The sequence below is a fragment of the Pteronotus mesoamericanus genome, unplaced genomic scaffold (genome assembly GCF_021234165.1).
Source record: "Pteronotus mesoamericanus isolate MK-2021 breed Mesoamerican mustached bat unplaced genomic scaffold, CSHL_Meso_final scaffold_85, whole genome shotgun sequence".
NCBI lineage: Eukaryota > Metazoa > Chordata > Mammalia > Chiroptera > Mormoopidae > Pteronotus > Pteronotus mesoamericanus.
Window position 1 is genome coordinate 32,001,749 of NW_026555329.1, and position 144,179 is coordinate 32,145,927.

The 144,179-nt window shown below is 36.1% G+C and overlaps 1 protein-coding gene across 1 annotated transcript; it reads right to left on the bottom strand.

Annotated features, from left to right (window-relative positions):
• Positions 1-10,348: 10,348 nt before the first annotated feature.
• GNAI1 (G protein subunit alpha i1) lies at positions 10,349-87,048 on the bottom strand. Its single transcript, XM_054564278.1, has 8 exons — positions 86,627-87,048; positions 39,484-39,526; positions 39,249-39,390; positions 30,148-30,305; positions 26,363-26,491; positions 19,918-20,047; positions 18,673-18,826; positions 10,349-11,136 (listed from the first exon to the last, which is right to left on the bottom strand). The coding sequence occupies exons 1-8, from the start codon at positions 86,742-86,744 to the stop codon at positions 10,946-10,948; spliced, it is 1,065 nt and encodes a 354-aa protein (XP_054420253.1). The 5' UTR covers positions 86,745-87,048; the 3' UTR covers positions 10,349-10,945.
• Between the last annotated feature and the right edge of the window lie 57,131 nt (positions 87,049-144,179).

Sequence of the window (144,179 nt, forward strand, 5' to 3'; positions counted from 1 at the left end):
AACCACAGCTTAGCTATGTGGCCTGACCAGGATTGGACCTTCACCCTTTTGGTGTATGGGACAATGCTCCAACCAACGGAGTGGCCTGGCCAGGGCATGGATATTTTAACAATATTAATTTTTCCAATACATGAGCATATAATAGCTTTCCATTTATTTGTGTATTCTTCAATTTCTTTCATCAATGTCTTAGATTTTTCATTGCACAGGCCTTTCACCTCCTTGATTAAATTTATTCCTCAGTATTTTATTGTTTTTGATGCCATTGTATATAGGATTCTTTTCTTAGTTTCTCTTTCTGATAGTTTGTGATTAGTGTATAGAAATGCACCAGATTTTTTAATGTTGATTTTTTTTATCCTGCAAATTTACTGAATTTGTTTATTAGTTCTAACAGGCAGTAGTATTTAAAATATAAAAATATATACTGTTCTGTGGGACCACATGCTTAAGTTCCACTGGCTACCAGAGCCAGGTGATCTAAAGGTCTTTCGTAGGGTTCGTAAGCCCTAGTTGGAACAGGTTTCTGGGAGACAGATGGAACTTGGGAGTGGGAGGGTGAGTACAAATATAGCATCCACAAGTCTCCCTTCCTAGAGAATACCTGAATAGCCCCTAGATGTGTATCCAATAAGGAACATGTCCCTTACATTGAAGTTCCAGGACAGGCAAATATGCCTCTTTTACAGAAAGAGTGGAGTGTGTTTCATTTGCTTTCTCTTTGTAACCTGGAGGTGGTGTTAATAGAAGAAACCTGGTTCTTCTTGCCAATGCAGAAAAAATTACAGATCAGCAATTCTTTTAGCATGTAAGCAGGTTTTATTAATGTTCTATTCTCATGGAAGAGAACGGGCGTTGCTGAGGCGGGAAAGGCATAGGTCAGGGCATGGGAAGGGCAGCAAGAGCATCAGGCGCCTTGTGCTGAGGACTTACACAGTCGGCAGTGTGGGGATGAAGAAGTTACACATTAAGTGACAGGTAAAGGCGGTGCCAGCTTTCCCAGAGTGGGGGAACATGACTACCCAAACATAGGTACGTGTCAGGGTCTGTTAGCCCAAATCCTTACCTCGCTCCAGACTCTGTTTGTTCATCTTTTGTAAAACAGATATGCATGACAGGAGGTAGTAAATTAAAGTTGGGGCAGCTACCCAAAGTTATTTATGGGCTCCTTCTGCAAGCATTAGGGACTCCCTCCTAAAGCAGACAGTGACCAGGGGCATGCAATTAATCAAAGTTATTTTATGGGCTTCTTCTTTGGGCTCTGTGGACCCCTTCTCTCCCCTCTTCCAGGCCTTGGGATGAATATACAGTTTCAAAGGCTTTCTTTCCCACACAGTGGAAACGATACATAGAATTCCAGCGACTTCCCTCCTCCTTGCCTTGGTTTACTATTCATCCTTCCTAAGTGCTAAAAGGCATTTCCTGGCAACCAGGACACTAGACGCCAGCCAGCAACAGCAGCAGAGTCGCAGGGTTCTTCCTGTGCTCTCTCCTGCCTTGGTGGTAACCAGCCAAGAACTGTCTCTCCCATATCTTATCATCCCATGCAAGCCCTGTTGGCCCCCAGACACAGGTGATCAAGTGGGAGTCTATTGGGTGGCAACCACAAAAACTGGGATAGCAGATGCCTGTACAAGCTTCCGTCCAGGAGATACTGTTACTCAAGAGTTCAGGAAAGGGAGGGTGCAAAGAGCGAGCCTGCCTTCCGAGGTCTGGAGAGGACCACAATTGCCCCTTAGATGTGTGTTTAATTAGAAACCTGCCCCTAAAGATACACCTATGACGATAAGCTAATACAACTCTTTCACAAAAAGACTGGGCACCACGCTTTGCTCCTCCTGTGCCCTGGGCACAGTAGCGGATTAAGAACTCTTTCTCTGTTTGTTACAGTTTTCTGGGAACCGTAAGTATAAGCCGCACTGCCAGGTGTTCTAAAGGTGTCCACTTGGTGGCAGCCACAAAAATCAGGGCTCCAGATACTGTAAAGTTTCCTTTCCTGGAGATACAAGCAAGCCCTAGAGAGAGGCACAGGCAGGACACAAAGAGGACGCCTGCTGGCTTCCCTCCATCCCTGGAGAGTACTTCATATGTGTGTTAAATTACATATTTGCCCCTCAGGTTGATGCTTTAAGATAAGCAAATAAGGCTCTTACACTGAAAGTCCAGGAGCTTTTCATTCATACGCTTCTGCACTGGGCCCTGGGGGGAGTGAGGCAGTGCACTTGAACCTTTTAAGAAGTTTCTCACTTCACTAGTCTTGAGGGTGTCATGGAGGCAAAGCCCACTGGCTTTCAGTGCTAAATGTTTGGGGGGCTCATCTCTCAGATGTAAGTCTTAAAAGTTGGAGTGTCCAGTACAGGGTTCAAACCCTTTGTTTCTCAGGAGAAGTTCAAGGTTTTGAGGTCTCTCAGGATTGTGGGTCACTGGGCTGGGGATGTGTTATGGTGAGATCGTGTCTCAGTTTCTCCTGCCCACCTATAGGTGGGTTTTTTTTTCTCATTCACTTAATGCGTACAAGGCACTTAGCTAGTTCCTGCCTCCCTGCCCAAAGGAAATTATTCCATATATGGGAGGAGCTGAGGTCAGGATCTTCCTACATTGCCATCTTGAACCAGAACCCAGTACTATTTAATTGAATAAGAATAAAAGCTAAGGTTGTCTGGAAGTAACTTTGACTTCACTCCTTTTTGATTTTCAAAAGTAAGAAAAGAGTCAAAGCTGAAATTACTTTTACAGAACAGAAAGAGTTCATTTTCCTGGCGCTAGCAGAGCCAAACACTAGACATGGAGCATTGCAGTGGAGAACCCATTGGCTATTTTGTTATGAATGGTACGGTCCAGGAGAACGAGTTGCTAATGCTCAAAGGCCTGAGCTCCCTGATGGCCAGTAGGTTACAGATTGTGAGGGCAAAGTCACAAGACACTGTGGGTTAGGGGTTTGGGGTTTTGCTGGGAGCTGACTGGTAGGAGGTGAGGTAAGGTAAGAAATGAATCATTTCTTCAGGTCTTGAGGACAGTTCAAAAGTCATTTCTAGTGTCCCTCTGTCTAGTTTCATGGGAGAGTAGCCAGGGAGTCATTCTTCCTTTGGGATCAGGAGCTTAAACATAACTTAGGTCAAGACGTTTTCATTAGCATGCCGGAGGTCCAGACTTGTGAGCATTAGCCAGGCCCCTGCGACTGTCTCCTGTGGCTTTGGGGGTTGCTAGTCGACTATCCAGGGGAAAGGCTAGGCCTTTCTAAGGTGTGCAGACACAGAGAGAAATGATTTCTAGAGCTAGAATTTAAAGGCAAATTTAATAAAAATCATAAGGCCCTTCATTTTCATTACTGTAAAGTTTTCACAGAAAATAATTAAAATTCAAGAGTGCATAACAGAAAATTCCAGGTCATAGTCAATCTTCACAGTAGCTTATTTTTCAAGACTAGTTTTATACTAAAATTGCACAAACATCTGTCAATTTAATAACAATTAACTATTGTAGATCTAAATTAATTTTTAAAATCCTGGTAAGACAGAGTATATATATTTAGAGTTTGTACAGAAGTAAAAATAATTTTAAGAATCCTTTCATAAATACTGCAATGGAAAAGGAATTTCTTTGGTTTTTGATTCTTAGGTTCTCAAGTGCCCCACTGCACTAATTCCTTTAGGTGAAGTGCTGTGCAATTCAGGATAAAACAGCACTTCCTTTCACAAGAAGTGGCACTCTATCACCTGCTAAAGTAGTAGCTAAAATCTGCCTTGGTTGGTCTTCTAAGCATGCTTTGCTCCTCACATTTTAAATCAATTACAATGTACTGTTTGTTTAAAGAACTACTTTGCAATGGCAGTATTCCCATTTACTTTGTTGGTATGGAGACCCAGGAAGACGCCCTGGAAATCAAAGAAGCTGGAAAGATTTGAACTTACAGATGGTGCCCGAGAAGATTTATCACATGATAAGATTGCTTCAGTCCAGGCCTCCTCAGCCCCGGTCTGCATGATTGCAGCAAATCCATACTTGTGCATATTTGGGTGTTTCTGGACTTGATGAAATGTGTTTCATAACTTTGAAAGTAACTAAAAAAGTCAAAGTAAATAGCAGTCACAACAGACACCAAAGCAAGCAGTTACTGGGTAAGAGAAAAATGCCCGGGAAATAGGCCAATGGAGTTGTGAAACATAAAACTCTTGATATAAAGGCATTTTAAATAGAAAGATATGGTTTTAGAAATAAACTGCCAAAGAAACTTTCCAAAACTAACTTTAAAATGGCATAAATTTCCCATATTTTGGGTTACATTTAAATAACCGACAAGTGTCTTGATTAAATGGTGCATTTTTTCCTCCTTCACATTTTCCTATATTAGTATCAATGTGAGACATTCAGAAGCTTTAACCACAAATTATGCCAGATATTTTGTTTTTGAGGCATTTCATCTAAAACTCGTATCAACACTTATTGTTTAAGCCTGATTATGACTTAAAGGCACCCCTAAAATTAAAGTCTTTATAATCGAATAACAGTAAAAGTTATTTTTTACCGTATGTCATGCTCACTTCTAAGTGCTTAACATGCATTGTGAACTTACTAAATACTGACAAAAGCCATTAAAGTTAATGGTCTGATTATTTCCTAGTTTTTCAGATGACAAAAAAGGAGGCAGGACAAGATTAAACAACTTGCCTGAGGTTGCTCAATTAATAAGAGACTAGAGCCAGAATATGAATCCAGGTTGGATGCCAGAGCCTAAGCCACCACCACTGGTTAATTCTTCTGTTTAAAATAACACACTAAGTAATGACAATGCAAACATCTATAATACTGATTACATTAACCATTAAATTCATTTACACAAGGCACCATCGGTGGTTCTACACACAATAGATCATGTAAAAATGTTCATGATTGTCTCTTAAGTAGCTTCGAATCTAATGGGTGTGAAAATAACATTGATAGCTTTGAAATAGGACATAATAGGGATCATATATATTTTTAAAGTTTTTGTTTTTCTTTTTCAAACTTATTTTTCTAATTGAGATATAATTGGCACATGACATTATATTAGTTTCAGGTGTACAACATAATGATTCAACATTATATATTGCAAAGTGATCACCACAGCAAGTCTAGTTATCATGTCACCATACATGGTTACGAACATTTTTTCTGGTGATGAGAACCTTTAAAATTTACTCTTCCAGAACCCTTCAAATATGCAATACAGTGTTGTTAACTGTGGTTGCCATGCTGTACATTACATCCCTATGACTTGTTTTATAATTGGATATTGTACCTTTTGACTACCTTTACCTACTTTGCCCATCCCTCAACCCCCACCCTAGCAACCACTAATTTGTTCTCGGTATCTATGAGGGTTTTTTTTTTTTTTAAGATTCCACATGTAAGTAGGATCATACTGTACTTGTACTTACTTTTCTGTCTTATTTTACTTAGAAAATGCCCTTAAGATGTCCTTCTTTTTAGGATAAATTATATATACACATGCAGAGTGTGTGTGTGTGTGTGTGTGTGTGTGTGTGTGTCTATACTTTTTCCAATGGCTGGAAAAAGTCCAGCCATTGTTAACATAGTGAGAATGATTTGTGTGACATCGATGTAACCTGGCAGCCAAGGAGAATGGACTGTAATGTGCACGCATGAACAACGATGACTTCACTGTACTAGTCAGTCGAGGGCAGTAGACACCATTGTGTGGCTGTTGCATTCAAAATGACTGAGAAGAGCAATGAATCTGCAACAAATGTTACACTAAGCTTGAACATTCCTCCACAGAAACTATTTGGATGACTCAGAAGGCCGCAGCTCTGGGCAACTGGTGATAGGCAGCTTCATCGTGACAAAGCACTTGCAGGTGCATCATGTCTTGTGCAGAGATTTTTGGCGAAAAATCAAATCACCCAGGAGACTCAGCCCTTCTATAGTCCAGATTTGGTGCCTTGTAACTTCTGGCTTTTCCCAAAACTAAATTGCCTTTGAAAAGGAAGAGATTTTAGGCCATCAATGCTATTCAGGAAAAAATGAGGGAGCAGCTGATAGTGACTGGGAGAACTGTGTGAGATCCCAAGGTGCCCTTTGAAGGGGACTAAGGGGTTGTTGTCCTATGTACAATGTTCTTGTATCTTATATCTCCAATTATGTCTCTATTTCTCATATTACATGGCTAGATACCTTATGGACAGACCTTGTATAACACGCTCTGCATCAATTTATCCATTAATAGGCACTTAGGTTGTTTACATGTCTTGGTTATAAATAATGCTGCAAGGAATGGGGATGCAGGTATTTTCTCCACATAGAGTTTTTGTCTTCTTTGGATATAATCCCAGTAAATCTTTGGAGTTCCTGGATCACATGGTAGTTCAATTTTAAATTTTTTGAGGTGTCTTCATACTGTTTTCCATAATGGGTACACCGATTTACTCTCCCACCAACAGCGCACAAATGTTCCCTTTTCACCACATTCTTGCAAACACTTATTTCTTGTCTTCTTGATGGGAGCCATTCTAACAAATAGGATGCGATAGTTCATTGTGGTTTTCACTTACATTCTCCTGATGATTAGTGATGTTGAGCATCTTCTCATGAATGCTGGACTTTTGTCTTTGAAAAAATTTTTACTCAGATCCTCTGCCCATATTTAAGTCTCATTGTTTTTTTGCTAGTTAAGTTTTATGAATTCTTTATATATTTTGCATATTAACCCCTTAGCAGACACATGGCTTGCAAATATTTTCTATTGTGTGTTGCCTTTACATTTTGTTGATTTCCTTTACTGTGCAAAAATGTTTAATGTAGTCCTACTATTTCTACTTTTGTTGCTTTTAAGTGTCATTCAAGAAAAAAAAAAATCACCCAGACTGATGTCAAGAAGGTTACCACCTGGTTTCTTCTAGGATTTTATGGTTTCAGGTCTTCTGTGTCAAGTCTTTAATCCATTTGAGTTAATTCTTAATCCTTTGAGTTAACTTTTGTGCATAATGGTCCAGTTTTTCAAACAGCATGTATTAAAGAGGCATTTTTTTTTCTCCATTTTATGTTGTTGGCTCCTTTGTCATAAACTAATTACCATATATGTGTAGACTTATTTACGGGTTCTGTATTCTGTTCTATTGATGTGTATGTCTGATTTTATGCCAGTACCATACTGTTTTATTGTATACTACAATGTAGTTTGAAATCAGAGAGCTTGATACTTCTAGCTTTGTTCTACCTTTTTATAGTTGACACTGAATAATGTAATGTGGGGTTTCGAGTTACTGACCCCCACACCCTCTGTGCAGTCGAATATCCACATATAAATTTTGACTTCTCCAAAACTTAACTTCCAAATTCCTACTGTTTCTACAGTATATGACCTATACTGGTCATATAAACAGGCAATTAACCCATACTTAGTATTTTATATATTATACTGTATTCTTACCAGAAAGCTAGAGAAAATAATAGTTATGAGAAATACAAATGTTTATTGAAAAAAATCCACGTATTAGTAAACACCTGCATTATTCAAAGGTTAACTGTGATCTAAAGAAAGTATTATGGTTCAGCCCTGGCTGGTGTGGCTCAGTGGACTGAGTGCTGGCCTGAAGAGTCACTGGTTCAATTCTGTCAGGGTATACGTCTGGGTGGTAAGCCAGGTCCCAAGGAGGGGGGTGCATGAGAGGCAACCACACATTGTTATTTCTCTCCCTTTCTCCTTCCCTTCCCCTTTAAAAAATAAATCTTCTTTAAAAAAGTATATTATGTTCAGATAAACTGAGAAGGTGGGAGTTGAGATAGTTAAATGACTACTTAGGCATTTTCTGGGACTAAGGTAGCATTCTCTGGAGTTTTCCAATAGACAGAAAGCCATTAGCCATACGTTCGAAACCTTGATCTCATCTTGCTCCAGTAAGTTATCCTCTCTTGAGCGTTTTTTGATCTATCTCACAGCTACTATTGGTTTTCAGTAAGAACATATGCATTTTAGCCAGGGCTTTTCAGTAAGAGGTTGGACCTAAACAACATCATCAAACATAAAAGGGGGTGTTTTAAAACCAGTACCGAAATTACAGCATTTTTAGAAACAAGGAACAGCTTTGTGAACAGCTTTAGAGATGGGAATGGGGACTATGGTTGCTTCTGTTTGAGACACTTGCCCAGTGTCAAAGGCAGGAATAGTCAGCCCTGAGCCTGTGGACAGGAAGGTGAGAACTGAATGGCAACCTAACCAGAGCCATGCAGTTCCCAAAAGGGCAGCCTGAAGGACAAATGCCATTTGAATCTAAAAATGGTATCACAAATAAAAGTGCTAATACAAATAATATTAATAAACAAATGAATATTCCCCCATGTTCTGGGCATTGTTCTAAGCGTATCTAATGCTTAGGGGAAAGCCCAGGCTATGCACAAAGCACTATTGGGATGTAGTACGGGAGAGGAGTTGGGAATGTAGGTCCAGATGATGAAGGACCTTGAATGGGAGACTAAGACTCGATTTTGACAAGTCAGAGCCTATGCAGGTTAACACACAGAAGATATACAGGCACAGTTCTGTATTAGAATAACTAACCTGGATTAGAGAAGGGAGAAATGGGAGGTGGGGGATTTCCTTAAGAAGCCATTAAAGTCTAAGTTATGCAAGCACCTGAACTCAGTAGGTGGTCATGGGGATAGAAAGAAAAAATAAAAAGCAACCAGTCATCCACATGTCAGGCAGTGGAAAAGAACTGTGAGAAGTGGTGGCTGATTAGAGATAGAGATGAGGGATAAGAAGAGTTCCCCATAGCTAAAAAGCTTCACAGTGAGCCATTAAATGAATGATGGATGGTAATGAACAGGTAAAATGGCAAAGTCAGGAGGTGAGGGGGAGATATCTGGCAGGCAATTCCAAATGTGATATGATGTCTCATGAGAAAACTTGGGGCAGCGAAAAATTAATTTTCTGGTATAAATGAAATTGCAAAAAGATGGCACAGATAAAAAAGAAATGAATATACTACAGGCTGATACTTAAATCCTAATGCAAAGACGTGTGTTTAGCCAACAGGTTTATAAAATTTTAAAAATTTAAATTTATTAGGATTTATTAGTAACACAATTACACAGAATAAAGTTTAGGAATTCATCAATTATGATCACCATTATGTGCTTCTTTGTGGCTTTTTAAACTGTATTCCTCATGATTCAAATTTATTCAATATAGTTGAATTTCATACATAGCTTCACAATATGGATATTACAGTTCTTCTGTTGGTAAAATTAATGAAAACATATCTTTCATGAAAGGCACAAAAGAATCTAAACTAACACACGTAAGAAATTTTGATAATTTTGAATTTCTTTACATTACAAAGAAGAGAAACAAATCTCCAAGATGAAACATACAAATGTAGTTTGTGGTTACCCACCCACCCACACGTACACATATTTCAACAAACATACTTCAAAATTCAACGAAATGACAGCACATAACTAAACTTAGAAACTACTTATCCACGGAGCTTACTCAAAAACCAGTGAAAAAAGGCAAGTAGGGTGGGGAATGATGTTCATTTTGAGAAACGGGGTCACAAGACATCATGAATAATTAACAGAAAAATGACTATTGAAGTTCAACAACTAGCTGATAAGTAACACTTATTTGAGCATACATACAATCACTGACTTTAATAATACTATTACTCATTTTCTAAGTGTAATTGCCTGTTTCATTCTCAGAAATATTAGCACAGTTTAAAAAGAAATAATATAAACCCAAGCAAGGATGAAATTTGAATAATCTAAGGGAAAAAAGTAATTTTAATATAGTGTGATGACTAAATTTGAAACTACATATATGAATTAAAAGCTTGCATTATATCAGCAGCAGAATATTTAAAGATCTTTCTTGTTATCTTCCAAACAAAGAGCTATCATATATGCTAGGTACAAGGGACTTCCCAAAGGAAATACACAAATGAATGTCTCAAAATTCATTATGCTAACATATTTTTTACCCCCAAATGCTCTCATCATCCACCCAAACTTAGTTATAAATAAAAAGGTAATTATTTAAAGTGTATAAAAATTAATCTGGCACTACCTTTAAGGCAATGCCTGAATACCATCCAAATATTAAAGTTCAAAGTGAAAACAAACCAACTGAATAAAAATTAAGTATTTATAAGTCTAAGATAGTATATCTTCAAAATATAAAATTTTAGTTTTTCAAACCAAATCTAATGTAGAATCAGATTAGCATGCAATCTTAAAAGAAAAAATAAAATGCATACAATGTTTAAATAATCCAAAGGCAGATATATTCATCCTCTTTAAGAACATTTCAATAAAGCATTAAATTTAAAGAACAAATCATGTTATTAAAATAGTCTGTGCAATGTTTGTACAAATAACATTTTTATGATTACAAGATTATCAGGATAAGGTCTTCAGTGTTCCCTAATATTAATTACTGTACTTAAAAACTTACAGGGCATGAACATAAAGCTGTTTAAAACTGGAAAACATGGTAAAATCTGTCCTTGAGTACAAAGTACTCAATATTTCTGTTATTTCCAAAGCAATCACACTAGAATTGTAAGTTGCTGCTCTTAAAACCTAAAAAAAAGCAATGTGGAAACCCATAATGGAAAACCAAAGTTATAAATACGTGTATACATACATTTGCATATTTACACTTACGCAGAAATCATCAATATACTAGAGCCCAGTTTTAACACTGCCCTTAGTTTCACACTGAAGGACCACCTTTCACATTTAAGGTCTTTTTTTTTTTTTTTTTTCCCTTTCAGTTAAAAAAAAAAAAAAAAAAAAACAGAATAAAATAACTTTGGTCAGGTCCAGGTGTGTTTTTTGTATATTAACTACATTCTGTGTTGCTGCAAGACTCTAGTCTAGAGAGATCCACATGTAAGTACTCATTTGGTTTGAAAATGCATTTAACCATTGACTGCAAAACTTAGAAGAGACCACAATCTTTTAGATTATTTTTTATGATGACATCTGTTACGGCATCAAAAACAAACTGCACATTCTTAGTATCTGTGGCACATGTGAAGTGGGTGTATATTTCCTTTGTGTCCTTTCTTTTATTGAGGTCTTCAAACTGACATTGAATATACGCAGCTGCTTCTTCGTATGTGTTTGAGCCTAATATGGGAAAAGGAAAAAAAAAAAAAAAACAAGTTAAAATGGGTATACAGCTAAGAAAAATGGACCTTAAATATTGAAATCAATTTCATACTTTTAAAATATTTGGATTCCATAATTGTATTTTTCCTTATGGAATATGAGAAGCTACCTCTAAATAAAAAATACCCAATGTGAACTACATTTTACTTACTACGTGTTACCCTTAAAAAAACCCCTAAATCTTTGTTCATGTTTCAATCTCCAAATGCCAGATCCCTGCCCCCTTTTCTTATTCCTTGTACTCTATACCCCAGCCACTCAGTTCCCTGGTGGTGGCATGCTATTTCAGGTATAGCCTAGTGGCTGGCTGATCAAAAAGTGCTGGCTGAATGCTCATCAGTACTTCTATTCCCTTTTCTATATACACATTAATGAGCAATTTTCACTCATTTTTATTAAAAAATTGTACAGAGGTCTACAATGTAGTTTATGGCTATGAGTTTACAAAAAAGTGAATGGTATGTTCTCGCTTTCAGGTAATTGACTGATGACTTCTGAGTACAAACACTGCAGAAATTCTTTGGCAGTACCTAAAGGTAATCACACGCATACTCTGTGACCCAACAATTCAGTTTCCAGATGTGCCCTTGACATAAAACATATGAAGACTTCTAATAGCAGAACTTCTAGTTTAGGAAACAACCTAGCTAATAAATACCAGTATATTTATAAAATGAGCTGCCATACAGTAATGAGAAATAAGAATGAAACTACTAATACTACACACAGTAACATGGATGAGTTTCATTAACATACTGTTAATGAAGTAACACCAGGTACAAAAACACTATACACTGTATGATTCAACTGATGTTTAGAAAACAGTCGAAAAAGTTTGATAACCATCAAAATTAACCAATGAGGACGAGTCATAATAATGGTTATTCTTTGTGTGTGTGGTGCGAAGGGCATGATGGGGCTTCTGGGAACCTCAAAATGTTCCACCTCTTGACCTGAGTGGCGAATATATCAGTATTTTCACTTTTAAAAGTTCAATGAGCTTCACATTAGTGTTGAGTGTTTGTGTATCTGTTTTTATATGTACATATATATTACTTCAATTGAAACAAAATTATGAAATGTTTCTTTTACAGTAGTAACACAACATCATTGGCCTGGCTTTCAAGCTCCTCTTATACCCAGCCTACTCAGAGGATCTTCACTCTGAGATCCTCTCTTCCTCATCTGAGGCTCACCTCATGCCATGAGTGCCCAATATTTAAATTGCCATCTCTGTTACTGCAGCCCTTTTCCTCCAATTAGTTCACAATTTTTTCCATGTCTTAGCTACAGTAAACATGCTATGATAAATACGGGCATGCAGGTAACTTTTTGAGTTGGTGTTCTGTTTTCTTCAGAAGAATACTCAAAAGGTGTACTTGGTGAATTATGTGGTACTTAATGTTTTTAATTTTTCATGAACATCTGTAATTTTTTCTATAGTGGAGGCACTAATTTACATTTCCACCAAAGTAACAGTGCACAAGGATTCCCTTTCCTTCATATCCTTGCCAACCCTTGTCATTTCTTCTCTTTTTGGTAAGTGGCATTCCAACAGGTATGAAGTGATAGCTCACTGCAGTTTTGATTTGCATTTCCCTGATGACTGATGATGTTGAGTACCTTTTCATGGACCTGTTGGTCTTCTTTGGAAAATATCTATTCAGGTTCTCTGCCCCTTTGTTTAAATTGCTTTTGATTTTATTTACTTATTTGTGCTATTTAGTTGTATGAGTTCTTTATATATTTTGGATATTAACCCAAAGCAGCTATATGTTTTGCAAATATTTTCTCATTTCATAATTTGCTTTTTCATTTTGGTGATAGTTCCCTTTGCTGTTTGAAAACTTTTCAGTTTGACATAGTACTATTTTTTGTTTTTAGTGTCATTCCAAAAAAATCATTACCAAGACTGATATCAAGATGCTTACTACCTATGTTTTCTTCTAGGAGTTTTATAATTTCAGGTTTTATGTTCAAGTCTTTTATCCACTTTGAGTTAATTTTTGTGTATAGTATAAGATAATGTTCCAGTTTTCTTTTTCATATGGCTGGCCAGTTTTTCCAACACCATTTATTGAAGAAACGGTCTTCTCCCCCATTGTCTTGGCTCCTTTGTCACCAGATATAGTTGGTTTGTTTCTGGGCTCAATATTCTGCTCCATTAATCTATATGTCTGTTTTTATGCCAACACCATACTGCTTTGACTACTACAGCTCTGTAATATGGTCTGATATCAGAGAGCATTATGGTTCCAGCTATATTCTTTTTCAAGACTGCTTTAGCTATTCAAAGACTCTTGCAGTTCCATACCAGTTTTAGGATATTTCATTCTCTGTGAAAAATTCCACTGGAATTTTGATAGTTGCATTGAATCTGTAGATTGCTTTGGGTAGGATGAACATTTTTTAACAGTATTCTCTCAACCCATGAGCATGAAATATCTTTCCATTTATCTGTCTTCAATTTCTTTCATCATCATCTTACAGTTTTCAGTGTTTAGCTCTTTGAGCAACTTCATTATATTCCTATTTTGTTCTGTTTGATGCAATTGTAAATGGGGTTGTTGATTTCTCTGATAGTTCATTACTAGTATAGAAATGCAACAGATTTTCATATATTAATTTGGTATCCTGAAACTTTACTCAATTGTTTATTAGTTCTAGTAGCTTTGTAGTGGAGTCTTTAGGGGTTTTCTGAATATAATATCATGTCATCTGCAAATGGTAACATTTCTTCTTCCTTTCCAATTTGGATGCCTATTACTTCTTTTTCTTACCTAATTCCTCTTCCTATGTCTTCCAATACAATACTGAATAAAAGTACTAAGAACTGAATTCCTTATCATGTTCCTGATCTTAGAGGAAGGAAAAGCTTGTAGCTCTTCAGCACTGAATATAGTGTTAGTTGTGGGCCTGTAACATATGGCCTATATTATATTGAAGTACATTCCCCCTATACACACTTTGTTGAAAATTTTTATTATAAATTGACAAATTTCATCGTGTTTTTCTGCATCTAATTTTTATACTTCTTTTTGTTAAGGTGATATATCACATTGATTGATTTGAAGATGCTGAACCTTCTTTGCATCCCATCCCTGCAATAAATCCTATTTGATCAAGGTCTAAGATCATTTTAATGTACTGTTGAATTTGATTTGCTAATATTTTGTTAAGAATTTCTGCATTTATATTCATCAGGGATAATGACCTGTAATTTTTTGTTTCTTGTGTTATCCTAGTCTGATTTTGGTGTCAGGGCAATGCTGGTCTTACAAAATGAGTTTGGAAATGCCCTGTCCTCTTCTACTTTGGAAAAGTTTGAGAAGAGCGAGTATCAATTCTTCTTTAAATATTTGGTAGAATTCACCACTGAAAGCCATTTGGTCAAGGACTTTTGTTTGTTGGAAGGTTTTTGATTACTGATTCAATCTTCTCACTGGTAATACGGCTGTCTAGGTTTTCTATTTCTTCATGATTCAGACCTGGGAGGCTATACATTTTTAGGAATTTACCCTTTTTTTCCTAGATTGTCAAAATACATTTTAACTCTTAAATTGCCAGCAGATGACCATATATTTTTACAAATAAAATTCTAGTTAACTTTATTAAATCATAATAAGGTTGGTATTCTGAAATTCTAAAGCACGAGTATCTTGTTCAAACAGAAGGGAATGCAACCACCATATCAAAAATACAGGGATGGGCAAAAGTAGGTTATAGTTGTTTGTATGGAACATAATATAATTAAATAATAATACAAGAATAAACTCTATGTTCTGTGTAATCACAATTGTAAACCTACTCTTGCCACACCCTGTATGTTTTTGGAAAGCAGCTTTCACTCAGTGCCTAGCTCAATTTCATGTATACATGCGAGGTCTGTCCAGAAAGTATCCAACCATGCACTATGCGAGAGACATTGAAGGAGATACAAGATACAAGAAAAACTGTACATAGGAAAATGACACCTCAGTCCCCTTCAAAGGAGACACCATAGGACCTCAGTTCTTCCCCTGTCTCTTCCATTGTTCAAAACACTGCAAAATCCTTGTTGGAATCACCATCAGCTGCTCCATCGTATTTTCCATCAAATCTCATCAGCAGTCTGAAATCTCTTCCCTTCCAAAGGTTGAGTTTAGTTTTGGGAAAAGCAAGAAGTCGCAGGGCGCCTAATCTGGGTGGCAAGGGGGCTTAGTCAGCTGGGTGAATTGACTTTTTTGCCAAAAAACTCTGCACCAGATGTGATGCATGAGTGGACACGCTGTCAGGATGAAGCTATCAACCACCAGCTGCCCACAGCTCATTTTTGTCATATTGCTTCTCTGTGGCCTGGTGGGGTGTACTCATGAGAAATAACACCTTCCCAATCAAAAAACACAGTTAACATGGTCTTGATCTTGCTGTGGCTCTGTCATGTCTTTTTCAGTTGTCAAGAAACAGGAGACTTCCATTTGGACAACGTGGCCTTCGTTTCCAGATCATAGCTATAGACCACAATTTACCTCTAGTTATAGCCTTCTTGAGGAAACCTGGTTCATTGGTAGCGGTTTGAATCAAATCATTAGCAACTGCAGCACAATGTTCCTTCTGCTCTGGTAGCAGAAGCCGTGGAATGAATTTTGCCACAACGTGTATCATGCCAAGATCCTGCGTCAAAATTTTGGACAGAGTAGTTTTTGGAATCCCCAGATCAGCTTCTGGTTCTCACACTGTCAGTCACTGACCTTTGTTGATTGCGGCTCGTACCCATTCAACATTCTCAGATGTTCTGCTTGTTGCAGGTCTTCCAGAATGTGGATCACTTTTAACAGATTCTCAACCATTCTGAAGCATTTTTGCCCCATTTTTATTTGTGCTGCACTCACTGCATAGTCCCTGAAAGCCTTCTGAATCATTCAAATAGTTTCCATGGATAAATGTCCAGCTTCATGGAAAATAGGATGCTGATTTATTGCTCTACTGTCATTCTGAATGTGATGGCCAGAGTACAGTTGCTCCCTCAAGAGCATCTGCTGCTCCACTGACTAGTACAGTGAAGTCATCATTGTTCATGCATGCGCATTCCAGTCCACTCTCCCTGGCTGCCAGGTAACATCAATGTCGCGCAAACCATTCTCCTTATATTAATAATGACTGGACTTTTTCCAGACAGACCTCCGGATTTGGTTGTATTACCTAATCCTAAGAGCAACAAGATATATGAATGAACTAATGAGAACATTAATCTGATTTTAAGTCTTAAGAATGGTAAGGATGAGGGTTGGGGGAAATATGTGATAGATATTTTCTAACATGTGATAGAACTGTCCTAAAGAAAGCTAAGTACAGATGATAACATGGTTCAAGAATGGAGAATGGAAAGTTGATGATGTAATTCAAAGGGACATAGAGAATTAAGAAAAACAAAATACACTGAGTTTAGTTTGAGTTTCAGGTGCTAAAAAAACAAGTACATGCTCAAGAAGTAGTTGGAAATGCAAGCCTGATGCTCTAAAGAAAAACTGGAGTTGATGACAGAATTCAACATGTTGAGAATAAACATGACCATGAAAGAATAGAGTGCTAAAAGATTACAGATCTGTGGCTGGAAAGTGGTGAACTGCTAACATAGAGATAAAGAGAAGAGAGAAGCAGATAGGAAATAAACTGAGTAGTTGGAGGATACGTTGGGTTCTTCCATAAACAGCAATAGTCATAGGAATTAAGAGTTGAGGCTGAAACAAGAGGCAACTGAGTCAATAATTAGGGCATACAGTGAAGGTTAAATTATTATACTGACACTAGGAATGTGAGGGAATTAAGTGGTATTTATCTTTTTGTTCAAAAATTCTGAGATTAGTGATTCCTATTAAACAACACAAGGAAAATTCTCATGTATATCTAGTAAAGAGCTAACAAGTTTATTCCTTGTTGCTCTGAAATCCCTGTAGGTATGTGATATTTATGGATTCATTTGGGTACTGTGGTAATATTAGCACAAAATGGCTACTTCGTAATAGAAAATGACAAAAATAAACTGAAAGACAGATGAAAGTAAGGGCAAAAACTAAGCCACCTTGAGTCTGGATAACTTTAATCTTGGAGTTAATACTATAAATAATTTTATTCCTAATAAGCACTAAAAATGTTTCTGAACAAGGTGACATAGAATATTGACTTTCAAAAATAAAACAAAAGTTTTAAAATAAGAAACTGTGAAAGTATTTGAAGTATACCTTTGCAATATACAAAAAAGGGCTGTAATAATTAGTGTGCTTATATTTATTGAAGAACTGCTCCTTACCCCCCAGTTCCAAGGAGAATTTAATTAGTCTGGGGGTTAATGATGAGACAGACTTAGGTCTTGGTTTGGACTCTGTTACTTCATTAAGTTCTGGTGTTCTCACCTGTATAAATGGAAAATAAGACTGCTGATATCACAGGGTAGTTTTAATGTCACCTGTGAAAAGGCAGTAAATACTTAACATACAATTCACTCAATCAAGGATAAATTTTTGTTTATAATCAAATTCTTGAGACTTATTTTAAAACAGGATGAAAGGCGTGAGAGTAACTTGTATCAATTAGCTAAATTAGCCAAACTCTTCAAAAATTTAGATTTAGAGATACTATAAACCAGAAGTGTTCAAACTATTTCTTAAGGCAGAGATCTCTTCATTAAAATCAAATCTTACTCAGATGAAAGCTACGTGACTATGTTTTAATGAGAGAGAAGTTGTGTGAGTGCGTGTGGGGGGCAGGTATGTATCGCCATCCCTTGCTCCCACTTTCAACAGCAGCAGTCTAGGAAACGTCCCAAAACTACACCGGACCGTAATAATATTCTAGTTCTCCTCTGATGTTAAAGATGGGGTGGTGAGACCCAGGTAAATTAACTGCCTTGTTCAAGATCAAAGAGCTAATTATGGAAAAGCCAGGACTGTATGTCAGGTCTCTTTTTTCACTGCACACCATTTTCCATAGTGGTATAATTGAAGTACCATTAATTAATAAAGTACCATTGATTTCCTATGAAATGTCCCCTGACTCCTGAGTTGTTAGCTAATTCTCAATTCCCTTTCCATTTTCCCCTTTATGGTTACTGGTCATGTTACTTTGTAGTAACACGCTATACTGCTATTGTTTCTTTGTTTATGAGTATATCTGTCTTTAAGATTAGACAGGGAGCAAGACACGTTTTATTTGTTGGGCATTACACAATATTTGACATGAGATCTGTTAACTAGATGAAGGAATCAATATTGTAAATTTATGAAGACATAAAACCATCACAGAAAATTACTTAACAGCTTTTCCATAAAATGAATGTTATTTTCAATAATCTAATCAACATCTCAAGTAACTACGTGTGCTTAAATGTAGTTTGATAAGTAGTTTCTCTTAAAGGTAAGAATTATTAAGCCAGGGGATTTAAATCAACAACTGAAGTCTTGCCGTAGGGGAACTTTCACTTGGCAATTATTGACTTATTTACAGAAAGTAAAATACCTGCATATTCTGGATAGCATATAGTGAGAGGGCTCTTTTTGATTTTTTCTTCGAAGAGATCCTTCTTGTTTAGAAAAAGTATAATAGATGTTTCTGTAAACCACTTGTTGTTACATATGCTGTCGAACAACTTCATGCTTTCATGCATTCGATTCTATAGTAGAAAAGATACAATCAGCTTGTCATAATGACAAGAATTTTGAGAAATGTTATTTTTAAAAAATAACAAATGTTGTAACAAAACAGAGCTTAACTGAAAAATAGATCACATACTGGAAAAATACATTTCTGGCATTAAAGAAGCAGCCCACTTTGATTTTAGGTGAGATGAGCATCTACATCATTCATTACTTTTGGCATCCAACCAGTATTTGCCAGGTACCCACTGCTACGTGTTGCTGTGCCTGGGAACGTCCGGCTGCAGGACTTTGCTATCTAGACGTGCCAAGTGTAAATATTTGAAAACATCTCACCATTACAGAGTTTATCCAAGTTTCTATTAATTGATAAGTAGAGTTTTTTAAAGGTTAATAAATTAAACTGAATAAGCTGAACACAATTAGCTCAATACCCTAAATGTAAAGGTATGCTAGGGAAGGAAACCTCCATTTCTGTTTCTTCCTCCTTGTATCTGTGGTTTCAAAAAGGGCACTGACCGACATATTTCACAGCATCAAAATGAGAGCAGTGGATGGATGATGATGCACTGCACCTACCACACTGTCACTGAATAGAAATGATTTTAAAAAATAGAAAACTGACATTTTAATCTTTTTTTCTCAGATTGAACTAAATTTAAAATAACAGAGTTTTAAATTTCTAGCTAAAAATATGCCCCCCCAGATTAATGATATACTTAAATACATCTGAAAATTACATGGTAGTACAAAGACTAACATGGATCAAAGATTACTAAGCTGGAGATGGCAGAAGTAGTAAGTTAAGGAAAAAAACTTTATTTTCATTCAGTACGTAGATAATACCAGATATAGAAAAGGCACAGTTAAGCACACAGGGTTTAGATGTGATTAACTCTTTTTCTTTTTCTCAGGATCCACTTGTGACTCTTTAGTATAATTCCCACTTAGTATGGAAACAGAAAAGTTAAGAGAAAAAAGCCCGAACTTTCAAATAATTCAGATATTTAGCAAGAATTTCTCAATAATTTTTTTCTTAGAAAAACTCCTGGCAACATCTTCAGCTTTTCATATTTCATGCTCAATCTTTAAAAGTGGTTGTACTTGCCATTTCTTCATCTTCAGCTAGAACCAGGTCATAGTCACTCAGTGCCACACAGAAAATGATGGCAGTCACTCCTTCAAAGCAATGAATCCATTTCTTCCGCTCAGATCTCTGTCCTCCCACATCAAACATTCTATAAGAGGAAGGACATCTATATGAGTTGGACATCACATTACATGTCCAAGAGCTCTAACTTCTACAATTTCAACAAAAATTGAAGAGAGAATGTGGGATGGGAGGAAAGGACAAAAGGACTTTATGGGAGGAAAACAATTTCAGAAATTGGCTTTCACAAATAGAAAGTCCACTGATTTTTTAAAATTTGGTATCAAAGAGAGGGTACCTAAAAAACAAAACCAAAATAACCTAAAATACCTTAAAAACAACATATTACCATATAAGAATACTTCAAACAGGACATTAAAACAAATACATATGAATGGACTGCACTATGTGTAAACACTAAGAATGCACACAAAGCAGCTAGAAAATGCAGAGAGAGTAATCGATTTGCCAATGTCACAAAACAATACAGGCAAAAGACATGGTCCCCTCTTTCCACTACAAAATGATCCTGTCTCCCTGAGACATAAACAGGACTTTGATGTGAAGGAGAAACCATTCCAGGTAAGAAAAAGCTAAACAAGCAAGTCATATTTAGAGGCGGGGCAAGAGGTTGCCTCAGTTAAAAAGTAAAACCAGGGTATAAAAGAAAATGAGAAGAAATATGACACAAATGGACAGTCCTAATGAATAGTCTTAAAATTTAGAGGGAAAAAAGTCAATTTTTATATAATATACAATAGCACACCATTGCTGGTTAGTGTACAGGGTAGCAACATAATTAAACAGTATAAAGACAATGACTGCTTCCTCTTTTTCTTATAAGAGTTTATTAAGTTAAGCAAAAGTTGAAATGCGCATAGGGTATGTTATGCAACCTAGCAATAACCACTTATATAATGGAGACACTATGCACACTGGTATATTTTTAAAGGATCCATTTATCTAGATGGTGCACTAATTAAAATAGTCCCTATTTAAATCTCAGGCAGCAAAAAGAATTTTCTCTGCAGAGCAGTATTGGCCTATAAACTAGTATTGTTAATTTTATCATCATTTAAGTGGCCTTCATTGTATTGGCTTAGCTACTGAATCATTCATTAGGTTTAAGAGTGCTATATAAAAAAATGATTCTACCACACGATAAATAAAATGGGTAAGATACAAAAAGGACAGCTGGTAATAAAGATCATACAAGAACAAAAAACTAATTAAAATGATTACGCATTTGTTAAATTGCCAAAGAACACAATCTGAAAGAATTTTTACTGAAAACATAATATATTTTAGATAACTGATTGAATGTCACATATTTCCTGACCACTCAATATAAAATAACAACCAAACCCATGCAATCCCAGTTTTCTTCTGTGATGGTTAGTTTTATGTGTGAATTTGGCTAGGCTATCATACTAGGTGCTGCTGCGAAGGTATTTTATAATTGTGGTTAGTAACATCTATGATCAGTTGAGTAAAGGAGACTATTCTTGATAATGTTGGCAGACCTCTTCCAATCCGTTGAAAGGCCTTAAGAGCAACAACCAAGGTTTCCCAGAAGGAAAAGAAATTCTGCCTCAAGACTACACCATCGGTTGCTGCCAGAGCCTGCTGTTTTAGCCTACAAATTTTGGACTTGTCAGCCCCCATAGTCATGTGAGCCACTATTAGTTCTGATTCTCTGAAGAATCCTGACTGATACAATTTTAGTACCCAGAGTGGGGTGTTGCTAGACAAGGTCTGTCCAGAAGAAGTCCAGCCATTCTTAAATATAATGAGAACAGTTTGCATGACATCGATGTAACCTGACAGCCAAGGAGAGTGGACAGGAATGCATATGTGTGAACAATGGCTTCACTGTACTAGTCAGTGGGGGCAGTAGACACCAGTGAGTGAACATGTGTACTGTGTGACTGCCGCATTCAAAATGACTGAGTGATTGGAGCAACGAATCTGCATCAAATGTTGCATTAAGCTTGAACATTCCCCTGTGGAAACTATTCAGATTATTCAGAAGGCCACAGCATGGGCAACTGGTGACTGGCAGCTTCATCACGACAACATACTTGCTCATGCACCACGTCTTGTGCAGAGTTTTTTGATGAAACATCAAATCACCAGGTGACTCAGCTCCCCTATAGCCCAGGTTTGGCACCCTGTGACCTCTGGCTTTTCCCAAAACTAAAATCACCTTTGAAAGGGAAGAAACTTCAGATCATTGATGAGATGCAGGAAAATATGATGGGGCAGCTGATGGTGACCAGGAGGACTGTGTGAGATCTAAAGGTGCCTACTTTGGAGAGGACTGAGGCAACAATGTTTCTTGTATCTTCTTCAAAATAAATGTCTATTTTTCATATTACATGGCTGGATACCTTCTGGGTAGACTCTAAACCACATAAAAATGTGGAAGTGACTTTTGAATTTAGTAACAGTTAGAGGTTGGAAGAATTTGAGTTACTTGACAGAAAAAGCCTGGACTGCCTTCAAAAGATGATGGTTGGAAACATGGACATTAAAGGTTTGATGAGACTTTTGATGAAAGTGAAGAGGATGGTAGAAAAACTTCTATCCTGGAAAATTTATATATCATCATGGACACAATGTTGGGAGAGATATGAATACTGGAGATACTTTTAAGGATTATCCGGAGGAAATAAGAACCGTGATTAGACACTGGAGAGAAGATAATTCTTTTCTTTTATTTAATGTGGTAAAAACCTTGCTTAACTGTTTTCTAGTTCTGGGTGTAAGGTAGAATTTGTAAGAGATGAACCTGGATATTTAACTAAGGAAATTTCCAAGGAAAGCGTTCAAGGTACAGCCTTGTTTCTTTGCTGCTACAATAAAATACAAAAGGAAAGACATAAACTGAAGAATGAACTATTAAGTAAAGAGGAACCAGACACACCTGGAAGAGAAGGCCACGTGACAAAGGGCAAAAATTGAAGTAATGTGGCTACAAGCTGAGGAATACCAAGGATTACCAACCACCAGCAAAGCGAGGAAGAGGCAAGGGCGGTTTCTTTCCTAGAGCCTCCGGAAGGAGCACAGCCCTGCTGACACTGCCTAGCCCTCCCGAACAATGAAGGAACGCACTTCTGTTGTTTTATGCCACCTCCTTTGTGGTAATTTGTTACAGAAGCCCCAGGAAACTAATGCATCCCCCCCCACCTTGCTTTATTTTTCACTAGAGCAATTATCATCTCCTGAATATTAAATATTTATTTATCTCACCTCCTTTTGACAATGTAAAGACAAAAAAGTTTATTTATTTTGGTCATTTTATATCACCTATGGACACACACAAGTACTTCATAAATATCTGGTGAGTAAGTAAATGAACTATGTCCACAGAATATCTTAAAACTTTCAAATAATAATAGACTGGCTTTACAATCTTAAAGATCCAGGTCTTCCAGTTATGCTATGGGAATATTAAATATAACTTGAAAATTAGGTCATCTAACAGAAGAAATCTCTTCAATTTATTTAAATTAGAAATAAATGAGGGTTAGTCATATACTGGTCATAAAGAAAGAACCTGTAATCTACGCCGGTGGTTGTCAAACTTCAGGGCACAGCAGAATCACCGCTGGATGATGTCAATGCTGCGGATCTGAGGACCGTACTTTGAAATCACTGGTCTAATTCTTAAGTAAGGAGCAAAAATGACTAAGAACTGATACTACAAATGATAGGATTGTGCATAGAGCATTATTCATTGTTTCACACATACATTAAAATTACCTTCAAATTCCAAACTTCTATTTTTTAAAAAAGTTAATCAAAACCAGAACAAAATTATAATATGTTCTTCATATGAAAATGAGACTTTTGACTAGCATCAACAGGGGACTGAATTTGAGTTTTCTTAGATGTCCCTTTTTGGAGGAGTGGTGGCAGGCGGAAGGAAATAATGGAGATCCTGAGATGTGCTTGTTGACTTCTCCTCAGACTGTCATCTGATACCATTATGACCGAGACTGACTGGTACAGAGCTGGCTGACCATATATGGATATCAACCCTAAGGGATGCTTTAATTCTTTATTTGGCAAAAATATAGTAAAATGAACCTGTTGATTCTTTAAAGCAAAATACTCCATGTATGCCTAGTCACAGAAGTGATACAATAAATGCTTAAAGAATAATGTCTTCTTACTTCATTTTGAATTTAATTCCAATCATGCCCCAAAGTGGAATTTAAATTTTACATGAGCAGTTAAAAATCAGACAATGAATTACAACACAAAACACACAAAATGATAACCACATTCAAGAGTTCCCAGTAGAGTTAATCCAAGTACTTTTCTGCCCTCATTCTTCTGAGGCTCACTTAACTGTCCCAAAAAGCAAATCTGGAACCATATGTGAGCAATGATAGTAATTTAAAAGAATTTTCAAATCCAAAATAAGGCCACCTTTTTCTGAAGTTCTTGACAAACCTATGTTTAAGTCAGCAAGTGAAAACAACCACAAAGTACACCCTGTGAAATTCTACCTCACCTGAAGAGATAAACAGAGGGAGACAAATGGACTTCTGGAGGGACCATGGTAAGAGACACTGAATCCCAGTACCTGCCTGACACTAAAATGACAACTGAGAAACTCAGGCTAACAGGGAAAGTATGGTCTGAAGTGAATGTTTAAAGCGAATCTAACCAGACTGAAAGTGAATTCAGTTAAGAGTTCCTCAGATACCAAATGACTGACTTAGCATGTGCCATTGCCATTTCTCACCACTGAGAATGTTTCCTTCATAGGAAACAACCTGTTTTATGTTTAAACCTCTCTGTAAAGAATCTTAACCAAGTTTTCCCACTTACCTAATGGGAGCCTAGGTCTAGAATTCTTACTTGATAACTCAAAGCCCATGCATTTTTCCTTGAGCTACATGATTAGATTAAAACCATTATCTGAATATAATTTAAGTTTGCTACAGAGTATGGTCTTTACATTGAGATAAATAAATAAAAAGCAAAAAATCAAAATCTAAAGTGCACTAGGTTTTAAAAAAACAAATCTTAAATCCTCATTCTAACAGTGAACTTCCTTATAATTAAAATCACTTCATAATTTTAAGATAAATATGGCTGTAGTTCTCAGATAAGACATTTCAAATTATTTAAAATAGTATTTTAATATTCCTGAGTTTGGCCATTTAAAGTAGTAAGCAAACCAAAAGAAGGTAAATGATTTCAATAAAAGATAATGACAGCAACAAAAAATGTCCACTGACAACTTAAAAAATAGGAAAACAGAAAAAAAATAAAAGCATATGCAAAACCATACCACGTATTATAAAGCACAAAGTTTAGAAGGTCAGATAAACAAATTACGATCTGTACCTCTGTTTATGAAGCAGGGCAATATGTGTTTTTTGAAGGGAAGCTGCTATGGAAAGTTGACATTAGATCTTAGTTTTCTGGAAAACGCAATTATATGAACCATTACATGTGGTATAAATTCATGGCAATGTATTTAAATGTATTGAAAATATATTTAAAATACTGGAGGGAATTCAAAGGAATAGTTGCATATATTTAACTATGCTTCCCATAACTTGTAATTGTCAGCTCCTTGAAGCAGTGAGCTGATAATTATTTTTTTTTTATCTTTGATTTGGAACCTTTTTATAAGATGCTTTCAGAAAATCTGCTTAATTATCATTACTGTTTTAGAGTTAAATGAAGCAAAGTCCAGCAGTTTTGGACATACTTTGAAAATTGTTATTGGAAAAAGAAAAACATAGCTCTGCAAATCTGAATATGTAATGTTTACCTAAACTTCCCTGAGCCTGGTTCATTATAAAATGAGCAAACTAAATAAAATGAACTCCAACATCCCTCCATTTCTGAAGCCCAATACAACTCAGTGCCTCCCTGCTTAGACCTCAGTAAGTTGATAATCAGTACATTCTAAGTAAATAAACATTTTTCATCACATCAGTGTGCATGAATAAAAATGTTTAAGAAAAATCTTTAAAAGGTGCTCTTGAGTTTTAGTATTTCCGTAAACAAAGATATATCCGATCAGTAAAACCCCATCTCTTTCTACCTAAAAATAGATGGTAGAGATTTCCCAAAATATACAGTATTGCAGCAGTCTTTGCTATTTAGAAATAGAAGCCAAAAAGTATTTATTTAAATCACTGTGAAAAATATAGGCAAAAGGAATCGACAAGGCTATTTGTTCTCAAATAAACATACATATTCCCAAGAATGTTTCTTGCACTCTTTCATCTCAAAATTCTTTTGTGCAATCATCTGAGAAAATATTTCTTATAATTTCCAAATCTAAATTTTTTAAACTTTTACAATTATGCCCTTTTCCTAAACAATGTGTTTTATATCTTAATTATAAATCATATGCTTCGAAGCTACTCACTTAAAGTGAAGATCTTTGAAAGTAAAATGGGTTTCAACAATTCCTGTAGTTTTCACTCGAGTTCTGAGAACATCTTGTTGAGTTGGGATGTAATTTGGCTGAGCTATTCTGTCCAAGTCGTTCAAATAGCTAAAAACACAAACAATAAAACAATATGCTAATAGTTAATATAGTCAATAAAGATCATCTAACTCAGAGTAAGGTATTTTGATGCATGCAATATTCCAAGTTACTGGAAGTTTTTATATTTCTATGTAACAATTTAGTACAACCAATTCAAGTTTGTATCTTACACAACTCCCACTGAAATGAACGTGCTTATACTTTTCTGGCCACAAAACTCTTGGAACATTTTTTTAATGTTATGTACTTTGTTCCTGGAGGACAATAATTAGTAATTTCCCCATTGGGAAAGAAAACAGACTAATAATAACTTCTTTAAAACACCTAAATTAACTGCATACCATTTATAAAAATTCTTTATTTTAATTTTTTTTTTGATGCAGTGCTATGTTTATGTTCCAGACATTCTTCTTTTGTTGAGGATTTAAAAAGTTGGTTTTTGAAAAGAGAGTGAGGAAACCTCTGGCCAAAAGGTTAAATTCGATGTTGTTCCTTTTCAACTAGCCTTCAGTTACATATAGAAAAACACTTCATGTAACCCTTTACTCGGAATTTTACTTGCTTTCTAAATAAATATTCAAATTTTCATTCTTACTGATTTTAATCACTTATTCACTATTTTCTGCCAATAATGCCAAATATGTTGATATAAAAATATGGTGGTGACATACCATGCAACTATTTTGTATAATTTGCGTCAAATTATGTAGTACAGTCTATGTTATAGGAAGTCCACATATGCAGAGATTAATGTGAACTTGAGTCGTTAAAGGAGAATTCATGGATATTAAGGGGTATAAATATAAATCTGAATGATGGGACAGAAAAAAAGGAATGTTATTCACATCTGGCCAAGCAGTAAAACAGTATGGGGGCAGGAACAGTCACATCTTCTTTCTCAGAAAATAAGGCCACTAATCGGCTATGGTACAACCTAAAATGAGAAGCCTGGAATTAATTCTAAGGTCAGCTGAATGCAGAGAATATCCCTGCAGTGCTTTGCAATGACTAGGGCAGAATGTGAAAGACAATTTAGAAAATAAGTTTAGGGGCAGAGAAGCACCAACTATTGTAACTTTAACTGATGTTACCCTCTGAAACTGTTCCTCAGCCATTTAGAATAGGGACGTTGAAGCAAAAAGAGCTCAGTAAATACTTGATTCATTGGGGATGGATTTGAAAACTATCCACACACTGAATTAGTAACCAAAAATGTTTTAGACAGTTAAGTACATGTATCTGGTGTTGACAAACAAGAATACACACAGAGATAATAACTTGAATTATCTGTATTGTACTTACTTAAAAGAATCTTATTATCTTTTATTGCATTGGTGTGAATCCCCCAGTATTTTATCTGTGTTTTCAATTCCACATATGTAATGTTATACCTTATTGTAGAAAAACCTGATTTAATACTTAAAAGTCCATCACAAGATTTTATTAACTATCCCTATTAAATACAGAGCTACTCTTATTTAAAATTTTCTGATTGTTCATAAGTACATTTCTTTGCTTAAAACTGCTATAATTGTAACAGTCTCTAAAAATAATGCACACTTGTATTTCAACAAGACAAAAATAGGTACTGTGAAAAATTCCAATTGTTTTAAATGTTCAAAAATTTAAAGTGTAAACTGGTGGTTAGTCTCAATGGGCAACTTTGCAGCACGCCCCCATCTCCAGTCAAGAACTTGGAAATAAAAAATGCCCTGTAATTACAATGAAGAAAAAGATTTCTATGATTTTCTCCTTTCTTGAAAAATGACTCCATTATCTAAGGTCAGAGCTACCAGTAATGAAATACCAGGGAGCCAAAGCAATATACAGGGTCTTTTTTTATCACAAAATCTTTTATTACAAAATCATAAGCATGTAATTTTGTAACATAACAATACCATACTCAAGCACACGTATGATATTTTAGGTGAAATGTTCAAATTAGAACTATAAATTATCATTCCCATATTATTTCCCTACCAACCACACGCATGCAAGTGTTACTTCTGCCGGGCCCTGTAGTTTTCTCCATGCATGTCTAAGCACTGTACCCACGAGAGAGGGTCTTGGTGAAGAGACTGAGGAGTCCAGGAAGACCACCCCAGATGGGGAAACATATTTCAATCTACTGTTCCCTAAACTACTGAAATAGCTCCTCTTGCTGGGCTCAGCTCAGAGCAGTCTTCTCCTCTTAACATTGATTCTCATTTTATTCTTCTGCAGGTACTCGTGGTGCCAAAGCAATATTATGGTCTAAGAGTTGTGTTCTAGCTCTAAATAATTTTCTTTAAATTTCTAGCCTCTGTAAAGTCTAGTTTATTAATTCATTCATTACTAAACAAGGGCATATCAAGTGATGACTGTGTGTCAGGCAATGGAGATAGAACGCTGTGCATAAAACAGACTTTACTGAATTTACACTTTAGTCGCAGAGACAGAAGATAATCAAATAGTCTTAATATACGTAAAAATTAGATGAATTCAAAATAAATGTAAATCTGTGAGTGCTATGAAAGAAAATATATCATATTATGAGTACATAAAACAAGGAAGCAAGCACCTACTCAGTGAGTCACGTACTATTTCTTAGTAGAAGTGACACCCGTTGGAGAGACAGGCTACCTACTCAGTAAGAAACGTTATCATTCACACTAAATCATTCTTGTAACACACACTAAGTATTCTGATGTGTAATAAATGACATGCTCTATCATTTGCATGTCATATGATCATAAAGCTAGATCATAAAGCACAGTCATGTTTTTCACTGTGGCAAAACATGTATATTTACATAGACCCTTTAATGCCTGTTATTGTCAATCTAATTCTCACTTGTGTCCCTAAGAGCCAATAGCTCTGCCAAGAAAATGGCACAAACTTGGAAAGGAAAGTGAGTGCACAGCATATTTTAAGACCAATTAATGCTACTCATATTACACCTGACATTTTTGAGTATTTGTGCCAATTATGTAAACAAATTATTTTTTTCTTCTATGTAGATCACCAAGCAGGATGCTCCCCAATTAGGTTTCATCACAACTTGTTTTACTAACTTTCTGGGCCACCATCTGGAAAATCAGGGCAGACTTTTCTTTCAAAAAAACACTTAGATATCTGTAAGCAACATCTAATACAAAAGGGCACACGCAATTCACAATTTTCAAGTGTAGAGCTATATTACTCAGTGAGAAAACATCTTGGTATCACCATGTGCCTCTTCAAAAGGGGTGCCTGTTATTCAAGGTGCCTGTCACTGGACAAGTAACTCTTCTTGGCTATCATTTGTATAACAAAAATAACCCAAATCAGTTACCCTCCCCTTTGGCTAGTCCAAGGAAAAGTAGAGATACACCCACATTCAGAATGAACTTCAGGAGGTTCCAATTACTTTCTTGGGAATATACTGGAAACAGTCCCATTTTACATGTTTCAATTAGACTTACATAAAGCATGACTCTCTTGAGACACTTTTGAACACAAAGGAAATAACAACATTGCTATCTACAAATATGCAGGAGAGAGTTTTAAAACGCTGTCATTCTGAATATCCTGAATTGTATAAGAATGTGTCAGCCAATTCCACAATAAAATTGACTTGGAGGTATATTTGACTTGAGAGTAATTATTCATGATAGTTTAGTTCTAAAGTTACAATTACTTACTATGCTGCAGAATCATTAAGCTGGTACTCTCGGGATCTGTTGAAACAGGCTTGTACACCACTATCTTTCCACAATCTCTTTATAACTCCAGCAAGTTCTGCAGTCATAAAACCTTCTTCAGCAGCTCCAGCAAGCACAAAGAGTTGACGGGCATCATCCTGAACATTCAAAGACCATTTTTAAAAAAAGAAGTAAAAAAAGGATATTTTATAGATAAAAAGTACAAAGGTGGTATTATAGATGACAAAAAGTGCAAATAAAGTGAATTTCTTTTTTTAACATTTCTATTTATCAATTTTAGAGAGAGAGAGGGGGGAGAGAGAAACATCAATTTGTTGTCCCACTTATTTATGCATTTATTGGTTGATTCTTGTATGTGCCCTGACTGGGGGTGGAACATGCAGCTTTGGCGTATCGGGATGACGTTTTAACCAACTGAGCTACCTGACCAGGGCAAGAATAACTTTTTTTTCCCTCTGTAAAGGATAATCTTAAATCATAAGAGTACATTTTGTGTTTTTTTGATAGCTATCAAGGCACTAGGGAGCTAGAAGAATGACCACCCTTACAATTATTAACCAGCCATCCACTGACGGTCTGTTGCACAGTGAAGATGATCACTTTTGAGAAAACAGAAGAATGTATGCTTTACCACCCCTCACAAAAATGTGTCTAACAAATATATTCACACTGTTAGAGGTTATTTTAAGATAGAATCTAATTAAATGTTAGCTTTCTGATATTCTTTATAGAAGCAAAAGAAGTTCAGAGAAGGGAGAAATTGGCATGGAATAAGCAAAAATAATTTCACAGAATGATCTGAGATTTTCAGAAGATACTAAAGTATGTAGACAGCAATCTCCCTTATCTGCAGTTTCATTTACCCATGGTCAACTGTGGCTTGAAAATATTAAATTTCCCCATGCACTGACATCATCATGGCTCCATGATCCAGACTCATCTGAAGTTGATGATCCTCCTGATATATCATCAGAGGCCAGTAGTAGCCTAATGTTACATACAATGCCTACATCACTCAGCTCACTTCATCTCATCGCATAGGCATTTAATCACTTCACATCATCACAAGAAGGGTGAGTACAGTACAGTAAGATTTTGAGAGGCAGAGAAAGGCCACATTCACATAACTTTTATTACAGTATATTGTTATAATCATTCTATTTTGTTAGTAATTATTGTTGTCAATCTCTTACTGTGCCTAATTTATGAGTTAAACTTTATTTCAGGTATGTATGCATTGGGAAAACAGTACAAAGTAGGGTTTGGTACTATCCATAATTTCAGGTATCCACTGGGGGTCTTGAAAATATCCCCTGCGAAAAGGGGAGACTATCACACATTAAAATCAGTGGGCCAGGAGGTGGGGGCAGGTGTTTGCTAATGCAGGTACAGGAAATAAGCACAGCTTTGGAATACAAACAATCATGATGCATACAGAAAGAGAATGCAAAATAATTTAAATAAATACTATATAGAGTTAATTAACTGTCCTTAAAATTCGCGATTATAAATATATAGTTATTCTTTATTCACAGGTAATCAACTACACTAGGACAGTGCTGTACAAAAGAAATAAATCATGAGTCTCTGATGAAGTTCTAAGTTTTCTAATAGTCACATTTTAAAATGTGAAAAAAAGTTAAATTAATTTGGTACTATATTCTGTGTAAGCTATACATATCATTTCAACATGTTATCAGTAGAAAATTGAGATATTTCCTATTTTTTATACATATCTAGTCTTCAAAATCTGGTGTTCATTTCACACATGCAGCACATCTCAACTCAGACTAGACACTTTTCAGATACTCAACAGTCAGATACATGTGAGTAGCAGATATGGTGCTGGATAACACCACTCTAGTCTTTACATAATAATACACAGTTAATCCAAAAATAGGGGAGATGTGAAGTTGCTACCCTCACAGAGATTTCCTTCAGCCTGAGACTCGCAGCTCTATGTTAACCGGGTAGATTATCCCTAATTTTCCTAAAGGATGCTTTTTCAAAGTATCATTGTAAATGTATATACAGTGAGGGCACACATTATGATAAGATGTATAGAAGAAAAGAATTTGGTGACACAGACTAGCCGAGGGTACTAGCTGACAATATAAATTCATTTTGCTGCCAGTTTGTAAAACATTTTCAGTTGGAACTATCATGAAAAATAATTAAGTCTCTCAGCACAGGAACATATTAATAGAACATGTTTCACTTTTTAGAAAATCACAAAAGAAATCAATGTAAACAACACATGTTATGCAATACACCCCAATATAACATGGTTTCAAGTCATTCTTAGCACTGTTTAGTAATTCCAGTTAACAATTACTCACTTTTCCTAATAATTACCTATATATAAGAAGTTTCTAAACTTGGTGATTTTTATTAAACATCGAACATAATTTTTCCATCTATTTTAGAAAATTACTTTTCACTTAGTCTTTAAAGAAGATCTCATTATGATATATTTTATTCAAATACAATACAATTTCTTGATAGAAAAGACTAATATCCTCTGGCATGGGTTATAAATCACATTCTCTTCACACTTTCTAGAAGAAAGCCTAAAGAAAAGACATGAGGAACTTAGTAAGCTGTATCGATGCACTAAACCCTCTGTGACATTCAAAAACATCTCTTCTTCATAAAATGTAAAACAGCCTCTTTCCCTTGAAAAACGAATTAGAACTATTCATTTTCAAGTCATTAGCAAGACATTTAGATGTTTGTGGATGAGTGCTAAGGTAATAAGTTTAAGTAGGAAAGTTTTTAGAAATATGAAGATAAACAAGGGTGTACCAGAACAGAAGAATACTGGAATTCAGTCAGAAGGGCAAACGGCTAGTAAAGTTGTTTACAGGGACTTATCTGTGATGTTAAAAAGAAAGACATGTTACTAGCCAGGCAACTGTGAGTAGCAAGAAAAATCCTTGGATGTAGCCAAGTTAGTGTTTTCAAATTACTAAGAACTAAATGAAAATAAAGTGGTTTAGAGAATATAAGTTCCAGTTTATACAATGGCACGCTTTGGTAATTCAGCAAAAGAGATGTAAAATGCAAGTGTGTCAAGAGAAATAATACAGTCTCTTCTCCCACTCATGGTCAGGGAGCACTTGGCATGCTGTATTTATTCAGGGAAAGCACATTTTATTTGAAGCTGTTACATACTTTGTAAGAATTCAGAAGAGTCTGCTCAGGACGGGGAAAAGAGACTTTGAGGAATCATGATGACTGTCTTCTGACATATTAAATAAGGATCATTTAAAGAAAGCAAAAAATATCAGATTTCAATTCCCTAAGAACCCTTAACAATGAAAGTTATCCAAAACAAAGGAGGGGGAGTGAGAGACAGTAGTTTTTAAGCACAGGCTAAATGATTCTGTAATATAGCAGACAGATTTATGAATGAGATTAGGAGTTTAAATAGAAAATACCAAAAAGTACTTCTACAATAGAAATTAGAAATATGATGATAGAGTCTTAAAAAATAGTGACACCCCTGCATTTTTGACCACAAGGATAGTATGTTGATGTCATGATTGATATATGTAAGGGAATCTTTTGTTTTAATGGCTGAACTCAATTATTTCATTAATCCTGGACAACATATATGAAAATAGCTATCTGCTTTCTCCAAAGTTAGTGAGCCCTTAAGTAAATTCTGAGAACTTTAGAGGAGTCACCGCCATAATATTCATGGTGGCAACCCCAGACATTAAAGAATGGCTTTCCCTAAGACATACATTAGTGTAAACTGTTTTTTTCTGAAGCCACAAATGCAATCAAAGTAAAATAGAAGTCGTTTTCCTTTTTTCCCATAGCACTGCTTCAAAGGGGGTGAAAAGCCTAAAACTAAAATAATCTAATTTTAACTAAATTGCTGATGGCAAAAATTCTAACTAAATTGCAGTGAGTATGAGCTTCATTATGTCAGGAAGAGAAATTACAATAAATGTGTTATTCAAATACAACTTTTATGCATGTATTTGTGAATCTTGTAAATGTGTATTTTTATTTTCGAGTTAATAAAATGAACAATGTTGAAGTGCTCTTTATAATGACAATTGAATCTGCTGTTAAAAAAGATACAGAAGTGTGATAATTAATACATGAATTGCAGGAAATAGAAAAATACTGTGCTAGAAGCACGTATTACATTTCAAATAAAAGTTAATATCACTTTGCCACATACATCAGTCAATGTTTTTCAGAATCAAAAACAATATAATCCTATGTCATCTTAGTTCTCAAACATAAGCCAGAACACAAAACCAAACACTCACCTGGAAAAATAACACATAGAAATAACTAGAAACATTTTGAAAAATTTCTGCTAGCATTTTGACTGCCAGGAAAGGAGAGCTAATATTATCAATATTAAAAGCCTACATTATGTAGAATACTGTATGTATCTGGTATTAATGCGGATCAATAGGGGAAAAAACACTAAATCTAAATTTGCTATATGATAAAGATGGCAAGGTAAATTAGTAAAAAAGAATATGATGACTCAGAAAACATTAATAAATAATTAGATAGCCATCTGAAGAAAAGAATAATGTAGACCCTTAATCCATACATACAACAAAGTAAATTTTAGTGGGTTTAAAGAACAAATGCAAGAAATGTGAAAATTCACTTCCCTAAAATACTTTTAAAACAGCATGAATATTTGGTAACTCTTTGGTTGACAGAATTCCTAAACTTAAACATAATTCTAGAAATAATATGGGAAGATTTAAAAATTAAAAATAACACAGATTAAAGGCAAGGAAAATGTAAGAGAACATATAAATTAGTGGGGAAAAGGCTAATACATATGTACATACAAAAAAGCAAGTAGATAACTGAAGCGCCAAGGCTCCAACAGGTACATGAATAAGCAATAAAATGGAACACTAACATAGAGAAACAAAATCATAATCACTAAAGATAAGAAAAACTAGACAATTTTGTACTGAAAATTGAAAATGTAAGTTAAACTGAAATAAAATTTACTAATAAATTACCCAGTATTTTTTAAAGGTAACACTTTTAAATTTTGGCTACTTTAGTGCTAAGAAAAGGCCCTGCCCTAAATTGCTACTAGGAAGGTAAATTGCTACAACCTTTCTCAAAAGCAATCTGCAAAATCTGGCAGACAGACATAAATTAACTAAAGAATTAAATTACAAAATTAGAGGAACAGAAAAGTAGCCATTATGCAGGAACATGCAGAGACACTGGGGAGGATCCCAGCTTAGATCAACTAGAGGCAAGGTTTTTATTCCAAGTACTTGTCAAACTACCTGTGATTAAGGACTGGTTTTCTGTTTGACTTATTTTCTTTTGTTTCCAAACTATTTCAGAACTAATACTATTAGAATAATAAAATTTAAATAACATAAAGTATAAATCCATTTTCTTAAACTATGAGAATTAACATATAAATTACTCTAGTGCTAGAAATCTGACTAAATGTGTACTTTTCCTTTCTGTAATCATCTTGTGCTTAAGGACAGAAACTGGTCCATGGGCCACACTCCGAGCAACACTTTTAAGCAATGCAGTGCCTTGGACAAGTTAATACACCCATACATAATTCTCCCTTATTTTCACATTATTAGAAACAGTGTAATTTATCAATACATTATCGTTCAGAGATTTAATACACTAATTCTGAGAAAGTTTTAAAAGGATATTAGGCACAAAATTTGATTGCTCTAAGCTATCCTTAAAAACAATTTTGTTTCCTCTCATTTTAAATGACGAATGTGTAATATGATTTGCAAATCTGGTAATTGCCAAATATGAAGTAAACCACAGCAAATGTCAGCATCTCTTAAAATTTTAATTCTTTTTAGTCAATCCTTACCCAATTAACCTACATATTAAGCTATAATTCCAATCAAGATACCAACTGGCTTCTTGTGTGTTTTGTCTCAACAGAGATGTGGGGAAGCTGATTCTCAAATTCAGAGATGCATATTTACCTTGATATTTTGATAAAAGAACAACAATGGAATACATGCTCTTACCCTACCAAATACAAATCAATTCCAAGAAGCAACAGAAAATAAAATAATGTGATTCTGACAAAAATAATAATAGTGGTATAGTTATTACAAATAACCACAATAGCAGCAACAAACATTTATTGAGCATCTACTATGACCAAAACATGTGGTAAAAATTGAGCTTCATTACATCATTACTGTTCACAAACTTCCAAGGTAGATGTTATTATTTCCATTCATTATGATGAAACAAACTTACAGAGGATAAATAGTGAGTGAGTGATCTAGGAAAGAAAAGAATATATCAATGGGGAAAAAAATGGAGCCCAGAAATACACCTAATTTAATGCTAATGGTCACATTTTCATGTCACTAAGGGAGTGTATAATGAATGGTTGTAAGGCAAGAGATGATCAGATGATCAAAATATACTTAGATCCCACGATCTTGCCTACCAAGAGACACAAATAACATTTCCAAGTGTGTGAAGATATACAGCTAAAGAAATAAAACTAAACATTCTAGAAATGAGTAGTTTTAAAATAATTTTAAGTTGAAGAGTATCTAAGAGACACAACATTGAAGTAAGAATCGACTGCAAAAAATATTAAGAGTTCTGTAAAAAAAAATTCTATTTCAAAAAAGTAAAAGAAATATACTGAGAAAAATATTTGCAAAATATAAGAAGGGTTAATATCTCTAATATTTAAAGAGAAATAATGTAATAGGACAAGAAATTTAACAGTTGAGTGAAGAATATTAAAAGGAGTTCATAAAACAAATACAAAAAGAAAAAGAGATTCCCTACTTCACAAAAAAATCAGGAATATAAAAACTAAAAGAGAAATATTTTTCTTTCATGAGATATTAAAAATAAAAATTTTGATAATATCTAAGTCGGTGAGACTTGGGAGACACTGACACACAACTTCCAGAAAAAGACTATTCACATTGTTTTTCTTCTGAAAGCAAATCTGTGGTAACTATCAAAATAAAATATCTGGTTATTCTTCAACTCAAAGAAAGTACTCCAGGAATTAACACTTTATAAATGGAAATATATTCCCCCTTTGAATATATCATCTCTTATTTGTAGTACGCTGTTTCCCTGTTTTTTCTAGAAAATTCTCAGATATGTTTCATTACCAAGCTCCAATGTCCTTTCTTCATGCCCAGGCCATGTTTAATTCATCTCTGTATTTCTTAGCACAATTCCAAGCGCCTCATGGTGTTTGAAAGCCATGAAGAGGCAAGTCAACAAAAGACATAGTAGGCTGTTCAAAACCAAAGTGGGAGCACAAATGCATTTGCATGAAGTAGTTAACAACAATGGCTAAAGTACCCAGAATAGACTGAAGGTAAATAGTTACTTGGATACAGATAAAGTCTAGAAAGAGTTGTATTTTTTTCCCCTAAAAAAGCAGAAAATGGCAACATTCTTTGAGAGAAAAATAAAAAACATAAGACTGCAAAAAAACAAAACAAAGCTGCTTACATTGACCTTTCATTACCTCCTGGAGGCTATAAAACCTTTCTAATCACATGTAAATTAATGAAGCAGAATACTATATATGTGAATTTGACAAAAGATTTAAATTGTCATAATTGGAATTTGTGTCAAGTACAATTTATATAAATTCTTTGACTTTTACCTAAGGGTGGTTACCTTCTATGTAAGACTATGAGCTCAAAAAGCATTTGTTGAATGAATAAATGATAAAAGTTACCGACTGACTATATAGTAGTTAAGGCAAAAAAAGTCTGGATATGATCAAATCCTGTTTCAGAAATGACAATTCAGAAGAATGTTATGAATTATTATTTAGAATAATCTTGAAATCTACTTGAAAATTTTAATTCATTACACTAAACTTCTAAATTTTTGTTTATAAGGAATCCTAACATTAGAAAATTAATATGGCCCAGTAACCTATAAAGAAATACCAGGTTAACTTATAAAAAATAAACCAGGCTTATTTTATATATTTCTCTAATGTGTATTTTCTAATGTTGCCTTCATTCATTTTTTTCCCTATTAAGTGGTAATTGAGCCTCTATATAAAAAAAATCAAGCAGACAGTACTAAGAAGACAAAAAAGGAAAAGTTATAGCCTCTGACAAAACATCTTTGCAGTATTAGTAGGGAGGTGGTGCACACACACATATTAATTATGTAACATTACAAAGGAACTATAAAAAAACTAGTAGTGGCAATAATAATAATAATACATCTACTCTGTATAAAAAAATTAAAAATTAAGCTGGAGATTCAGTTAAAGTTTTCTGGGAAGGTCAAGTTTTACACCAGTTATTAAAGAAAAATAAATCAGTGAAGAAAAAACTACACTCAAAAAAATAAAACAAAATAAACACATTAAGCAAGAAACAGGGGTGGCAAAAACAGAAAAGGAAAACATCCTATGTGTTCGGCCAGAGCTGCTTCCAGTCAAACCGAACACAAGCTGCTGGACCAAATAAGGAAGCACAAGCAAAGGCCTAGGTTGCCACTAACTTGTGGCGATCTATCATGTAATCTCCTGGGTTCCAGTTTCTTTACTGGTAAAATGAAGGAGTGGAACTAACTTGTCTCCTAAGATCCTTTGACATTCTGATATGTGTTTCCTAATAGCCAATATTTTCCTATTCTAAATACATGCAAACTTTTCTGTTTTCATTTGAGATTAGATTGCTTTCTAGTCTGGGCATGAAGACAAATAATTAGATCATTTCAGCATTCCAAATCATAAAAACAAATTTCAAAGAAGAGTGCCAGTAAAGGCAGTTTACTAAACTCAGTAATAATGACCAAAAATTGTTACGGAGATACAGAGGAACCCACTATCACAATGATATATAGAAAATACAGCAATGGTTAGAGTCTTCCAAATCTGATGGATAAGAACATTCTAGCTATAAAGGTAAGATTACACAATCTGTGTATTCTTCTTTCACTCACTATCCTGATCCTTTTATAAAATGATCCTGAGACAGCTGATAAATCTGTTTTGTGGAATGGTATTATTATTCAAGTTGTTCTTTTTACTCATCAGACCTACTCCAAAGAATTTAATAACTTACCGCACGAGCTGAGTCACCAAAGTCTATTTTCAACCTCCCCATGGCCCTAATGATAGCAATAATTGACTGAATGGTGTTACTGTAGACCACTGCTTTGTACTGTTTACATTCCTCTTCCGAATAACCAGCTTCATGGATAATTCTAATGAGAAAAAATGGAAAAGAAAACACTTAACTTCCTTTGATGGAAGGTTATATTTAAACATAAAAAATATATGTTTTAAAATGTACTTACTTCATTTGCTTCACAATTGTACTTTTCCCAGATTCACCAGCACCTATAAAAAAGTAAAATAGTATAGAATAAGGGAACTTTAACTTCATATGTATATGCAACTCCCAACAAAAGACACACACACACGCACATATACATTTTATTTCTCTTTTTCTGTCTCTTACAGTTCACTTTTGTTTTATATCGAAACTATTTTTGTTTTCCAAACACGTAGACAAGTTCTCAAAAATAGGTCCCATCTATTTAATAGTTCATAATACTTAAATTCAAGAAATAAAACTCAACTGAAAAGAATGCTCTCATTGTTGTCTGTGTATATTCTCCAAATAATTAAACATTTCAATCTTTTACAGCTTAAATTGAAGCACTATAAATTAGTTTTTCAATATTTTGAGCTCCTCATTAGAAGATATTTTTAACTGTCTGGCCAATTACCATAATTTAACCTTTGCATCTTGTGATGTAGATGGCAATGACACCAAAAAGCCACATAAAAATTTTAAAATATTATACGTTAAAATAACCACATACCATGCAATATATGTTCAACCACCATTATTAAACAACTGACACATAGCCTACATGACCTGCTGCACCAGGGGCAACAGTAAGTACATGCAGAACAGAAATGTCTCCTCCCATGTTTTTCTATCTTCTTTGTCACTCAAGTGACAAGGGATCCTTAAGCCCATTCTCAAACTTCTCCTTCACTCTCTCTATATATAGGGTCTCCACACAATTTGAGTTCATACCAGTGGCCATCATAACGTGAAAATATTACTAATGAAATGTCCTTTATAAATTAGAGCCCTCTTATCCTTCACACTTAACAGCTGCTGGTACCCTTATATGAGTTAGATTATTTTTTAGGTTCATCCTGATTAGCAGATATCGAGAATATCTGTATATAGGACATAAAACAAATAGGATATGGACAAGTCTACTGTTTAGCTCAGCGATTTTCAACTGGTGTGCCACAAGAGTTTTTAAAACATGCAATACCTGACTATTTAATCAGGGGCACTGGCCTCCTTTTCATTAGATTGTCAAATAAAAACATGACAACTCCTGACACAACAGTAGCCGTCCAATGTGAATGAGACAAAATTACATCTATTTTTTGTCAGACCCGCAAAAAATGTAATATATATTTTTGGTGTGCCCCAGCATTTTAGTAATTAGTTTATGTGTGCCATTAGATGAAGAAGATTGAAAATCGCTGGTTTAGTTTCACGTTGTCTTTGGCCAGAGCTACATACATGAACATATTTATTACCACTTGACAGACAGGCTCAGGATTTTCATTGTCTAGGCCATATTCCCATTTTCCCAGCCATTCCTACAATGTTTTACCCTCCAAGCATTACTGAATACAACTTAGAGTTCCAAGAACACCTACCACTGATCATACCACTAATCTTCACAGTTTCTCTTGTCAAAATCTAATTTGTTGTCCTTCCTCTCGCCACCTTTACGATCCTCTATCAACCATCAAACTTATTTCCATCAGCCTTTCCTAACCCACTCCCCATGTGATCCCTGCACATTATTTGTTGCCTCTCTGCACATATTTCTATTTGAATTTTCAGCAGCTAACTTGCACTAGACACACAATCAACCAAAAATGTATTTTAATTTATTAAAGCTATTTATGATTGATACAATTAGATGCCACACTTCTGGGCTTCAGTCTCGTCAACCCTTTCCCCCTCCAGCTACACACAGACAAACACACCCAAATCATCAGAGGAATTTGATAACAAGTCATAGTTAAATGTCCTATTTGAAAGTCTGGGTGAAAAACACTGCCTAAATTTTACTTTTGATATGGTACTCAAAATTTTTCCCAAGATATCAGCGCATTAAATAGAAAGGCAGGAGCTGACTAAGCAATGAGGGCATTCTTCACTTACAAACATCTCTGTGTCTCTCAGGGCATCTGCCAATGAAAATAATTCCAAGATAAACAACCCATTATTTATTAATCAACAACAGTGCACTGTCTCTGTGAAAAGCACAGTTGTAGGCAGTATGGCTCACACATTTCTCTCCTTTGAGAGGTCACCCAGGTAACACACTTAGGCAGTTTCCAGCAGGGCTATCTTCAAGAATGTCCTGTGGGTTTCTAGAGCACTGTAAATTGAGTCAGCAGCAGTCATGCTGTGAGAATGGAACATTCTAGATCCCAGTATCCATACACAAAGGTGGTGATTCTATAGGCACAGTGAACATCAATGGATATCCAGCTACCTACAGTCCATTCTGGCCAGGAAACAACCCAAAGGCCTAGTGGAAGGCTTACTACATGAGATAAGCTAGTAAGGTCTGAGAACCATACGAGGGGAAAAAAAATCAGAAAACAGTTAAGAACATGACTGTTACCAGTTAAACTATATATGAAACACAGATAAGACGTTTTAAATCTTAATGAGAAAAAAACCCAAAGTTTTCCTAGTGTTAGACATTATCTTTAAATTCAAATTCACTTTGTACCTCTTAAAATAACTGGTGGCACGAAACACTTAGCTTACTTTGCAATGAGCATCTAGTTGAAGGCTTGTGGTTCAAAAAAATCCTGAGATCTGTTTAACATTAAAGGGTACGGATACTGTATTTTGCTTTGTATAATGCATACCCATGTTTTTGTGTGCATCATACATGGGACTATTATACCCATTATTATAACCGTGGTATGTAATCATTATATCCATGTATAATGTGCATCCTTATTTTTCCCTCAAAAATTTGGGCAAAAAGTGTGCATTATACACAGGAAAATGTGGTAGCTTTCTTATTAATTGGATTTCTACCTAATTTCTTGCTAGTCACAAGGTACTCTTTGTGGAATACTTATCCTAGAGGCCGAAGTGCTGAAAAAAGAACTTTGGAAGCTTAGCAATTTATGTAATTAGTTTTCAATTCTTTCTTCTATGCAGAGTCCTGGCAGGAAAATTACAAATGCAGCAGAGTTATGGTTCCACTAATCTAAATACTGGTATTCTTTCCACATACTGTACAGGAAAGAATTAAAGGTTGTTCTTAAGCTAGCACATTGATGTTTGAGAGACTGGCAGGAAGCAATACTGTAAAACAAAACAAAGCAAAACAAAAACCCTCACAGGTAGTAGAGAAGAAGGGAAGGGAGAAAGGGCTGAATTTTCCTAACAACAATTAGCTAGGAAGCTATTGTTTTTCACCTAAATCCAGAGGTGGGTTTAAAATGGTGCGAGTACCCTTCTTTCAAGAAGAAATAAGAACTATGTAACATGTATTGGTCAGGAAGGATCAAAGTGTGCGACCACTACACACTAGGCCAGGCTGGTTAAGGTGACTACTTGGCCTGTCAAGTAACTGTCAGCAGCCAGCCACTATGAGACTTTAGAAAAGTAGGAAGGGAGAATGTAATTGCCCAAGACACCAGAAAGTGTGCAATGAGGTCATTGTAGGCCAGTAACTAAAAAGGCAAAAGTGAAATCACCAAGGGTCCCTCAGGCCTCTAAAAAAGAAGTGACTGCTGTAAAACTAAATCTCTGAGGGCAAATACTGAGCACAACAGGTGCATAAAGTGGAGCATCTGCTGATAAGGCATCACAGAAATGGTGGAAGGCCACAGTGACACAGAAGGAACTCACCTGCAATTAGGGGCCAAACAACAAAGGGAAATGTATCAAGTTTGGACAAGGAGGGGGGCTAAAAACAAATCAAGATATATGTAAAGTAACCCTTGATTCTAATTCTTTAAACAGAATTATGCAACTTACCACTATAAAAATGATAATCAGGGTGTACCAGCTCCTGATTTTGTTCAGGAACAATACAGAAAATTTAAAGTTTTAACTGTTGACCTCAGAAAACAAATCCTCCCTCCCCGCCGCAACAAGAAGATTCTTGATCCAATTCTCTACTTAGGGTTATATGTATATCATTTATTTCCTGGCTTCAGGACTGTAAGCTGCCCAATATCATAGGCTGTCCAGCAGCTATTAAAATGAAGATTCGGTCATATTATCTTATGGTGAATGCCTAACACCAGTAACCTACTTTTTAAAAAATCCTATTTTTTATGTAGAATTATAACAGATTAAAATTTTAGAATTCAATAAAATTAAATTACAACTTAATCAGAGTAAAACCAAATTACAAATGCAATTAAAGTCACTTATATTTATCATAGTGCTACTATAGGATTAACAAGGTCGAGGTCTTTATATTTAAGGTGGAAGCAAATACAGTTAAGAGTAAGGGTAAATGTAAATGAAAAATAAGAGCCTTAAGTATCTCTATTTAAAGAAAAAGATTTTCCTCCTCTCCTTTAGAGCATTTATTTTAGCAAAATTGTAAGTAGTTTCTCCTCTTTGAAATGTATTTATGTGTGTGTGAATACATACACATATATATATGCACACATATATCTACACATGTATATGTTTGGAAATAAAAAAGTCCTTTCTTTTTGTCAGATTTATGACCCAGAATGTCTTTCACTAGGACCTGGGAGCCACTTCTTTGATATGTAAGCATCAAGAGAGGAGAAGGTGCCCCCACTTCCCAGTTTCTGTAGGAGAGCTTGATCCTAACTTGGGTGGGCGCCTGCTCTAAGCTGCAAAACTACCTCCTTTCAGAAAAAGTTTATGAGAAGTTCGTGTCTCCTCTGGATCAGGCCGATTAGCTAACACAGTGGACTCCCTAATTAACAAGGGAAAGTTAGGATGAACTATAGACGTGACATAAGGGGTTGTGAAGCCTCTTACTTTAGGACTAGTTATTGTTTACCTTGAAAATATGTATGTAATAGGTCTTATCACCTTGGCTATATAAGGGAATGAGATTCCTTTCTATCTCTGAAACCTTTAGTGAACTGCATGAGATGCACATCACACTCTCGTTCAATGCTTATTCAATAATAAGTGTTTTCTTTTTCTATTACCTTTGTGAAGAGAATTTCTGGGTTGGGAGAAGATGTTTCTAATTATAATTCCCAGCATGGGTAAGAATCTAAAAATCTTTTTTATTTACTACAAGAAGCTCTAAACTTACAGTTAAATGAATATACAGGATGGGCAAAAAAGGAGGTTTACAGGTGTTAATATGGAAAAATGCAATAATTAATAAGTAATAATACAAGAATAAACTGTGTTTTGTACACTCACAACTGTAAACCTACTTTTGTCCTATCTGTATACATAATTAAAGGATATTGCTGACATTCTGGGATATAAGAATATATGATAACTACAAACACCAGAATCCAAATCATCCAAATGACCCACTTTCTCCAATATTAACTCCCCATTAAAAAACGACTGCCTGAGCCATTTATGCCTGAGAAAGGTATCACACTATTAGAGTGAGCAAAAATGGATGCACACGCAGACTCCTCTAGAAAGTCAGGACAAAACAAAAGAGAACTGTGGGCTCTTTCCTGGAAGCTCAGAAACCACATACATCAGCTAACTGAACAGAGGAATCAGGGTTTCCACAAGTCAAGTCCACAGATTCAAAAGGTGAGGGTGAGGAATGATGGAGGACTGGAAGGCCACAAGCATGTTCTTAGGGGTCTACAGGTTTTCTGCAAGAATGATTAATTCATTGCTTTCATTTGTATAATGACAAATAATTTAAGATATTCTTATTTACTTAAATGAAATCCACATGTCTAAACAGAGCCTTTCAGAGTCTATACTTGAATTTGTGTTTATAGGTGCCTAAGACACTTGAGTACTAAATACTGTACCTTGTCTGGGGACCCATCCATCCACCACTGTATCTGGTCTGGGTGTCAATCACTAGGCCCCTCACGATGAAAGAAGGGGTCCTGTGTTTCCAGCTGGCCAGAGTATATCATAGGGAGTAAAATTCTTTATGCTTATAGATCTTATATAAACTATCAAAAAAACATTTTCCATATCTACAAATAATATATATATAAAACTTACAAAATAATCACTTTGGATATAGTATTCCCTCCCCACCTCCAACAAAAGAATGAAATCTAGGCACCAATCACATATCTCCCCCAGCCTTTTGTACGGAAGAAAAATCACAGCATTAAAATGATGTGAAATCTGCCCCACAGAAGCCCTTTTCCATAATCATGTCATGAAAGACCCCATTTAAGGAAGAAGCCAGAATGGAAGGAACCAGCACTGAGAGGCTAACAGAAAGCCAGGATGAAAGGGGCCCGATGGCACTACTTGAACCTTTAGATGAAGTCATATTCAGGGAAAACACTGCAATTTACCATCCAAATTGGAACACTTTTAAGAGCTAGAGGGGGCATAAGCAAAAACCAGGACTGACCTGGGCAAAGCAGTAAATACATCACTCTTCATAGCTGAAGACAATTACACCTTGAGTTCCAAGGGATGAGAGCCAATTTTAAGTTTGCTTTCTGTGACACCGATCCAAAAAGAGTTTACACTAACCCTGTGCCAAGCAGTATTACTTTAATTATCTTGAGCTAATGAGAGAAAAACAAAGGAGGCTAATGATGCATTTGGGCCAAGTGTTGGTCAAATGATAGTAACTGTATGGTTTACAAAAGTTACAGAAGTTTAGATAGAGGAAAGAATGTAGAAAATTTAGTCACATATAGCCCAGTGTAAAAGAGGTACACTAAATCCAAAACAATCATATTGCAAGTATAATTTACTGCAGCTAATAATATACCACCATTTACATTAAATTAATATTACTTCTAAAGTTATATATTTATATGTACAAGGTGTGGCAAAAGTAGGTTTACAGGTGTTCAAATGGAAAATAATACAATAATTAACAAATAGCAATATAAACTGTTTCACATACAACTGTAAATTACTTTGTTCCACCCCATAAATTTATAAAATTGTTTAGTTTTACAGTTTACATTAACCCTATAAACATGAGGAATTTTGCTCCCAAATATAGTTACATGCATTTATGAAAATAATTTAGTCACACAGAAGGTGTTCTCCTTCATTAGAGAACCATATATTGCTTTGTCTAAAATTCAAGTCCATTTGTTCTCATGTTTTCTGCACAGCTATTTAAGATCTATCACTAGTAAATAATTAATACAAACTTTTCAACTTTCCCTGTGTTGACTTAGAATTTTCCATGGGTCTCTCTCACATTTCTGAACACATGTGAGCAGAGGCACTGACTGACAGCCTTTGTTCTCAATCATCTTTTCCAGGATGTTTCAGTAAAGAACAAACAGTCTTGGAAGACAGAAACAATGTCTCCCTCTGGAGCAGACGGCAGATCTGTTTACTGTCCAGGACAACAAAAGTAAGAAACCCCTGGGACAAAGGTCAGGTAGGCTTACTGAACACTATGAAAAAAATTGGAGATCCCTAAGTTCAGGGTTCCTCTATTATAGCATTATCCACTGCTTGCACAGACATCCCCTGGCTCTCTATCTTGCCATCAGGGAACTGGAGTTTGATAAATCACCATGATAGATGCTGATTCTCTTGAACCTGCAATTGTAATAAAGTCCTTTTTGTCTTTGAACCAGAAATCCCATGTCCTCAGACAGCAACCATGAAACTGTTGTAGGCTAACTTAACTTGGAAGTAGGGTAAAGACTCAGACACAGAATAGTTCTTAACATGCTGTTCTGCTCCATTTATAATTAACTCCCAAATTTCTGGTGACTTAACGACACTTCCAGCCATTGTCTCTATACCTGTACCCAATCTTTTTATTTCTTCCTCCAACTGGGAGTTCAAATAGATTTGTCCTATAAATCCAAAGAAACAGAACAGTGGTTCTCAAAGTATGATCTAAGGACCAGCAGTTATCAACAACACTTAAAAAATGTACATCTTCAGGCCCCATGCAGAACTTACAGAATAATAAACACTTGGGAATGGAACCTAGCAATCTGTGCTTTAGCAGTCCCTCCAAGGGATTCTGACAGAAGCCTGAGATTGGGAATCACTGAGGTAGAAGAAAAGTCAACTCTTTTTTCTTGATTAGTGATCAGAATAATTATAATCACTTAGTTCAGTTGTTGATTAGCTATAAAAAATTATTTTTATGAAAATATTATACTTCCTTTTCCAAAAATAGTGAGACAGGTAACAGTGCTTTCCATTTCTGCAAATCGCTTATTCAAAGTTAGCTGGACTCACATATCTACTCTGCATTTAATATGGTGCAACATATTATTCTGGTTAAAGTACATAAAGAAAATCCATTTTCACATAATTATGTAGTTAGGATAGGGGAGATCATTTCAATAGCATTTACAGATAATTGTGGATAGCCTTCTTTGATTCTACAACAAAATTTGAAAGGAGTACCATAAAGTTTGGTTATAATGTATTTCTATAAACTTTTCATACATTGACACTTTAAAATCCACTGCTCTATCTTGTATTTGGAATGGATCTTTGACCCATGTCTGATATGGAAATTAGTTTACTGAGCTATACAGAATTGAGTGTTGATGTAATTTCAATATATAAAACACCTGCCTTTTAATATTACCTATAATTTCATCAGAAGAGGCTTTATATCTTGAGAGGACATAAAGCTCCTAGTGGTAGAGACAAGTTCTTTAAACCTCAATTTATTTATTTTTTCATTTTTTTGGTGCAAAAGCTTGCATTTTATTATTGGTAACAAATACGGTTTGCTGTTTTTCCTTGAAGCAACAGACTAACTCTGCCAAACTCTCAAGTTCAACAAACCATAATTTATCTACCAGTCATTCTTTCAAGTAAATACGGTATTTCAGAAAAGGAGCAACTAGTTCAATTCACAACTCAATCACACAGCTTCTTTTCCTCAAGATAACCAGCATACTTTGGCATATACAGGTACTTAAGGTGTACTTCCCATTTGTTCACACAGAATGTTTAAGAGTTGTGTACCTAGTGATTTAATAAAAATGACTTTGACAACTTCAGCATTTTTTAATCACAAGTAATAGTAGCAAAGAATACAATGAAAACTAGTACAATTGGGTGCTACTAATTTGATGATTTGGTCAGTTTGATCATGTTATTCTCTCTGATGGTACCATTGGTCTATCATGATAGAAAAGGCAAACATCTTTGTATTATTATGAAAATGGTTAGGGGGGAAGAGAGGCCTTGGTTTTTATCATCATGGTATCTCCAAAGCTTACTCCTACACTTAGCAGGTAGCATAAGAGCAATAAACATTTATTTACTGCCTGGATGACAGGAAGGAAGGGAGGGAGCAAGGACCATGAAGTAAGTTTAAGAAAATGTATGTGAATATTTATCTGAACTGTGGAAGAGGCAGAATTCTGTTAGAAGACCATGAGAAACAAAAAGTGTGGTGAAAGCTTGTGATTATCCATAAAACACACTCTGTCCTTCTTCTACTCTAATAAGAGTAGTGGTTGGGAACATGGCACCTCCTAAAGACTGTATTTCTCACCCTCCCTTCTCATAGATATAAGCCACATCACCACATTTCTCATCAATGCCATGTATGTGTAAAAAGAAAATGCAGCCTTGGATTATCTCTCTCCTGATACTTTGTATGAACTGCAAAATAGGTGTGCCTATGGTTTTGTTCCAATAATGCCCAGGGGATGGTGGGACAATGAAAAGGCAAGAACTCGGGTCCCTGAATGTCCATGTGAGGCAAGGCAGCTTAGCACTGTGTAATCTTAGATTTGTTACACTGGAGAAATAAGTTGTATTATTTAGGCTATGGTCAGGTTAGGTTCCTTTGACACAGAGCTTGGCAATAATTTATGCTGACTTTTTAAAAATGTTGTAGAGATAAACAGAACTAAAAAGTTCCATACCTACAAAACCTTTTAATTTTTATTAAATCACTTTTTATTGTTATTCTATTACAGTTGTCCCAATTTTCCCCCTTTGCCCTCCTCCACCCATTCCTCCCTCCTCGCCCCCACAGTCCATCCCCACACTCTTGTCCATGTCTGTGGGTCATTCATACATGTTCTTTGTCTAGTCTCTTCCTCTTCTTCCCACCATTATCACAAATGTTTTTAAAAATAACCATATATATGAAGTGGAAAGGCATACTAAAGAAGAGGGAAAAATAGTATTAATTAATGAGTATCAAAGTGTGTATTTCTTTAATTCATAATGAATTAACATTAATTAACAATAAAAATACCAAAATTCTAAATGGCAAGAGAAACAAACACAATTTATAAAGAAAAACAAACATATATAGTATTTTAAACTACACAGACACACACACACACACACACACACACACACACACACACACACACAGAGCTGTTGCTCAGTATCTACAGAGTATTAGTTCCAGGGGCCCCCCTTGGACACTAAAATCTGAGGATGCTCAAGTTCCCTATATAAAAATGGCACAGTGTTTACACATGACCTATTTTGCATACAGGCTACAGCAAGGTATGCCTACATAGCACTTCATTCACATGAATTCAGCATAGTGCTCAGTACATGGCAAATTCAAATTCTGCTCTCTGGAACTTTCCAGATTTTTTTTTTATTTTTTCAAATATTTGATCCGCAGTGGTTGACTTCATGAATGTGAAATCTGCAGATACAAAAGACCAACTATATATATATATATATATATATATATATATATTCATGCAAAAAACTAAATATAAAATATACTGAAAATAAAGTGTTTATATCTGGGTAATATATTTTATCCCTCAAGTATTTCTGTAATTTCCAATTTTTTTTCATTCTACATACATTTTATGTAAAATTGTACAATTTATTTAGAAAACTTTGGTCATATCTCCCCCAGGTGATTTCACCTTTAACCTCATTTGCTTCAACCCATGTTCCCATCTCATTACTCATTCTAATCATATTCTAATCAGAGCAAGTTACTTTTACTCCCTCAAGTTTCAAGATCATGCCTGCCTCATTCTTCCCCCTTTACTTTCTCCCCAGTGGAGCTCCCTAGCAACATGGGCACTAAAAAGGATCATGCCATGCTTAGGCAGGAGAATTCCTGGGGTTCAACTTTTCCAACCAAGGCAATTCCAATTTTCAGGGACATTGAAAACTGATTTGACAAACGTGCCTGCTACTTGGCCCAATATAGCAGGTGGGACAACCACCTAGACCGTAACCCTACAGCGACTTAGATAGTAAGACATTCCAAGATCTGCACTTAGAGGCACAGCTCAAGCAGGCTGCCCCTAAGCAAGCCAGGAGACAAAACACCGCAGACATCAACTGTAACGCCAGAAGCACCCAGCTGAGAGCCATCCCCTCCAAGACCTGAGGAGGCAGAGCACATCACATCTAAGGGACTGGACTCTGTCACTGCTACAAGGAGTTCAAGTAAGTCATTCTCCTCACCCCTCGATGGTCCCCTGCACCAATCAGGAAGAACAGCAGTAGGGAAGCATGGCAAATGATGGGACATTTTTACCTGAACACTACATAAAATGGCTGTTTAAATGACCAGACCGGACTAAGGCTTTAACAATATTTTATCATTTAGAACATTTTGTACTTTTCCCTACTAAACAGCAGGTAGAGGCCCAGAAGGAGGTAGGTTAATTTTAGGCTAAATTAAAAGAAAAATAGTGTGAATTAACTCTTGTAACCCTCACTGTGAATACCTAAACAATGGTGTCTAACCATATTTAGAAAGAGACATGGATATTATACTTTCCCTATCAAGCATCCCCAATTTTACATACTATTTCCATTTCCTGTTTGAGGAATCATCAAACCAGACTTGGATGGCCATGTGTTGCAGAACTGATGTGAGTGGACATTATTCTCTCACTACTTTAAACATGTCCTTTCAGGAAATCTCACACATTATTGATTTATTCTACTGTACTCCATAAGGCTATTCATTTCTTTCCCTTGCTGTCTGTTCTACCATTAAGTTAAAAAGCTTAAAGAATGAAACATTATGCCAATCAACATATACAAAATTAAAGTGCTGGGTTTGTGGTTTGTTTTGTTATTTATTTTTGTCTTCCTACTAAATACAAAGTTGGATGCCTTGGAAAGACTCAAAAAACAAGCTGTTACAAAAGACTATTCAATGAGATAAGTGTGAGACATTGTTAAACAGAGGAGAAAAAGTTTTAAAATTTGTAAAAATTCTTCATATTCTTTTGCAGGTATCTTTAAATTCTCACTTGAAACAAAGAGAGAATGGAAATTAGGGATCCAAAATGAATATGCAAAAAAAGACAACTCTGAACTGATAAATCATACTAAAAAAAAAAAAAAGCCATGATCCTACATCAAAAAAATTGCTAAATAAAAGTATACTTTATATTTTCAACTAAAAGAAAATATTCAAGGTATGTTTGTAATATTTCTTTTAGGATCTCCCCATTAAAACAGGTAGTTTTTGACAGATAAATTCTGATCCCATCAGTACAGGGGAAACCTACCCTTGCATGCCAGCATATTCAAAACATATTCAACCTCTCAATTTTTACTCCTCCCAAAACTATTTTTCCAAAATGTTTAAATGAATATCAGCTCTTTATTGCAAATTTTTTAGGATGGCATTCCAAGGGTGCTAGGATGTGGACCCAAATGCCATTTATCGCACCTTTTGCATACCTACAACCATTCTCTAGCCATATAGGTCTGCAAATTATCTATCTAATCCAGCGATTTTCAACTGATCTGAGAAAAATAGGTATAATTTTGATTCATTCACAATTGCCAGCTATTGTCTTTTTTTTTAATTTGACAATCAAGGGAAAAGAGATCAGTACCCCTGAATAGTCAGGTATTGCATATTTTAAAAATTCTTGCTGCACACCAGTTGAAAACCGCTGATCTAATCCATACAGCCAGAATTGTAGCGTTTTTGTATCAACAACTATGTTAGGTAATCAAGTCAAAGTTAAGTAAGACATGGGTCCTGGTTCTACAAAGCAGTATCCAAAAATATAAGGAGAGAGTCAAGGAAATAAACAACCATAACATTTTTTCTTTCATTAAAAATGTGAATAAAGTACCCACTGTATGGAGAGCACAACAGTACACAGAGGACAGAGTAAGTGGGAGAAAGAATTACCGCCCCTGGTGCAAGGGAAGAACAGGTGGCAGGAAATACTTCAGATTGGGTGGCGAGGAAGTAAAACATGCAGACAGTTTACTTAAAAGTATCAACACCTGCTACTAATATATCTTTAAAAAGTAATGTATCTAATGAAGAGGAGAAAGTGACAGTGAACTGTTACAGAAAAGTTAATACGATTACAAAAGGTGTGCAAATATAACTCCAGTGTTCAAGAACTACAGACCTTTTATACTTTCAGTTGGTCCACTAACACCTGAAATACCCTCTTTACTCTTCTAGGAAGGACACTGATACGTGGGATTATGTCCAGAATGGTGGCATAGAGGACTATCAACTACCCTACTGCATTTGAAAAAATGGCTGAGGGAGGAATGTTAATAAAAGAAAAAGAATAGGAGAAAAAAAAAAAAAAGAATGTCTAATAAGTAGTGGGAGTGCCCTCACATGGGAAGAGAGGTTATTCTGTGTTGACACTCAAGGTTGAACTTAGATCAAGAACAAATTACACAGAAACAAATTTGGCTCACCAAAAGGAAAAATCTATTAATAATCTGATGCCAGAATCTATAAAACATCATCTGTCAATAGGATTGTTATTCCCCCAGTCCTCTACTGTAGTTGGCATATATATATGTAGATGTCATTTTACATCAAGTAGTAAGTTAAAGAGAAATGTGGCAAACTCTCCATTGCCCATAGTTCACAATAGTTCACCATACAACTAACATTTTGTTAAGAGAAGATCTCATATTAGGTGCTCTTACCACAATAGAAGCAGGGAGGGGAGAGGGAGGGGAGGGGAGAGAAGGAGCGGAAGAGGGGAGGGGGGAAGGGAGGCAGGAAACGGGGCAAATACAGAACTCTGGATTATGCTACTAAAAATCATTAAACTTCTCTCTACTACCATGATTCATGCAACTGTGTTAAAATGTAGGTTTCCTATAAACAACAATTAAAATACTATAATGAATTCATATGTTCTGGCCATAAACAGTTTCTGCATAGGACCAAAGCCCTATGAAGATCAATACAAGACATGTCTTCGCTGTTTTTATCATCAGCTCTCTTTACCAAACAAGAGTCCAAAAATAATTAATAATAGGGCAGCATCAACTTTATCTCTGCATTTCATCATGTAAAATTTACACACAGAGACCTAAAGTTTATAAACAAGAAAATAGGAAAAAATTCTTGAGTATATAGCAACTAAATAGATTTTTCACAAGGAAATAGGGAATGTTATGGGGGTTAAATAATGCATCAAATCCCACATAACTGGATAGAATATGATAAAACAGGTTGGCAAGTAATGGCACACTAATCAGAAAAAAAATGTAAGCAAAGAGTCTAAATATCATGAGTTATTTCAAAAGAACAGGAATTATTTGGTCTTAATTTAAGAAAACTTTAGTTTCTAGTAAAACCAGTTGCTCTATGACTATAGAAAAAGAAACATTAAACTTCTTAAATGTCACCTGGATTTTCTTTTTTCAAACTGTCTTTATTAAAGCTCTATTACACTTACTATAAGATGTGTTGATTTCAGTGATGTTAAATGTTAAATATATTTATTTTAGAATTTATGAAATACACATCCCCTTGATTCATCCTCACTAATGCATTTAAATGCCAGGGTACGACTTCCATTAGGGATTTAATATCAAATACTTAAGTTTTAAAAGTTAAGAAGGCTTTCAGATTTCCTCAGATATACTCCCAGAAGTAGAATCCCTGGGTCATAAGGCAGCCCAATTTTAAATTTTTTGAGGTAATTACAAGCTGCTTTCCACAGTGGCTGCACCAATTTGCATTTCCACCAACAGTGCCTGAGGGTTCCCTCTTTTCCACATCCTCACCAGCACTTGTTTTTGTTTATTTTTTTGATGACAGTCATTCTGACAGGTGTGAGGTGATATCTCATTGTGGTTTTAATTTGCATTTCTACCCAAAACACTAATCAAAGGAATATATGCTGTGTTCACTGCAGCATTATTTACAATCCCCAAGATTTGGAAGCAGCCCAAGTCCCCATCAATAGATGAGTGGATAAAAAGATGTTGTCCATTTACACAATAGAATACTACTTGGCTGTAAAAAAGATATCTTACCCTTTGAGACAGCATGGATGGTTCTGGAGAGCATTATGCCAAGTGATGTAAGCCAGTCAGAGAAAGACAAGTACCATATGATTTCACTTATATGTGGAATCTAATGAACAAAATAAACTAAGAAACAAAATAGAAACAGACTCATAGATACAGAGAACAGACTGATAGCTGTCAGAGGGACGTGGGGTTGGAGAAATGGATGAAAAAGGTGAAGGGAGTCTTTCACCTAGTTCCCCAACCATAGGGTGAAATAAAGAAGAAAAACCTCAGACACAGACAACAGTATGGTGACTGTCAGAGGGAAAGGGGGTTTGGGGAGGTAGAAAAGGATGAAGGGGGAATAAATGGTAATGGAAGAAAACCTGATTTGGGGTGATAAACACACAATACAATATGAAGATGATGCATTATAGAATTATATCCCTAAAACCTATATAATTTTATATAAAAATTTTATCCCAATTAATTCAATAAAAAAGGAAGGAAGGAAGGCGGGAAGGGAGGTAGGCAGAGGAAGGGAAAGGAAGAAGAAAGAGTTAATAAGACTTCATAAGCATGAAAGGCAACTCAACATCTATAGTCATTTGGGAAATGCAAATCAAAACAACAATAAGATACTATATACTATACTTCACACCTACTAGGATGGCTAGAATCAAAATCTAAGATATTGGGGCACACAGGATTTTGTAGGGGGAGGTAATTAAAATGTTCTAAAATTGATTATTCGTCATGGCTGCACTGCAGTGTGAATATACTAACACTGAAATGCACACTTTAAATGGAAAACTTGTATGGCTGGTGATTTATAGCTCAGTAAAAATGTCTTAAAAAGTAAATTAAAATTTGGTAATCAATAATTATAATCTTAAAAGTAATTTCACTATGAGATTTTAAAAGCCTGATCACAGGCACTGCATTTACCTCCTTCCCATGAAATCATCCTGAAACTTTGACTAACACTTGGTTTCCTGCTCAGATAAGACCAAACCTTTCTAAATGGAACTTTCGTTCTACCTCCCCCATCTATTGTGTAGAATTTCTGACTGCACAGTTTGCAGAAAACTAGTGACAGTAGTCCAAAGAATTTATACCTAGCTGACAGGTGGTGCTATGAGACAATAATATATTTCTACTACTTTAGTGGGATTTTAGATCTGCAAAATATTCCCTCAGGAGGTAATTCTAGTCTATATACGTGTTTAGACTTGCAAAAGTTAAAAGGTGAGTTCTCAGTCATTTCAGCCTTCATTAAAGAGAGCCAAGAGGGCTACTGTTTTGGTAAATGGATAGAAAAAGCCAACCAAGTGCCAGTTATAGGACATGGAATCTTTCTAACACTCTCAGCTCTCAAGTCGTGATTCTTGTACCCTACTTTAAATCCAGGAATATTTTTAAAGAGAAAAGTTATGTTTTTAATTCTGACAAATAAAATAGTGAAAACAGGATTTAAAAACTGTATGAAAAATAGTGAAAATAAGACAATGTTTTACTAAAAATAGTGAAAATGGTAAAAAAAAAAAAATTCCCTCAAGTAAACAACTATGAAAAGAGGATAATGAGAAAACTATTATTTAAAATATTTAAGATAGATAAGATGAAACCACTAAATGGATACAGAATAAGGATAGAAAAAAAATATTAAAAAGAAAGCACAAGAACTGCAACAGAGAAAATACATAAGACTGTAAACATTAAAGATAGTCAATCTCATTAATCATCCAAAAAAAGACAGTAAAATATTTTTAACCAAATTAAATATTTTTAACCAAATCAGTACGGCGACCTGTAAGAATGGTGTGGGAGTGTGAGCACGCTGACATGCTGTTACCAAGAGCAGGACTCTTACAACCTTTCAGAAGGCAACAGACATGTATTTTAAAAGCCTTAAACAACACCCTAAATCCAAAAACTATGATTTTTTAGAGGTCTGTCCTAAAACAATTATACATGTTAACAGTACACAAATTATGATATTGTTACATGAATATATTTTATATAAGGATTAGAATTGTGATGGCTCTGCATGATTCAACACAGAAAAAGGTATAGGATACATTATGTGAAAAAGGTAAGATTAAATTTGGATAGATTTATGGATAGATTAAATATATAAATATGAATTTACACATACACAATCAGTATCTGGAAGGATATATACCAAATTGTTACTAATCCTTGAGGCTAAGATTATGAGTGTTGTTTCATTTTCTAATCACATTTAACTTTTTTGGTAAGTTCTTTTTATACTAATCATATCTTTATAATAAAACTAATCTTACAAAGAAAACCAAGCGAATAATACATCAAGTCTGTAAGTGTAAAAAGAGATAAACCATTTGATTAAAAATAAGATTAAAAAAAGAAAACAAAAAATTTTAAACAATTAAAAAACAAAATGTGCACATAAGAATAAAAATGACTGCAAAGCACAAATTAGAAAATACGTAAAATACTTTAAAAAGTTAAATATCTATTATATTAGATATCCACATGCAAAAGAAATAAGATGGATGTTACCTTATACCATATACAAAAATTAACTCAAAATGCATCAAAGGCTTAAACATACGGGATGAAAATATGAAACTCTTAGAAGAAAAAATAGGAGGAAAGCTTCATGGCAATGAATTTGGCAGTGATTTCAGATATGACACCAAAAACACAAGCAGCAACAACAACAAAGAACTTAACTGGACTTCACCAAAATTTAAAACTTGTGTATCAAAAGACACAGAAAAGGAAATGAAAGGCAAACCACAGATTGAAAAACATACTTTCAAGTTATATATCTGATAAGAAGTTAACATCCAAAATGTATATGGAACATCTACACCTCAACAACAAAAGACAAATAACCCAATTAAAAATTGGACAAAGGGCTTGAATAGACATTTCTCAAAAGGAGGCATACAAATGATCAATAAACACATGAAGACATGTTCAACATCAATAATCATTAGGAAAATGCAAATAGAAACTTCCTTGAGTTACCATTTTTCACCCGTTAAGACAGCTACTATCAAAAAAAAAAGCCAACAACAACAAAACCATACCAAGAAAACCGTAAATAACAAATGGTGGAAAGGATGTGAAGAAATTGAAAAGCTTGTGCACTGTTGATGGGAATGTGAAATAGTGCAGCTACTATGGAAAACAGTGTAGGAATTTAAAATTAAAAAATAGAATTTTTTATTCTAAAAATTAAAATTAAAAATAGAATTAGCATATGATCCAGCAATTCCACTTCTGGGCATATACCCCAAAAAACTGAAAGCGAAGTCTCTAAGAGATATTTATATACCCATGTTCACAGCAGCATTCGTAACAGTAAACAAAAGATGAAAACAACTGAAAAGTGTATCCATTGGGATAAATGGGTAAACAATCTATGATATATATACATGCAATGGAATATTATTCAGAATTTAAAGGGAAGGAAATTCTGACACAAGGAACAACATGAATGAACCTTAAAGACACTATGCTTAAGTAAAATAAGTCAGACATAAAAGACAAATATTGTATGAGGTATACAGAGTAGACAAATTCAAAAAGAAGAAAGTAGAATGGTGGTTACCAGAAAATGGGGCATTATTGTTTATTGGTACAGAGTTTCAGTCTGAAAGGATGTGAAAGATCCAATGATAAATAATGATGATAGTTGAACAACAATGTGAATGTTCTTAATGCCACTGAATTACATACTTTAAATGATTAAATGGTAAATCCTATATTATGTATATTCTACCACAATAATAAAAAAAGAAATAAAAGTATATCTGGTGCCTGTATGCATGCATGCTTTTTTCTAGTGAGTATCACAGTAATCTTAAAATAAAATCTAGTCAATTAGTGGAAAGGCATTAAATACATGTATTTAATATATAATGATGCCAACAACCTCATCAGCTCTCACAGGCAACATGATGCCCAGCTCATATACCCCAATGATGACAATACATCTGTTATGACAAGCTTTACAGACCTCATTAACTTATAAATCTGAAGACTAAAAAGGAAAAAGCTCTAGGAACCTGCTTGGGAAACTACAGTAATATCACTTTTAAGAATCACAGATTTATTTTTTTATATATATATATATATATATATATATATATATATATATATATATATAAATAGAGCATTATCTGTAGAAAAAGGTCCATCTCCATCCACAACCACTGACATTAGGAATAGTGAGAGATGGGGAATGAAACTGAAAACAAGTTCATAAACTTTATATATATATATATATATACACACACACACACACACACACACACACACACACACACATATATGTATGTGTGTGGGTGTGTGTGTGTATATTTATATACATATATAACTATATATCAAAACTTCATAGTTTAAAAGGACTAAAATTAAATTATATAATATGTAGAGTTACAGAAACAAAATTAGGCCTGGCTGATGTGGCTCAGTGGACTGAATGTCAGCCTGAGAAACAAAGGATGCCCAGTTCGATTCCCAGTCAGGTCACATGCCTGGGTTGTGGGCCAGGTCCTCAGTAGGGGGCGCACAAGAGGCAACCACACATTGATGTTTCCCTCTCTCCCCCGTTTCCTTCTCTCTAAAAATAAATAAAATCTTTAGAAAAAGAAAATTAGAATGAGAACTCAATATGAGTAATCATCAAGTCAACCTAGGTCGCTAAATTAATATCAATATGCAAATATTCACAATGGGATTATCTGTGAGACACTTTACTTCCTCCAACAGTGCTCTACACATAATCATTTACAGTGAAGCAAATGCAAAATGTATTTCTACTACTAACACTATGATTCTAAGAATGTATCTATTCATTTAAGAAAAATGATCTAAATAGCATACACCTTGAAATAATTTGAAGTTCTGTTTTTCTCCAATGAGCAAGTTATTATACAACTCAATTTACTGGAAGACTTGCATTTCTATGATCACAAGTACTTGCTTCTACCTAATGTTTCCTCTCACATAAGCATAAGGGTTCCCTGCCCAGAGCAAGGGCTGAGTATTTTTATTCTTACCTGCTCAGAGCCCAGTATGACATCTAGTGAACAGCAGCAAACATCGTATCTGTTTTCACTAATGCATAAAATAATTACCTCTAACAGTTTTTACTATGCAAGAAGCACTATGCTAAGGATTTCTCATTTTTTTCATCAATCTTAATAAGCATTATGTCATTACTATGTTATATAATAAATAGTAAAACTGGGCTTACCAAAGATTAAACAAATTGCCCAAGGTCACGCCATTTGTAATCAGAGATACAGAAGTCAAAGGCTTTACATTCTGTGTCTTTAATTCTCAGTAAGTTATAAAATGATAAAGGTCAAAGGGGATGACACTGCTCAAATGGTGCGGAAACTATTATAGAGATATTTTCCATATTTACTGTAATCTTTTAATTATATCAGTGATTTATTTTATTCCAAATCAGGAAAAAATAAGGTATGAAATTCCCTAATACCATTTGTTTTTTGGGATAATATGATCTGCTTAATTGTACTCTAGTTTTTAAAAAGTACTATAGTGAAAACTACCTGCAGTTATAGAATAATTTAGCTAGAACTAGTAATGAAATACTTGAAAGAGACAGTAAAGGCATAGCATATTTAATTTCAAAACAGACAAGAAAAAAAACACTGCCAAAACTATTAAACTAAAATATGACTGGCATTAAAAATTATTGATCAAGTATCTTCTACCATTAAAATTACTGAAATACTATATGAAGAATTTGGTTTATATAAACATATAAAGTAGAGTTTTATTTTTATTCAGAAGAGCATACTAAACCGCAGAGTCGCTTTTCCATTCGCAGATTCATGATGGAATGCCAACAGCACTTTAAATGACAGAAAGAGTAAGAATAAGAGTGAATCTAACACAACAGATCTGTAGATGTGAGGTGAGATTTATGAAAAGACAGAATCACTGAGCAAGAAAGGACTTGTAAAGGTCATCTAGTATCTCTGTTAGCCTTTGGGAGCACTGTAAGACCATGTAAGCAATTGCTAAGGGATGAAAACCTGTTATTTTTAGACTGCAGGGGGGAGGAAGAAAATCCAACTTCCTCTACAAAATCATTCCAGAAATAAACAATATTTAGAATCATAATCATAGTATTCCTATTTATACTATATACAAATCCTCAAATATCCACTTTATATCCATTTCCTCTTGTTTGGTCTTTGTGGAACATGAGAAACAGTTGACCATTACAATACATCCTCATATACTTTATAAAGTCTTCAGTTTTCTCTTTTTGGGGAACAAATATGCCATCTTCAGTTTTTCTCATAGGCTTTATTTTCTACCCTGTTATAAATCCTTTACTCTGATGCTTCTCCAGTATTCTTAAAAGTCCAAGGGAAGAAGTAGGCAGTACTCTAATGCTTTGAAATGTCAACCAGCTATTATTAAGTCCTCATTTTTGCTTTTCCTGTTGCTGGTATCTTTGTAAAGTCATCCAATGAAAGCTGAGAGATCATGGAGAATGTTAGAGGAGAGATGGGCAAGGAAGCATGGAAAAATTGGGTAAGCATAAAATCAATTTATGGCAATTTTGAAGACAACTTATTAACATGAGCACTCGGAAAGGAAATCACTGGCATAAGGAAGCAGCACAGGTTCACTAAAAAAGGTCAGTCCAGTTTTGGTAAGATTATTAGAGAAAAAGGCATGACTATCCCTGAGACCTATTAATTTCAGCAAGGCCTTAACAACATATTTCATAACATTCTTGTGCTCAATATGAGAATACAATGCTAAACTCCAGTTCATTTAGGTGGATTTATATCTGGTATCTATTAATGAATTACTATCAGTGCGTGAATAATGTGCTACAAAATGCATACTTTAATCAGGAGGTGGACAAAACAACAGAAGAAAAACCACTCTCTCTCAATATCTCAAAACTCAGTAATAATGGACTAGAACAAATTATCTTCATGTACGTTAAAAAGATGTTAGATACAGAATTTAGACTTGAAATGTCCAGTTTCTCAATTATGTGTTACTGGTCTGCACTCAGTAGTTACATAATGAATTTCAGTGGAACAGAATTAAAAAAACACGAAACAGTGATGGAGTATCTACACTAACCAGCCCTAATACTGAGGACCTGTAGAGTTCAAGCCACTGGGTATTGTGCAAATATATCTGGGTTTTGCAAATAGGTATTGGCCCACCCACAAAGGGGTTACTAGCATGCTAAGGTATCTGCGGGTAATGTGATAAAGGTGATAACAGAACTTTAGCTTAAATAAAAGAGTGAAGAATTCTAGGGTAAGGACCATTCTGCACTTCAAATATCTAAAAGCTTTGCAGATGCCCTATAAAAGAGACCTGACACATATATAGCCAGAAGGAAATGAATACAAGGACCACAGAGACAAACACATCTAAGTTGTGTCAGCCTCCCTTGGGCAGTCTCAGCAAGTCAGCTGAGTCTCCCTTGAAGCTGTAGTCAGTACTTGGCCACAATCCTTAAAACCAGCTGCACAAATTATCTTTTTTCAGTTCAATAAAGATTTTGCGGGAAGACAAGGAACAAGTCTTATATCACACCATGCAGACCAGAAACCAACAATATTACCCCCACATATCCATTCTTCCTTCCCTGAAAGTCACCCCACTCTCTTCCATTCACCTCCTACATGGCATCTCAAAAACTATCAACCATGCTCAGATACTAAATCCTAGGATGTAGCTGAATAAGGATCATTTACTATTTCTATCAGGTATCTTAAACATCTCTTCCCCAAGCTCAAGGAGCTGTTCAAAGTATTTCTCCAACCCAAGAAGAATTTCTTTCTAGGTGGAGAGATTTCCCACTGCTACTAAAATGGTAGCTCCAAGAGGAACACCCCTTTGAAAACATGAAACTAAAGACAAGTGAATTCGACTGATTCTGCTTGTGCATCACCAACTCTGGACGATGTAGTTCTTTTTCTGCTGTCTACTGTACTAACCAGAGCATACAGGTATATACCCTCAGTTTGAGTCTCACAGGAAGGGTATCTGTTTCCTCATATATAAAATGAATATAATATTACAAAAACTTCCTCAGTGAGTTGCTGTAGAATTTAATAAAATATTTTAAAGAGCCAGGCAAACTACGTGGCACATTAGCAGACACTCAGCAACTATTAATAAAATACTTATAGATCCTTTAGGACAGTGCCTGGTAGGTGGTAAGCACTGAGTAAGTATCCATTAATAAATAAAACAATTAAACTCCTTTCCAGAGACTTTCAACCGTGCTACACAATTCCATGGTCCAGCTGGAATGCCGCAGAGATCCTTTCAGCTTTCCGAAAATGAGGATGGACTGAGGGACATCAAAAACCTCTTTAGACTCAACTTCCTTCCTATCAGTCTATAATTCAGAGTATTTTGGATTGTGGAGTTCACATTTTAGAAACAAACATACATGCCTTAACAAATAGTAACATTATAGATTAACTTGTATTTTTTAATTTAATTGAATAAGAACCAAAGAGTTTATACTGCACAGAGAATGCACTCCTAAAAACATACGACATTTAAAGAAATTCTTTCTTGTTGACACAAACATAATTAAGGACTGGAAAATTTCACTAGCATGCTGAGTGGTAAACAGTTGACATTCTTAAACTTTCATTCTCTAAATCAATGTCTTTTAACAGGATTTCTCTTTTATCATCAAAGCTGTACTCAATTAAGCTCTCAAATACTTCTTGAAATATACTGTTGCTGATTTAAGATCTAATTTCCTGGAGGTTAGGGAGTAGAGGGGTTGAGCAAAACGGAAAAAGGGCTCGTGAACATGGACAACAGTGTGGTCATTGCTGGGGGGGAGAGGAGTGTAAGGAGACCGAAAGGTAACATAAAAAAAAATAAGGATTAAAGTAAGAAAAAAACACCAAACATGAAATGTCCAGCTTAGGTCATAATATATCAGTAATTATACTAAATACAAATAGCCCAAGTCCATCAATTAATAGACAGAGACTGGCAGAGTGGATTATAAAGCATGAAAAAAAATCTAATTTCCTTCTATATATAAAACTAAACTCCAGCTAGGTAGATATGTGCCTTCATAATGTAGACACAGTTTCTTTCCAACACTCATGGACCTGACAAGAAAACAATGCCTAACAAGGTTGTGAGGATCAAATGAAGCACTAATGCAACAGTATTTTATAATCTGCAAAGTGCCACGTATGAATGAGGTTCTTGCAAGCTGTATCCTTGGAACATTAATATAAAGAATGCCAATAGGTGTAATTTGAATACCAGGCTACCAAGTAGAATAAGATGTGTATTATACTTTCTTTTTGAGGTTACAGAATGCACATTAGCATAGTAACGATTCAAAAGTGCCCTACATTAAAAAACCTGTTGATTTTAATTCAGTACTTCTTCACTGTAACTAGCTAGGGAAACATTTTACTTGATTTATAGAAATTCAGTATTCTGGGAAAAACTGTTCACAAGATACACTACACAATAGCAACTGTTATGTTAATTATCAAAATATTTTTGTCTGAAAAATAGTATTAATAAGTGGAAAGAATATAAAAATACATCCTTCATTCCTTAGGAAATAGTCAAATTGTTTTACCAAGATATCACCTTACCAGATTTTTCACATTGCTATCAAAAATATAATGTGCTATAACAATTCAAGATAACATTCTTCTTCTTAAACATATTAACTGGTAGAATCACTCCAGTTAATATATTGGCAAATGACCTGAAAAACCTTGATTTAAAAATGCGTATCATGCGTATTTATTTTTAAACTGTAATTAAAATCTTTGAAGCCCACAACCAAAAGGGACTAGAAGCTGTCTGATCGGTTTCTAAACTCTGTATGGAGCTGCTCCTGGACACTTAATTATTCCATGATAGAGCAAAATAAATCCTACTTATATGCAAACCACTTGTTTAAAATACAAAGTTGAGCACAGATCTTGTCTTACAGAGTAAGACTTTTTTAACCTAAAAATTCTTAAAAGATTACCTAGTTCATTCCTCTCATTTTTCTTAATAATCTAGCTGAGGTCAGGAAAACCACAGAGAGCTTGGGCTCTGTGCACTGTTGTGTTTTTAATCTATGCCCTGCTGACTGTCACATGCTCACATCATGTGCGAACAGTTCTAATGTTTCCCCCCAACACTTAAAAAAACTGTCTGCAGTAAGCTAATCTAAAAGAGGACTACCTATAATCTGTAAAAGTCACTTATGAGGTGTTGGTGGGATCCTTTAAAAGAGAAGCAATCACGTTCCAGGAAGGCTGCAGGAAAATGATCTGCAACAGAGCTGCCTCTAAGCACAGATCTGTGAAGTAAAGTAATAGAAGGGATTCATTTATTTACTTATGGTTAATGAGTGATCCAGCCAACTTAGGGGGGTCAACATTACCTATCATGTAATGAGCATCTAGTATGTGACCAGTACTTGACACCTATCTAATCCTCACAACAATCTCTATGAGGCACATGCTTCCTGCCAATTTCACAGATGAGGAGATTCAGTTCCCCATAAATTTAGAAATGTGCCACGGTCACCCCACCAGTTAAAGTGCTTAAGTGAAATTGAAATTGAATTCTGCCTGCAGGAAGACCAAAATCTTTTAGCACAAAAAAGTGAAACAGAAAATCTACCCAGAGATATCCACAACGAAAGATTCTTGGCCATCCAAATAGGAAACAAAGCATTTTCAAAATGTTAACAGCTGAAAAAGAAGACAGTAAATAGAAATGTCTCAAGTGCCTGCTATGGACCACCCACTGAGTGTTACTGCATGAACTTGAGCTGCGATCATCTAAAAGTTAAGCTTTTCTAGAAATCAGAAGACAACATTTCAAAAGAAATAGGAGGGTTGAGGAGGAGTCAATCCACATAGTTTGGCTCAAAAACAAAGGACCCGCCTCAGAGTTATGGTTCTTACTTAGCATGGTGTCAGTCAGCCAAGCCCATCTGGACTTGTGCCAAAACAGGGCACAGGGGCACTGCAATAAACAAGTAAATAAAACTTAAAAAGAACAGTTTCACAAAAGTCTCTGTGGGAATGTGAGAGCACAAGCTCAGGAGACTTGGTGAGGCCATGTCTCCTCACAGCAAACTCAAGTCTTCGCACCAGCAATCCCACCATATCTGGGGTGGGCAGTGAGTAGGGGCAGAAGTTAGGCCACTTCTGCCCTCGACAGCCACCATGGAAGACATCGCCACCATGAGCCAGAGCAAAGACAGCTGAGAGATTTTCCCTGACAAATCTCAGGATGGACTGGGAAGAATTTCAAAGAGATGGATTTACTGAGGCTGGCAAGAGTAGCTTGATGCATACTGAGAAAACAGCGTTTCGCCATTTGCACTGTGACTTCATTTAAAGGTCACATTCTTTGGTAAAGAAAAATATAATTAAAAATCTAGAAATATTTTCAAATATTAGCATACTGGTTAAGCATGCAAACACCTCAATAAAACTTTCAGAAATAGAAAAAAGAACACATGATTTCATTTTAGTACTTAAAAGCCCTCCTTTAGAATAAGTGTATTTTTATATACTTGGGTGTTTGTTTCTCTTTACAGAGGGATACCTTGTATCTGTCACTCGCCACTATCATCTGGGGTACAAGAACCTTCTCTTTCCTTGTTTTCTTTCACTTCTTCCAATAGGATTCATGGTACATGATGAGCACACAAGTAAGTGCTTATTGAATACAACATATTTACTTTTAAGACAAGGGTAAAGTGTTTCGGAGAATCATGCAAATGAACATGGCACCCTCCACAACAAAGGCCTGCTCCGACAGCTTGCTTTCTTTCTTTTTTTAAAATACCACTAGGAAGACAGGCAACCCGACTGCTCATGTGTACATTAGCTTTCTAATAGTCTGTTCGGTGACACACTGATTTTTTTTCTTAAACATCTACCTGAATGATCTGTTATCATTCTTTCTGGAATGCCACTGCTACTTAAAATTTCAAAACCTCAACTATAATCACTGATCTTTAATAATAAAGACACCGGCCTACTCACTGACTTTGACACCTTAATGACTGAGAGCGCGAAGTCTTGAAAACCAGACTACATAAAATATATTTAAAGAAGGTAAGCACATGGGAGTTTCTGTTTAAGCATTATGAAATCATTTGATTTCAGAATAAAAATAAAACCCTAAAACCAAATCTGAAATCAGTAAAAGCCTTACAGACCTGGCATATACCAAAAAATCATTTTTATGTTTTATATATGTATTGTCTGATAGAAATACAAAATTAGAAATTATCTGAAATTGATAAGACTGTCAAAGTTTGCTTCCTTTCAAAAATTCAATTATAATTAAAATATCTAAAAAACAAAAGATTTCGTATGTTTGATTAATATCAACTCTAAATGATGGCTGTCCTTATTCCTGTAAGGAGACTATTAAAAGCATTAAACTTCTCTTTTTACCAAGGAAAGCTCAGAAATTCAAAATTGCATAATCCCACTTAGAGAGTCAATAATTTTGGAAATTCTCCACACTTTAGTTAGAAATATAACATTTATAAACAATCCACTTAAAAATGAATTTAAGGCAAAAATGAAGTAAATAATAACCAACTTATTATTTTATTGTTTCTATAACATGTAAAAGAAATTTTTGCTAAAGTAATATTACCCATTAAAGATAAAATTATCTTATTAAAAAATAATCTACTTTAAAAAAAAATCTACTTTAAAATTTTTTTCTGCAACCTAGTAAATTGTTAATCCAAGTCTGCCATAATTAGACCCCCACATACAATTAGGCAGCACAGCTCGGAAAGCCATTCCTGAGGCCCAAAGCTGTGGTTACAATCATCAAAATCTAAGTCCTTGCAACTTAAAGCAGATATCATTTTCAAGAGATATTTATAATTTTGTTTTAAATGTAAAAGTAGCCATCATTTGCTTTACCTATAAATAAAAAAAAGCAAACCTAACAGTGATTTAATAATTGAGCTATGTTATTTGTCAACCATGAACCTAAATAAAGTCACTCAAGAATATAAATTTTTGCAGAAGCTTGTCTATCTAGATTTCAAAAAAAAAAAAAAAAAAAGACAAAAGACCAAAATAACTCATCTGGAATTAACATATACACAAGAGTTCACAGAACCAGGTTCTGTCACCCTATCCCCGCCACTCTTTCCAGAGCAAACTCCCAAAGGTTTGGGGATGATTAGGGCTTTATTTCAAAGTCCCTGTGCACTGATTTCAATGAGAGCTTATGGTACCAAATACAAAGTTCACCACAATTGCACAGAGGCTTAAAAATACACCATTAACAAAACATTCCCAATCCAGAACTCAAAACACAGGACATAATAACTATAAAAATAACAATTAAAATAAAGGTGTGCTCCTCTACTTCTTTTCTAAAATTATGTCTAGTGAGTATATAAACCTGATTTCCATAGAGATGTAAGTTGACTACCTGAAATATTTCTACAAATTATACTAAAGGAAACAAAATAGAAGGCACAAAAAGTTAAGGAACTAGACGACCTTCTAAATGCAAGAAAGAAATGCATTACTTTTAGCTCACTAAAATTCTTTCCTCTCCTTCTTGGCCATGGCACAAAGGATGTATCTCTTTTCGATGGTTTCTGGAGTAAAAAACATCTACATCCCTATTTCAGAATGTTAAGAACATTAACTAATATCTTCAATATAAACTGGCCAGAAACACTTCTTTGTATGTTAAATTTTAAGTGGAACAAGCATCCCATCCCAGGCACCTATGACTTGGTTTGTAATCATCTCACTGTTTTTCTCATACAATATCAAAGCAAAATAATCCCCAACATATTCTTAATTAGGCTGGAGAAATGGAAATAGTTTCAATTCTAATTCAATAATTAAGCATCAGGGTTCAATATATTTATAACGTTATTAGAAGAATACAAGCATTAACTACAACTTACCAATTTTTAAGATATGCATTTTATAACCAAACCTTAAGCCATGGCTGTAAAACCATGCATTATGCCCATATCAAAGAAAAAAATAAATTCAAAGTTAAAATGAGTACTTCTAATTCTTCTTGAAGAGTACATTAGACATGACAAGCTTGATTAATCTGCCCTCTTTATCATGCAAGGCCAGCTGGTCATCATCATGCAGGGCTAGCCATCTTGCCAATGACAAGGATATTTTTACCTTGTGGCATACTATTGAAAAGTTATTATTTTAATTACCTTTGCTAATGAGAAAGTCGCTGATGTAGAAAAAACTCTCTCCAAAATATAACAGTCCACATTTTTTTCTTTGGTAAATATAGTTTAATAAGTATAATTAACTCTTTCTTCAAAGATTCAGGGTATTTAATTACATCAGGTTTTTTTAAATAATAAATTTTTTTTTCATTTAAATACTTTGCCCTACATATGGAGGACATAAGATGAGAATGAATTTATACAACCCCAGATTATATATCCTGAAGTTGGTTTCTCTTAATCATTAAAAACAAAAAAACCAAAAAAAACCTGACACTATTTTAATGTATATGTATGGATTGTGTCTCCCCTTTAAAAAATCCAGTTAAAATACCTGATTATGTATATCATTTAACATTGATGTTTTAAGTTATAGTTATTACTATTTTCAATATAAGATATTCTTAATTAATTTACTCAACCAATATTTACTAAATGTCTACTGTTTACCAGAGGCTTTGATTTTAGAGGTGAAATGGGTGATGTGTAGGTAATTTAGAGAAAATAAAGCGTACGTGGCAAGTTAATTTGTTAAGTAACCCCAAAACATTAGGACATGGGGGAATAAACTAAGGGGATCAACACATTCTTAATGTCTATAGCTAAGGTAATTATATTTAATTTCTCTTCCTAAAACGAATTTTTCCAACTATATCTCTTAAGGAGAAATAGGGAACAACCACAGGTTCTCTCTCAGTTTTGGTTTCCTTGCAACCAGCTTAAAATCAACACGCCAAATGCAAAACTTTGGTCCTCTTCATTCCTACTTTTGACACTTTGAAGTTTTATATCCACAGACTAAATTAGTAGATTGTTCCATATTTCATTGACAGAATCACTCAGGTTTTTTTTTTTTTAAAGATTATATTTATTTTTAGAGAGAGGGGAAAGGAGGGAGAAAGAGAGAGAGAAACATCAACATGAGAAACACTGATCAGTTGCCTCTCATACGCACCCTGGTAGGGGATGGAACCTGCAACTTAGGCATGTGCCCTGACAGGGAATCAAACTGTTGACCCTTTGCTTTGCGGGAAGATACCCAACCAACTAAGCCACACAGCTCAGGGAATAATCATTCAATTCTGAGACTAAGTTAGTTTAGTTAAACTGTTAAATCTTATTTCAGGAACTGGTGACATGTACGTACTCCCAACAAGGAAAAATACCCTTTAATTTCACAAATACAAAAGCCACGTGAAATAACGTAAGGGTAGATGCTTACTTTAGATCCAAGCTAAGAAAGTACTGACAGGCAGTATACCAAGAAGATTAAGAACCTGGAATGAGATGAGGAGATACAAAAGATCCAGCCTGGCCATTTACTAGTTATATATCCTATCCTTGGGCAAATTATGTAGTATTTCTTACTCTTTAACATGAGATTAACATTGCCTACCTTAGTTCTAGAAAATGCAAGGAAATGGGACTCACAAAAAAGAAATGGGAGAGGTAATGAAAGGAGAATAAAAGAACATAAATATAAAAGTAGAGAAATCAACTCAAATTAACCAAACCAACCTAATATTCTTGCTTGTGCTCAAGAATAGCCAAAGGGCTGAATAGTTAACAGCTCTAAACTTGAAACTGCCTCCCTATGTAAGTTCAAATTCCACCCCCAGCATTCATCTTTCTCATAAATGATGTTTCCTTTTGCCTTATTTTGCCACTAAACATCTTGAGGGTAGGATCCATGTTTGATGCATGTTCGATCCACACACATGACACAGCCTGTAGAATACAGTAGTTAATTTAATAGGCACTAAATGATATCTTAGGTCCAGAGATTTCTTTCCACATATAAAATCAGGCTACTTGGTGGGAATATTATTGAGCCGTATAATTCATCATATCACAAATGATGCCTCAATGACACATTTATTCCAATGAAGGTGGGAACCACAGGAATGAGGGTTTTGCAATAATTCAATTAGAGCAAAGGGAGGAGAGACTTGAGACATCTATGGCATTTGGTAGTACAGCCATGCCAAATGCAGAAGCAGTCCATACCTGATTCGTATTACAATCACCACAGGATAACCAATGTTAGTGAGAACTGTATAGTTTGTAATTTTTTTGGCTCTGTGGTTACTTGGGAGTAAGAAACATGATGTTTATGCCTACTTATGTGTTTGCATAATTGTGTATATTTAAGTGATACTGCAATATATTTATTTAAGTCAATACTAGGAATCTATGAAAAACTGTTTTTTATTAAGAATCCATGTATTATTCAATTATGATTTTTTTAAAAAAAACTGTCCCAAACTCTGCTCATGAACTTACATGAGCAGGACTGAAAACAGGTGAGAATGGAAGGGTATTCCTGGTAAGAGGAACGACATGAGCAAGGGTATCATGGAAGCTATGCAAAGAGAGGGTAAAAGCCAAACCACACAGGCTCTTCAATATCATACTAACAAACAGGGTGATGCTCTGTAAATAATGGGAACTACTGAAGATTTCCGAGCAGTTACTGGTAAGATTAAAGCTGTCATTCAGAGGACTCCTTTAGAATGAGAGCAGAAAGTGTGCAGGTAGGAAGACCAGGTAGGAGGCCAATGCAACAGACTATGTGAAAACTAGAGAAAGGGGATGCTGGACAAGGCAAGGGAAATGGGAGTAAACAAGGCTTGGGAAATAACCGGATGTGAAGGCACAGCAAAGGATCCCAAACGGACAAGAATTAACTCACAATAACAAAACTTCTGTTTACTTATAAAATCTTTCAGTCATACAAAAATATCTAGAAATTAAGAGAATAAACATCTGTGTGTTCAGCACCCTGGTTAAGAATTAAAACATTAAGCACCCTGATAACTCTCTTCCTCATCCACTTCTGTTTTCCTTCTCAGAAATAACCAGCACTTTGAATTTGATGTTTATCCTCCCCACACATTTCTTTCTACTTTTGCTATGTATCTTTGTACCTATAAACATCTGGTATAGTTTCGAAGATTTCTGTAATTTTATATGAATGTGTCATAGAGCATATCATTCCGCCAACTGCATATTTAACTTAACACTGCCACTGAGATTTAGCATGTGTTCACCTTCTCTGTATATGTCATTTGCATAGTTATATAAAGTATTGCATTTTTAATATATACTCCCAGTTATTCACTCATTCCTGCTCATTTATTTATTAACTCCTGATGATTAATCCTGAGGTATTTCCAAATTTTGCTATTACTTGCAATATGGCAGGAAACATTTTTCTTGGTATAAATGCAACACTTTCCCTAGAGCTGGCACCTCTGAGTGGGATTACTGGGACCAAGGGATGTATATCTTTACTAGATATGAACATAACATTATTCAAAATGGTTCTGCCAACTGAGGCTTCCACCAATATTGTATTAAAATTGCCCAGGTCAAAATTCAGATTGTCTAATTCTGATAAGTGTGAAATGATATCCCATTTTAATTTGCACTTTCATGATAATAGGTAGTATATGGTATGCCTTTTGCCCTACCAATTATGGTGCATATATCATCAATGTTAACATGAATGAATTAATCAAACTTGTCTATTATAGTTTGCATTTGTATTTCTGGCTTAAGAAAGTCTTCTCTACTTGTGATGAAAAAGTTCTGAGGTGCATATCCTGAAGGCATATATAAAAATGTCACTTGTTAAAAATCACCAAAGGCACAGTTATATTTGCCAACAATTTAAACGACCGTAAATATTATTTAACTTGAAGTGAAACAAATGATATATGCCAAAAAGTAACAATACCAAGAATCACAAGAAGGCAAAGTATTACAAGACAGGTTCTGATAAATCTTAAAATGGACCACATAAACTTTTTTAGAAGAGAAGGTCTTTATATTACCCTTCAGCAAATGCAAGATTGCAGATTAGAATAACAATGTGTAGTCATTTTCACCCATAAATTCAGTACAGACTATTAAATTATAAGAACATTCAATGCTAATGAGAGGGAGGCGAAACAGCGGCCTCACATGCCACCTGTCCAGGTGGAAAATGAACATTGGGGGAAGCAATCCAGCTGTACACTACATGACCCTTAAAATATTTCAAACCTTTTAACTCAGTAATTTAAGGAAATAATGGAAGAAAGGCAGTGATATATGCATCAAATATGATCATCACAGCATTGTATCAGATTTTAACACTGGAAAATCTCAGTTTTCAACATCAGTGTGAGTAAATTATGGCACACACAAAATGGATTATGGAACCACTAAATTTGAAATTTATAGAAAATGTTTAATGACAACCAAATGTAAACATTTAAGCCAAAAAAGTGCAGTTACATACAGGGACAGTATTATGTCAACTATTCATAATGCATTGAGGAAAATAACTTACTCAAAGATATATTTTCCCAAATGTCCAGAGTGAACACATAATTTATAACTAAAGAATCAATACTTGAAAATAATTAAATACTAGAGCAAAAGAGAGCAAATTCTGTATTTTATTCCTATAATAAAATACTGCTGCATATAATTAAAGTATTCAAGTCACATTGATATATTATTAATATCTTGTATATGTCTCAAGACTGAACAACCCAAAACACGAGACAATGAACATAATATGTCATCACTGATGGAACAGTTAAATAAAAAGCTATTTCTTTGTTGTTCAAAAGACAATAAACTATTTTATGAAACCAGATATATAAAGGATATGGAAGCAGCAATATATGTATTTTGTTCTTTTTGTTTTGTTTTTTTAAGTCTCACAGTCCTTTCCTTGGCTTTCCTGAGGAGCCAGCGCAGTGACCCTGCGCTACTCTCCAATCACAGCTGCTTGAACCAGACAAGAGTTGAGTACTTAATCAAAAGGTAGTCCAGTCATCACCTGCCCAAGGCCTAGATCTCCATAGCCTGGGGCAAAAGTTGAGAAGGGCAGATAAAATTTGTCTGATTTTGGTAAATTAATTAAGCATTTGAGGCAGTGACTGGTGTGAACTGAACTTAAATCTCATGAAGTAAGAAAACCAGAAGGCTGGGTGTAATCAACTGCAGCAATACTGTGCCACTCCAACTCTTGGTTCCTACCAGCCTCAGAGTGTCTGCCTCAGGTTTCCTCTAAGCCTTCTCTGTAATAATGGCCCCTAGGCTAGAGCTAGCTTGAGAGTATCCCTTCCTAGTACGGAGAGAGCTCTCCTTGAAAGCCCAAGTGTTCTCCACACATTTGGCATTATTTACAGCATCTATCAGCACAGAGGCCAATTTATTTTTGTAAGAGAATAATATGTAAAAAATACAGAACTAGAGAAAGAGACTGCTAAATGGAAGAAAAACAGTTTGTGAATATGCTATGCCCAAGAAAGCTGCAAAATATGCCATTCATAAAGTTTCTATTCTTACATTGTAATAGTAAAGTAGATTGCATTAAATTATGAAACAATCTTGGATGTAAACTGCACGATGATTGTTGGTAGAAGAAATGTATTCAGAACATTACTATAGTAACAAATGCTCTGACTGTTTCAATTTAGGGTACAAACATATCAGGGTTTTGATAATAATAGGAAACTAAACCTTGAAAATGCAACAAATGTAAACAATATATACATTGTTAAAAACCAAACTTTCCTCAATCAAAAACTACATATATGGGAGGAAAATGACAAATAACTCATTACTGAAACTGTTCTATCAAACAAGCTGGGAACCTTGGTTGCAAACTTACCCACATATTATTTATTGATTAAAGCTATCAAAAATTTTAATACCTAATCTTAACTTCCAGAAATCCAGGCATACCATTATGACAAATAAATTCTATACTACTACATAATTCTAAAAATATTAAAGTCCAACTCTCAACTTAATCCTCCATGTATATGGCCCATTGTAAAAATTCAGGGCATTTTCTACCTTTATTCAGAAAAAAATAAGTTCCTCATCTGACAGACTCATTCTAATGCTTGAATTCTCTAATGTTTTGTTTTTGTTTAAATAGCATTTACTCACTGATGAACAAAAACATCCACATACACCTAAATATATAACCCAAAATCTACACAAGTCTATGAATTATAAAACATGTCTTACTAATTTTCCAAAGTAGCCACTATTAAGAGTCTGTTAAGACTTTCATATTTCTTAGAATCACTGTTTTGCTTCCAGCTATCTTTACATTAAAGCTTAAGTTATTTCAGATGCGACTGCTCAACCTACAATGTACAACATTTCTTGGCTGATAAGTTTTCAGGATATTAGTTCTGAAATACTAAGCATCACCATGTGCACAGTATAAATTACTGTGCAGTTCATTACCTTTTCTTTGCTCTGAAAGGTTTTAAATAGCTTTTGGCAAAAAGCAGTAAAATTCAACCTGATGTATAAAATGCAATCATTCAAAACAAAGTTAAAATGATCTACTACAAAGGCATACTAAGACAAATGGGAGACAGAAGAAACCCAGAACCCATTTTTTATACTTAGACTTATAACTAAACAAGCCAAAATAACCATATTGTTTTTATCTAATGGCTATATACTTAAAGAATTTTTTCTATTTTAATTAATATCAGCCTCCCAAAGATTGTTCCATTTCCAGATACCAAGATAATGCAGACCATAGGGCTGGCATTCTACAAATATTTGTTGAATGAATTTACACAAGTTTCATAAGAACCAGATGTCATAACTAACTTAAAGTAAGCCCAAGCAGCAAATGATTCTATGACAGAAGCAGACGTTATAGAACATTTATGCTCTATTTAATCACAAAATAAGGCACTTGTCAGTAAAAATTAATGTAAAGAACAGTTTTCTAAGATCAGAAATTGCTTTAAAGGCAATGGAAATTCTGTTGCATGTGCATATAGATTAGAACTGAGATATTATAAAAATAGCATGATCAGTTATTTCAAGTCCAATGACTATAAACTTTCTCAGAGTTTCCAATCACTTTGTATTTAATTCTGATGAAGGAATTTCACCATGAACATTACCAGATGAAAATGTTCATAAAAACATTATTATGAGGTCACATTCAACATAACCTGAATAATCATGTCATCAAAAGAAAGATACTCACTTTAAAAATTCTCACTAAATACACAGAAGATTCATGATCACTAAATATAGTTTTTGATCATTCTCCAGGAAGCACATGTTTCCATGCAAGGTAATATCAAATAGTTTTCTCAAAATGCACTATAAAACCAGGCTCCAGATTGACACAGAAGTTTAACTATTTAATAATAAGCGTGATAGGTGTTATGTTTGTGTGTACGTAAATGTGAACGTATAAAATATAATGAGTGCTTACTTGGTGCAAGACACTGTTTTAAACACTTTATTAATGAGGTTATGGGAGGCTCCATGAATGTCACAAAGATGGATAAGTCTTGAAAAATGCTCATAAAATGGGTTCATGGAAAAGATCCAGGAAGATCTCTAAGTATGGACTGGCCTGTGGGTCATTAGCAAAAGTATCCCCTGAGAGCGGTGAGGCCTGTCGCAGAACCTCAGGCCCCACCCAGACCTACTGAATGAGAATGTGCATTTCAGAAGATTCCAACTTGTTCTATGCACGCTAAAGTTTACAAAGAGCTGCTTTAGGAAAGTAAGATGGGCACACCTGGAACACCAAGAACATACACTCTGGATAACAGAGAAAAACCTAACTGCAGGGCAGGGATGTAAAGACAACAGAGACTGTAATGCAAGGAAGAGTTTGAAAATTGTGTTTTTATCTTTTGCAATAGCATGAATAACGGGAGAAGAGGCAGACACGGTGCATTAGTGCCACCCAGGTAGAAATGGATGAGTACAACAAGTGGCTTACTTTCCAGGTATCCCATGGTAGAGATTATAAACCTGGCAGCTACACAATAATCTGTTACCTACTAGAAACTGCAGAAGGTAGATGAGGACAGGGAGGCAGGGATTCACCACTCTCCTCTCCTCCTTGTGCCATTGTGTTCAAAGGTGAATGGTATATCAAAGAAAATGAAAAGACTGCTAAAGGCAGAGGGGGCAATTTGGGATCCTGGGGGAAGAAAGTTACCTCGGCAGCAACACAGCTAAGCAGCCTGGTGGAGAAGCACGGAGAAGAGGAAACACCGAGCCCACCTCTCCCCAGCACCTTGGCACCACTGCAGGATAGATGTAACATGTAATTTTCCACCTGCCTGAGGTGACCGGAAAAGGCAGAGCACTCAAGATAGCTAACAGCTTGGCTACATGTACTGGCTCTGCAGCAAAGAGCTGCCTGGGAAAAAGAGAGACTGGGAGGTGAACTGCATCCACGAGAGACAAAGGAGGATCAAGCAGTAAAAGACATGATCCTGACTGTAACCAAAATGAGACACAAAGGACCAAGAAGGATATTTACACTTATGCAGCGGATGCCAGCAGACAAGAAATAAGCTGGCCCTAGAGACAAGGGCACGATGGAAGTCAAAGAGAGGGCCCAGAACAGTGCTGAGGGGCGGTCGCCGCCGCCGCCACCCACTTCTCTCACTTACCTCTCATCCTAAGCATAGACCATACTTAAGGAGGGAACAAACAGTTTTGTTTGGATTTTATTATTTTTAATGCCAGGCATGATGTGAGAATGTTTATGAACCAAGTCACAAGAGTCTTTATAGGAAGTGTCAAGACGGCAGAGAGAATGAGGGTGGATGGGAAGGTTCTGGAAGCAAAAGAGGATGAATGAGTGGAGCAAGTGCGGAGTGTCAGGCTTGAATTAGGGGAGCAGCATCTCATCTGTTCTGACAACTTTACTGACCAGCATTAAGACTTTTTACAATCACAACACATCTCTTGCATACATTTCCTGATCTGGTTGCTGATGACATTGATGTGCTCAGTTTGTAAAAACTCAGTGGATCAATTTTAAATTGGGTATAAATAAATGTAATTCTTGAAAGTAGATCACTTTAGAACTACTGATAAGGCCATTTTCTTCTAACTCCTGTTATGTTATATTGATCTTAATTGTGGTTTACTTCCAGGTTCCAAGCTTCTTAAATACCATGAAAGACTGTCAAATAAAAGGCATGTCCCCAACCAAGTAATTTACTTAGATAAGTAAATTACTGAAAAAAACTAAACTCTGAACTGTTCCTTAAAGAAGAAGGTAAACAGAAGGAAGTCTAGACAATTCAAGCCTAAGTGTTATGGGACTCCTTAGAAAAATTATTAAAAGTCATAAATACTATCACAGAACTCAGTCCTTTGTTGTTTGTAAAGGTTATTACCACTTTTCAAGAGACGCTGCTTCTCTCTTAAAAGTAAATTCATGATAGTTTTGGAGTTTTATTAGGAGCCTCTTTGTGTCCTCAGTACACAGAATTTCAAAAAAGTTTTAAAATATGAAAAAAGTAATCATAAATTCCCCCAAGAAATGGCACATTTGAATTAATTCAAATAATGTTTCAAAATTTACACTAACAGCTTTGTTCTATTTTCAACAAAGGAAAATAGGAGTTTGCATAAAATTACTGCATATATTTCAAATGGGTAATAAAATGGAGAAAGAATCATCTGTGAAGTTCTGCAGTTACTTAAAATTCACTCTCTATAGAATTTGTAACATAGCAGATATTTACCTGATCTAATCCCAGTGAGGAGACTGCTAACAGAAATCCGAGTCCCATAAAGGGAGTTATGGTGGGATCACAAACTAGTAATTAAGACTGATTTTTATTTATTTAAGCCTTTGCTGTGTAACACACTGTTTACTAAGAAGAGCCAACAAAAGGATGTCTATGACCATAAATGGATCAAACTGCAAGGAGACAGGGAGGGAGGGCTGACCCTGAAGAGTCTCTAAAGTATTTATAATAACAGCTTTTATTTAGTTAAGAACTTACGTGCCATGTCCTGCTTCTACATATGTCAGATGGACTTCCTTATTTGTCCCCCAGCCCTATGAGGTAGGCACATTTATTATCTGACATTTATAGAAAAGAAAACTGAAGCTTAAAGAACTGGGATAACCTGCCTAAAGTCTCAAGGAAAACATTCTGCTGTCAGACTTTTGGGTCAGCTGCCTTTCCCTACCTGAAGGGTCTCCTTACAGAGCTAATTAAATCTTGGAAGAATAAAATTCCTTATACACAGAGAATGTAAGAAAGCTAAATTCATAGGTAGCATGTATAACTCCTAAACTGTAAGTTACCATGTAATGCAGAGCTTACGGCCAATCAGGATCAAAAAGTAAGCTCAGAAATATATGAAGGAAATGACAGAGTTACAACCACAGTAATGTCTGAGAGGCCTACTACTTCCACCTTCATTCCACAAGATCAACAATTAAGACCTCAATCTTAAAGCTGACCTCACTAGTATCTATTGTAATACTATTTCTTTCCTATTTGCCATTATGAGAAATTATTTTCATGTATATATTTTATTCACTATGTAGATTGTAAATTCTTTTAAGGATCTGGTAAACTAAGGCATAACCTGACACCAAGGATATCGAACACCCTTTACAAATGCCACCAATGTTAATTCTTACCACATACGGACAAGCAAGACATAAAGAACTGACTGTAGAAGCTTCAGAGCACCCTGCTGGCTCCCAAAAGCCAGTTACTCACATCATCCCATGTAACAGATATGATTGAGAATATATTTAATGCCTCATTGTGCCCATTTTAAGAAAGCAGTCAAATAACATGTGAAGTAGCAATGCAACAATCCTGTTAAAAACAAAGTGTCCAGAATATTCAAATATAAAAATCACGTTTTCACTCTATTTAATTTACCAAGAGTCACAATACTTTTCTGATCATGCAATTAGAATCTGGCCCCGCAAATTAATTTCATTTATTAAAACTGCATTAGGAATAATGTTGTAGGCTTTAGTTACTCTTACCGATGAGGTATAAAAGAGCTGAATTAGAATATATTGGGCCAAAATTCACTACAATAACCCAAGGCACAATGGTTTTCCCTTTAAAGAACTACTTGTCAAAATTAATATTCAATCATTTATAAAAAGACTACTAAGTACCATTCCATTAGGTGATAAACAAGTTGGACAGATTTATGCTCTTAAGGTGCAAACCCCACAGCCACAACAGACAATTAAAAATGTAAATGTACGAGATGATTTCAAAATGGTGTAATTATAAAGGGAGAGAAAGAAAGACAAATTTAGACTGGATGGTCAGGAAAAACTTCATTGAAGAGGAAGCAAAATCACATTCTTTCACACTGTCTCAAGCAAAACATCATACGAAGCACCAGAAACTGGTCATTTTGCATGATTATGACAGTCAGGCAAATTACAAAGGATTGAAGAATACAAAGTTACAATCATTATCTACTCTCTAAAGTTATACATGAGATATCAATAAGGATATCTGAAAGTGCAGTATTGCTGCTGCAAACATAAAAAATGTGAAAATGGCTTTGGAATTAGGCAATGGGCCGAGGCTAACAGAATGCTTAGAAGCATGACAGAAAAAGCCTAGAGTGCCCTGACATATTCTTACAGATACAGATGTTAACATCTATCCTGGTGAAGGCTCAGAAGGAAGTGAGGAACATAGTAGAGAAAACAGATCTGATCTTAGAAAATACATGAATTGTCATGAACAGGCAGATTGTGGATAGGTATATCAACTTGAAATGTGCTACTGGTGAGGATTTGCATGAAAAAGAGGAACATGTGATTAGAAATTAAAGGAAAGGTGATAATTATATACAGTGGAAGCAATCTTAAGTGAATTTTGTCCTGCAGTTATCTGGAGCAGAACTTTTTAAGCTATGAACTTGAATATTTAAACAAGGAGATTCCCAGGCAAACTGTAGAGGGTGCAAACCTGTTTTTTTCTTGCTGGTGATAGTAAAATGGGAGAGAAAGAAAAAGGATTAATAAAAGAGAACAGAACAAAAAAATGCTGTCAGATCACCATAATCCTACATGCAAAAGACAGGCAATAAAATGACTCAGCTGCAAACAAGTGCTACTTTCATTAAAAAGAAAGGATAACTCCCAGGGTGGAGTCTGGAGCCCAGAAAGTGAAGCAGAGTCGCTGAAGATTATTACTAAGCCTTGAAACCTAATGTCTGGAAAGTGCACAGGACTGATGACCTCTTTATTTCTTTCCACTTTCTCCTCTTTTGAACAGGAATGTCTACACTGATGTCCTCTACCTATCCCACCATTACAAGCTAGAAGCAGATAATGTGTTTTCTAGTTTCACAGGGTCACAGAAAAAAAAAAGAATTTTGACCCAGTATGGATTATACCTAGAATCTCACCCCTACCTGAATAAGAGCGTGAGATTTGGACGAGATTTTGGACATTAACACCATGCTGTAATGGGTTGAGACTTATGGAGTTGTTAAGACCAGGTAAATGCATTTTACATGCAGGATAGAAAAGAATCTTTGGGAACCAGAAGGACAGACTGTGGTAGACCAAATAACAGCCCCTGAAGATGCCCAAGTGCCAATCTCTGGAACCTGTTGCCCTACGTGGCAAAAGAGACTTTGCAGATGTGATTAGAGATAAGGATCTTGAGATGAGACTGTTATCCTGGATTATCTGGGTAGGCCCAGTGTAATCACACCTTCCTTATTAGCAAATGACGAAGGCAGAAGAGCGATACTACATGAGAAAGACTATCAGCCATTGTTGGCTTTGAAGATGAAGAAAGGTTCCATGAGCCAATGAAAGCTGGTAGCCTCTAGTTAGAGGTTGGAAAAGGCGAAGGAATGGATTCTCCTCTAGGACCTCCAGAAGAAAATACACCCTGTTGGCATCCTGATTTATAACCCTGTGAAACCCAATTTGAACTTCTGGCCTTGAGAAATACAAAATTAATAAATTTTAAGCCCCTAAATTTATAGTAATGAACATTCATTTTTTAAAATTATTTTGCCCTTTTTCTGTTAAGGTTTTTAATTAGTATTTAACATGTTATGACAGAAAGCAGCCTAAGCACTACAAGATTAGGTACAATTCACCTATTTCATACAGCTCAAATGCCATCTGGGATCTGAGTTTCACCAGCGTCACACTCTGGGAAGTCACACATTGGTTGGGTAACTGCATTCCAGAACATGTGATCAAGAAATACGTGCTCTAGAAATGTGGCAAATACATTCAGGTCCTCCTATGTGAATCTGTGGTATCTTGAATTTTCCAAAGCAGAGAGATGTATAACAAAATAAAAATCAAGATTGTGATTGGATATTCAATTTTTCTTTAAAAAATTATAGCTATCTTTTTCAGGTTTAAATATTATCTCCCACCAAATACTATAAAATAAGCATTACATTTCCTAATATCTTCACTAGTATCTATGACACAGGCATTATATTTCCTATCACTGATAAATTCAATTAGACTCATGCTTTTTATTTATGTTTAAAAGAAGCCAAAAAAATTAGAAAATGAGATTTATCATAACAAAAAAAAAAGGTTTTTAAGGAATAACACTCCAACCGCAACAAAGTAAAACCTCCTCCAAAAAAAAAAATCCATTGTCATTTTCTTTAATTTATCTAACTTATTAAATAATGTAATGACTGTTAAAGGTCTTAAAAATATGGATAAAAATTCTTAAACCAAACAATTTGATTTTAGATACCATGTGTTTATTTTGGCCATCATAAATAATTACTTCTAGTTTTCTGTTTACATTGTCAGGGTAATTTTTTTATTCCCATGGACACTGAAAATGGAAAAGTATAAAGTTTATATTCTAGGTAAATCCTAACCCCGCACAAGATATGAACTTTAAACAATTAAGAAATAATTATGCATATGACAAAGTAAATGGATTGTTAGGAATACAGGATGACTTATTACTAAGATTATGCCCCTACAGTGCTCACACTAGTGGGGTAAATGGCAGAGCAAGAGACTAACCAACACTAGAAACCAGAGTGAAAATATGCTTTATCATATGCCAACCATTCCTGCTTGGAAAGGAAGAGTGCCCTGAGGAAAACAGTACAATAACAGAGGGAAGCCAGATCTAGAAGAAAGTTTTTATTCCACAGGCAACACAGAAGTCAATAAAGATTTCTGAGGAAGGAATTTGCATGGTAACTCTGATAGGAAAAAGAGCTATAAGAAAAGACCAGAAGCAGGAAAGCCTACAGAAAAATCAACTCTTTGAAAACATACTTTAAAACCACCTGTAGCTTCTGTCAAAGTAATTGCTATTTGCTAACACAAGGCAGGTAAGTGAGCAAGAAGCACACAACCCATGTTGAAATACCAGGTCCATTTATTCAAGGAAACAAGCTTTCTGACATCTGAGCTCCACGCCAATTTTAAAGAAATAGCTAAAGTAATGCCAAATCCAAAGTTCTGCAATACCAGAATTTCTCAACTAAGGAAGTCATAGGGCAAGTTTAAAGGTAGCAAAAAGGATTAATGATGTAGCTTCTCAAACAGCTGGTTGATGGTAGCAACTGAAAATTATTCAGCAAGCAGGAGAAATCTGATCCCTCATACTTTCACTCCATCTATAATCTTTAAGCCAAGCTAAAAAAGGAGATATGGGTGTGAATTTTTATTGGGATGTTTTTGTTTGTTTGGGGGGGGCATGTTGTATGAGTGGTACAGTGAAAGAGAATAAAAACTCAAAGCTTTAAAGTGAAATGACTTAAGAAAAATTAATTCATGATAACTTTACTCATATAATTCAATCCCTTGTATCTTTAAAAATTATTTAATAAGTATCCATATGTACAATATAGCCTCACTGAAATAACAGTCTAGGCCTAATGATACTGCCCATAAGAAGCATGATAAACGGTGAACATCCTCAAAGTCATTTTTTAAAAAAATTTTCCCTGAGAAAATTATCTATATACAATGGAAATAAAACTGTCCTTATTAAAATAAGTTTGTCTATTTAGGAGTGTTATTCTAATACTAAAGTCTGAAAACTAAACCTGAAAATTTGAAACAGCCAAACCCTGACCTAATTTCTTTAGGTCAATGATTAGACTGGGTCCTCTCTTTTTGAAGGCCTAATTCATTGCTCCTAATAAGAACAGTGAAATACTTCTGATTTATTTTTATATTATAATAAACAGTACCAAAATCTTCTTCCTAATATTGTGTATCTCATACCTGAATCTCTCAACCCAGATATCTAAAAACATAATACATGTCTTAAGAAAATATTCAATATAATGAACCATTTAGTACACTGTTTTAAGTGTACTTTGGGGGTTTTCTGCCTCAAATTTTTAAAAAATCATTTGATGAGAAAAACAAAATAGCTGAAAAGAAAAAAGACCTTAAATGTAATTGACACTGATTATTTAGAAACCATTTTATATTTCTAAATATAAAATACCTAGAAACCATTTTATATTTCTAGTTGATTCAGTTGCTGTGCTTTATAGGGAATGATTTCACTGAGCTGCTTATATCCTTTAATCACCCATAAAAGAACCAAAGGTCAACACTTCATTGCTAAAGCCAAAATAGGGGGAAACGATGTTTTCAAACATCCCAAGAATTAAGATTTATAAAAGAAGTAAGCCATAATTCTGTTGCTAGAAGCCAGGGTGCTGGAATTCTGGGCAAAAAAAGGTAGAGTGGGAGTAAGATAAGGGAGGGACCAAGTGAGGGAGGGAGGGGAGGAGGAAGGAGTGCTGGGCCAACAAGACACTTTCTACAGAAAGAAGAGATGTAGGGAAAAGCAAAAGATTAAAACTAGAAAAGACAGCTGAAGGAATTCAGTTACTAAAGATTTTTAAAAGTCATTTTAACATTACTAACATGGAGAAGCGAAAACTCCATAATTTCTTCTAAAAATCATGATTCTGCTATAGATGGCTGTAGAGATGCAACTTTTTGTTTCACTTTACACATTCAACTATATTTGTTAATCTAGAACAGTGGTTCCCTGCCGGCAGTTAATTTTTGCCCACAGGGTACATTCTGGGGACGTCTGAAGACATTGTCGAGGATCACAAATTGAAGGGGCTGATGTTGGCATCTAATGGGGTGGAGGCCAAAGATGCTGCTAAATCAACTACAAAGCACAAGACAAATGCAAAACAAAGAATTATCCTGCACAAAATGACCATAGTGCTAAGGTTAAGAAACACTGATTTCTTCTGAGTGCAAGCAAAAACCAACTCCCTGGACCTTTATTTTAGTCATCTGTCTCTAACAGACATCTGATTAAAGCATAAAACCACACCAGAGGACTCATTTTTCAACTGCTTTAAACATGGTGGATGGCTGGCTCAAACTAGGAGTCACACTACAAATACACTGAAACAACATTATCAGAGCCACAGTGCACAAAAGCAGAAAAAGAACTTTTTAATCCTTCTGTTTCATTTTTGACTCATGCACATTCAATTCAGAAAAGGAGCACCTACTTGTTTCCAATCAAGGTGTTTCTTTTCTTTGCTCAATGCACTAAAAATACACTGACCTTGGAAAAATATACTATTTCTCATTAATGTAAAAACTTTGGTAAACAGTATTAACTGAAAAGATTTATGTTGGGGGCGAGGGTAAAGACTGACACCCAGGTCTTCAAAATGCAAAGTTATTTCACAGCTTGCTTGCTAAATGACTCAGATCATTATTACTTTTAGTCATGCCAAGTTTGCTGCTTCCAAGACTACAAGTAATGGAGAAAAAAAAAACCCCACCATTTTTCCTGCAGTCATCAAACCAATGAAATAGAAGCTTTCTGAAAACAGGCTTGTGCACTATTTTTTTTATTATCGCTTATAAAAATAAAAGCAATCTCTGGGAATGCAAATGATTCTGAGAAATCTTTCATCTACTTTAGTACCTACTGGATACCTACTGGGTGTGTTTGTGCGGGGGGGGGGGGACAAGCAAACAAAAGAAAACCCTCACTCAGACATCTACAGATCTTCTGCTGTGAATATTTTCCTAACGTATCCCTCCGTCAAACCCTAGCTTACTCTTTTTTGTCATCTCCCTTGAAACAACCGGAAAACACCTCCACACAGCGTTTCAAGAGAACAATACTAAGAACAAATAAGAGCCTTGGCGTTGTACCTGGCAAATATCATTCAACAGAAACACTGGCAAAGAGGTGAGAATCCAGTTGCCCAGCGAGACCCTTTCGTACCTTCACACTGGTTTTCACCGCTCAAGCATCTTCCTGGAGCAAATGTTACACCCAACTTTGGAGGTGTCCATGTCCCCACAGCAATTAAAATCATGCGCCCAGTGTAGCCTACTTCTTCAAGAAAATATAATCAGGTAAATATAATACGTGCTCCTTTAAAACTTATTGAGTCGTCAAAGGAAGTTTCCAGGAAAGACACATCCCAATTCCCCGGAGGCCCCCAAAATGGTGCACAAATCTCACAAAACGTGACACTCTTGGAACTTGAAAACCACAACCGCGACAGACACCTTGTAGGAAGGGTTTCGAGGTGGGGTGGGTTTTTATTTTCTTGTCACCGAATTCCCTTTCATCTTTGTAAAGCTGAGCTAACTTCAAAGAAAAGGGGCTACTCGTGATCCACTCACTCCTCGACTCCCCACGGGGTCCACACCTAGGCACGCGAGTGCAGCTCCCGCCCCATCGCCGGAGAGTTCTCACTCGCCAGGAGGAGGGAGGGGGAGGACCAGGGAGAGGGGGCACCCTCCCTGTCTCTGCACGGCACCAGACAAGCTCTGGCTCTGAAACCATCCGGGGCGCTTCAAGGCGTGCCCTCGGCCGCTCTGCAAGTCCCCTTCGGGTTTCCCAAAGCCAAGGGGCCCGATGCGACCACGGCGGCCAGCACAGGGGCCCGACCCCAGGCTCCCGGGGAGCCCCCGCCCGCCCCAGCGTCCAGCCCGGCCCCTCACCAAGCAGCAGCAGTTTGACCTCCCGCGCCGCCTTCTCGCCATCCTCGCGGAGGTTCCGGTCTATCATCTTACTCCGCTCCACCGCCGCCTTGTCCTCGGCGCTCAGCGTACAGCCCATTGTGCCAGGAGCGAGAGCTTACCGCCGCTCCCTCCAAGTCCGACGCGCTGTCTCGAAACAGGTGAATTTTCTCCCCAGACGCGGGCTTCCGAATGCCTCGCGACGCCGGCCACACCACCCCCACCCACTTACTAAACGGAGCGAGGAAAGCGAAAGAGCAAGCAGCACCTCGCGTTTCTTCCCCACGGCTGAGCTCCGCTCCTGGGGTTCCTGAGCTCCCAGAAGTCCTAGGTTTTGAGGCTCTGCGTACAGCGACGGCCGCCCTCCCACCCGTGGCCGCTCGGCAGCCTCAAGAATTCCGGCGAAGCTCGGCGTCCGCGCGCCGCCGCGGCCCCGCCTCTGCCTGCCCCTCCCTCCGCCGCGGGACCACTCCCAGAGCGCGCTCCCGCGCTCGTGCCCTCGGACATCTCCCCCTCGGCCGGGCGCGCACGCCCGCGCTGCCGCCGACCCCGGATCCACGCAGCCCGCGACGACCCGAGACACCCTGGAGGGCTCGTCACCCCTGTGCGCCCCTTTGGCATCGCCTCCCGACTACCGAACTGCCCAGCGAGCTCCCTTTCCTGGCTCCCTCCGCGAGGGTAGGATAATTTCCTACCGTTTACTCACACCCCGGGATCTGTGTGGACCTGCCTGCCCCTTCGGGGTGCGGGTGGGAGAGTTGCCAAAGTTCGGAGCCGAAATTCAGAGCCAGTGCCGGGCGTTTGAGCATGCCCAGCTCCGGCAGCCACACAAAGGTTTTCGAAATGTAGACCCCCCTGTCCACTGGCCTTTAGGACTGTGGGAAATAGGGAGCCCAGAAGGCAGTGGAGCCGTGTGGAAAGCAAAGATAGGGATAGCGGGAAACAGAAAAGTCTGGAGAGGGAGATAGAGGGTCAAATACCTACCTTCCTTACTTCCTTCTTTCCTTCCGTTTTTCTTTCCTTCCTTGTACCCTACCCACTTTCCATCCTCACATTTCTTTTCATAATTAGATAACATTTTGAGGTATTTTTCTCATAACCTCAGAAAATGTGAGACAATCAAAGAATGTATTTTAAATTAACACGAGGAATGAAACAGTCACAAAAACAAATGTACTCCACACCATAACTGTCCTCTGGGGCAGCATGTAAGCTTCCAAACCAAGTTTTGATCCGATATTTATGACCATGTTGGTAAATCATAAGCCACTGAGCGTGTCATTACTTTTTGCAGGCCTTGGCTTCCATGCCCATAAAATGAGATGGAGTCGACCACACTATCCTCCATCCTTCTAGCCCTAAGTGATCTGGGGGCATGAGTTCCCGGCCTGCAGAGGCATTTCACCCCATTAGCAAAGGAATAAGCCAAAGTGGGAGATCTGATCTCTGCCTGTCAGTTGCACTACACCTTTCCCCTACAGTCATCTCAGCAAATGATTGTAGAAGATGGGGCTGGTAGGAAAGAAGTACACTTTATTTGATGTATTAAAAATCAAGAAATTGCTCTTTACATCTGGATGGCTTATTTTCTAAAAACGATAGAAATTGGGTTTGAGTTTTTCCATGAAGTTAAGGTTGAGTTGATGCTACAGGCAGGGGGTCACTAAACCACACCTGTGCCCCTTTGTATTATAACACTGGAAAGGAGCAAGCTTGGAAAAATACAGTCACCTTCTACTCTTTGTATTTCTTGGGACTCTAAATGTTGGTACTCATCAAAAGTTCTAAATTAAAAGTGATAGAGTGAATTTGCAACATAGTGTTTGTGTATTAACCCTTTTGGATATGTTTTTGGGAGTTTCTCCTATGAGCTTCAGGCTATATAGAGGGTGAGACCAACAATTGAAGGAAAAGAGAAAGTAAGCAATCATGACTGAGTACTGATGGAAATGTCTACAAAACATGAGTTTTAGAGGAAAGGAGATATAACACACTATCCTTCTTTCATTTGAAAAGCTTGTTAAGCAGGTGAGTGAAAGTAAAATACATGGATAAATAAGAAATAAAAATTAACTTTATATGAAGCTAAACTTCTGAGAGGATGCAGAGTAATGGAGGAATCAGTCTCAGTATGGTGGGAAATTCCAACAGAAGAAAGTTTCAACAAAACTTTTGAAGAAAGTCATGACAAAAAGAAAGGGGATTGGTGGGGAGTTTCAAGGGGTATGTGTTGGTCAGCTCGCACTGCCATAACAAAATACCATAGACTGGCTGGCTTAACCAACTGGAATTTATTCCTCACAGTTCTGGGGGCGGGGACCTCCTATGTGAAAGTACTGGTCTATTCAGTTCCCACCTGAATAGTGAACACTCTCCACCTGGTTTGCAGATGGCCATCTTCTTGCTGTGTCTTTACATGTGGAGAAGAAGAGCTCTGTCTGGTCTCTCCTCCTTTTATTATAAGGACACGAATTTCATGATGGGGGACGCACCTTCATGACCTCATCCAAACCTAATTACCTCCCAAAGTCACCACCTCCAAATATCATCATGTTAGGGTTAGGGCTTTGACATAGGAATTTGATGGGGGACACAAACATTCAGTCCATAGCAAGGTATATTTTGTCTGAGAGGGGAGAAAAGCAGATACAAGGGTTAGTATGCAAAGAACATGTTGAAGAAAGCAATTGTTTGGCTATTGAAATGTAGTCTGTCTATAAAGAATGATAGAAAACATAGGACAATGTTGGGCCTTTATACAATGGGTACTACATGATCTTTGCATTCTCTTGGGTAGAGTAATAGGTGTTTTTTGTTTGTTTGTTTGTTTGTTTTTAAATCCCTTCCCCAACAAAACAAATGAGTTTCCAGCAAGTGAATTGTGATAGCAACCCAGATATGAGGTGGTAAGAGTCACTCAAATTAATAATTTACATAATTATGATGTTGTAAAATGTGATTCAACAACCAGGTGGAGCAGATATTGTTCACTCATCTATTTTACAGATAGTGAAATTGAAATCCAGAGGTTAAAGCAATCTACTTTCAGATTACTGTTTACTGGTAATTCACTTCTGGACATCATATTTTTTAAGCAACTATATTGAGACATAATTCACATACCATATAATTTATTCATTTAAAGTGTACAATTCAAATGACTTTTAGTGTATTTACCAAGTTGTGCAACCATCACAACAATCAATTCTAGGACATTTTCATCATCTCAAAAGAAAGCCATACCAACCATCACCTCAAAAAAAACCCATACCTCATAGCCATTATTTCCCAATCTTTCCACCCCCTCAACCACTAATCTACTTTGTGCAGATTTGCCCATTCTGGATAGTAGATATAAAAGGAAATATGTAGAATGTCCTCCTTTGTGACTGACTTCTTTCACTTAGCATAATGTTTGCAAGGTTCATCCATGTTGTAACATATATTAATACTTCATATTTTTATTGCTGAATAATACTGAGCATCATATGTTAGAGAGTTAGGGACATATGTTAAAAGACAAACTGGGACACATTCACCTGAGAGCATTGGATCTTAAAGTAACTCCAAACTGTATTGTAAGGAGTAACAACAAACTGGGGACATTTAATATAGGAATAAGAAGATACAAAGTGATCTGATAGCTATTTCCAAATGACTGAAGAGATTATAAATCATAGGGAATAAAATTTTTCTGTCTGGATTCAAGGCGATAGATTTAAAAGTATTGGAAGAAATCTATAGCAAAAAAATTTTACCTTGCTGTTAGAAGAAATGGTGAGGCAAACCCTCCCAAAGGAAATAAGAAATTTCAAAAATGCATTATTCTTGGCTAAAATACAAAAATCTATACTGGATGACCACACATTGGGAAAAAAAATATAGAGATAGAGGAACTTTTAGAATCCCTTCAAACCTTGGGATTCTATATTATTCAGAAGTCAATGGGATAGTGTCAGAACTGAAATTCAGGAATTCCTTCTGGCTTTCAAAAATATCCTTTTTCATCCTTCCATCAGACAAACAAGCACAAGTGGGAAAAGAGAGTGTATCTGAAATGTGTTGGCTTAGTGTGTGGATAGATTAGTGTGGTGATAATGAGGAACCATAAAAGAAGATAGAATCAGAACAGCCTGTCATGTACGCACACACACATGCAGACTCACACGAAGAATGCTATCCTAAGAGTAGTGGGCAGTATGTGTTTTAGGCTAGCTCAGTTGGGAACAATTGTGGCAGGCATGTGGACATTCCTCCATTGTCTATGTTGAGGTTTTTGCTTTCCAAATAAGAGAGGGTTTGGTTTGGGGACAGGCTAAGAATAGGAGAATAGAGGGCCTAACATGGCATCTGTACCATTCTATAGTTATAGATCTAAGGGCCCCAACCCAAACCATTTTGTCAGAGTCTAGGAAAAGTTTGAAAAGCAAAATCCATTGAATTATTACTGAGAGAATTTATTAGACAAGCAACACTTTTTGAGGGGGACAGAGATAATGTAGAGGCCATTGTCTCTGCATGAAACATACCACCACTCAGGCACCAGAGCACTGATCGACTAAAAGCATCTAGAGACAGAATAATTTGGGTATGGACATTTGCATCTTCCTGATGGGCATCGAACCCTTGACAATACTCAGTCTCCCTTAAGTAGCTTCACAGACAGTGTCCATGACTAAAGACAACTGGAAAAGAAGAAGAAAAACATGAAGGATATTAGGCAGTGACTTCAACCAACAGACTGGTGTGTGAGCACATGTGTAATTGATGCCATGTTGGTGGACTCTCAGATGTATTTGGAGAATATTTCTAAGAGGCTTAATTTCCAGCTGAAGCAGGTAATTCTTAAAGTCATTGTTGATAAGGCTGAGGGACCTTAAAGAATATAATAATATGTGAGTAAAGGAGAGAAGTTTAAGGAAAAGAAAAGGGTAATATAAGATTTAAAGTGCATCAAAAAATATCCCCTAGTACAAGTATAATAAAAAGGGCTTGGCAATAGTGCATGAGGGGGACCAAAGCGGATGTAATTATCTTCTGGAGGGCAGGTCTCTTGTAGTACAGACTTCCTCAGCTAGGTGAGTGTTCTAGGAACCTATCTGTGTCAGTGTACCGGCTGGTGTTGGGAGAGAGCTTCAGTGAATTCTTTTTTTGAAGACTCTTTCAATGTGTTTGTCCATTTCATGATGGGTGATTTATGAGCACACCTACTCACACCATGCAGAGTGTTTGGCAGTTTTTGACAAAAAACAGCATGATCCCTACACCCCACCCGCTATTCACCTGATCTTGCCCCAAGTGACTTTTTTGTTTTTTTCCTGTATGAAAAAAGTCCTCAAAGGGAAACTTTTTGCTGATGTGGAAGAGGTGAAACAAAAATGGCAGAAGCATTAAAACACATCAAAATCAATGAGTTCAAAATGGTTTTGAGCAGTGGAAAAAAAAATCTCAGTAGGTATATTGCATCAAATGTAGAGTACTTTGAAGGTGACTGAAGTTGAAACATGTAAGAATAAATACACTTTTTTTTAATCATTAAATTCTGGTAGTCAGATAACCTTACAGTAATTCAAAACTCCGTTTTCATCAGCATATTTGTCATTGAAGTTCTCTTAACTTCTCTATCTCTATTGCAATATCTCTATCTATAAAAGTGAGTGTGTTGCAGTAGATCATCTACAAGGTCCCAATAATTCTGAATTCCTGTGAGCCTATCATTTCAGTGAGAGATTGTTGGCAAATACACCAAAGCACTTTGATGTACTACTGTGAATGAAAGCCATACCTTGTAAATGCTAAGAATGCAGAGCTTAATGAGGAAACTTTAAAGAATCGTAACCATAGTAGAGAATGGTAGCTGTATAAGCTGGTAGATGGAGAGGTGAGTTTGGGGCTTTTTTATTGTTTCTTTTTTGTTGTGTCTCTTCTTCGCAAGCATTATGCAGGGCAGAAAAGGAAATCAGTGTGATGTAAAGGAAAGAGCAGGGCTGCCCCACTTTCTAACCTGTACCTCTGATTTTTTTCACCTCATGCCCTCTGACACCTCATCAGCGTTAATTCTTCAATCTCACAGAGACCTTCCATCCACTGACCATATCTCTTTCCCCTGTGGTTTGCTAATTTCTCATCTTCTGCAACTCATGTTCCATCTTCCTTTATCATTCCTTGGCGTATACCTTCAAAACCATTATTGTATTCAACAAGAAAAAAATCTCAAATTTAGTTAAAGCAACTCTTGGCCTACCTGTGTCTGAACATGTACAATTGAACTTGGCTGGAGAAAAACACAATAATTAGCAACTCTATCTTTCCATTTGCTCAGGCCACAAACCTGGAGTCATCTTTGATTCCACCCTCTCCCTCAAACCCTATATATCCAATTTGTCAAGAAATCCTGTTAACACTGCCGTCAAATATATCCAGAATTTGGACAAATATCACCATCCACTGATATACCCTATATCACGATAGCCTGCTTTCTAGTCCCTCTGGTTCTATCACTATCCCCTACTATTTTCTACCTAGCCACCAGAGTCATCATTTTAAAATGTGAATCAGATATTGTCACTCTTATACTCAGAACTGTCCATTCACTTTCCATTTTACCCAAATTCCCATCTAAAGTTCTTATGATGATATACAAGGACTTAACTGATTTATCAAGTTCACATTTTTCATCTCTTATTATTTCCTACCAGTCTCCTTACTCTCTGTTGTCCAGCCCCACTGACCTCCAGGCTGTTTTTACACTTGCCAAACTCCCTCTATCATTGGGCCTTTGCACTTACATTCTTCCTGCCCAGGACACTCTTCTGCCAGTTATCTGCTTGTTTCACTCCCTTATTTCATTCAAATCTCTGTTTAAATGTGACCTTATAAGAGAGATATTACTCCCTAACTTCTTGCTTGTCACTGTTCATTCCCTTACTATGCACTACCATTTCTTTATAACTCTTAACATATAACACATATTTTTGTGGTTATTACCTGCCTTCCCTCACTTGAATATAAATTCAAAATAGCAGAGACTCCATCTCTTTTTTTTACTGCTTTATCTCCATTCACTAGAACAGTAAATACCCATAATCAAAGAATAAAAGAGAGGAGCTGGATTTAGAGAATAAATCTGGTTATCTATAACTGAAGACCTGTCATAAGCCAACTGGGAATAAGATCTATTGCATTGGGGTAGGGATGGGAGCAATGGCAGGAGAGGGATGTTAAATAAATAGGTAAGTGGATAAATTAAATAGGATACATTTGAAAATAGTTGTAAGCATCATAAAGATAATGGAACACACTGTATTACAAGAGAGTGCACTAGGTCAGGTCTTCTGAAAAGCAGATAGATACAAAGACAGAATTAGACATGCAAGAGACTTACTGGAGGAAGTACTTGTGAATGATAAAGGAAAGACAGGAGCAGGAGGAGATGGGAAAAACCTTCAAATTGGGTGCAGCTCTGACACCTGGGAAGAGAGAGGAAGAAAGAAGAAAGATTGGTTATGAAGAGCCTCAGACTAGGGTACAACTCTGAGAAAATCTTGGCCAGACAGAAAGGGACCCCTTCCCCCATTCCCTAGAAATTTGCCCATTAGAGGACTCCTGCGTTGGGCAGAAGTGGCCTGGGTCTTGTACCCCTTACCCGCACCCCTTGCACAGTCATAGACTCTGAGCAGCCTTGGAAGGGTAAGGCCTCAGGACTGTGCATGAACACTCAGTGGATCTAAAGGTTGCGCAGTTGGAGGCAATTAGCCAGCTGTACTTTATAGCCCCAATCTAAGTGACACACCTTGCCAAAACAGGGAGTTTCTCCGAGAGAAGAGTTAGGGACTTTCAACTGAGTGTTCAAGGAGATCATTCTGTGGAGGAGAAGCTACTGAGCTGAGAACTGGAAGATAAGAAGCAGCCAGATTTGGGGGAAGAGGATTCCTAGCTCTCACTGGCAAAGTCCCTAGGATAGAACTGAGGTTGGCCTAATCAAGGAACCCAAAGTTCAGGTTGACTGACACCTAAGAGCAAAGATGAGAGAGGTAGGACGTAAGAAAGATGGGGGCTGCAAGGCAGGCCGGATCCACATCCCACAGAGCTGTGAAGACCACACTGCGATAGGTAGTCAGACCTGGAATTTGTAAGCCTCGGTTTCTCCTTGAAAACTCAATACATCAGTAGAAATGTTGTGATAATTAAACAACGTTATGCATAATATAGTTCCTGGCATATTGTGTGCTCATAATATATTTTTGTGATTTCTATCTGCCTTGTCTTTTCATGATTCCCAAGCTTCCTACTTTTCTTTTTCAGCTTAAGATGAAGAATGCTTTTTTAAATAAACAATCAAGCAAAAGTTGGTCCAAGTCAGAAGTGTAGGCTAGCTCTCAAGGAAAGAGCTACCTGGTTTTATTAAAGTCTATGTGTTTTTTTTACTACATGGGATTAAAAAATAGCTATATTGACACCTCCCCCTCAGTTTGCTCTTCCTGCTGGCTCAGCTGTTTTTCTTTCATTGTAACTCTCTCTTTTAAGCTGAGAAATTCACATTTGTGTCACTTGTTCAGCTCAGCAGGAGCTGCAACAGCAGGATTGATTGATCCAGGCCAAGGGTAGGAGCCAGGCCAAAGGGATTCAGAGAAGCATGGAGTGCTTTCCTGTGTTAATTACAGTTATTGACAATATTATTCTAAATAACGGTAGTAAAGAGTTCAGCAAGCATTTGTTGACTCTCAAGACCTTATTAGGCTATGCATGGATTAGGGGATGAAAGGGGCAAAATATGTTTTATATTAAGTTCTCAACCCTTTGTAAGAGTTCAGGGTCATCAAATGGGAGAAAATCACATATGAGGGGCATAAAGATATGAAATTATTTGGATTTTCAATATACCCAACCACAGCAGCATACAATATGTAGAGTCAATCAGGCACATGCTGAAGATCCGATTCTAAATCTCCTGTGAGAAAGTGACTGGGGTAAAATATCTGCATGACAGAAAATATCTGGTCACCTTTCCTTGTGCCTGGTTTGTCCCTACCTCCTTATTCCAAGCTTATTGGTACTCTGCCCAAACTAATTCAGTAACCTAGAGACCTGAACAGAGATGGGTCCCAGTACCTTGACTTCCCCTTTAAGGCAGGCTCCTGGAATACGTGCGCTCCTTACCTGCCCTGCTTCTAATCTTCGTGGGATAGGCAAATGCAGACAGGACCTCTGAGGAGTTTCTCTCTACCATTTGATGTGCCAGATTGGGTAAATGTAAGTCCCACCTAGGGCACACTGTTTGCACTAGCAAGCCTGAGCATGTTGGCCCCCAAATTCTTAATATGTATTCACTGAAAGGTTCTGCTTAACCCTCACACTTCAGCCATAAGTTCACCCTCCTCCTTTTATAAAGCTCTGCTTTGGATGCCACGATGCACAGGTACTGACTGAGTGGTGCTGTACTTTTTCCAAACAGGTCTTTGGGAACTCCTGGATTAGGAGTGCTTTGATTGGCAGGGCACTTTCCAAGCATTTCTTGGTCCTAGAAAGTAAAATTTAAAATAATTATCAAAGCTTTATCCTTGCCCTCTAATATTTCTCAAAGCAGCGATGAACAATTGATGTATACTAAGTTGAACTTCTCACAATTGCTTTTCAGCAACAATAATATTGTAAGAACAGTCGCTGAACAGTCAGCTTCCATCAGATTATTGAAGCTCCTAAAAAAAAAGCTTCTTTTTTTTTTGAAACTCCTTTGTAACATAAAGTGGCTAACTGAAGGACATTTTGTGTAAGACAGGAAAACTCTGAAAAGGAAAATGTAACAATGGAAGTCTGTGATACGTTTAGTGTTCATTTTGATAGTAATTTCATTGTCCTGAATTTATACACAAGTTCAAATGTAATGTGGTTATATTTTTTAAATTGGGATATAATTCATGTTTAAAATTTACCATTTTAAAGTGTACAATTCAATGGTTTTTTAATATATTCGCAAGATTGTACCATTACCACTCGTTCCAAGACATTTTTATCACTCCGAAAAAAGAAACCCCACACACTTCAGCAGCTATTCCCAATTCTCCACTCCACCCCAGCCTTTGGCAACTACTAATCTACTTTCCGTCTGTATGGACTTGCCCATTCTAGCTATTTCACATAAATGGAGTAACACAGTATATGGCCTTTTGTGTCTTGTTTCTTTAATTTAGCATTATGTTTTCACATTTCATCCATGTTGTAGCCTGTATCAGAACTTTTTAAATTGCTGAATAATATTATTCCATTTTATGGGTATGCGAATTGTTTTTCCATTCATTAGTTATTGGACGTTTGTATTGTTTCCACTTTGGGGCTATTGTGAATAGTGCTAATATGAACATTCATGTGAAGTATTTTTCTGAATACCTGTTTTCATGTATCTTGAGGGAGCATATGCCTACGAGTGGAATTGCTGGGTCATATGGTAAATCTACATGTAACTTTTCTGGGGTACTGCCAACCTGTTCTCAAAAGAGTCTGTACCGTTGCTTTCCCACCAGTGTATGAGGGTGGATGTGGTTAGTCCTAGATTCTTAACTATTCTGTTTTGCGGCTGAAACCAGATCACACTTTGTGTGACATTGCAATTTCAAAGAGTACCAAAAAAATAAATCAAGAACATGTGAACTGCGTGGTCCTTCATTACAATTTCATTTTTTTCTCTCACAGTTTTGAGATTTACTTTGATCACACTATTCTTACTCATAAGCAAAGGGCTACCAGCTTATCATACTATTGGTCTCACAGTAGGAATTCAACAAATACAGGGGTGGGCAAAAGTAAGTATACAGTTGTGACTATGCAAACTACAGACTTTATTCTTGTATTATTATTTATTATTTTCCATATGAACTACTGTAAACCTACTTTTGCCCATACCTGTATATGTTAAATGAATGGATAAATGAATAAAAGATAATCTTAGTGGTTTCAGTAAAAGCATTTCATTAAAAAAAAAATGCCTTGACTTTTGCTGCAAGGTATGCTACCACTGTTCTATTATTGTCATAACAGTTGAAGAAAATAAATGCAATGAAGTAACATGAGTCCAGAAGCTAGGACACATAATAGGCTTTTGTTCCGTTCTGAGATTAATTTGCTGTAAGACCTTGGGTAAATGATTGTCTTTACTTTCTTCATCTGTCAAACAGTAATGATATCTGTTTTAATTACATGACAAGTTGTTGGGTTGATCATAGGAAATAATGCACTTATAACTGAGTCAGCTGCTACTCCCTTCCCTCGAGATTCTGGGGGGGTGGATGTATGCTTTGCCTTTGTTACTGCTTTCATGTAGTTCTCTTATGTTCTACACTGAATCAGGCCAAACTCCATTCTCTCTCTCTTTCTCTCACTGTTGCATGTCACCCACATAATGTCCACAGAGTGGACATACAATCCAAATTACTGAAAGACAACTGAAAATCACACATTAGTTGTTTTCTTCTTAAAGTATTTTTGGGGGAGAGAGTGAAGAGGGCCCCCTTTTCACAAATTCTTTACTCCATGAAGCTTTGATACCCTGCATTTCTTGGACTCTGCCTGCCTGTCTTCTTTCTGTATTTTTTTTTCTTTCCAGTCCTCTCAGGAGCAAAATCCGATGCCTTTCATTTTCTGTAGCAGAGCTCCCTTAACAACTCTTTTGCTTGTGACACCCATGTCCTCAAGATCTCACTTCTGTTTCAAAGAGCTTGTCAAGGTGTTTCCCTCTCAATTACAATAGTTCCATTGCTCAGAGAAATTGTTTGTTTATACTTTATCTTTTTTATTATTATTATTCACGTGTGAAAGTGCTTTGTAAATTAAAGAGAGTAGTGGATACTTAAGGAATTTTATATTCAACAGCCCCTTCTGTAGGGAGGAAAAAAGAAATGGTCTCTTTTTCCAATCTACTGAGAATAGCAGTATTCACCAAAGAGCCTTTTTGTTTATCTTGCCCTTGATCGTTCATCACAGTACAGGACTATGGGTAGGCACATAATTCAAGCATAACTAGATTCTTTGTGAATTGGCAGTTGGAAATGAAAATCAGTGTCTTTATGTGTCTGGATCTGTAAAATATATGCTCTGGATCCCTGGGGTAGCCATATTTTCATTCTAGGGAAAGCAGAAGAAATGGATCTTCAGATAATTTTTTAAATGGTTCAGACACACAGAAAACAAATAGAAGAGAAAAGAAAGGAAAAGTCACTGGTTCTAGCCTTTCCTGAGACCTTGATGTGGTTCTGGTACCAGATGATACTTTTATATTCTTATAATGAAATACTTTCTCACACTTTGCCCCCCTTAAGATACTTTGAGTTCATTTCTATTTCTTGCAATCATAAGATTCTTAATAAAAGAAATATTTACAAAATGAGGGATTGTTATTGTTATTACTATTAAAAATTTTCTAAGCTTTTTAGAAATATATTTTTGTTTTCAAAATGTATTTATGTATTAGCTGATTTAATTCTCATGACAGCCCTGTGACATAGGTAGTATAAGATTTATTGTCCTTATATTATATGTGAGAAAATGGACTTTCAGAGAGATTAATTGACATACCCTTGGTAAATATTTAATAAGTTGCAGAGCCAGAAAGAGAGGACAGAGATTCTAAGTGCAGCTTCTATGACACTACAGAGATGATGTAGTGAGGAGTGAATTTCCAAAGTATTTATATAAATAATGTAACTGTTAGAAATTTAACAATGCTTAGATCCACTTATTATCCATTTAAATTGTTTGAAATTGTAAAATTTTAATGTGGAACAGAGAAAGCAAAATCTTTGATGATGAAACAAACAGGAAAAACACTCAACTCTACTGTGCTTAACTAAGTCATATTATTTTATTGTAAAGTTGCTTAACTGGTTTAAATTTTAAAAAGCTTTTTCTCCCTTAGAAATCCTAAATATGGAACTTATCATTTATTTCCATATAATATCATAAAATATTCCCTCTTCTGTAATTTTCTCTATATTAAACTTGAATTATTTTTCTGTCTAGGAACCTACAGTGACCTTAGAACACTGGCATATGTAATTCACACAATGATGAAACACTGAGTATATACTATACTCAGAATATTTGGAAAATCAAGATAGTCCTACTCTGCTCATTTCCCCTAATCTGGAGTGTATTGTGAATTCTCTGGAGACAACATTATTAGATTCTGAACACCTGGAGTGGATCTAACAGGTTGTTAGCACAGAGGATAAAGGCCTCCGTGAACTGTTCTAAGAATAATTCCATTTCACATTCTTTTGCAAACCCCTGGTGCTGGCCTAGATGGGTGAACGGTAGAAGAGAGGTAACACATACTTTCTCAGGAGTGGCTGGCTGATCTTTGTAACTGTCTGCATAGGCCCTTTGTCTTCTGAGGTTGGACTTGGGACATCATGGGTTTAAGGCATCTTCTCAGACAGAGGCAAAATGACAGACATGGGCCAGAGCTTTCAGCCCTTATACCCACAACATTGTATACTATAATTTTAAGTAGCAGTATTTCATTTATAAATTATACTCTCAGAGGGGTAAAATCATCATACGACATATTTTTCCAGAAAATGAGAACTGAAATATAATTTTTTAAAAAATTAAGTTATTGCTAGAAATCTTTATATGTTATTTACTTTCTCTTAATAAACAGAAGATGTAAAACATATCAGATATCTTGTGTATTACCCTAGAAACACACTTCTTTTAGAACAATATGTACAGGAATTGGGTCAGATCATTTGGACCAAATGTCGTTAGACAGCTCTGATGCCCCTGACTTGAGCCACTCTGTCTTCTGTTCCTCACTGAAAACTCTTCTTTCCACTGCTTGTGCTCCTCTTGGAACCCCACTGTGACTGACTCTCCATCCAGTTCTGTTACCTTTACTGACAATAATCCATTATTGCTTTGCTTTTCATTATTTTATTACTTTAATGATTATATAAAAATTTTCTCAGGCCTTCTCTAATTTTAAAATTTAGCATTCAATTGGCCTTTGTGACCATCCCTTACAAAGAAAAATATCCCTTAATGTGTTTCCCCTAGTATTTCATATAAAAGTGAAAATTTAGAAACCATCTAAATGTTCAGTAATAAAGAGCATAGTATATTGAATATTCTTCACAGTGAAATACTGAACAATCATTCCAAGAGTGCTAAATATACCAATATGGCTATCATTAATAAATCAACAAACAACCAGTGCTGGTGAGGATGAGGAGAAAAGGGAACCCTAGTGCACTGTCGGTGGGAATGCGGACTGGTGCAGCTGCTGTGGAAAACAGTATGGAATTTCCTCAAAAAATTAAAAATGAAACTATATTTTGACCCAGTGATTCCACTGCTGGGCATAAACCCTAAGAATCCTGTAACACCTATTTAAAAGTACTTATGTACCCCCATGTTCATAGCAACGCTACTTACAATAGCCAAGGATTGGAAACAGCCTAAGTGCCCATCAGTAAATGAGTGGATCAAAAAACTGTGGTGCATTTACACAATGGAATATTACACAGCAGAAAGAAAGATTTCTTACCTTTTGCAACAACATGGATGGAACTGGAGACTATTACGTTAAGTGAAATAAGCCGCTTGGTGAAAGACAAATGCCATATGATCTCACTTATAAGAGGAATCTAAGGAAAAAAATAAACTAATGAGCAAAATAGAACAAGAGGCATAGAATCATGGAATAGACGACAACTCTAAGAGGGGAGGAGGGAGCTGGGATCCGAAGCAGGTGAAGATTTTAGTCAAAGAACATAGATGAAAGACCTATGGACATGGACCATGGGGTAAGGATTGACTACGGAAGTGCAGGACGGGATGGGCTGTGCGGGGAGAAGTGAAGGGGGAAAAATTGGGACAATTATGACAGCATAAACAATAAAAAATGCTAAACATAGATCTGTAATGACTAAATTCAAAGGATGTTTGTATCATATCACTAAGTCAGGAAGTAGTTTATAAAATATTATGATTTATAAGAAACCTATATATGTGTATGTATAATATATATGTAAATGCAGATGTATAAACGTAGACGTGTTACTCAATAGAAATATCATATAAGCCACTTGTATAATTTAAATTTCCTGACAGCCACTTTATAAAAAATAAAAACAAATAGATTTAATTTAAAAATATAATTTAATTAACCCATTACATCCAAAATATCATTTCAACATGTCATCCATAAAAAATTTATTGAACTGTTACACTTTTAATACTACGTCTTTAAAATCTAGTGAATATATTACATTTACAGCAAATCTCAATTCAGACATATTTTCAATAAAGCAAAATGTGGTCATACCAAACCATAAAGTGTGTTTGAAAAAAATGTTTTATACCGCTTCAGTTTTAATTTTATTAAAAATCAATAATTAAATAAGTAACCTAAAAATTCAATTCCTTATTTACACCAGTCACAAGTGCTCAATAACCATATGTAGGTCTCACTGGAAAAAAGTTTTGAAATTACATAATAAAATATCAATTGAAGTTTTATTCAGTTGATTGGATAGCAGGTAATTTTAGATTATTTATATATATATTTTCTAAGATTTCTGCAATTATATACACTTTTGTTGTAACCTTTTTAAAAAGGAAAAAGAGTCCCTCTAAACTTAATATATTTGTTTTATTATTATTCTCTCAGCTGTGTTATTGTTCCATGTCTTATTGGATTATTTACATAATTGACTTTGAACAACATGCATTTGAACTGCATGGGTCCACTAATAAGCAGATTTTGTTTTCAACAAATACAGTAAATGTATTTTCTTTTCCTTATGATTTTCTTAACATTTTATTTTCACTAACTTCCTTTATTGTAAGAATACAGTATATAATACATATAACATACAAAATATGTGTTGATCAACTGTTATCTGTAAAGCTTCTGGTCAACAGCCAAGTTATTAGTGTTGGCAGAGTCAAAAGTTTTATGTGAATTTTCAGTTGTGTGGGATTCAGCACTCCCAACCTCTGCATTGTTCAAAGGTCAATTGTATTTTCTGAATTTTTTACACAGTTGAGGGTATTGGATCATTTTGGTTGGGTTAGATTGTGATGCCATCCAATTCTATAGTCCTTGACCTTTTTAATATAAAAATATATTTTATAAATATTCTATCCATTTAATCATAAATTTATTCAACAATTACCTATTAGCAAGTGCTATAGAGCCTAGACCTAGAAAAACAAAACTGATTTAGAGAGACAATGTCCATGTTCTCCAGGAGCTTTCATTCAAAGGGACATTCAAATGAATAGAGAACAGAAAACTAAACAGGATGATTCAGGTGGAGACAGTGGAGGGTAAAATAAACAGCGAGATGATAAAGAGCAGTAGACAGAGGCCACTTTAAATTGTATGATGTGGAGGAGATTTCTTCAGAAAGGAGACATTTGAACTGAACTATAAATGATGAGAGTGTGCTAGGTGAAGGGCAGGAGTGGAAGGAAGAGAGTTTCAAGCAAAGAAAGGTAACATGGATATTGGAAGAGCAGAATGAAGATCAGGTAATTGCAGCATGGAGTATAAGCAAGAGGGGAAATGGAGGACCTGTGTTTGTCAGGGTAAATAGGAGCTTGATCATGGAAAGAGACAAAGGGCAAAAATTAGAGGAGAATAAACAGAGAAGTGATGTGATATTTTAAAAGATCACTCTTGCCACAATTTGCAGAATGAGAGAACTGTTCATGAGACAAGGGATTATAATTAAGAAGTTTTTGAAATACTTGAGAAAACACAGGAAGATAACTTAGAGCAGATGCAGTTCAAAATTAGAACAGACATCTTTTAGATAAATTCCAGAAATATTTTAAAATTAGACCAACAGGACTTGATAATCAATTGGACGTCAGGGATGATGGTATGGAACAGAGAGGAATCAAGTATGATTTTTATTTATTTTTTCCTTGAGAAACAGGTAAAACCATTGCATAAAATAGGAAAACAAGGAGAAAGTTAGATTAGTGGAAAGAATAATCAGTAACCTTTGGAACATTTCCACTCAGGCAGGTGAATATACGAGTTAGAATCCCTGAGTTAGAATTCAATCTTAGGAAATAAGTCTGATATAGAGAAACAGATTTGGGATGTAAGAGGACAGGAATGCTATTTAAAGCTATCAGAAAGAAAAGATAACCTAGGAAGATGTGGATAATAAAGAAGAGGAGGCAAACAAATCTAGGGGCAGAAGTAGCAGGAGGAACTAAATTAAAGATAAGTTTGAGGAGATAGAGAGGTAGGAGCAAAGGTCCAAAACTATTAGGACAAAGAATCCAGAACGGAAGGTTTCCAGAAGATCAGTATTGTCAATGTGTTGAATACTGTCAAGAGGCCAAGTAGTTTAAACATAAAAATTCCTATTGGAATTGGCAACTCTGAGGTAGGTGGAGATCTTGAAAAAACAGAGTTAGTGGAAAGGGAGATAAGATCAAACAGGTGTAGTTTGATGGATGATCTGGAGAAGCAAGGATAGAGAAAGTAAAGCAAGTAAATAATGTTTGCACTCTGGCCAGGTAGCTCAGTTGGTTAGAATGTCATCCATATACAGCAGGGTTGCAGGTTTGATCCGTGGTCAGGGCACATAGAAGAATCAACTAATGAATGCATAAATAAGTGGAACAGCAAACTGATGTCTGTCTGTCTCAGAAATCAGTACGTAAAAATTAAAAATAAAGAACATTTGCTAGAAAGAGGAACAGAAAAATAGGGCAGTAGCAGTAGCTAAAGGAGATGACAGGTTAGGGGAGGGATTTAAAAATGGAAAGACTCTAGTAGAGAGTATCTGTATGTTGATGGAATTATTCCAGTAGAGAGGAAAAGGCTGATAATGAAGCGATGAATATTGAGGAGGTAAGAGTGAGGAGGCATGACTGAGGAAGTGAAGTCCTTGAAAAAGCAAGAGGGGATACAATCCAGTGCATATAGGAATAGATTTGATAGAACAGGTAGTTCCTTAGTACAAGCAGAAGTACAGAAAAAATGAGTAGATTTGCTGCTGGGAATGTGAGGGAATTCCCCTGAAGTAACTTTGCTCAGTGAACAATGAACTGGGGTGAACATTGGCTGAGAGTTAAAGGATAAGGAGAGGGAGACAAGTATAAATGAAAGAACAACATGGGCAACAGTTAACCTGGCTGGAGAGGAAAATGGACCTTCTCACCAGAAGCATGATGGGATGTTTTTATTGTAGTATTTTAATATTATAACAAATGGATTACTTTTCAAGACATGAAAGTTAAGTGTATCAAGTAATATGACAGACATACTTTTAAAGGTTCAGGAAAATGAAGTCCCATGTAAATTTCAGAATTAGCTTTTGAATAATTGTTAACTTTAACTGATTTTGTTTCCATTTAGTTCATTTTTAGTCATCTGGGAAGCACTTGATTATTTACAGTTACTGACACTTACTAAATATATGAGATGAATAAAATTAACCAGGTTAAAATTTAAAAGTCTTTTTTTTAACTGTTTAAAGTATGAAATTGCCCTTGCTTTCTATGTTGTATTTGTACATTTTCAACTGGAAAATTATATGGGCTATGAGTTCTGTGTATGTATGTGTGTGTGTTGTACATGACAGAACAGTGTTATTTTTCATGAGTATGTGATAAAATAAATCAATAAAGAATGCAAATATATTAATTTTTAATTTTCTTAATACCCTGAATTTCAATGGGTTTATTTTTTAGTTGAGTTATGCATTATGAATTATGTATTAGGGGTAAATAAAATTATAGAATTACCTTTATATTGTCTCATTGGAATATTAATTGATTTGCCTAGATCTCACAAAAAATTAATATGCAATGATAGTATTTTTCTTTCCTATTAACTTGTTGCTACTTCACAGCCATTTTCCTGGTAGATGACAACAGAACCTGAGAATATAAAGAGCAGATCTTACAAATGCATCCCTGATTATTTTAATTTAAATATTAATACTTAAATAAAAATGAAAAATCTAGACACATGCTAAGTAGGGATAAATGAAACTGTTTCCAACCAAACTGGGATACACATGCATACATACACACATTTTGGAGCAATTGACTCCTAATTAATTGACCCTCCTTCAATCCATTCTTCCTTCCATTACAAACATTTCTCAGAAAGAAAGAAAGGAAGAAAGAAGAAAAGGAAGAATCAGAAAGGCAAATAGAAATAAAATGTCTCTTGTACTGATTAGATAAAAACTTGCTCTGAACCCAGAAAATCACACATCTATTCTGTGGGTTTACTATATTCTTATGGTAAAGAGCTACGTATTAGTTCTTCAGGCTTGATATCAGCAGCCGTTACAATCATCCATCTACTGTCTGTAGCTCACAATAACTTTCTGATTATAATATTGCTTCCCACACATATTTGCCCCAGGAAGAGAATGTACTGATCAGCAGACATGAGAATCCTTTCTTTTTGATAATGTAATCCTTATTTTGAAATTACAAGTTGCTTTTCTGGTTCTATGAACAGTCAAACAAAAACATTTTGAATGTACCTTCCTTTTGGATATTCCTCTATGTATTTTTTTGTTACAGTCTATTCTAAAAAGAATAATCTTTGTCTCTAGCACCAATTCATTCATTCAATAAATCTTTGTCGGGGACTGATTACATGAAGGGAGGAAACCTAGTAATACAGTTAATCACTTGTCAAAATAGAACCAAGTTCTGTGTACTTTTCACTCTGTTATAGGCTCTTAGATTTTGAAATCTTTTCAAGTCATGCAATAACAGTGAATAGTGTTTTCAATCCCTTGAATGCTTAAAGATTTTTACATTTGGTTCAGTGATATATTGAATGTTATTGAAATTATGATTTAAAATGATAGAGAAATTAACCCACAAAAAATATATCACTAATAAGAAAAAATATATCACTAACAATTACTTGATATATTTTCTACTTTTACTTTCCCAACCTAGAGTATTATGCAAATAAAATCTCTTATTTCCACCCAATTCTGGACTATGCTTATTTGTTTCAACTGACTTATTCAATTGCCAGTTGTAATATATTGATTCTAAAAGGAAATCCAAGATAGCCCTAGCTGGTGTGGCTCAGTGGATTGAGCACCAGCCTGTGAACGAAAATTGTTGCCAGTTCGATTCCCAGTCAGGGCACATGCCTGGGTTGTGGGACAGGTCCTCAGTAGGGGGTGTGTGAGAAGCAACCACACATTGATTTTCTATCCCTCTCTTTCTCCCTCCCTGCCCCTCTGTCTAAAAATAAATAAGTAAAATCTTTAAAAAATAAAAAAAAACGAAAAACAAAATCCAAGATATGAAAAAGTAAAGTTGACTATAATTGCTCTATATAGTTCCTTCCACACCATCTAGGACTTTTAAAGCTTCCAGCATACTAGGCTTTTAATCTCTTGAGTATTTCAGGGGTTAATCATGAATATAATGTGCATGTAAATTATCTGAGGATCTTGTTAAATGAAATTATGATTCAGCAAGTCTGGGATAGAGACAGATTCTCCATTTCTGACAAGCTTCCTGGAGACATGATACTGCTGATTCAGGGACCACATTTGAGTAATAAGAGTCTAGAAAATGGACCAAGATACTAATAACCTGTAATGTTTTATAAAGAGAGTTCTTGCAAATAAAAACACATGCAAATTGTGACAAATAATCTCAGTAATATATACTGACGGGTCCCTAGGGTCTAAGCAGTGGGCCAAACATTGTCCAGGAAGCAGACCACAGAAATAAGTTTTTGAGAGTTTACCTAAATTACTGCAAACTGGTAAGTTAATCATGCTATGTATTATCAGAAATTAGGTATGTACAACTATGTTAATCAGTATAAGTGATAAGTTTATAGCTTATCTAGGTGCAAACACAAAGCTCAGTTTGCCTACCATGCTTGCGGAAATTTTCTTGAACATGAGAAATAGTCAAAATTTTATAACAATAGATTAGTAATCTCTTTTGTGTGTGCTCTTGTTGTATTACAAACAATTTAACACATTACTATTAATACTTGTTACCTTTCCCCTTGGTTTAACTATTACTTATTTAAAAGAAAATTTCTACTGTGCATCATAAATGTTTAAAAATGTTTCCTCTTTCTAAAGAAAAATAGCAAATCTAATATAAAAGTATAAAACATAAAATATCATGAATATAATGTTTTATTATCAATTAATTATGTTGAGTAAAGTATACAAGGTCTCTCATACCACATACTGCTTCTTCTACTTCCCAATAAACCTGGAAATGTCTTGGTGTTGCCTTGTCGTATTAAGAAAAGGAGCATTTAAAAAAAGCAGTTATTCTATTTCTATGGTAATCAGAAACCTCAATTTCTATCTGAGTTTTGAATTACAGCAATCTCATTTACATGAGCACAATAAACATTTTTAAGTATGGTTAGGATCATTTCCATAATTCTATATTTTTTATCTTCTTTAGTCTTCTTGAACCTGATGTCGTGCTATAATTTGCAAAATGAAAATCCATTTAAAAATAAAAAATCCTTGGTAGAAAATGTAAAAGCCAAAAAGACAGGCACCACATTTAATGCAGCTTTGCTCTTTCATCATTAACTCAATGGGCAGGAAGAAAATCAGCACAAAGTAGTTCACCATAAGGGCAGGATTGATTAATTTGCTAGAAATAGACATCATTTGCATCCACGTTTAGATTGGCTCATACTGAGTACTGTGTGCTTTCACTGGAAGTGGAACCAGCTACAGTATCTATGAACCTGAGCTGACTATGGAAATTGTACCTGTGCCATTACTGTCCCTTTTTGACTAGACTACTTCTTTAAACATAATGATAAAAGCAGAGAAGTGTCGCAAATATTAACAACAATACTAGCATACTTTAAAATTTTTCCCTTGAATTTGTGTGCTTCTCAATATCTCTATGTTATTTTTTTTCCAAACAAGAGTTTTATTCTGTGTCTCTTGGCATTCTAGCAAACATTTGTGTCGTGTTCAATTATAAATGTGTCCATTTAATTGAGAGGATTGAATAAATTATATGTTTAGCTGAGGAAAGCACTTTCTTTTCCAAATAAGCTGATTGACATAAAATGCTTCATTAAGTTACTTATCTATATTTTACTGATTTTAAAATTTGTATCAGAAACTTTCAGTGTTATGTACAGTGGCTACATATTTACTACTTATCAGCGTCCCCCCCCCCCCGCCCCCCGCTAAATTAAGCCAGTGTTACCAGATGAAATCAAATTCAATTTCCATGCAGCTTTTTCTTAGGCCCTGAAAAGCAAGCACTTAGGCAACTAAAGTAAAAGTGTGCCTCATAAAGCCACATCCTCAGTGGATGTCTTTTAGAGGAAGCACTTTTTATTTTTTAAATCGAAACAGGATACTTAGAGCCTTCAGAGTTAAAATAGCAGAACTTACCAGTCTCTTAGCATCTGAAACCACAGTCTGTACCTGTCACTTATTGTTTTGAAAAGAACTAAAAATAAAAGATTGATGGACTGTGTGAAATCCATAATTTCTGTTAATGGCCCACTAAGATGCCACGTGTTTAGGACACTTGATGTTACTCAATGATTCTCTCCCCATGTTTGTTTTAGAGCACTTGTTTATTTAGTCTTTTTTCCCCCTATTTTGACGCTGAAGTAAAATAATTTTAACATATTAAATTTAGTTTCTTTCTATGAGTACACTCAGCACATGATTTTACTTTGTAACTTCATAGAAAATCAAGAGTTCACAACTTCCTGTCTCTCCCCACTTAACTCCCTGAAAACAAAGCTGCTTCCCCATCAACTTTTTTCCCTTGTCTCAGTCAAAGGCAGCACTTACCTCCATAGATACTGCTAATTTATATTGTTTTCTGAATATTAATGCTCCCTCCTGCTCAAGAAAATATCTTCATTAGTTCTTTTTTTTCCCTATCATCCATCTCTTTATCTACCATCTACGTATCTATCTATCATCTTTCTACCTATCTCCTTATCTTTAACTCCGCATCTCCACCTCTTTCTCATCTCTATCTTTCACTCTCACCTGCTCTTTCTTTTCAGACTCTCCTTTTTGAATATAACCACTCCTAGTCTCTTGTTCTAAATATAACATCCGGTAACTGCCCCCTCTCTTTCCCTCTTTTCAAAACCAAACTTCTTGGTAAAGCAGAGTACTCTCCACTCTTATTTCCTCACCTCTCACTCAGTCATGAGCCTACCACAGTTCACTTTCTGCTCAAAGAACTTAATTGAGGCATCAAAGATGTCAGGAACTCCTTCTACACAAAACAGCTTGCAGCCAGTATTTCACTCGGAGTCTGTGGCATTTGATAGAGTTGACTTTTCTTTTGTTGGTTTTCTTTTGTTGAACACCTTCCGTCCTTGACTTAGCTTTTTTTGTTTCTACGTTTCCTTCTATCTCTCCCTCATCTTGAAGAAAAATATTTAAATAAAATTATATACAGAGCTGAAGAAGTTATTTTGTATAAGAGAAAAATGAAGGCCAATCTAACTGTACAGAAAAAGACATCAAATTGTCCAGATCCTAAAATTATATATGAAAAGTACTTATTCTGTACAGTTTTAATTAACTAAATGCATAAAATTATAATTGTAATTAAGTTATCAGCATAGAAAAAGCTATTTCGTCCTGTGCACTTATCACCGGGACAATGAGGAGGAAGGGACAACACAGCCTTCTCTAACATTGTGTGATTTTAGGGAGTAGGTGTTAGATTCTGTACTGTCTGGGTTTCTCTGTTTCTCTAAAAGGAAGGTTTAAATGATACTAATCTGAGACAAGTCTTTAAAATGCAACTTAAACTTTCTTCTTCTGCTAAATTCTACATTCATTTTAGCAGGGAAAGATGTATTAGTTTCCTTGGCCTGCCTTAACAAAGTACCCAAAACTGGGGGAGTCATAAGAACACAGTTATTCTGTCACAGTCTGGAGGCTAGAAGTTTAAATCCAGGGGTCAGCAGGGCCACAGTCCCTCTGAAGGTTCCAGAGAAGACCCCTGCCTCACCTTTTTAGCCTGGTGGGTGCCAGCCATCCTTGGTGGTCCTGGCTCTTACATGCAATGGTCTGATTTCTGCTGTCTTAACATCCCTTCTTTCTGTGTGTTTGTTTCTGAGAGAAAATTTCCCTCTTCTTATAAAGACACCAGTCATATTGGATTTGGGGCCCAACTTAATCCAGTAATGACCTTATCTTAAATTGATCACATTGCAAAGGCCCTGTTTCCAAATAAGGCCACATTCACAGATTCTAAAAGCACATAATATGACTGCAAATCATGTGTGTGTTTTCAAGGATCACCTTTGGTATTGCTAGGTGTGATTTTTTTTTAACATTTCAAAAAATAATGATACTAGTTTCTCATGTGGTTTCTCGCCCCCCCGCCCCGCCCAAAGCTGATACTGTTGGGTTACTAGTCAAAGTAAAATAATTTTGCTTTTCAGGGTCTATTCCTGCAGTGAATGCTGGCGTAATTTTTTCCCACTTGTTCCTAACAAGGGGAGGTAATTTCAGGAGAGCTAAGAAAGAAACGTGGACATCTGCCAGTCCTTGAAGTGGCTATGAAAGGACACACAGAATCGGCCTCCTTCCCAAAACAATGGTAGCTCTCTTTATGTGATTGTGAGTGTGTGTGTGTTTCTCTTGTATAATTACCTCGTCTCCATTCACAATTTTCTCTTTTTTTATGTTTGTTTTTTTTCTGTCTCTTTAAACAGTCCTCTCCACTGTATTTTACTTCACAAGTCTGATTCTGACATTCTAAGTCTGCTCTGAACCTGACTGGACTTTGCTAACTTTAGGCACAAACGTGGCATAACCAGTTTAGACAAAGGAGGCAAGGACCAGAGGAGCAGGGCTGATCTCTCTCGCCCTTGCCCAATGGCATGTATAGTTCCTGTGACGTGTAAAACCACCAGGCAATGTTTACAGCATCCAGCAGGGTCAAATGTTATCCCTGCTGGCCTATACCTTCCAGTCTACACCTTTCCCACCTTCATCTTTCCCTAGTTTTATGAGGTCATAAAAAGTCCTCCATGTTCACACTCATTGGAAGAGGAGCTACTGGGATAACTGGACAACCAGATGTTTATTATAAGATATATTCTGAAAGTCATAGAGAATATTTTTATTTTTATTTTTTAAAATAACCATTTTGGATTTATTGAGGTGGTATTGGTTAATAAAATTGCATAGATTTCAGGTATGCAGTTCTATAATACATCATATGTAGTGTGTTCAACACCCCAAGTCTCCTTCGGTCATCATTTATCCCCTTTACCCTCTTCTACCTCCTCCCACCCTGCTTCCCTCTGGCAATCACCGTATTGTTTTCTGTGTCCCTGAGTCTTTCTCCTCTTTGCTTAATCCCTTCATCTTTCTCTCCGGGCTGCCAAAACCCTCCCCTCTGACAGCTGCCAGTCTGTTCTCTAAAATCCTCCATATTCATTCTGTTTGATGGAAGAATTGCTGGAATAACGAGGTGTTTATCACAAGGTATGCTCTAAAACTATAGCAACTATCAAACAAATAAAAGCCATAGAGGAGGAGGTTTTTAAAAGAATGTTAAAGTTCCTTTAAAAGAAGGGGAAGTAAGGGTATGTATTGTCCAATTGCTTCTTGGATTTGCAGGTTTAGTCATTCCACAGAATTATTATTTATCTATTCTATGACAAAGTCATAATTCTATCAGGTTAGTCAGAGGTTATTAGGATCTTGGGAAATTATTTCATATGAATCACCAGAGAGAAATAAAATAAAACGTAAAAGTTTTCATGTTCCCTTTCTGAAGATATCTCCTTCAAACCAGGAAACAGCCTGGGGAATTAAGTAACCCCCAAAGAGTGAAAAACAGTCCAATCAGCAGAATTAATTATGGGACAAAAGATAACAAAGCCAGATCTCCCTCACCCTCTAGTTTAAAGAAATAAAGCTGTTAAACAATCATTTTAAGGCGGCTTATCAGGAATTTTCATGTTATTCAAATAAAAGACAAATATTTAGGCAGCATTGCTATAGAACATAACTTTGCCAAGATTATATTGCTTGTATGTGTACATAATATATAGAATTGTGGTGAAGAGTGTTCAGTGATTTCAGTAAACAATATCATCAAACTATTACATCCTCATTCAGTTATTTATTTCTGTTAGTCAAGGAAACTGTGTAGGTGGTATGAAGATAGAGTGACATAATGAACTCACCGTTTCTCTTTTATAGACTCCATGAAATTAGTATCTTTGTGCTATAACAATATTACGTTGAATATTTAAAACATTAAATGAGTTATGAGAGCTTAATAGTCAACATCAATCAGTTCTGGAAAACCTTTTTAGTCACTTTAAAAGATACTTGATAGTTATCCTAGATTTGGGTGTTAGCTGACGTGGCAGGTAGCCTGCAAGGCGACTGCTAGCGATGTCTAACTCCTGGTATTTGTGCCATTGTGTAATCGCTTCCCCTTGATCGTGGGTTGGATTTAATGACACACATCTAATGATTAAGATCTGAAAGAAATAATGGTATGTCACTTCTGGGACTTGGTTATAAATAGACTGTGGCTTCTTTCTTGGGTGCCGAATCTCTCTCCTATTACTTACCCTCAGGGAAGCAAGCTACCATATTATGAGCAATACTCTGGAGGTACCTATATAGTGAGAAACTGGAGTCTGGCCAACAGGCAGAGAGAAACTGCAGCTTGCAAACAACATGTGAATGAACATGGAAGTGGACCTCGCATACCCAGTTGAGTCTTATTTGACTGCAGCCCTGGCTGACAGGTGGACTCTAACTCCTGCGAGAGAATCTGTGCCAGAACCACCCAGCTCAACGACTCCTGGACTCCTCAGAAACTGAGATAACAGTAAACACTTGTTATTTTTAATTTGCCTACCTTGGGGTGATATGTCATTACCAACAGATAACTAAAATAGTGCCTTGGCAATATTATCTTGAATATTTAAAACTTAAATAGATGACTGCTTATTAGACAGTTGTTTAATAAGATTATATCTTATTCCTAACATTAGTGGCTATAATTACCTTGTTAGGTATGAAAAAACTTTAGTCTATTTAAAGGGATATTTTAAAATATCTTGGACTTGAGAGTTATTTGGAAAATATAAAAACCCATCTATTTATAACTTTCCACCAAATTTTCATAACTATTGATATACCATGTTATAAGCCTCGGGGAACAAAGAGCTCTTAACTCTTAGCATATAAATAAGAAAAAGAGTCTTCTGTGTTTGGATATCAATGGGTTGGTTGGTTACTTCCAAAGATAATCTCATCCTCTTTAGATTTGATGCTGGTCCATTTAGATCAAATTTTGGGTCAATGCCAATTGATGGATTAAAGACAGTTGCTTTAAGAAATTTTCTAGTGCTGGCCTGCAGACCAAAGGGTCATTGGTTCAGTTCCCATTCAGGGCACATGCCTGGGTTGCAGGCCAGGTCCCCAGTAGGGGGCACATGAGAGGCAACCACACATTGATGTTTCTTCCTTCTCTTTCTCCATTCTTTTCCCTCTAAAAATAAATAAATAAAAACTTTTTTAAAAGGACATTTTCTTATATTAACCTACATGTGATTTCATTTCTAACTTCCTCTAAGCAGTCAAATAGGAAAAGAAAGTATTTTGGAACCAAGCAATTTGCCACAGTATAAAAATGCTTATGCATCCAACTTATTACATATATTCCAGTCACGTAAGTTTTCAGTTCATAAATCCCTTGATTATGGGTCAATGATGGTTTAGCTCTAATAGCCAAAGATTTGTATTGATAATAGTAATTTTTTTTTGTTTTATTACATCTTTCAAATAGTGTATTGCTTTTATTTTGGTGTGGGTTTGACTAATCACAGGCAAAGAAATATCCTCATGGTAAAAAGAAAGAAACGTAGACATCAATTATATAATTTATTGAATTTTTTCACAAAACAGTGGCACCTAGTGGTCTATGCTAATCCTCTTCCTACCTACTTCTTACCTGTCCGCTATTAATTTGAGCCTGGCATTGGTTGCCTACAGCTGAGTCAATTGCTAGTTTGGTTTACTAGGATCTGCTGCTTTATAGATTCAAACTTTTGCAATATTAAATTGATCTTTTATTTAGCAGTTGTGTACTTAGCATGATATATGCAGTGCTATTCTTCTTACTACAGAAGTTATGCTAACATAGATCTTCCTATGTAGATGGTGCTAATAATTTACTGCTATTAAAGTAGATAAATCACTTTTGAAGAATTAAACAGAAGACTACCTTAGAACAAAGGGCTATAAAAAAGAGATTCACCTTTAGAAGTAATAAAATTTATTTATTTATTTATTTATTAAATTTATCAAGCAGAATAGTATAATGAAAGGTATTTTTTTTACTGCTTGGTATTCATTGTATATGAATATTCTTTTATCTATTACCTAATAGTGTGTAAACCTGACCACAACATATCCATATTTTGAACTTTCTAAAATACTGCTCATTAGAAGAAAGAACTTGACATTATCTTTTATTTATTATGACCAAGTATGGTGTGCACCAACTTGGTTTAGGAAAGGCAAATAAGATATTTCTTTTATCTGTAAATAAATTAATTGTAACAATTCAATGGTTTTCTATCAAAGTGATACTTTTTTAATATATGAGTATTTATCCGCATGACATAGCCAACAAAATATAATGTAAAACTGCTTTTAAATACAAGAAGTTCATTTTTGTTTGCGAATATGTTATTTACTCATACGAACATTACATGTGAAAATATCATGTAGTTTATCTAGTTTATCACATAGCTAGCTCTTACTATCACTGTGCTCTTTTAAATAATTCTGACTAGAAATAAAATCAGAGGCACATTGATAACAATTATTAATTTAAGCACATTTATATTCACATCTAGATCCACACTTGCTGTGTAAAATAAGGAGGTATTTTCTAATATTCTCTTTCTTGATCTGAAGGCAGGTTATACTTGGTATAAGTTCGTTGAGATCTATAGTTATGATTTGTATATGCCTATTAGGCATAACATTCATACTATATATAGATAAGATTTACATTAAAAAACTAGGGGAGGCAAAAAATTAGAAAGTTTTTTAATTTAGTTTTTTAAATTTATTATTATTAAATTACAGTATAGTTGTCATACAATACTATATTAGTTTCAGGTGTATAACATAGTAATTCAACATTTACACACTTTACTAAGTGATCACCACAATAAGTCTGGTAACTGTCACTGTACAAAATTATTATATTCTTGACTATATTCCTTATGCTATACATTACAACCCTGTGACTTAGTTATTTTGACATTGTAAGCAGTATTTGAAACTTGCAGGCCTAATAAAACATTTTTAATTGAAAGAATTATTGCAATATCATTTAAACATTAATATCAAATTTTCTCTATCAGTATAATTTAAACATATTATTTATTTTTATACTTTCCTTATAGGTAATACCTCAGTTATTTATATGAAAATAACTTGTAGATCTTTTAATATTAATCCATCCCTAGAATTTAAAAGTATAATACTCATTTAGTTGACACCAGATTATAACCAAATTTGAGGTTTTAAATTACTTAGGTAACTGCATTTACTCTTGGAGTACCTTTAAGGCAAGTAATATTACCAGTCAGTAGTAGCTACAATAAAATTAAATGCCAAAATAAGTTTTTGTTGATCTTTTATTTTATTTTTTATAGTATATATTGTATTGTATTTTCCCCATTACCATTTATCCCCCTTGTACCCTTGTTCACCTCCACCAACCGCCCTTTTCCCCCTCAGCACCCTCCAATCACTACACTGTTGTCTGTCTCCATAAGTTTCTCTTTAAAAATATATTTTATTGGTTATGCTCTTAGAGTTGTCCCAATTTTCCCCCCTTCGTCACCTTCCATCCAGTACCCCTCACTTCCTCTGGCAATACCCGCTTTAGTTCATGTCAATGAGTCATGCAAGTAAGTTCTTTGGCTTCTCCATTTCCTACAACGTTCTTAACATCCCCGATGTATCTTATATCTCCCGATTTGTACTTCTTAACCCCTGCACCTTTGCGCACTTTCTCCCTCTGCCCCCTCCAAATGATGATCCTCCTAATGATCTCCATATCTATGATTCTGTTTCTGTTCTGCTTGTTTGCTTAGTTTGTTTTTTAGATTCAATTGTTGATTGTTGTGAATTTATTATAATTTTAATGTTCATAGTTCTGATCTTCTTTTTATTAAATAAGTCCCTTTAACATTTCATATAATAAGGGCTTGGAAATGATGAACTCCTTTAGCTTCACTTTGTCTGGGAAGTATTTTATCTGCCCTTCAATTCTAAATGACAGCCTTGTTGGATAGAATAATCTAGATTGTAGGTCCTTGCTTTTCATGACTTTGAATGCTTCTTGCCAGTCTCTTCTTGCCTGCAAAGTATCTTTGAAAAATCAGCTGACAGTCTTATGGGAACTCCTTTGTTGGTAACTATTTGCTTTTCTCGTGCTGATTTTAAGGTTTTTCTCTTTATCATTAACCTTTGGCATTTTAATTATGATGTACCTTGGTGTGGTTCTCTTTGTGTCCATCTTGTTTAGGACTCTCTGTGCTCCATGGACTTATATGTCTATTTCTTTCACAAAATTAGGGAAGTTTTCTTTCATTATTTTTTTCAAATAAGTTTTCAGTTTCTTGATCTTTTTCTTCTTCTTCCAGCACCCCTATGATTCGAATGTTGGTATGTTTGAAGTTAGCTTATCCTTGTTTTTTTTTTTTAATTCTCTTTTTTTTCTTGCTGTTCTGATTGAATGTTTTTTTCTTCCTTATGTTCCAAATTATTGATTTGATGTTTGGCTTCATCTACTCCACTGTTAGTTCCTTGTAAATTCTTCTTTATTTCACTTAGTATAACCTTCATTTTTGCCTGGGTCTTTTTTTATGCTGTTGAAATACCCAGTGAGTTCCTTGAGCATCCTAATAACCACTGTTTTGAACTCTGCATCTGATAAATTGCTCATCCCCTTTTGTTTACTTCTTTTTCTGGAGTTCTGTTCTTTTAGTTGGGTCATATTTCTTTGTCTCCTCATTTTGGCGGCCTCCCTGTGTTTGTTTCTATGTATTAGGTGGAGCTGCTTTGACTGCCTGTCTTAGTAGCATGGACTGTTGTAAAGAGGACACTGGTAAGCTGGATGGGGTGGAGCCTTAGGTAACCGCCAGGGTGGGCTGACGCATGTGAACCAGGTTGATGGAGTCTCTGATATGCTATAGTTGCTCTGTGACAGTGTGGGGTAGGGCTCAGAAAGGAACAATGCCACTGCTTGGTCTCTGGAGTTTTGCCTGGGAAGAAGCTGTCCCCCGGCACTCACCCTTACGCCAAACACTTCAGTTTCTCCCCGTATGCCCCTGGTGCTCTTTCTGCTGCTGCCCCTATGCTGAAGCCCAGAGAGAGTGAGTATGTGTAAGTCCTAAGTCTGTTGTGGGCCCTTTAAGAGAACACTCCTGAGAATCCCGTAGTTTCTTCTGCTGACCCAGGCCTCACTGATTTTCATAGCCAGAAGTTATGGAGACTTACCTTCCTGTCACTGGAACCCTGGGCTTAGTGGTCTGGCGTGGGGCTGGGATCCCTCATTCTCTAGGTATCCTTCCTAACTTTTATCTACCACATGTGCGTGGGACTGCCTGCTCCACATCTCTGCCCCTCCTACCCACCTGAATGAATATGGCTTTTTTAATTCCTTGGTTGTTGGACTTTCACACAACTCAGTTTTCTGACAATTGTGGGTAATAGTTGTTTTGTAGTTTAGATGTGATTCTTGCTGAGTTTGTGCAAGGAGGTGAGCCATGTTTACCTATGTTTCCATCTTCCATGAATTCTTGTTCTTTTTCTTTTTCACTCAATCCCTCCACTGGCCAACCCTGCCCAAGAGCTGTCAACCTGCTCTCTATCTATGTCTCTATTTTGCTTGTTAGTTCAGTTAGTTCATTAGAGTTTCCACATATGAGTGAAATCATATGCTAATTGTCTTTCTCTGACTGGCTTATTTCACTTAGCATAATGTTCTTCAGGTCCATCCATGCTGTTGCAAAGGGTAACAATTTTCTCCTTTTTAACAGCTGAGTAGTATTCCATTGAGTAAATGTACCATAGCTACTTTATTCACTCATCTACTGATGGACAATTGGGCTGTTTCCAAATTTTGGCTATTGTAAATAATACTGCAATGAACATAGGGGTGAATATATTTTACTTTTGGAAATTTATTCCAAGAAACCTGAAACACTAATTCAAAAGAATATATGCAATCAAATAAGTTTCCTAACAGTGATATTTTATTTGTAAGTCTATGTAGGTATTAGAACTTATTTACATAAAACTACTCTTCTGTTCAATTGGTACCAAAAATAGTAGAAACCAAAATGAAAAGAATCCTTAGTGCAGGAGTTCAAACTGAAAACTATGAGAAAAAATATTATTTCATAGTTACATATTAAAAACTCCTTTGAAAAGATGTTCAACAATGTTAATCATCAGAGAAATGCAACTAAAAACAGAAATAAGCTATCACCTCAACCTGTCAGCATGGCTAGTACCAAAAAGTCAACAAAAAGCAAGTGTTGATGAGGATGTGAAAAAAACAGAACCATTGTACACTGCTGGTGGGAAAGTAAATTAGTGCAGTCACTGTGGAAAACAGTGTGTTTCCTCCAAAAATTAAAAAAATAGAACCACAATACCACCCAGCAATTAAAAGACCAGGGAAATGAAAGCATTGTTTTCATTTTGGATATTGCAATCAACAAGAAATTTGACAGGAGTGATGTTGGAGAGCATGACCATGATCAAAATAGTGAACAAATGATCCTCATTCTAATTGGATAAGAGGGGATGGCCTGACACTGGGAGTTACCAACGACTGCAGCAACGACATAAACTGAGGACACAAGTTTGAAAGCAGAGCGCTTTCAGGGAATAGCAAAGGAAATGGGCTGAAAGTGGCAAAGAGGAGCAAGGAACATACCTACCACGTCTCTAGGCCCATTTTAAGAAGAAAGTGGAAAAGAAATTAGCCATTGTTTGAAAAGACTATATATAAATAAGGAAAGTCCTCAGGGAAAAAACAGGTTTCCATTAAAGCATGAAGGTAAAGTGAGGATTCACAAGAAATATTAAGGTTATAGAAGAAATTGTTAATAACTTACCATGAGTTTCCGTGGGAACAGGGAGGAAAGATGGCAAGAGTGTAATATAGGCTCAGAAAAAGCACCAGGCAGCTTATAACCGAGATAATAGAGGAATATTGGATTTCTTCTGGTGATTGACATCAACAGGTATAAAAGGATTAGTGAATTTAGTATTAATATTTTCACAGCTGAGAATGGTGACCAGACTGAGAGTAGGAGGAATGGGATAGGTGGGAGATCTTGTGCGTAAAATGACTGGTTCTGGGCTCCCACTTTTCCTCTGCCATGGAAGCATGGATTTCTGCAGATTAGAGTCTTACTCCCAGCCCAATCTATCCCTTTTGACTTCTGTAGAAGAAAGCCTCCATTTTGGCACTGAAGCAGATCCTGCCTTGGGCACAGGGCATCCACCATCCTTTGACCACTGTCAGTTGTAAACTACAAAGGAAATGCCTTCCTTCAAGCACACAGGCTCCTTCTTCTTCTTTTTGTGAAAAATAATTTATAAATTGTATAACTTTATTTTTTTCAATTCTTTTTATTGTTGTTCAATTACAGTTGTCCCCATTTTTTCCTCATCACTCTCCCCTACCCTATCCAACCCCTATCTTCCACATTCAATCGTCCCCCTACGATTGTCTTTGTCCATGGACCCTTTGTACATGTTCCTTGACTTGACCCTTCCCCTTCTTTCCCATTATCACCTCCACTTTCCCCTCTGGTCAATTTGTTCATTATTTCCATGTCTCTGTTTCTATTTTGTTTGGTTGTTTGTTTTGTTGATTACATTCCATTTACAGGTGAGATCATATGGTATTTTTTTTTCGCCCCCTGGCTTATTTCACGTAGCATAATACTCTTCAGTTCCATCCATGCTGTCACAAAGGGCAGTAGCTCTTTCTTTCTCCTGCATAGTGTAAATGCTAACTCTCAGATAATTAGTTTCCATTGTGTAAATGCACCATAGTTTCTTGATCCACTTGTTTACTGATGGCCACTTAGGCTGTTTCCAGCACTTGGCTGTTGTAAGTAAAGCTGTTATGAACATTGGGGTGCATAGGTTCTCTCCTTCTTGATTTGTCCTTTGTACAGGCCCATGCAAAGAACGCAGCACCCACAAAAGAACCAGGAACTTGTTTGCATTATGAATTAACAAGCTTTCAGTTTTCTCTATTTCATGCAGTTATTGTTTTCATATGCAAAAGTCTAGGAAGTTGGGCAGCAACTCTTTTGTTGACATTCTTTGGAGACCTTCATTGTGGCTGTAGAAACATGTACTACAATGAAATTATGATTTAGTGAAAATTCATATTATCTTATAGAATTTATTATACCAGGATGTATTATACTTTCAAAGAGTTTTGAATGAACTTTTAATAAAAATAGATTCAATTTTCACTTTTGAAATTGATATTAAGCACCCATCATATACTAGTCACTAGACCACAAGCTGAGATAGACTCCCTTGAGTCTAATGAGGAGATTCTACTTTAAAAGATAATATCATTTCCCCTATGACATGATGGAGAAATGTACACGGGTTTATTGGGGTAGAGAAGTAAGAGAGGTAATTCAGTATGAGATGTTTTATGTAAATCTATAACAATGGTTTTTACACTATTCTCTGTTCCAACTCATATGAGGATACATCATCTCTTCCTATGGCAGTAACTTTCTTTGGGGATGGTTCTCAGGTAAGAGTTTGTGGGATGGCTGTGTCATCCTTTAGGCAATGATTCAGGATATCCAAATGGAGAGGGACATAAACAGTTGGAAAAGCTTCTATCTCTCAGATGATGAGTTTCTACTCTGGAGACAGTTTTCTCTCACCTTGTTAGAATACTGCATTGTAGGATAAACAGTTTTAGTTAGAATTGGACAATTGCTTTTGGGGGTATGGTTTGGGAAAAAAATAGGAAAAGCTGAGGTGGGATGCACAGATTGGAAGGAAGCTATGGCAAGAGGTGAGATGGGAGAAACAGGTAGAGATTAAATATAACATGACTTAAATTGTATGGTAAGAAGGATTTATTTTTCTGAAGGTATCAGAAACTATTGATAATTTTAAAACAATGGCATGATATAGTCAGGCATAAATTTTCAAAAGCACATTCTAGTCCTAAAGAACAAATTGGAGAATGACTGGAAATTAGAAGACTAGTTGAAGAAATTGCCAATCCAAGCAAACAATAATGAAGGACTAATCCAAGGCAGTGGTAATAGAGATGAAAAAGAAGGAATGGACTTGAAAACATATAGGAAGGAGATTAAGGTCTTGGTGACTTGGATGTGTGGTCAATGAAGAGAGAGGCAGAACAAATTTGTATGTTTTGTAAGTCTACTATATATTTCATGGTAGGTACTTTTATATATGTTAACATTTACTTCCACAAATCTGAGAATTTAGTGCTGTCCCATTTTGACACAAGAGAGACTAGGAGATCAAAAAATACTTTTTTATATGCCAAAGATAACCAATTAAATAGTGGAAGAGCTAGAGTTATGCTTGGCTCATTTGGACTCAAAACACATGCTTGGGAGAGAAGATGGCGGAGGAGTGAATGGGAGTCACGCTGACCTCCTCCCAAAACCAAACTGGAATTGCAACTAAATAAGGGAGTAATCACCTGGAAAGCAGTGGAGCGATAGTGGGAGAGGAGCCTTGGTGCTGCGGACAGCGGATTCTACTCTCACACATCCCAATGGGTGAGAAGTGCGGTGGAGGATCGAGAGGGTGGGCTGGGTACGCACGGGCACTGGCACCAGAGGGACATTGAAACGGCCAGTTAGCTTTCCCCGAGAAGAACGGGGTCTGAATCATAAACAGGAACCCCTAAACTATAGCAGCTAAAGCCAAGAAAATACAGACAAAACACAACCCCAAAAAGCTTAGGGGCGCTCTCTGCCAGAGACAGGTGGCTGGGGATGCAAAAAGACATTTAAAGGGCAAACGCAAAAGTTACAGCGGCAGCCACCCTCCTTGATCTCTGGGTAGAGGCTGCAGCAGGGTGGGCTGGTGCCTGGGAAAAGACTGGTGAGGAAAACTTTGTGAAGAGGACTGACACGGCGGCCGGTGGAGCCCCAGTGGTGGCACGCCTCCCACTCTGCAGCTACCATCTCGCTCAGGCATAAGGGAATCAATTAACCTGCCTTTTGTGCGCTCCACACACAGCTTGTACGCATGTGAGCTGCGGGGCTGAGTGCAGACTGGCTGGGAGAGCCTTGAGGAGAGACTGGAGACGGAGGCGTTGGGGAAAGAACAACAGGAGGAACCGGGGAGTCTCGGCTCCCTCCCCATTCTGTAGTCTCCATTGTGGGCTGGAAAGGCGCGACCCCAAAGAGGCAGAAGCGGGGCGCGCATGAACCAGAGTGCCTGCGATTGAAACGCAGTCTGCACAGGGGATGGATCCTTGGCTGAAGGGGTCAGGGAACTGCCCGGAGGCCCCTGAGGAGAGTCTGGAAACAGAGACATTGGGGAAAGAACGGGAGGAGGAACCGGGGAGTCCTGACTCCTTCTCCTTGCCATAGTCTCCATTGCACGGGAAGAGGCCACACCGCCAAAGAGCCAAAAGCCGAAAAGCACACATAGATACCCCCAAAACACCCAGTCCAGGCGCGCACACTTACACCGAGTGACCGACGAGGGTTGGCGAGCGTGTGTGTAACCCACGCGGGCTGGCGAATGCTTGCACCGGCCGGCAAGGCCTCCCACAGATTGGCACCGATGCGGCCTGCAAGGGAGTGCACAGAGCAGCAAGGGCAGGTGTAAATTGACCCACCCGCCTGCGATTCAGGAGCGGCCCACAAAATTAGTAGAGCTGCCCAGATTCCCTGGAGGCGAGTCCTGGTGCTGACTTCCTCCGATTTCCGTAGTCCCCATGTGGTGAGGGCAAGCAATGCACCCAAAGAGCCAAAAGCGGGGAAAATACACAATAGAAGACCCTAAACTGACCAGTGCCACAGAGCTCGCTGGCCAGGGGGCCAGATGAGTATGCGAGGTTGCGCATAAGCCCCCTGGTCTGGGGCAAGCACATGTGAGCCCAGGCAGGCGGGGGATCCTGCCACGCTGGGAGTGCGCTCAAGGAGCCTGCATGAGAGTGCAGAGAGATCCCAAAAAATAGCCCAGCCCTGACCAAAGGGGTCACAGAGCTGCTCCAAGCAGGAGTCAGACACAGGCATTAGACTCCTGGAAGGCTCAAACAAACAACCCAAGGTCCTATAAGGTCAACAACTGACATCATCAGAGGCAGGCCCAGAAAGAAAAGTAAAGGACAAAAATATTTAACAGACTCTCACAAAAAATGGGAAGAAAAGGAAGTTCCCCCCAAATGAGTGGAAAAGGGGACCCCCCTCAGAGAGAGCTAAATGAAATAGAGGCAAGGGAACTATCAGATACTGAATTCAAAACAATGGTTCTAAGGAAGCTCAATGAGCTCAGCCAGCTCAAAGATAACTATGAGAAACTGCAGAGAAACTATCAGGATCTTACAGCAAACTATATCAGCCTGGAAAAGGACATAGAAACTATCAAGAAGACACAAGAGGCTATGAAGAATACCATTTCTGAATTGAAGAACACAGTAGAAGGAATCCAAAGCAGGCTGGATGAAGCTGAGGAGCAAATCAGTGAGATGGAGAACAAGGAAGAAAGAAGCTGCCAGAAAGAACAAGAAATGGAAAAATGGCTCAGAAAGAATGAAGAGGCATTGAGGGAAATGCAGGACAACCTGAAACGCAATAATATCCATATAATAGGGATCCCAGAAGGAGAAGAAGAGGAGCAAGGGATAGAGAACCTCCTCGAAAAAGTAATGATGGAAAATTTCCCTAATTTGAGGAGAGAAAGGCTCCCATGGATCCAGGAGGCACAGAGGACCCCACTCAAGAGGGACTCAAAGAGGTCCACTCTAAGACACATAATCATTAAAATGGCAAATGTCAGAGTCAAAGAGAGAATCCTCAAGGCAGCAAGGGAGAAGGAGAAAGTAACATACAAGGGGGCCCCGATATGCCTAGGAGCTGACTTCTCAACAGAAACACTCCAAGCCAGAAGGGAATGGCAACAAATATTCCAAGCCATGAAAAGCAAGGGCCTACAGCCAAGGCTGCTCTACCCAGCTAAGTTCTCCATTAAAATAGAAGGGGAAATACGGAGTTCCCCAGACAAGAGAAGACTAATAGAATACATCTCTACCAAACCAGCACTCCAAGATATGCTAAGGGGACTGGTTTAAGCAGATGAAGGAAAAGAATGAGAGAGAGAGGAACACAGGTACAAAAGAAAGTGAGTAAGTTTCTAGCAGTAATATCTCACAATATGAATGGACTAAATGCCCCAATCAAAAGACACAGGGTAGCTGAATGGATAAGAAAACATGACCCACACATATGCTGCCTACAAGAGACCCACCTCAGAGCAAGAGACCTACACAGATTGAAAGTGAAGGGATGGAAAAAAATATTCCCAGCAAATGGGCAGGAGAAAAAGGCTGGGGTTGCCATACTTGTATCAGACAAAGTAGATTTCAAAACAAAGGCCATAAAGAGAGACCCAGAGTGGCACTTTATCATACTTAAAGGAAGAATCTATCAAGAAGACATCAACATTGTAAACTTATATGCTCCCAATATAGGAGCTCCCAAGTTTATAAGGAAATTGTTGGATGACTTCAAAAAAGATATAGAAAACAACACACTGATAGTAGGGAATTTCAACACCCCACTGTCAAAAATGGACAGATCTTCCAAACAAAACATTAATAAACATATTGTGGTGCTGAATGACACAGTGAATCAGAGACTTAACTGACATATATAGAACGTTACATCACAAAGAAGAAAAATACACATTCTTTTCAAATGCTTATGGCAGTTTTTCAAAGATGGACCACATGGTAGGACACAAAGAAAGCCTCAGCAAATTCAGGAAAAGTGAAATAATACCAAACTTTTTCTCGGACCACAAGGCCTTGAAACTCGAAATCAACCTCAAAGAGAAACTTCAAAAACTTGCAAACTCATGGAGACTGAACAGTAGACTATTAAACAATGAATGGGTCAATAATGAGATAAGAGAAGATATCAAAAAATTTCTGGAAACAAATGTAAATGAACAGACAACAGTCCAAAACCTATGGGACACAGCAAAGGCGGTCCTGAGAGGGAAGTTCATAGCAATACAAGCTTACATAAAAAAGATAGAAACATTTCAAATAAAAGACCTAACACTACAACTTCAAGAACTGGAGAAACAACAACAAATAAACCCCAGAGCAAGTACAAGGAAGGAAATAGTCAAGATTAGAGCAGAACTGAATGACATAGAGACAAAAAGAACAATTCAGAGGATCAACCAATCCAGAAGCTGGTTCTTTTAAAAGATAAACAAAATCAACAAGCCTTTAAGCAGACTCATCAAGAAAAAAAGGGAGAGGACCCAAATAAATAATATCAGAAATGAAAGAGGAGAAATAACAACTGATACCACAGAAATACAAATGATCATCAGAAACTACTATGAAAAATTATATGTCAAGAAATTTCAAAATCTTGATGAAATGGACAAATTTTTAGAAAAGTATAATCTTCCAACACTGAAGGAGGAAGAAACAGAAAGCTTTAACAGACCGATCACAGCTGAGGAAGTTGAAGCATTAATCAAGGAACTCCTGGCACACAAAAGCCCAGGGCCGGACAGTTTCACAGAATTTTACAAAACATTTAAGGAAGAGCTAACCCCTGTCCTTCTCAGACTATTCCAAAAAATCCAAGAGGAGGGAAGACTCCCAGACTCTTTCTATGAGGCCAGCATCACCCTGATCCCAAAACCAGATAAAGACCCTACAAAGAAAGAAAACTACAGGCCAATTTCACTGATGAACGTAGATGCTAAAATCCTCAACAAGATATTGGCAAACTGCATCCAGCAATACATTAAAAAGATTATCCACCACGATCAAGGGGGATTCATCCCAAGGATGCAGGGATGGTTCAATATACGCAAATCAGTAAACGTGATACATCACATCAATAAAAGAAAAGACAAAAACCACATGATCATCTCGATAGATGCAGAAAAAGCATTCAATAAGGTACAGCACCCATTTATGATCAAAACACTCAGCAAAATGTGAATAAATGGGGCATTCCTCAACATAATAAAGGCCATATATGAAAAACCTACAGCTAATATCATACTCCACGGGCAAAAACTGAAAGCTTTCCCACTAAGATCGGGAACACGACAAGGATGTCCGCTCTCACCGCTTCTTTTCAACATCGTATTGGAAGTCCTAGCCACAGCGGTCAGACAAGAGAAAGAGATAAAAGGCATCCAAATAGGAAAGGAGGAAGTGAAGTTATTATTGTTTGCAGATGACATGATAGTGTACATAGAGAACCCTGTAGATTCTACCGAAAAACTACTCAACCTTATAAGTGAATTTGGCAAAACAGCAGGATACAAAGTCAACATTCAGAAATCAAAGGCATTTTTGTACACCAGCAATGCAATAGAAGAAGAAGAAATCAGAGAAAAAATACCATTCAATATAGCAAGAAGAAAAATAAAGTACCTAGGCATAAATTTAACCAAAGACGTAAAAGACCCGTACGCAGAAAACTAGACAACATTGAAAAAAGAAATTAAGGAAGACACAAATAAATTGAAGCATATACCGTGCTCAGGGATTGGAAGAATTAATATCATCAAAATGTCCATACTACCCAAAGCAATTTATAGATTCAACGCAATCCCTATTAAGATACCAGTGACACATTTCACAGAAATAGAACAGACATTTCAAAAATTTATATGGAACCATAAACGACCCCGAATAGCCGTAGCAATTTTGAGAAGGAAACACAAAGTAGGAGGGATCACAATACCGGACATCAAACTTTACTACAAAGCCACTATACTCAAAACAATCTGGTACTGGCACAAGAACAGACCCATAGACCAGTGGGACAGAATAGAAAGCCCAGAAATAAGCCCAGGTCTCTATGGGCATCTAATATTTGACAAAGGGGGCAGAAGCATAAAATGGAGCAATAATAGCCTCTTCAACAAATGGTGTTGGGAGAGCTGGACGGCTACATGCAAAAAATTGAAATTGGATCATCAGCTGACACCATACACAAAAATAAACTCAAGATGGATAAAAGACTTAAATATAAGTCCCAACACCATCAAAGTCCTAGAGGAGAACATTTGCAGGAAACTTTCAGATATCCCATGCAGCAATTTTTTCACTGATATGTCTCCTAAAGCAAGGGACATAAAGGAAAGAATAAACAAGTGGGAACTCATCAAAATAAGAAGCTTCTGCACGGCAAAAGAAAACATCATCAAAATGAAAAGGGAGCCAACCCTGTGGGAAAATATATTCGCTAATGATACATCAGATAGAGGTTTGATCTCCAAGATATATAAAGAACTCACTCGACTCCACTCCACAAAGACAAACGATCCAATGAAAAAACGGGCAAAGGACCTGGGCAGACGCTTTTCCAAGGAGGAGATACAGAGGGCCCAGAGGCATTTGAAAGGATGCTCAGCATCACTAGCCATCAGAGAAATGCAGATCAAAACCACCATGAGGTACCACCTCACACCGGTCAGAATGGCCATCATAAACAGATCCACAAACAACAGGTGCTGGCGAGGCTGTGGAGAAAAGGGAACCCTAGTCCACTGTTGGTGGGAATGTAGACTGGTGCAGCCACTGTGGAAGGCGGTGTGGAATTTCCTCCAAAAGCTGAAAATGGAACTGCCTTTTGATCCAGCGATTCCCCTGCTGGGACTATACCCTAAGAACACCAAAACGCCAATACAAAAGAACCTATGCACCCCAATGTTCATAGCAGCACAATTTACAATAGCCGAGTGTTGAAAGCAACCTAAGTGACCATCAGTAGATGATTGGATCAAAAAATCATGGTACATATACACAATGGAATACTACGCAGCAGAAAGGAAAAAAGAACTACTACACTTAGCAACAGCATGGATGGAACTGGAGAGCATCATGCTAAGCGAAATAAGCCAGGGGGCGAAAGACAAATACCATATGATCTCACCTATAAGCGGAACCTAACCAACAATACAAAGATGCAAGGAAAATATGACCAGCAACACTGAAAGGAAAAGAAATCAACAGAGACAAGAGGGAAGGAGGGAGGGGCGGGCAGGGAAAGGGAAGGGAAGGGGAAAGTCAAGGAACATAGAGCAAGGACTCATGGACAAAACCAAAGGGGAGGAGCTGAGGGAAGGATGGAGGGAGGGGGCAAGGGAAAGTGGTGGGGGGGAGGCAGAGACAAATGTATTTAAAAATAAATAAAGAAAGAAAGAAATGCTTGGGGTAAAAAAGAACAAAACAAAACTCATGCTTTCCCCATATCACAATTCCTCCAATATTACAAGAGTAGCAACAGGACTATAAGATTTATGGTTTGACCAGTGAGATAAATGATAAAACCATTAATTAAAGCATGCAATACTGGGTGGAGGTAAGAGATGGCGTATGCAGTTTTGCATGTAACAAGTTTGAAGTATCTGTGACTTACCTAATTAGGTATATACAGAAGGCATTTGTACATGCAACTCCAAGGATCAAAAGATACATACTCTAGGTCTAGATCTATAGTAATAGCCATTTATTTTAGGTTTCAATAGGGAAGGAAATGATAGGAGAAAAGGACCCAGTGAGAAATTTGGAGAATAACAATCTTTGACAGAAGCAAAGTAACCCAAAATGGAGACCAAGACTAATTAAATAGGCAGGAGGACAATCAAAATAAATTATTTTCACAATTAGTAATAGATCACAGAATTTCAGGAGGACTTAATAGTTGACAGGGAAAAAGGTAGCAGTATGTTAAAAAACTGTAAGGATTGATATACTTTCCTTGGCATTGGAAATTAGGTCATAGAGGCCCTGGTGAGAAGCAGCTCATTGGAATGTTGGAGGCAAAAAGAATATTGGAATTTAGTAAGACTACTCTTTCAAAAAGAGTAAACACAGCACAGAGGGCAATTGAATGAGACATAGGTATGTGGTATCTTTATATGTGATAGTAGGGCTACTCATCAGAGATCATATTTCCATAACATTTAACTAAATATGTTCAAGAAATTAGGAAAAAAATAGATACCCAACAGAAAATGGTAGAAGGCCAAGTGCTGAAAATTCACAAAAGAAATACAAATTGAAATGTAAGGGAATCATGCTTAATCTTATTGGTAAGCAAAATATTGCAAGTAAACTGCAAGCTTCTCATTGTTGGCAAACAAAAATAACTCAACATTGGCATGCAAGTTAGTATAACTTTCCTGAAGGGAAGTTGGGCAGTATGTATAGTAACATATATTTCCAAAGGTAAATTTACATTGATCTAGATATTTAATTTTTAGAAATTTTCAAAAAAACATAAACATACACACATAGTTGTGAACAAATATTTAGTTATGAAATTTTAGCTATTGTATGCTATTTATATTAGTAAAACTGTTATAATTAGAATATGACTTTTACATGCTAAGAATGTTAATTATTAATTCTTTTTTTATAGTGCTAACACATTAATGGATCTAGGCATTGATCATCAATGGCTGCCAACATCAGAAAAATCAGACAGTCCAATATGTTGTATTACCTGAGGGCAGCACAACCATACCACCTATGAGATATTATTGCCAGACCCATGGAACCTGGACCTGAGCAAAATTCTAGCTCTAGAAACCTATTTCTAGGAAATACAACTGATAGAAGAACATGTTAAATGGCACCCATGATAACGCAATCAGCAAAATGCAGAACATGAGAAATGCTATAGATTCATTGATCTATTATTTTATTTTAATTTTTTTAACAAATAAATTGCAAGGGTGTAAAAAAAGATGAAGGAGAATCTATTGATTAAAGGAGACTTTTTGACCTCTTGCAGTGTATGGATCTTACCTGGATGTGGAGTTGAACAATTTGGAGAGAAAGAGAGGGGAAAAGGGAAAGAGAGAGAGAAGATACAAGACTTTTAAGTAAGTACTGCTTACTCAAATATATGATGATCAGAAACAATTATTTTAAATTTTTTGAGGTGTGATAATCGTGTTGTGGTTATGCTAAAAAGGTGCTTTTTAAAATTTTTCTAAAATATTTTATTTATTTATTTTTAGAGAGAGGGGAAGGGAGGGAGAAAAAGAGGGGGAGAAACATCAGTGTGTAGTTACTTTTCACATGCCTGTACTGTGGACCTGTCCCGCAACCCAGGCAAGTGCCCTGACTGGGAATCAAACCAGTAATGCTTTGGTTTGCAGGCCAGAAAAGGTGCTTAATTTTTAAAGGTAGAGAGGGGTACAGATGAAGTATGACTGACCATAAGTTGATAATTGTTAAAATTTGGGTCATGGGTGATTCATTATATCAATCTTGCTTAACAACAACCCTTAATGTTTAACAATTTGGTTAAATAATTTATGGTATATCCATGAGATAAACAATATGCACCCATTAAAATGTTCTTTATATTATATATTATGTAGAATGTTCAAAAATATTCAGGCATTCAAAATATTCATAAAATATTAACAAATTTAAAAAGGTTACACAGCAGCATGTAGAAACTTACCCCATTTAAATGCCTAGAAAGAAAATGAAGACTCCCAATTTAGTAGTAATTATCTCTAGGGGAAAAAAGCTTGATTGTAGAGGGAAAGTCACATAGAGGTAAATATAGAGATGTGGGACATTGCCTACATTAATATTTAGATAAGGGAACTTAAATATCACTTTATTTACAGTTAATCTTTATTAAGGACTTATTAATCAGACGATGTGCTAGCACTTTACAAACTTATGAAGCATCTATGAGATAACTATTCTTATTTTTAAGAGAAGCTAAGGAAAGTACAGAAAGTTTAAGACACTGCCTAAATTAACACGATAGAAAGCAAGCCAGGATTCAAACCTTCATGCCTAACAACTTCCTCTTGAGAAAAAGTCAGAAAAGTCCTAGAGGGAAAAATAGAAATAGGTGGAGTGAAAGCTCTGAGTGTGCGGAACGAGAGTCAGCTCTGCGGTCCTGGGAAGAGAGCATTAGTTCAGTGGCAGGTGTTTGTCAAGTGGGGGTTCCTATATAACTAGAAAAAAAGTTCTTTTGCACATAAATTGTTTCATGTAAATATATACATTTTTCAAAAGTTTAATTTTTTTCAATTTTGTCCATTCAAAAAGACACCTTTTTCTTTTTGTAGAAACTATATTTCTATACACTAAATACTGACAAATTTTACAGAGATTCCACATTTTCTATTCTGGAAATAGAAATCATTTGATTGATATGTGATCTGTTCTCTCATATGCAAATATCAGACTCAATTAGTTACTATGTTCTTATTTGGCACTCTGATATTTATCTCTAAACCAAATATTAAGCACCTACTATGTGCTCGACATATTGTTTAAATACTCATGGTGTTTGAGATGTATAGGCAGAGCATCCCCAGCCCCCATGAAGCTCATGAAATAAAGGGATCAGCAAAATTTTTCCATAAATAGTTAGTAAATATTTTACGATATGCAAGCCACTCTGTGTCTGTTGCAAGTACTCAACTCTGTTATTATAGCTGAAATCAGCCAAACAATATATAAATGAAGAACTTGGCTGTGTTCTGATACAAATTTATTTATAAAAACAGGCAGTGGGCTGATTTCACCTGATAACTGTAGTTGTCGGCTGCAATTCTAGGCTGCCAATGCAGTTCCCAAGATGATAAATTGTTAATGAATAGTGAAAAAAATATTTTGGAAGTGACAATGGAAATTTAAGAGACTGCAATTTGTTCTTGTAGAACTCTAGCTCCATGTTATTTGAGGTTCAGGTAGAATGACATACAATCTTTATTGCCCAGACAAGTTCAAGTTTATGTCTGTTATGCTGGTATAATGAACAGAGCCCCACCCCTCCCTTTTTTTCTCTTCTCTCTGAAGTGTTCCAATCAGCACAGTAAACTGTATGGCTATCCGAAGTTTAGCAGCTGAAACAATGATCTCCCTCAATAGAAAAAGGAATGGGATCTCAGGGCAAAACTATGGCAGGAAGACACAGTTTCTTTTTTGGAGGAGGTTCTCCAGAGGGCGTATTAGAAAGGGTTGAGAAGGAGGAGAAGGGGAATGATTATGTAAAGATGCCTTAGTCAGTTTGGACTGCTATAACAAGTACCACAGACTGAGTGGCATATAAACAACAGAAATGTATTTCTCACAGTTCTAGAGCCTGGAAGTCCAGGATCAGAGCGCCCGCATGCTCAGGTTCTGGTGAGAGACCTCTTTTGGGTTGTAGACTACTGACTTGTCACTGTGGCTTCACATGGAGGAAAGTTCCAGAGCTCCTTCTAGGACCTCTTCTTGCAAGAGCACTAATTTTATCCCTAAGGGTGCCACCTTCACGACCTAATTGCTTCCCAAAGGCCTCACCTCCAAGCACCGTCACATTGGTGATTCGATTTCCACACATGCATCAATTTTGGGGAGGACACAAACATTCAACCCATAACAAATGGCATATTGAAAAGGAAAGAAATAGTTGGAGGACAGGAAGTAAAGACACAAGAACAATAAAACAACAAGAGTCTGGGTAGAAAATTAAAGGTACACTAATTTCTTTGGTTTATATTATAAACAACAATGATAACTTGTGTCTTCCTTAAAAAAAAGTCTAGCCTAGTAAATACTTAGGCTCATCCTTACTTTAAAGCAAGGCAAGTGTTCTTCAGGCAAAATTTCATGGAGGAAGTAATAATCTAAAGAGTCTATTCTCACAATATTTACATTCATATTTGCTAAATGTAATTTTTTCTCAGAAAACAGCTGGAGTTGAGATAAACATTCAAATTCAGAATGTTTATCCATACCAGATACAGGGTTTGGCACAAATAATGCCCCTTTTTCATGACAAAATCTTTTATTACAAAATCATAAGCATGTAATTCCGTAACATAACAACATCACACTCAAGCACACCATATGACATTTTAGGTGAAATGTTCAAATTAAGACTATAAATTGTTACACCCATATTATTACCCTACCAACCACACTCAAGTAGGCATTACTTCTGCTGGACCCTGTATTTGAAGCTATTAAATACATCTATTATAAATGTTTCTTATTGCTTTTATGACCAGTGTTTTCTCTCTACCTGCTGCCTCTTCTTTTCCTGCAAGATCAAATATCTCCTTGGTAAAGCTTTCTCTTGTTCCCTCAGGCAGAATGAGTCACTCTATCTTCTGTGCTCCCTCATAACACTACATTCATACATATACTTAGAAACAGATTGACTGCGAAGAGAATGATGCTCAAGTTTCAAGATGAGCCCCTTCCAAGCCATAGGGAGGACCCTTACACATATTCAAGTGGTTATATATTTCTGTGATATTGGCAAATATAAGATTTTTTAAAAAACTGCAACTGGATAAATCACATCTCTTTTCACTCCATTTCTGGGATCTGGCTAAGGAGATAATTTTAAGTTCAATTAGTAGACTATATTTATGTGCTTCAGAGTCAGTTCCAAATAGTTCCATGTAGAAAGAGCTTCCAGCATCTTCCTGTGTAGGCTCACCCAACCTGTGAAATACTCCAAAAGTGCAGATCAGAAGATATACATTGTTATTTAGGTGCCTTTTGGCCAAGTCTGTGTGTGTGGAAGAGGAAGAAGGATCCACGCAGTGTCTGCCCCAGTGGGAGAGAGCCGCCTCAGCTGACACCTTCCTCACCATGGCCTGTATCCAGTGATTGAGGTAGGAGGAGGTAAGTGGCCAATGCAGGATCCTCTAAAGGGTTAAATACCAGGTTGACAGAGGCAAAATAGTAAAACTGTGACTGATAGATATAAAAGTGAACATATGTTAACGTATTTTAGTCATGGTGAGGTAGGGGCTGCAAATGATTCAAAGTAAAAGTCAAAAAAGTACAAATTAATATGGAATAAAGATTTGTCAATATGAATTGCAAGTGGAGACAAAACTAGCTTTTTTACAGGGTGGAGGAAATCAATTAAATCACTTCTGGAGGAGACAGACTGTACAATTTATAAAAAATGCAAAATAGCTCAAAGACAATGAACATGGTTGGAACCTGATAACCTGGGAGAACATACCACAGATGTTGCATAGCTTTCCATTTCCAAAAAGAACAGACATTCTTTTTGTATATCTCTTATTTGTAAGAGTGATTTCCATCCTACCTCCTTTATACTTTCAAGAGAAATAACAAGTGAACTTCAGCCAGCAAATTCTATTGGGCTTTCAGCACACACATAGATAAAAATGTTTTTTAAAATAAACTTTTGAACAGTTACAAATTAAATAATAAGAACAATTCAACAATCTTAAATGGTTATAAATAACTCCATATAATTAAAAATCAAACACAATCATTATTAATTCCAGTGTTTGCTTTACAATTCAAACATAAGCTTTCTAACTAATATAAATAAAACCTAACCAGGCTCATTGAACAGTTAAATATAAAAAATATTATGACCTTATTTGGTGTCTTTTTTTTTTTTTTAATTGATAAGAGCCTTTATTTTTTTAACCCAAAATTTGTTATGGTCTTTATTATAATTATTAGAGGGATTAATAACAATAATACTTCTTTTTCCATGTGTCTGAATGGCTTCCATAATCCAAGATTAATTTCTCTGTCATAATGGAGATTCTTCTTAGAAAATGATAATAATGGCAGAGCATTAAAATAAAATGTGTCGATTCCCTCAGTTGCTAATGGGAAGAAATGATGTGATTTGATTTCCCTGTATTGGAATGAGAATTTCTTCTGATGCAACTGGATGCTCCTTGAACTGTTTAACCCCACAGCTCATCAGATTGATGAAGTTACCAGAACTGTCTCCCAGCTGGCAAAGAAAGTTAAGTATATCAGGCTTGACGACATTTATATTGCAAGAAAGATCAGGAATAGATGGCTATTATTAATGACTTTTAAGAGAACTACAAGAAGAACTTATTTGGTGTCTTGTAAATATAAATATTGAATTACATATTGACAGAAATAGAAAATATGGAATATAAATACATAATGTATAATAATATTCTCAATATGCTGTTGACCTAGGAAGGAGGTTTAGAAATATATAAAATTATGTCTGACTAGACATCTCTTCAAGGTCCAATTCATTTGTTTCTTGGAAAGCACTACAAATTAACAAATGGGATCAGATTCTGTTGTCTTCCATTTTCAAGTTTAATTTTATAAGTATAAATTTGTCCATAATTAAAAGTTTTAGAAAAATATAAAGTTTTCTGGAAATATATGGACTTCAAAGTTATATTTTATAAGGTGAGAAGTTATTTATAGTAAGTATTTAATATTTTTAATGCTTAAATTTTTCAGTTTAAAATTTTGAAGTGTGACAATAGATTTTAAATGATTGATTTACGATTTTAAATGATGTGTTTGATATTTTATGTGTGCTATTTATTCTTCACAGTCTATATGATGTGGTTATTTGTACAATTCTTTCACGCTGAATGGAAAAATAGAGTTCTTTGTGTTCAAGAAGATATTTGGAAGCCTCTTCTAAAGATACAAAATCGCTTTGGGAAAACACTAAGAGAAGACAGGCTGTATTGTTCTTTCTCAGAGAACAAAAGGTAACCAAACAGGCAAACTAGAATATGGTAATTATTGAGAATGTCAATGGTACACTTAAGAAAATTAAGTTAATGTATTTTCTTTCTTTTCTGGGGATGAATTTGCCGGAAAAAAGAAATATATTGAGGCTGGGGTGGCAAATGTTTGCTTCTATCTTACAAAACAATCTATTTGTATAATCTACCAAATCCTATTTCTTGATTTCGCTTATAGAGCATGGAAGGCATAATCAATTATTGGAGAGATAACAAATAGACACAAGGAAAAGAAACAAAAGACAGGTAAAATGAAGATAATAAAGGTGTTACTTCCAGAAAAGCTCCACATGTCAGAATTTGAAGAAGCAGGAACCTATGCATTTCATTTAGTTTGCAATGCAGCCTCCAGCAATGAAATGAATTAGACTCAGAAAACAAATGTCTTTGGTATTAATTCCCTTACAATTATTTTTCTCTCAGAAACTCGGTGGAGATAGGATGGATAAGACCTAATCTTTATATTCGTGTTTTTGTAACTTTAAAATGAATTTCTCTCTGTTGCTTCTCAGGCATTGACAACTAAATCCATAATGATAATACTTGAAATGGAAGATTTTCAAAGAAATACAGTAACAAAGCAAAAACGTTCACTTTAGATTAATATATATATTTTAATCAGTAATTGTAATGGCTAAGCAATCACATTAGAATTTATAATTGTAGTTTTAGAGTCAGGTACAACTTGCTGGCATGTGAAGTACCCTTGCATTGGCCTCAAATGATACATTTTTGTTGACTAAATCTGGCTTTTCCTTGGGTTGTAAATATTGTGATGATTTTAAATTGCCCTGATTCTTTTTACTTTTCCAATCCTTTTTTTTTTTTTTTTTTTTTGCTAAAACCAAGTGCTATACTGGGGGTGGATTGGTGTCCCTAATCTGAGTTGTTAAATGGTCAACTATATTTTTCAAATCACCTAGTGCAGGCTATTTACTAATTATAATTATTAACATGACCCATGACTTAAAATAATTATAAAATATGAGGAATAAGAGATTTTTTTAGCCTTGAACATATGCGCATTTATCAAAATCACAGTGAATTATCCCTACTTCTTGCAATGAAATCACAAAGCAACTTTATTATTTGGATTCCCTCCACCCCTTTAAATTTATTCAGTAGGACCATATCCTCCTTTGCACATGGATGGAAATTTATATGGAAGTTGACTTCTGTTTGTTCTTAGTAATTAAAATTTCTGTTGGCATTTTGTCATTTTAATTCCAAAATTAGGCAAATTTGATTTTAAGTTAAAATTTCTTCTTTTCTTCTAAGTGATTTTCTGTCATCTTACTGTAGCCTCTTCTGTAAATAACACTGCTTTACTCATTCAAGGAATTTGGGGGAGCATCTCTTTTATGCTGATCACTATGCTAGGCAAACCACACTCAAATGATCCCTACTTTCAAGGAACTTACAGTCTTATAGTCTGATCAGGAGAAGAAGATAATAAAGAATTAAACACACAAATATAAAGTAATAAATAATTGTCATGAAATGCACAAATGAGAGAAATATGTAAAAAGCTCTAATTGATCTCTCTGTAGGTAAGCCAAATTTTGATGGTGATCTCTGCAGATATTCCTGGAAGGAACAATGTTGCTTATTCACTGTAGAACAACTTAAACTGGACTCTGAAATATCACTGTCTTACAGTAGGCTTAGGAATAGCCTGAGTACATCACCTGGAATGAACAGCCTGCTGCAGTAAGTAGTGTTTCTTAGAATCCATAGGACAAAAGCTATGCAGTGTCCTTACCTACAAAGTTAGGGTCAGTGTCTACCAGTGTGAAGCAGAGACATTTTTCCATTTTACAACCTGGGCCCAATTGCCCTGTCTGAGACGACAAACAGTAGGTCTATCCTCTTCCTTCTGGGTAATGTATTCTTACCTTTGAGAATTGACCATAATACACACAATGACTCACATGACACATCAAAACCCATGTTACACAGCTTTTAATAATACTATTCTTAGGACAAAACCCACTCACTCTAGCTAGCTCTTCTCCAAATCTGGTCCAATCCTTGTTGCAAAATTTACTCTTTTATTGGATAGAAAAGATTTCTCTTGTGTATCTATCCTATTATAATTTTAGATCAATCTATCCTTCCTTGTCTAAAGATAGCATCAAAGGGTCATTTAAAGAAAGTAGTAAAGAATTTTCCTGAAGAGATTTCAGTATCTACTGTAAAGGGAAAAAAACTGCTTATAAATTCTGCAAATCACAATTTTTCCAGCCCAGATCTATTAAATAACTGATTAATCATGTTTAACTCCACACAAAACTGAGCCACTTAAAGCCTGAATTCTTATATTATATTTATGCTCTAGCATCTAGTCAGTACCTAGATGAAATATTTTATAAAAGCCTGAGTAAAGAAATGAATGAGTTATTCATTAGTAAAATTCAACCACTTAATAGCTTCATGACAAAGGTCAACTATTTAACAAGTCAAAGGCTTGATTTTGTTATCTATACATTTTCAATACAATAACACCTGCTTGATAAGTTATTGTATGAGACCTATTATTACCACTATTGTTGTTTTAACTAAATGTTATTTATTTAAATAAATAAAAATAGAGGTTTATTTGTAAGTAGTGGGCTGTAATCAGGCAATAGGTAATCAGGCTTGGAAAAACACTGAGGAAATCTGCAAAATGATGTACTCATATTGAAGAAACTATAGGCAGGACACCCTACAGACACGATGGCAGGTCCTCAGTGGCACTCTACTGAAATTAATTGGAAACAACATTGTGGCCAAAAATAGTTACATACTTACTCTTTGTTATACAGGCTTAGCTATTTTCTGTTATTGTATAACAATAATTTACTGTTTTATATTAGCAGACAAAAGACATGTTGGGGAATCTTTTAAAAGTGAATTTGTAGAAAAAAATTTTACTTGCAAATAAGCCTCCAATCTTAGGTCTGTCATAGTTTTTCAGATTTCAGATTATTTTTTTCAGGCCAACTTTAGTGGACATATGAAATTTCATAAATGGTAATATATTTGTGATAGAGAGGTGCTTTTTAAAACATGTTAACAAGGAGATTTATTCATGTCAAATATAGTAACTCCCTCCCTTTTTCTACCTCATTCCAGTTTCCTCTTAGTAATGTACCATCAACATTGTTGATATAAAATACATTCAAACATGTAGAGAGTTGTTATGAGTTTATTTGAGCCAAACTGACAACAATTGCCAGGAAGCAAATTTCAACTGAGAAAATGCTCTAGAAAATAGCGGTTTTACCACTTATTTTATACATTGGAATTATAGGGGAAGATGTAAGGGAGTTACATAAAATCCATCGGTGATAGATTAGGGAGGTAAGACAAAGCAAAATGGGAAACTGAGATTAGATAAAAAGTAAAATGGATAGACATATACTTTTTTTACATTGGTGGCTACAGGATAGTTAACAATGAATATTTACAGCTCACAGAGATGGTTCTTGGGAGAACAAAATAACAATGAGGGGCTCTGTGGTCCCTTGCTCTGGTGGATATGGAAAAAGGGGATTACTATGACATTCCAAAAATATATTATCATAAATGCAAAAAGGCAAGCTCAGTTAAGGTAAAAATAAACATTTGTCAAGGAAAATACTGGCCTAGGACATGACTATTGCCATGACTCACTTTCAGTTAGGAAACTTTAATTTCAGACCACCTTGTGTGGTCACTTTGGTGTCTGCGTTGGAAGGCCGCCATGCTGGCCTTCCCTGAACTTGCCAAAAGTACATGTGGCCCCTTTATTGTCCACAACATCCAGGGTAAAAATGGGTGACTGGGTGACGGTTCCAGAGCAATGTTACTGTGCTTAATGCTACTGAGTTGTATTCTCAGAAAAGATTGCATCAGAAAATTTTATTTTATGCATATTGTCTCAATTTAAAAAATGGATTACTGGGTGTAGAAGTAATAGATTCTTGTATACATATGTCTGTGCTCAACAATGAAACTTATATTTATTTTAAATACTGGATTAGTTCATGTAGGGTAGAGAAATGGGAGAAAACATCTCCCTTTTCTCTTGACCAGCTCTTATTGTCTACCCCTGCCTACTCCTCTGAGTCCAACCTCACAAGATTAAGCATTTGGGCATTTTATTTTTAAGACTCAATCTGGGTCCTTGAACTGTTGCTTGCCTCTGGCTGAGATGGAGGAGACAGACTTTAGATGAGGGGTTCCTTTGAAGTGCTATGACATTTTTGGTTTGTATATGTTAACATAACCAAAACAGATTTAAATGCCAATATTTTTGTTCATCATCAGCTGTAGGAACCAGGCTAAGTTTCATTTTTCTATGTAAACAAAATCATATGTTTTAGGGCAAAACTTGTGTGCTGCAAGATTTTTACAACGTGAAATAGCTGACTTTTAGTCAGAGGCACTGACTTCTTTTCCCTTAGATTGTCAATTAAAAAAATGACAATAGCTAACAATAATAACTGTCAAATGTGAATGAATTAAAATTGTATCTATTTTTGTCATATTGGCAAAAATATATTTTTTGGTGTGCTGCAGAATGTTAGTAATTAGTTTATGTGTGCCATGAGACGAAAAAGGTTGAAAATAGCTGGTCTAGATATTAGAGGATACCTCTTTCTCTTATTCTGGTTTGTCTCATTCTGATTTTATAGAAGCTATTTTGCAACTGTGTAAAATATGCAGAACTGATAACATGCAAAATAATTCTTGTCGATAGACATACAATTATGTTCTGTCTGGTTAGAAGTTCAATTGACTCTACTCTCTTTTCCTCTCCTTCCTGAAAAACCAGTTTTGCATCCACCTGCATATTTATTAGTTCAATATTTCTGATCTATAAATGTGCCTAAGCTTTGGATTCTCATCTGAATGAGTTATGACATCTGCCTGGTTTTTCATTGATTACAAGTTAAATAATATCCTTAACATCTGTTCATTTTTATATTTGTGTGAATCATGATTTTATCTTTTTTTGAAAATTATTAATAAGGACAAGTAAATAAATATGTTTCCCTTTAAACATAAGATAAAAAAAGAGTTAGTTTTTAAGTGTTATTTGTAGTGTCCTGTTTACCAGTTAGAGGAAAATTCACATCAGAAAGATTATTCTGTAGTAAGGATTATGTTTTTGACTGATGCTTATTTATACAATGACTAGTTTTCTCAAATTTATGTTGCTTCTGGAATCCTTCTTTAGTAAAAAATTTTACACTATAGCTCATCTGTTACTAGAATTCCAAAGACTATGCAAATGAACCATAGGTAACATTTCTTTTTTTTTTCTACAGAAACAATTTCCATAGTAAATAAGCTACCTGAAAAGAAATGTGAGGTGCATATTTTGACAGTAGTTGGTTGACCAAAATTCAAGCTATTTTCAATTAAATATAATTAACATATGTTAATATGTTTACATTAGAACTAACATATGTTAATTCTAAATAAAATATGATGCTCTTTTTTTCATCAAAAATTTATGGATGGTACCAATGTTTATGTGCCATGTATGTACCGAACAAGACACATGAAGAGACATTTTTAAAACAATTGAATTTCAAAAAACCTGCATGAGCTTCCACAGTGTCTTTAATAAATACTTTCATGATGGATTATAAATTTTCTTACCAATGTTAAAAAAATCAAGTTACTACTGAATATGTCAAGGAGAAATAAACTGCAACATATACAGGGTCCAGCAGAAATAATGTCTGCTTGAATGTGGTTGGTGTGGTAAAAATATGAGTGTAATAATTTAGAGTTTTAATTTGAATATTTTATCTAAATGTCATATGGTGTGCTTGAGTGTGATATTGTTATGTTACAGAATTACATGCTTATGATTTTGTAATAAAGGGGGGCATTTTTGTGCCAAACCCTATGTTTCTGAAGAAACAACTCAGAAATGTGTTTATCCGAATATCTTAGAACAAAGACAGGCTAAGGCTTCTAAATATTTCTGGTAATTGTGTGCCTTTGTCATGCTATATTAATCAAGATAGGTGGAGACATTGATTGAGATACTAAATATTGAAGACAATTTACAGTGGGTTTGATTGTTAGCTGCTCCATAGAGAGGACCTTTATCAGGGTTTTTCATTCTCCTGATTTCTCCAAGACAGATGTATTTGTCAGGCTTCTCCAGAGAAACAGAACAAATAGGATTTATAGAGAGATATAAAGATAGAGATATACATATAATATGCATATAATGTTAGCTTGATCTTTACCTCTATCAAACTATTTATCTACCTGAGAATCAATCTATTTGTTGATCTATCAATCTACCCAGGAATTTATTCTAAGGAATTGGCTTATGCCATTATAGAGGCTGGTAAGTCCCAAGATTTGCGTGGGCAGGCTGGAGATCCAGGAAGAGTAGGTATTTCAGCTTGAGATTAAAGGCAAGAAGGAACTGATAATCTCCAGTTTCAGGCAATCAGGCAAAAGAAGTTCCCTCTAACTCAAGATAGGGTTAGCTTTTTTGTTTTATTTAGTCTCTAACTAAATGAGGCTCACCTACATTAAGGAAGGAAAAATCCTATACTCAACTTACTGTTGGGAAACGCCCAGTCTGGTTTCAGGAACTGTAACCCCACGGACAGGCTGGAGGGCCCCAAGGCTGGAAATAATCAGGAGGCCTTGGAGAAACAGGCTCCTAAGGAGACAACCTGTCCCCCTGGCAGGGGCATGGCTCCTGCCTCTCTGCTTTGCCATGGAGGATTGGTTAATCAAGGACAGATAAGTTACCTCGAGCTGAAGTATACAACCTTAGACAGATTCCAATCGATTTTTGGCAGCAGACAAGAAATTGGGGGACACAGAGAAAGGGCAGAAAGGCCCGCACCTCTCAGCTCGGCTTGGACATGGCCGGAGTCCTCATTCTAGCCAAAAGCAGTCTCCTTGTCTCTTGGCGGCTCCCTCCCCCGACCTGGCTCAGGCTTGAAACTACAGGAATCAGCCCTGAACCAGATCTGGTGGTTCCTGGGGAAATCAGGCCTAAAAGTAAATTCTTTAAAGTGCGCTTTGTTCTTCCTTCAAAAGCTCTAGCCAGCTCATGCTGGGAAGGAAATTTACATTATTCACAGACCCTAACCCTGTACCCTTAGGCACTCTTATGTTTACTATGCTCTCAAGTTTAGTTGTCTTTCTTGTTTACTAGTCTCCTCTTGGACCCATGTAAATGAGTATGTTCCTGCCATTCGTTTTCTTCAAAATATCACCCATTCTCTGTGAACATTAACAAACGGATGTAATGAGATAACCTGTGCATATCTTAGCCTTTTCAATAAAACCCTTTGGAAAAAGAGATTCTGGGCCTTCCCCACTAGAGGGATGAGCCCTGTCTCCTCTCCTGACAAACAAAGTGTTTGCAGCGATTCCTGTTTATTCCCCTCATCCATGACAACCCCTGGATGGGCTCTGGGGAATTCAGAGCCCTGCCCCCATCTCAGCTGGCCCCGATGGTTTCCCTCAGAGTCAGGGAGCGCCAAGCCCCCCGCAGCGTGCTCCGTCCCCTACCCAACCCCGCCACTCTGCGGTTGCTGCCCCGCTGGAGCAGCAGCCACCTCAGCGGCGTTCCCCACGGAGGCATGCCGGTCTAGCCTCAGCGCAACAATTTAGCAATTCAAATACTAATTTCATACTTA

Bases quoted from the DNA above. Each gene is read 5' to 3' on its own strand.
- GNAI1 (XM_054564278.1), bottom strand. From the start codon at position 86,744: ATGGGCTGTACGCTGAGCGCCGAGGACAAGGCGGCGGTGGAGCGGAGT. The intron at 39,391-39,483 runs GTAAGTACATTT...TTTTCTCATTAG, and splicing joins ACAATTGTGAAGCAAATGAA to AATTATCCATGAAGCTGGTT. The intron at 26,492-30,147 runs GTAAGTAATTGT...TTGTGTTTTTAG, and splicing joins CTTAATGATTCTGCAGCATA to CTATTTGAACGACTTGGACA.